Source organism: Cenococcum geophilum, assembly GCF_001692895.1.
Source record: "Cenococcum geophilum 1.58 unplaced genomic scaffold K441scaffold_16, whole genome shotgun sequence".
In the NCBI taxonomy this organism is placed as follows: domain Eukaryota; kingdom Fungi; phylum Ascomycota; class Dothideomycetes; order Gloniales; family Gloniaceae; genus Cenococcum; species Cenococcum geophilum.
Window position 1 is genome coordinate 1,313,047 of NW_027137574.1, and position 137,243 is coordinate 1,450,289.

General features: G+C 41.8%; 23 protein-coding genes across 23 annotated transcripts; 10 read left to right on the forward strand and 13 right to left on the reverse strand.

Moving 5' to 3' along the window:
- Nucleotides 1-23,472: 23,472 nt before the first annotated feature.
- Nucleotides 23,473-24,678, reverse strand: K441DRAFT_658329 (uncharacterized protein). Its single transcript, XM_067648327.1, has 3 exons — nt 24,357-24,678; nt 24,223-24,300; nt 23,473-24,164 (listed from the first exon to the last, which is right to left on the reverse strand). The coding sequence occupies exons 1-3, from the start codon at nt 24,525-24,527 to the stop codon at nt 23,580-23,582; spliced, it is 834 nt and encodes a 277-aa protein (XP_067505117.1). The 5' UTR covers nt 24,528-24,678; the 3' UTR covers nt 23,473-23,579.
- A 216-nt stretch (nt 24,679-24,894) lies between these two features.
- Nucleotides 24,895-27,195, reverse strand: K441DRAFT_609055 (putative cytochrome P450). The gene is made up of 5 exons (XM_067645498.1): nt 27,037-27,195; nt 26,916-26,979; nt 26,476-26,855; nt 25,706-26,278; nt 24,895-25,643 (listed from the first exon to the last, which is right to left on the reverse strand). The coding sequence occupies exons 1-5, from the start codon at nt 27,128-27,130 to the stop codon at nt 25,165-25,167; spliced, it is 1,590 nt and encodes a 529-aa protein (XP_067505118.1). The 5' UTR covers nt 27,131-27,195; the 3' UTR covers nt 24,895-25,164.
- A 1,461-nt stretch (nt 27,196-28,656) lies between these two features.
- Nucleotides 28,657-31,280, reverse strand: K441DRAFT_658331 (putative transcription factor and DNA repair complex, core). Its single transcript, XM_067648328.1, has 2 exons — nt 30,695-31,280; nt 28,657-30,148 (listed from the first exon to the last, which is right to left on the reverse strand). Exons 1-2 carry the CDS (start codon nt 30,931-30,933, stop codon nt 28,864-28,866), a joined length of 1,524 nt encoding a protein of 507 aa, XP_067505119.1. The 5' UTR covers nt 30,934-31,280; the 3' UTR covers nt 28,657-28,863.
- An 86-nt stretch (nt 31,281-31,366) lies between these two features.
- Nucleotides 31,367-33,218, reverse strand: K441DRAFT_658332 (uncharacterized protein). Its single transcript, XM_067648329.1, has 7 exons — nt 32,735-33,218; nt 32,663-32,670; nt 32,500-32,596; nt 32,358-32,445; nt 32,211-32,304; nt 31,826-32,159; nt 31,367-31,772 (listed from the first exon to the last, which is right to left on the reverse strand). Exons 1-7 carry the CDS (start codon nt 32,802-32,804, stop codon nt 31,552-31,554), a joined length of 912 nt encoding a protein of 303 aa, XP_067505120.1. The 5' UTR covers nt 32,805-33,218; the 3' UTR covers nt 31,367-31,551.
- Nucleotides 33,219-35,755: 2,537 nt separating this feature from the next.
- K441DRAFT_555666 (uncharacterized protein) lies at nt 35,756-38,084 on the forward strand (the record flags this gene model as incomplete). The annotated part of the gene is made up of 4 exons (XM_067643292.1): nt 35,756-36,342; nt 36,395-36,877; nt 36,932-37,647; nt 37,705-38,084. Coding segments are annotated over 4 exons (2,166 nt in total), but the record flags the coding sequence as incomplete, so codon positions are not given.
- Nucleotides 38,085-38,815: 731 nt separating this feature from the next.
- On the forward strand, nt 38,816-41,344 carry K441DRAFT_555969 (glycosyltransferase family 39 protein; the record flags this gene model as incomplete). Its single annotated transcript, XM_067643308.1, has 6 exons — nt 38,816-38,953; nt 39,029-39,159; nt 39,223-39,775; nt 39,825-40,584; nt 40,639-40,827; nt 40,890-41,344. The coding sequence occupies 6 exons, from the start codon at nt 38,816-38,818 to the stop codon at nt 41,342-41,344; spliced, it is 2,226 nt and encodes a 741-aa protein (XP_067505122.1).
- A 740-nt stretch (nt 41,345-42,084) lies between these two features.
- Nucleotides 42,085-44,097, reverse strand: K441DRAFT_555191 (2,3-diketo-5-methylthio-1-phosphopentane phosphatase; the record flags this gene model as incomplete). The annotated part of the gene is made up of 4 exons (XM_067643267.1): nt 42,085-42,212; nt 42,353-42,703; nt 43,071-43,234; nt 44,030-44,097. The coding sequence occupies 4 exons, from the start codon at nt 44,095-44,097 to the stop codon at nt 42,085-42,087; spliced, it is 711 nt and encodes a 236-aa protein (XP_067505123.1).
- Nucleotides 44,098-47,728: 3,631 nt separating this feature from the next.
- K441DRAFT_686484 (kinase-like protein) lies at nt 47,729-49,612 on the forward strand (the record flags this gene model as incomplete). Its single annotated transcript, XM_067651992.1, has 1 exon — nt 47,729-49,612. One exon carries the CDS (start codon nt 47,729-47,731, stop codon nt 49,610-49,612), a length of 1,884 nt encoding a protein of 627 aa, XP_067505124.1.
- A 1,920-nt stretch (nt 49,613-51,532) lies between these two features.
- K441DRAFT_676533 (uncharacterized protein) lies at nt 51,533-52,569 on the forward strand (the record flags this gene model as incomplete). Its single annotated transcript, XM_067650963.1, has 2 exons — nt 51,533-51,550; nt 51,601-52,569. 2 exons carry the CDS (start codon nt 51,533-51,535, stop codon nt 52,567-52,569), a joined length of 987 nt encoding a protein of 328 aa, XP_067505125.1.
- A 2,207-nt stretch (nt 52,570-54,776) lies between these two features.
- K441DRAFT_658342 (cysteine proteinase) lies at nt 54,777-56,243 on the reverse strand. The gene is made up of 2 exons (XM_067648330.1): nt 55,826-56,243; nt 54,777-55,770 (listed from the first exon to the last, which is right to left on the reverse strand). Exons 1-2 carry the CDS (start codon nt 56,170-56,172, stop codon nt 55,179-55,181), a joined length of 939 nt encoding a protein of 312 aa, XP_067505126.1. The 5' UTR covers nt 56,173-56,243; the 3' UTR covers nt 54,777-55,178.
- A 966-nt stretch (nt 56,244-57,209) lies between these two features.
- Nucleotides 57,210-58,366, forward strand: K441DRAFT_609073 (S-adenosyl-L-methionine-dependent methyltransferase; the record flags this gene model as incomplete). The annotated part of the gene is made up of 4 exons (XM_067645499.1): nt 57,210-57,382; nt 57,439-57,563; nt 57,631-58,063; nt 58,193-58,366. The coding sequence occupies exons 1-4, from the start codon at nt 57,281-57,283 to the stop codon at nt 58,364-58,366; spliced, it is 834 nt and encodes a 277-aa protein (XP_067505127.1). The 5' UTR covers nt 57,210-57,280.
- A 207-nt stretch (nt 58,367-58,573) lies between these two features.
- Nucleotides 58,574-59,025, forward strand: K441DRAFT_658344 (uncharacterized protein). The gene is made up of 2 exons (XM_067648331.1): nt 58,574-58,611; nt 58,669-59,025. Exon 2 carries the CDS (start codon nt 58,808-58,810, stop codon nt 59,012-59,014), a length of 207 nt encoding a protein of 68 aa, XP_067505128.1. The 5' UTR covers nt 58,574-58,611; nt 58,669-58,807; the 3' UTR covers nt 59,015-59,025.
- Nucleotides 59,026-60,837: 1,812 nt separating this feature from the next.
- On the reverse strand, nt 60,838-62,947 carry K441DRAFT_695587 (uncharacterized protein; the record flags this gene model as incomplete). Its single annotated transcript, XM_067652822.1, has 5 exons — nt 60,838-61,653; nt 61,713-61,796; nt 61,852-61,980; nt 62,032-62,782; nt 62,850-62,947. The coding sequence occupies 5 exons, from the start codon at nt 62,945-62,947 to the stop codon at nt 60,838-60,840; spliced, it is 1,878 nt and encodes a 625-aa protein (XP_067505129.1).
- Nucleotides 62,948-64,108: 1,161 nt separating this feature from the next.
- On the reverse strand, nt 64,109-64,567 carry K441DRAFT_676537 (uncharacterized protein; the record flags this gene model as incomplete). The annotated part of the gene is made up of 1 exon (XM_067650964.1): nt 64,109-64,567. The coding sequence occupies one exon, from the start codon at nt 64,565-64,567 to the stop codon at nt 64,109-64,111; it is 459 nt and encodes a 152-aa protein (XP_067505130.1).
- Nucleotides 64,568-73,563: 8,996 nt separating this feature from the next.
- K441DRAFT_555929 (ANTH domain-containing protein) lies at nt 73,564-77,293 on the forward strand (the record flags this gene model as incomplete). The annotated part of the gene is made up of 11 exons (XM_067643306.1): nt 73,564-73,604; nt 73,663-73,709; nt 73,768-73,785; nt 73,843-73,918; nt 73,978-74,138; nt 74,207-74,287; nt 74,336-74,393; nt 74,442-74,626; nt 74,682-76,599; nt 76,648-77,143; nt 77,207-77,293. 11 exons carry the CDS (start codon nt 73,564-73,566, stop codon nt 77,291-77,293), a joined length of 3,168 nt encoding a protein of 1,055 aa, XP_067505131.1.
- A 162-nt stretch (nt 77,294-77,455) lies between these two features.
- On the reverse strand, nt 77,456-80,039 carry K441DRAFT_658348 (glycoside hydrolase family 5 protein). Its single transcript, XM_067648332.1, has 6 exons — nt 79,898-80,039; nt 79,774-79,845; nt 79,351-79,719; nt 78,801-79,286; nt 77,914-78,725; nt 77,456-77,854 (listed from the first exon to the last, which is right to left on the reverse strand). The coding sequence occupies exons 1-6, from the start codon at nt 79,986-79,988 to the stop codon at nt 77,699-77,701; spliced, it is 1,986 nt and encodes a 661-aa protein (XP_067505132.1). The 5' UTR covers nt 79,989-80,039; the 3' UTR covers nt 77,456-77,698.
- A 2,161-nt stretch (nt 80,040-82,200) lies between these two features.
- K441DRAFT_658349 (uncharacterized protein) lies at nt 82,201-84,153 on the reverse strand. The gene is made up of 5 exons (XM_067648333.1): nt 83,727-84,153; nt 83,093-83,449; nt 83,015-83,033; nt 82,853-82,964; nt 82,201-82,789 (listed from the first exon to the last, which is right to left on the reverse strand). Exons 1-5 carry the CDS (start codon nt 83,842-83,844, stop codon nt 82,382-82,384), a joined length of 1,014 nt encoding a protein of 337 aa, XP_067505133.1. The 5' UTR covers nt 83,845-84,153; the 3' UTR covers nt 82,201-82,381.
- Nucleotides 84,154-95,176: 11,023 nt separating this feature from the next.
- K441DRAFT_555922 (uncharacterized protein) lies at nt 95,177-95,883 on the forward strand (the record flags this gene model as incomplete). Its single annotated transcript, XM_067643305.1, has 2 exons — nt 95,177-95,362; nt 95,461-95,883. Coding segments are annotated over 2 exons (609 nt in total), but the record flags the coding sequence as incomplete, so codon positions are not given.
- Nucleotides 95,884-96,647: 764 nt separating this feature from the next.
- Nucleotides 96,648-97,723, reverse strand: K441DRAFT_555522 (uncharacterized protein; the record flags this gene model as incomplete). Its single annotated transcript, XM_067643283.1, has 3 exons — nt 96,648-96,965; nt 97,017-97,403; nt 97,454-97,723. The coding sequence occupies 3 exons, from the start codon at nt 97,721-97,723 to the stop codon at nt 96,648-96,650; spliced, it is 975 nt and encodes a 324-aa protein (XP_067505135.1).
- A 25,416-nt stretch (nt 97,724-123,139) lies between these two features.
- On the forward strand, nt 123,140-124,925 carry K441DRAFT_658354 (uncharacterized protein). Its single transcript, XM_067648334.1, has one exon. The coding sequence runs from the start codon at nt 123,174-123,176 to the stop codon at nt 124,653-124,655; it is 1,482 nt and encodes a 493-aa protein (XP_067505136.1). The 5' UTR covers nt 123,140-123,173; the 3' UTR covers nt 124,656-124,925.
- A 2,870-nt stretch (nt 124,926-127,795) lies between these two features.
- On the forward strand, nt 127,796-130,748 carry K441DRAFT_609096 (uncharacterized protein). The gene is made up of 3 exons (XM_067645500.1): nt 127,796-127,935; nt 128,026-128,282; nt 128,338-130,748. The coding sequence occupies exons 1-3, from the start codon at nt 127,873-127,875 to the stop codon at nt 130,451-130,453; spliced, it is 2,436 nt and encodes an 811-aa protein (XP_067505137.1). The 5' UTR covers nt 127,796-127,872; the 3' UTR covers nt 130,454-130,748.
- Nucleotides 130,749-130,771: 23 nt separating this feature from the next.
- Nucleotides 130,772-131,341, reverse strand: K441DRAFT_676548 (uncharacterized protein; the record flags this gene model as incomplete). Its single annotated transcript, XM_067650965.1, has 1 exon — nt 130,772-131,341. One exon carries the CDS (start codon nt 131,339-131,341, stop codon nt 130,772-130,774), a length of 570 nt encoding a protein of 189 aa, XP_067505138.1.
- An 822-nt stretch (nt 131,342-132,163) lies between these two features.
- On the reverse strand, nt 132,164-134,873 carry K441DRAFT_658358 (voltage-gated potassium channel). The gene is made up of 3 exons (XM_067648335.1): nt 134,672-134,873; nt 134,468-134,626; nt 132,164-134,390 (listed from the first exon to the last, which is right to left on the reverse strand). The coding sequence occupies exons 1-3, from the start codon at nt 134,788-134,790 to the stop codon at nt 132,536-132,538; spliced, it is 2,133 nt and encodes a 710-aa protein (XP_067505139.1). The 5' UTR covers nt 134,791-134,873; the 3' UTR covers nt 132,164-132,535.
- Nucleotides 134,874-137,243: the final 2,370 nt, after the last annotated feature.

Below are 137,243 nucleotides of genomic sequence, written 5' to 3' on the forward strand. Positions count from 1 at the left end.
TAGGGGCGAAAGGTTTTACTAGCGTCTTAGAAGAAATATATAGGAAGCTAGTTCCCCTCTAGAGAAGAACTAGCAATTAGTCTCTAAATAGAAGTGGTTAAAAGCATTTGTCCTTTAATACGTGAAACTTATTCTACCTTTAATTTACCTTTAACTTACCTTTAACTTACCTTCTACTTACCAGTAATACTATTAATTAGATAATTATACGTTCCGGTTAAGCTGGCCTCTTATAATTCTAATTACTTATAATCCGTTAGGAACGTACAGCTATTAATTAATAATAACGGACTATACTCCTATACCCTATAAAGCAACGCCCTCACCATAAGAGGCTTAAAGAGTCTCCCTAGAGGAGCGCATTCCCTCTTTTTATGAAGAAGCTATAGCTAGTCCATCTAACCTTACAAGACCCTTAGGAATAATTACCGCTAAAGAGTTATTAAAGCGGTCGCTATATAAGACCCTATAAAAATAAAGGAGTTAGAGATATAATTAAGATAAGCATATTAAGACTACTAAGAACAATTATAAGGACAATTAGGGGAAGTATAGACACCCTAGACACAAAGCGGACTTAAAGGGGTAACGCTATACTATACTATAACGTTAGAAAAACCTAAATTCCGTATAAAGGAACCTAATAAGTACTATAGTAATAGTCTTCGGAACTGTAATTGTTTTATCTAATAATGCAAAACTAAGTTTCGGCTAGATCCGAAATGTTACTCTAATAAGTATAATTAGACACTAATTGCTTCTACCTTCCTATATAGTACTATTAAGAGTTTATAGACACGCTATAAGAAGAAACTTACTATACCTTTTAAATTTAGCGAACTTAGGACCTAGTTAGTTAATTAGGTCTAAGACCCTACTAATTAAGGGATAGACTATAACTAGCGATACCACAACGCTAAATAGCGGGATAGTTAGACTATGGTCTAGTTTATAAACTACTTAGAAGAACTAGAAGATAATATACCCTACTTAGATCTATAGGATGACGCTATATAACTTTACCAGCTACTCGCTAAGCTATGACCTAAGATTTAATAGGCCATATAAAAGAAGGGCGAAATTTCTACCTCTTAAGAAAAGCTTATCTCTAAAGCTATTTGGATTAAAAGTACTAAAAGAGACTATTTAGGCAAGCGAAAGGAACAAGACGTTAATAATAAAGAGCGTAGGACTAGACCTAGCTTTAATAATAGGGGTAGATTCTAACCTAACCACTCTATAGAAGGATAACGTAAGTAGGCCTCGCAGCCTTAGAGTAACGCTAGTTAACCCTAAAATAATAATAGGCAGAGACCTAATCTATAGGAGGGGAACTAGGAGATATGTACCTGTTATAACTATAGCAAGAAGGGCTATATAAGCCGCTTCTACTAATAAAAGAAGTAAGAGTCGGCCTAATTGGGAAAAGAGATAGCCTAGTAGATCTTTACTCCCTTATACTAGGCTAGTAAGAGAAGGAGGGAGTAAACTACCATATGGTTATTCCTATCTCTATTTAAGTTAATAATAAATAGGTAACGTGAGACTGCCTTATAGATAGCGGTATAAGTATAGGGTTTATTTCTTAATTACTAGTAAAAGAATTAGATTTGGACCTTAGCGGCTTNTAGGTGCGTACTATTTAAAGTATTAAAGGCTACCGGATTCCATGCTATAGGGAATAGGCTTTTTCCGTGGCTAGTTAGGACCGCGATAGTCTATAGGATATGTAGGAGATATGCTTCTATGCCGCAGAAATTAAGGGGTATAACCTTATTTTAGGATACCCATAGCTTTACCAAGTCAATCCGGACATTAATTAGCCTTTAGCCTTGTATTAATATTAAAAGTCTTAACCGCGCATTATAGTTAAAGATTAAAAGACTTTCTTAAACTATATATAAGAAGAAGGGTGGGTATATACTATATATACCACTCTTAATACTAAGAATAGGGATATAGGATATCTATTTTTGGATATCCGGCTATACGCAGTTAAGAAACTAGAGATTTTATAGGAATATATAGACTTAGAGGATATTTCTAGTAAAGAGGCTGTATAAACCTTACCTAACCCTATATTAGTTAAGTATAAGATAGATATAGGGGATAAATAACCTTCTTTTGGACCATTATATAACCTATCAGAAAATAAGCTAGCGGTACTATATTAATATATAGTGGACAATCTTTAGAGAGGATAGATTTGGCCCTTTATAAGCCTAATAGGGGTACTAATTATATTTATACCTAAGAAGGATAGGACCCTTTACCTCTATATTAACTATTAGGCGCTAAATAAGATTACTATAAAGAATTGCTACCCGTTACTCTTAATAGGGGAGCTTATTAATAGGCTATTAGGCGTAAAGATATTTATAAAATTAGATCTAAAAGATATATACTATTAAATCTAGACTAAAGCCGGCGATAAGTAGAAAACGGCGTTCTGAATATAGTACGGCCACTTTAAGTACCTAGTGATACTATTTAGGCTCACTAACGCACTAGTGATATTTTAGGCCTATATTAATAAGGCATTATTAGGCCTGTTAGACATAATATATATAGTCTACCTTAATAATATTATAGTTTACTCTAATAACTACGAAGCATATACGTATTATATATAAATAGTATTAGAAAGATTACGGGAATATAAGCTCTATATAAACCTAAAAAGTGCACGTTTTATACTACTAGCATTAATTTTTTAGGCTTTATTATTAGCGTCAATGGAGTATTAATAGAGAAAAGTTGGGTGGACGCTATTAGGGAATAGCCCTACCCTATAATATTTAGAGAAGTATAGGTTTTCTTAGGCACGGTAAACTTCTACTAAACGTTTATTATTTATTACTTATAAGTAATACTTCTAATTACTAATCTACTAAAAGAATCTAAGAATAGTAAGAAGTTAGGACCCTTTATATTTAGGGAAGCTACTAAGTAGGCTATAAACTGGTTAAAGGATTTATTTATATCAGCGCCTATCCTAATACACTTCTACTAGGAGCTACATATATACCTTAAAATAGATATATCCGGCTTTGCCCTAAGGGCAATTATATTTTAATTAAAAGACGGAAAATAGCATTTTATGGCGTTTTAGTTAAGGAAAATAACCCCTATAAAGTAGCGTTATATAACACACAACTAGGAGCTATTCGCGATAATTATAGTAATAAAGCACTGGCGACATTATTATATAGGAAGCAATTATCCTATTAAAGTCCTTATAGACTATAACAACCTAGAATACTTTATAACTATAAAGGTGTTAAGTAGTTAATAAGCGAGATAGGCAGAGGCACTATTGTAGTATAACTTTAAAATTATATACCGCCTAGGGAAGACAAATCCTGCCAATAGGTTATTAAGATGTCTAGATTATAAGATAGGGAGGATCTAGGACAGTATAGGGGAAATAATCCCTATATTACAAAATTTGCTTAGGAAGAAAAAAGACTCTTTCCCTAAAACTATAGAATTTCGCGGTAGGGCAGAGGTTCTAGTAATATAGCTATAAAGCGATATAATTATAGAGCCGTAGGATATAGTTATAGACTAGGTTATAAACTAAGTAGATATTATAAAGTTAGCGTACCCTAGAATTAGCAAGAATTCTACGGGATATACTAGAGGTGTCGCGGCACCTTTAACTTAACAGCATATTAGCTGCGAGTTTTTGGATCTAAGGGGGATAGGTAAGATACCTATCCGCAGTATAGCACACTATATAATGGTAGGAGAATCTACTAGCACTAATGGTTTAAAATATCTTATACTACGCCTTAAGTCCGTAATAGCGGTAAGTAAAATGGAAATAAGCGATCTATATAAAACCTTTCTAGATCTTCTTTTTTAAGCTTAATAAAGGGACGCCTTTACCTCTGGGGAAAGGTAGAAAGATATAGTAGAGACTAACTTAGCTAGAGTTACTAAAAAGCTATAGTAGTAAGACTAAAAGGGTCTATTATGCTTTAAGGGTGCTATATATATCCTAAAGGACTAAGCAATTTAAGATAAAATTCTAAAGGTCTTTTATAATAACCCTCTTAGGGGTTACTACGGTGCCAATAGAACCCTTAAGGCTGTTTAAAGGAAATACTTTTAGGATAGAATGTCTAAAGAGGTTAAGGACTATATATTAAGGTATAATACGTGCTAAAGGATATAGATATCTAGGTATCGCCTATATAGCAAGTTATTAGTGCTTCCTATTCCATAGGGACCTATATTAGAATTAATAATGGATTTTATTATAGGCTTACCCCCTACTAAAATAAGAACTAAAGAGGTTGCTAACGCTATCCTAGTAATCTTTAATAGGTATATAAAGTTTTTAGGATACTTTGCTATTATAATAACGATTATAGTAGTAGAACTGGCAGACCTATTTTTAAAACGGTGGCTCTTATTTGGTATGCTAAGGGGAATTATATCTAATAGAGGTACTGTATTTAATAGTGCATTCTAGTCTTTATTTTGTCTCTTATTAAAAATACGGCGAAGGATAAGTACTACCTTTTACCTATAAATAGATAGGCAAATAAAGCGTCTAAATACGTTATTAGAACACTACCTTCGCTGCTATATTAATTATTAATAGGATAATTAGACATTATGGTTAGCTCTAGCGCAGTATATATATAACATAAGCATTTATAGTAGTATAAAAATAACCCCTTATAAAGCATTGTTTGGGGTAAAAGCAAATAACCCCTAGAATATTAAGGACATCGTTCCTAAAAGAGAGGTACTGGCGGCGTTTAAAAGAATTAAGTAAATAAGAATTCGTAGAGAGAAACTTAAAAAGTACTTGCTAAACGCCTAGGCTGTGTAAAAAAGGTACTATAATAAAAAATATATACTAAAAAAATTTAAGATAGGAGACGAAGTCTTACTATTTATAAAAAATATCTAAATAAAACGCATTAAGAAGAAGCTGGATTACTAGTGGCTTAGACCCTTTAAGATAGTTAAGAAAACTAAAGGAAACTAAGCCTATAAATTAGAATTACCGAAATCTTATCTAATATATCCTATATTTTATATTTCCTTGCTAGAGCTATACTAGAGAAGAGATAGTACGGAACCGCCCCTACCTAGTAAAATTAATAGGGAACTAGAATAGAATGTAGAAGATATTTTAGACTAAAGATGGCGCTAGAAAAAGCGCGAATTTTTAGTTTATTAGGAAGGATACTCCTAGGTATATAATAGTTAGGAACCTAAGGAGTACCTTTAGCTAGGATACAACACCGCAATTAAAACCTTTTTAAGAACTAAAGGTAAAGACTTAGAAATGGTTCCGGATATACTATAGGTAAAATAATAGGGAAAACCCCGTAAATTAAAACTATAGGATTAAGCATAGGCATTAAGAATGGAAACGTTTCGCTATTATAATAGGGATCCTAAAATCTTATAAGAGGAAGCCTATAGGGATCTATAGGAGAACTACTAGGGATACTATTTAAAGAAGACGCTATATAAGAAGGAGTAGTAGCACTATAAGAAGTGGCCTTAGGGATTTAGAAAGATCCCCTAGGGATAAAAGNANAGTATCTNGCCTNGCACNNGAGATANATAGTANAGTTAATAGTATAAAGAGNAGNAAAAGGACAGCCTATAAAGAATTAGAAATTTTAAGGAATTATAAGGCACCTATAGGAATATTACCCGTTTATTATATATAGGGATTATAGTAGTGTACTACGTTTATATAGATTGTCACTAAAGCTTAGAATAAAGGCATCCCTAAAGTATAAAGTTAATTCCTAATAATAGGGTATTCTGGAGGTACCTAAGAGGTACTATATAAAGCTATTTTATAAGAAGAAAGAAAGAGCTAGGTAATAACTTAAATACTAGCAGCAGTAATAGAAGCCTCCTCTTCTATCTTAACGTTATTATTAACGGTATTATCAGCTCCTCCATCCCTAGAAGCATTAGCACTTTTACTAATATTCTTCTTAGAACGACGGGTACTAGAAGGACTAGTATAAGCGGGAGACTAGCGAGGAGAACGTTTATCTTAACCTTTATTGTTATCCTTAATATCCCTAGGTTTTAAATTGGCGTCTAAGTAGGGATTAGAGAAATATTAGCTAAAGGAGTTTAGTATAGTTCCTAAGTAAGTTACTAAAGAAACTTATTTGGCTAGAGTAGCCCGCGTAAGAGTACGAATGTTATTATTAATAAGGACGAGCTATTTATATATACGCTCCTAGACACTATATGTCCGAAAACATTATATCTCTATAGTAGTAGAAACCCTTATAGAATTAAAAAGTCTATAAGCGAGGGAAGATACCTTCTATCCCCGCCTATTACTATTAGGATATTAGCGGAAATCTTAGATAGCGTGTTAGAGCCTATAAGTCTTATACGCATAGATAGTGGGGATCTAGTATAATTAGCGAAATTTAGAATAGGACGGAATGGGAAATACTAGGACGCAGGTCTTTCTCCTACTGCGATAATAGGAGTACTTAGATTTGTTTTTGCTAGAGTAAGGCATCTTATAAATATAGGAAGGATCCTATATAAAAGTATAAACGTAGCAATAATAGCATTTTAGGGAAACTGCTGTAGGAGTAATAGACGCTGTCTAGGGCGTCACTGGGAGATTAATAACACTACCGCCGGTCTAGGGACGCGTAGAAGGACTATGAGCCATTATAAGAGAATACTCTAAGGAGTTAGCATTATTATAAGAGATGAGGTAGGGATCCTATTACTTATAAATGCGTTAAGAAAAGATAATAAGGTAGTAATAGAAGTATGGCTAAAGATACAGAAGCTAAAAGGCGAGATATAATAAAAACAGCCTGTTTAAGAATAAGATAAATGGTGTTATTAATAGAAGGATAAGGGAGAGATAATAACTTATAAATAGAAAGAAATTAAAATAAAAGACGTTATTATTAAGGCCTATTTAGGTAAATGGGAATAGTGGTTAGTTAACGCGTTACACTAAATAACCTCTAGATCTATTTATAATAAATTCCTAAAATTGAAGAGGTAAATCCCACCAAATTTTTATTACTATTATTGAAATCCTATTACGAAAACACTATAAGGAGCTAGGGTGGGAAAAGAGTAGAGGAATAAAAGATAAAGTAAAGTTCCGCGCTAGTAAAGAGCTAGCGATGAGTTGCATTATAGAGTACCTTTCCACTAAGGGTTTCCCTAGTGGTTTTAGCTAGAACTCTATAAAAGCTTAGTAAAGGCGAAGTCTTAGAGGACTAAGACCCTAAAAGGGAAGGCAATTATAACGGAATCCCCTGAGAGGTATATATCTAATAAGATGATAGGAGGTTTTATTTATGTCCTATCTATATTCTAGAAGACATAGTTAGATAGGTTAAGGGCGAAAGGTTTTATTAGCGTCTTAGAAGAAATATATAGGAAGCTAGTTCCCCTTTAGAGAAGAACTAGTAATTAGTCTTTAAATAGAAGTGGTTAGAAGCATTTGTCCTTTAATATATAAAACTTATTCTACCTTTAACTTACCTTTAACTTACCTTTAACTTACCTTCTACTTACCAGTGACACTGTTAATTAGATAATTATATGTTCCGGTTAGGCTGGCCTCTTATAATTACCCCCCTCCAAGTCAGGAAGATTGTCCTTGATCTTCGTAGTTAGGCCCTTCTTATCCTCCTCTTCTTTCCGTCCTTTTCCGCCTTATTATCCTCCTCCAAGAACTCTAAATCTTTACCCCTAATATACGCCTCTAGCCATTGCGGCAGCTATATGGGTGGACCGGCGTTATAGGGTCTCTTATTGTGGAACGCCTTAATTTTATAGGGAGCGCTAATAAAGCTGTCTGCGTTGTACTAGGTGTTGTCTAAGTTATAGCCTACCCAGCTAACCTTATATTGTAGCCTTCTATAGTAGACCCTGCTAATAAAAACCCTATCAACTTTATACTCTGGCTCGCCGTTAATTAGGACTAGCTCCTTTAGCTCTCTATTTTAACCTAGTAGGGGGTTATCTAAATCCTTCTATAGTCGGTTGGCGTAAAAGACGTTTAACATCTTTATATACGGAGGTAGGTTAATGATATATAAGTGTCCTTCTATACCTAAGATCCTATAGGGCCCTGCAAGTTGCCTATCTAATTTAATGCTTAGTTGGTCGGTAGCCTATCCCTTCCTAGTAATGTATACCTAATCGCCTACCCCAAAATCTGGTTCGCGATAATGCTTATTAACTTATTTTACCTATCGCTCTTAGGTCCTAGCTAGATTAGTCCTTACCTATTTAACTACTTCCTAGTTTCTATATATAAAAGCTTAAGCTTCCTATTATGTCAGTCTCTCGCGGGTGTTAGGGTTGCTCGTGTGCGTTCCTCCTAGTTAAAGTGGAGCCTTAGCTTAAACCCTAGTTCTAATTTATATGGTGCAAAGCCTGTAGATTTATGCGGTAAGATTGCCTATGCAAAGTCTATATAGGGGAAGGGCTCCAACTAATTGTCCTAGTAATGATTAATAAAGGGCCTTAAGCGTTGGTCTATATACTGGTTTAGCACCTTTATATTACTATTAGTTTGTGGGTAACCAGCTATAAAGAGCTTTTACCTAACGCCGGTTAGCTTATATAGCTCGTCTATAAAGGCTAAGATAAATTAGGGTTCTTAGTCTAATATCGCTGTCTCCAGAAGGCCGTATATGCGCTAGATGTGTTAGTAGTATAAGTTTGCTGCGTCAGCTATAGTAGCTGTCTTATAGTAGGGTAGCGAGAAGGCTCTTTTACCTAGCTGATTAATAACTACAAAGACGTTGTCGAAGCCCTTATTATCCGTTAGAAAGGATTTAAAATTAAAAGAGACGTACTGCTAGCAGCGTTTACTAATTAGTAGGGGGTGCAGTAAGCTAGGGGTCTTATCGCGAGGTATATAGGTCCTCCTATACGTCCTATAGTTGCTTATATAGGTATCGCAGTCTAAGGGTAATCCTAGCTAATAGTATTGGTCTGCTACCAATTTCCTTATCTTACTTCTACTTAGGTAAGCAGTTACCTAATAGGAGTGTACCTTTGCAATAAGGTAGGTATGGAGGCAGTTAATATTAGGGACTATTAGCTTGCCGAAGTAGGTAAGTAATCCGTCTTAGAGCTTCTAACCCTTCCATTCTTGCCTAGCCAGCTAACGTAGCCCTACTAGCGATTTACTAGTTTGGTTGGCCTAGAGAATCTAATTAATTAGCTTATACGGTTCCCGTTTATAATTTGCTGCAGCTAAGGGGTCCTTTAAAGTTATATCTAATGTGGCGATTATAAGGGCGGGGTTAACTAAGCATATAGTGCGTACAGCTACGTCCTTCTCCTTCTGCGTCTTTAGGTCCTCCTATTTACGTAATAGGGTGTCGGCCACTATATTTGCTATACCTGGCCTATACGTAATCCGTATATAAAAATTAGCAAGTAGGTCTGCCTAGCGGGCTTATTGTAGGTTTAGTAGTCTCTTAGTTATAAAGTACTTAAGGGCTTAATAGTCTATAACTGCCGTAAAGGGGGTACGCTAAAGGCCAATAAGGTGACCTCGCCATTCTTATAAACCTCTTATTACCGCCAGCATCTCTTTATTATGGATCTTGTATCGCATCTCCTTAGGGCTTATTGTCTTCAAGAAGAAGGCCACTGGCTTTTAGGTCCCGTCGTCTTGCAGCTAGTTAAGCACTCTAGCTACTACTCCATCGCTTACGTCAGTTTCCATATAGGTGTCTTAGAACGGCAAGTAATGCTTTACTACGCTGCCTAATAGCATAAGGGCCTTAGCTTGCTTAAAGGCCTTAAGCTTTTCTTCCCCTAGCGGGTGCCATGNTTCCTTCTATATAAGCTTAGTAAGCGGTTATACGATACGGCTATAGTTTTTTAAGAGGGCTCGGTAAAAGTTATAAAACCCTAAAAAGGACCGCACCCCTTTAACGGAAGTCGGGGGCTACTAATCCCTTACTATAGATAGCTTATTAGGGTCTATAAAGATTCCATTAATCCTAATAATAAAGCTTAGGAACTTTATCCTGGTAACGTTAAACTCGCTCTTCCTAATATCCGCTTATAGGCCTACCTCTTAAAGCCTCTATAGGACCTTCTTAATATAGATCTTGTGCTCTAATAGGTCGTCTAAGTAGATTAGGATGTTGTCTATATAGGCTATATAGAAGTCGTCTAAGTAGTTAAAGAGAATGCCGTTAATAAATCTCTAAAAGGATGCGGGGCCGTTATATAGTCTAAGGGGTAAGACGCAGTACTTATAGGATCCGTACCTTATACGGAAGGTAGTTAGGTCCTCTACCTCTTCCTTTAGCCGTATACGGTAGAAGGCCTATTAAATATCCAGCTTAGTAAATATTTTAGCCCTTAACAGCCTCGTTAATATCTCCTTAATTAGTAGTAGCGGGTAACGGTCCTTCTTAGTAATCGTATTAAGTTTTTAAAAGTTAATGTAGAATTGCTACCCCCCTTTAGGCTTCTTGGCGAATAGAACCGGGGCTATAAAAGGTGTGTCGCTTAGCACTATAAATCCCTTATATAGGTGTTTCTATAGGTAAACCTTATCTAGCTCTAGCTGTTTTAACGATATATTGTATAGCAGGCTAGGGGCCAGATCACTACTGCTGCCTTTAAGAATAATATCGTAGTCCACCCCTTCGCAATACAGTAGTAGTGTATTAGAGGTAGCTTTTAAAAAACCATTAGCGTACTCTTAATAGGGCTGTGGTAGCTTCTTATAGACGAGCCGACGAAGTTCTTCCTTATTATTAGGTAGGGCGTTCTATCCCTTTCTGTCCTCTATTAGCCGTTCTATCTTATAGAGGCTAGTAGATCCAATTACTACGCCCTTATACTTCGTTCCGCGTAAGAAGCTCCTAGCCTTAAGTAGCGCAATATCCGCTACTTTAATATCCGTAATAGGCGAAGGCTGCTTTACTCTTAGCTTTAATGGTAAAGCTAGTCTTAGGTAAAGTTGGTCCTTTATCTTCCTAATCGCGTCTTAGGTATTAATCTTCTAGGTATACTTATAGTTGTATTAAGCCCGTTTAGTTCGCTCCGATTTACTTTTAGAAGGGAGCATCTCTTTTTAAGGTTCTCTGGTTATAGCTATACGCTTAAGAATGTATTAAGGGGTAGGCATAGGCTCTTAATCTAGCAGTGCGTCTCTTTAATCTGCATCCTTTTGGTAATCCTCGTTAATCGGTAGGGGTAAGAGCTCTTTTCTTAGTACGATTACGTCCTGCCTATTATAGTAGTTTCTCTTAGTTGGCTATACTAAGGTGCGGTGCTTGCAGTTAATTAGGGTTTTAGTTTTCTTAAACTACCTACGGCTAATAAGAAGGTCGTAGCGTCCGGTATTGTAGAATAGGAACTATATAGGGACTTGCCGGCCGTCTATAACTAGGTTAGCCCTAAAGAGTTATCTAATTATATCTGTCTGCTGGTTATTATACCTAAATACAGTAACTCCTCGTCCCTTTATCTTATAGAACTTAGGTTATAGTCGTTACTTAATAATTAGCCGCAGCTTGTGGTATATAAAGGCCTTACTACCTACACCCAAATTAAGTAGGCTTATTATATTAAAAGCTATACCTCCTAACGCGATCCTATATTATATTATAAGGGCCGTACCTTCTAGGATCTCCTTAAGCCGCACGGGGGCTATATGGATTGCTCTGAGCTGCTCTAGGCAAGAGACTTCGCCTAAAGCTATTCATTTTCTAATTCCGCTAAGTTAGTAGCTATCTTATACTCCTCACTTTAATCAATTACCTTAGCTTCTGTCTTCTTTAGCGTAGGGTAGTCCCCAGAATAATATCCTTGCTTACCATAGTTAAAGTAAGTAGCTGTTACCTTTACGGCCGGTGCTAGGGTTAAGAACCGTCTAGGTGGGAGACTCTTAGCTTCTTTAGCGTCCTTTATAGGAGTTCTCTTAGCTCGGATTACTTAATAGTCGTTCCGTTCCTTACCTAACTGCTTTAGCCCTTAGGCGTACTATTAAGCAGTCTTGTAATAGGCGTTAAAGCTATATCGTTTATCAGCTACCTTAACTTCTATTTAGACGTATAGGCTATTATAAAGCTTATCGTAAAGCTCCTCTTTCCACTAGCCCTGTGGCATCTTTGAAATATTTACTAGTCGGACGAAGTTAGATTGGAAGTCATTAAAGTTACCTAGGTATAGCATCTTTAGGCTTTTAAGTTCCTGTTAAGCTTTAATCTAATGGTCTAGATCCTTAAAGACATTTTCTAAGAACTCGAGTACTTCTGTATTAGTAGGGTTGTGTCCTATATTGCGCTCCACCTCTAAGTGGGGTAAGAGGTGGTTATAAGCTTTACCACCTACGCGTGTCTTAATGTATACTACCTTTGCATCTTCTTCCTAATCTAGGTCGTCTCAATAAAACTAGTCCGCGTTAAATTGAAGCTTATTTTGTATATAGCCACTCTAGGCCTAATAGGTAGGCTCTTTCCCATCTATAAGCGTAGGGGGGTTTAGAAACTTTGCTGTACGTCCTAAGCCCGCAATACTGCTTATTTAAGAGAGTAGTGTCCCTTCTTATATTATATATAACGGTGTACTTCCTTACTTACTGTCTTCCCGATCTAGGGCTTATATAGTGACCTTACGGCCCATCCTTAATATCTTCTAATTAGCCTCGCGGAGCTCGTCTGTCCTATTATCTAGGTACTCCTTAAGCTCCGCTATCTTTACCTAAGCCTCCTCTTTTGCATTAAGAGCTTTATGCGCGTAGTTGTTTATAAGACGCTATAGTATAGCAATCTGCTATTCTATCGCCTTCCTTTATATTCCCTAGAGCCTTAGCTCCTCTATAAGTTTAGTTATAGGTATCTCGGATAGACTTTAGGTGGTTGCGGCCGTATACTCTTTTTTAGTCTCCATCTTAAAGTATATAGGGTCTTTGGTGTCCAACGATTGTATTATAAAACGGTCCTATTTGCTCTTTATATCGTCCGAAAGCTCTATCTCGCTATAGTACGGTTAGAGCTCTAGTAGCTTAAGTGTTGAATCTACGGGTTCCTCGCGGTCTGCCAGGGTTAGGTCAATGGCTATCTCTAGCGCGCTCGGTCTTAATGCGCTCTTTTTCGCCATAGTGTCTCTTTTTGTCTAAATTTGTAATTAGGATAATCCTTCTAATCTAATTGCCGCAGTCTCTTCTTTCAGCTGCTTAATCGCTGTCGTAGTTACCTACACCGTTGCAGGGCTTTTAGAAGGTGGGTTGGTTGGTAGTCGTAGTAGTAGACCAGCTCTCTGTCCGGCTACGCGTTTGACCGTTAAACCTAGTATTATATTGCCTCTACAGGTCAGATGAGGTTAATTTTAGTCTAATATCACGGCTAGCGATCCCGTAAAAGCAATCCGATAGATTAAGCAGCAATAAGGGGCTATATTATAAATAGACTAAAATAAGGAGCTAGTAAAGGATACAGCAGGCGACTATATACGTCGTCGGCGTTAGAACAACCTTGATCCGTCTTGCTTATATTTTAGTATAACGACGTTATACAGTTAGCCGAACCGTTACACTATCTAGAGGTATATAAAAGGGTTAATAAAATAAAGAAAAGGCTACCGTTTAATTTTATTACGGGAATAGTTATTAGCGTAATTAATCTAGTGCTTTTAATTATATTGTTACGAACGCTTTAAGTACAATGTTACAACTACTTGGAGAAGAGTCGGAAGAAGCTAGTTGGTTAATACAAGCACGGTCCAGGATAAAACCCGTGGAACCATGTGACGAGGAATGGTAAGCAGAGTTACGTGATATAATCTGTGTAATCTGTGTAATCTACGAGATCTATAATAGAGCGAATAGAGCAGATAGAGCAGATAGAGCAACGACTTTCTTAGGAGTACAGTTGTGTATTTAAAGACCCTTAGTCCCTACCTAGATAGTTCCTTTCTTATAGTAATTCTCAGAATATAATTGGAGTTAATCTATTGGGCAACCACTCCACCAGTTGTTATTATATTATTAACTACTATCTTTATATTTTCTATACACCTAGCCCATTAACAGAACCTATTATAGTTACTACTATAAGGTTCCGTTACACAATTACTACCTAATTACAGTATTAAATATAGGAAGTCAAATAATATACCACCAAAAGCAGCTACTATAACGCTATTGACGGCGGCAACTACTTTAAGGTTAGGGGGTAACACTAGTATGGCGGATACTGACTCGCAACAACCTATGACGGTAGGACAATTATAGGAAATAGTTGACTAGTTAATAGAAAACAATACAGCACTTAAAAATAAGATTAACGGGATAGGAGCAGTAAAGGTTAAGTTACTATTAATTAAAAGATTTTTAGGAGAGAGATTAAAGCTTAAAGGATTTCTTACGCAAATGCACTTTAAGGTAGCATAGGAGGGAGCAAAGCTGGCAATACCTATAGATTAAATAGCGTACGCAGGACTATTCTTAATAGGAAGGGCACTTAAATAGTTTAAGCCTTACCTTATAGAAATATAGGTAAGTGGAATAATAACTATAAACTAAGAAGTACGGTTTATATTTTTAAGCTAGGACAGATTTGTGGAACAACTTATATAAATGTTTGGAGATCTAGAGGCAATAACTACGGCGAAAAGAAAACTCTAAGATATTATATAGCGAACCTTAGCAATTGAGTATACGATATAGTTTTAAACACTAGTAATATAAGTTAAGTAGAATAATAGGGCGCTTATAGCACAGTATAAGCAAGGACTTAAGGCTAAAGTCTAGGACGTAATTATTCTAATAAAAGATGCGGATACCCTAAGGGAACTAATAGATTAAGCGATAAAGATTAATAATAGGATCTACTAAAGGGAATAGGCTAAGAAAAGCTAGAATAAAGTTCTATAGTTATATAAGGCGCAAAGCACGTAATAACTAAAGCTAAGTTAGAAACTATAGTATGGCGTAGAGCTAATAGACCTAAGTGGTACTAAAGAAGCCTATAAGAGATAGAGTAAGAAACTATAAAAACCTAGAGGTTAAGGATCTAGTAATTATAGGACTAAGGAGTATAGGCTAAACTAAGGATCTTAGTAATAAAAGACGTTTGAGCGGACTCTATAATAAAAGTAATGGTTTAAAGAAGGAGCTTATATAAATTGCGGAAAATAGGGTTATTTCGCTAGAGACTGTAGAAGTGGTTAAAGTTATTATATAGTAAAGGGAACTAGACTAGTAGTATGTAATATATATATATAGAGGGACGATAGTATGCTATAAGGAACAAAGAAATGTTTAATTAGAAGTTTTACGTTTTGTTATAACAACGTATACCGAATTTATAAAGACGCTAAGTATGGTGTAAGCTATTGGCTATAAGAGCTAGAGTTAAGAGGACTTAAAGGAACTAAAGAGTTAGATAAAGAATAAGATCGACTCTATAAGCTAGATTAAGATATTATAGTAACGTATAGATAACAATTAGCGACAATAACAATGGAGTTAGAGTACTTATTAATTAATAGCGATAAGGATAGTAAAGGAATTAACTAGGGGTATCTAAACCTTAATAATGTAATAGAAGTAGAGACTAAGACCGCTATAGAGTAAGGCTTGGTAACGGGTATTATAACACCATTAGATATAGTATCTATCGCTTTATAAAACGGAAGAAGTAATATCTAAAGATAATTAAGCAAGCAGACGACTGCTAGTGCTAGCTTACTACTTAATAAAGGCCAAAGGCTAAAGGCTTAAGATTCTTAAAATGAGATAAAAGATAACTAAGATTCTTAAGATAAGATAAGGTAAGCTTAAGGACCTATAATAGACGATAACCGATAGGATAGAGTAATAGCTTAGTTTAGTAACATATAAATAAGCTTAGGATAAAGTTTCCTAAAGGTATAAGATTTTTAAGATAAGATAAGTAAGATCTAGGACTCTTAAGATAAGATGAGGATACTAGTAAAGCCTAGTTAGACTAAAGCTAGAGCGTAGCTTAAGAAAGAAGTAAGCTTAGGATTAAAGAATCTAAGGGGTTAAGAATTTGGAGTATAAATAAGGACACCCGCAAGAAAAAAGTAAGAGACTTCGCTATAAATTAGAGAATCTATAATACAAATAGTAGTTAGATTAGGAGACAGATATATAAACCTAAAAGACTTACTAGGTAAACATAGTGTTCAACCTAAAGATTAAAAAGTTAATATAGTGATTAAGAAGCAAGAAGACTTCGAGGATTAATCTATAAAATATAAACTAAAAGAAACTATAGAAGAGTTTAGAGCAAGAATTATTATATAGTAAGAAAAGAAACTAGATATGAGATCTAGTATATTAGGTCGTATAAGGGATAGAGTACCTATACAAAGAATTACTAATAGGCTAAGAATAGGTATACTAAGAGCTAAGTGGCTTACCGAACTGGAAAACAAAGAGGATTTAGGGATTTCTACTAGGTTCGAAGAACGACATATAAAGGGCTATTACGACGTAGTAATAAGAAGATACTTCTTTATAGATAGACCGTATATACTCTAGCAGCTATACTAAAAGTGGTATAGGCAACGATATAATAATAAGTGGGAAGATTTCTATATATAGTTGGATGAAAAAGTTATCTAAGACCACCTAATTATAGAAAAAGCGATGAATTATATTAAGGGAGCCTTAATTATAATATTAAAGGATTTAAAGGAATAATTAGAGGACTAGAGAAGCAAGAGGCGCATCTTAGTACCTATAAATAAAGTTATAATATTTAGATCAGTATAATAAAGGTTCGAACTTAAAGATAAAGATAAGTTAAGAGTTAACCTAAAGTACCTAGTATACTACACGCTATTATGGATTATATATATAGACGATATATATAAGATATATAAGAATCTAAAGGAAAAGAACTGGAAATACCCTATAAGGATATACTGGATAATAGATAAATAATAGTATAGGAATGCTAAGTATATACACGGCTAGCATCTAGCAGAAGTCTAAGAGGAAGGAAGTTTAATATTTTAACTAGGAAGATTCCTTATAGAAGAATATTTAGATGGATAATAATAGTAGGAATGTCTAGAGAATACCTATCTATAGTATATTAAAGATAAAAAGCAAACTAGGTATTGGCTAAAGAATAAGCCAAGTATAACAGGATTAAGTAGCTAATAGTTAGGAAAAGTAGAGGCCTATAGAACTAGAGGGAGCCAGTAGTAGAGCCTTAGACCCTTAAAGGAATTTAAGGACGACACCTAAACCTAAAAGTTAATTGGCAAAATTAACAGTTTAAAGTATTAGTAAATAGTGAAGCAATACAAAACCATATCTTATTAGTAGTAGTTAAAAGGATGGGGCTACTATATAGGCAAAAAGAGTACCCTTATCTATTAGTAACAATTTTAGGAGATCCAATAGCCTATAGAGGAGGTATTATTAATCTTAAAATAGGACCAATTTAGATAACTATTAAAGGGAGATAAGTTAAGATGTCTTTTAATATATTACTATTAGGGAATAATAAGGTAGTATTAGGAATATAATCTAAGGATTAATTAGGTTATAGGTTAGGTTAATATTAAAGATATATAATAATATAAAATGCGATAATAAACTAAGTTAGTATAGTACTAGGTTAGAGCGATATATAAAGAGACTAAGCGAGGCTTAAGTTATATACTAAAGAGATACTATAAGTATAGTAAAAAACTATAGTTACCGGAAAGTAAAAAGCTGTTAGAATATATAGTATAGGACTATAAGATAGAATTAGAACTAGGAACAAGTCTAAGGTTCTTTCCAATCTATAAGCTTACTAAAGAAGAAGGTAGAGCATTAAAAGAGTTTATCTAAGAAAACCTACAAAAGGGATATATTAGACCATCGTAGTTATTAGTAGGTTATCTAGTACTATTTATACTAAAGAAAAATGGTAAACTAAGGCTGTATATCAACTATAGATAGTTAAACAGCATTACTTAGAAGGATAGGTATCCTTTATCCTTAATTAGCGAAATCTAAGATAGGATAGGTAATATATAAATCTTTACGAAGATAGATCTAAGATGGGCGTACTATTAAATTAGGATTAAGGAAGGCGATAAATAGAAGGTAGCCTTTAGATTAAAGGAAGGACTATATAAACCATTAGTTATGCAATTTAGGCTTATAAACGTACTAGTAACGTTCTAAAAGCGTATTAATAACGTATTAAAAGAATACTTAGATAAATTTATTATAGTATACCTTAACAACATTATTATCTACTTAATAAGTAAGGAAGAATATAGAGAATATATTAAATAGGTCTTAAAGAGACTATAAGAAGAATAGATGCTAGTAGTAATTAAGAAATGCAAGTTCTTTACTAGAAAGGCCGATTTCGTTGGATTTATTATTAAACTAGGCCAACTTAGTATAGATCTAAAGAAGATTAAGGCTATAGTAAATTGGCAAGAACTGGAGAATGTTATGTAATTAAGATTGTTTCTAGGGTTTTGCAATTACTATAGAAGGTTTATAGCGTAATGGTTACGAGATATTAAACTACTTATACGATTAATAAAAAAAGAAGAACTATAGGTATAGGAAAAGGAACAATAGGAGCTATTTAAGAAGATTAAAGAATTGTTTACCTAGGAGCCAGTTCTTAAGATCTATTAACCACAGTTAGAGATAGTAGTCGAAATGGATGCATTAGACTATGTACTAGGAGCGTGCTTCCTATAAAAATATAAAGATGGATAGCACCTAGTAGTATACTATAGTTAAAAGATAATACTACTAGAACTAAACTATGACATCTATAACAAGGAGTTATTAGGTATAGTTGCAGCACTAAAAGAATAGAGGTCATTCTTGTAAGGTATAGAAAAACTATTTATAGTTAAGACGGATTATAAGAACCTAACGGGGTTCCTAATAATAAAAGAACTTAATTACAGATAGGTTAAATGGGCAGAGATGCTTACAGAATACTATTTCGAGATTTAGTATACTAAGGGTACAGATAATACGCGAGTAGACGCTCTAAGTTAAAAGGCTAAACTATAAAATAACAAAAAGCTATTAGGGGCTTTACTGCGAAAGGACACAGACGGATTAATTAGGTATAATTATCTAAAGATTATAGCAACCTAAGAAGACGATAAACTAAAGAAGGTCTACAAGACACTAAAAAGCTTTTAGGTATAAAGAATTCTAAAAGCATAGCTAGAAGATCTATAAATGGATATATATAAAACCCGAGAAGTAAGGTATATCCTAAGAAGCATAGTAGAGTATTTTATAGAAGAATTTTATAAGGGAATAACTTAAGGACACAATGGGGCTATAGGCTTAGTGTTAAGACTCTAGGAGGAATATATTATTAACGGAATCTAAAATATCGCAAGAAAAGTAATAAAGGAGTGTTTAGATTGCTAAAGAAATAAATTAATAAGATATAAGCTATATAGAGGGCTATAACCAGTTAAAATACTAGAGAGACTATAGGAGGTTATATTATAGGACTTTATTATTAAGTTACTAAAATTAAGAGATCCTATTACTAGTCAAAATTATAATGCGATCTTAGTAATAATAGATAAGCTTACGAAGTAGGGATACTTTATAGCATATTTAGAAGAAATATTAGCGGAAGATATTACTAGAATCTATGTTAAAGAAGTGTTTATAAGACATAGAGTACTAAGCAAGATTATATTGGACAGAGATCTAAGATTTATAGTAGTATTTTAGGAAGTGTTCTTAGTAGAGTAAGGAGTTTAAGCAATAACTTCCACCGTATATTACCTATAGACAGACGGTTAAATGGAGAGATTAAACTAGACACTAGAACAATATTTAAGGCATTATATTAATTATATATAGAATAATTAGGTATTACTATTACTAGTTATATAGTTTATATATAATATAACACCATAAGAAGGAATAGGCATATTACTATTTAAGGTGAATTATAGATATAAGCCAAAGACCTTATTATCGCCACGTTAAATAAAGAAGATAATTAGCATAGCTAAGTAAAGAATAAAGAGTTTAATAAATCTTTATATAGACCTTACGGAAATAGCTAAGGTAGTATAGCAAAGGATGAAAAAGTACTATAATACTAAGAGATCTAAGGGACCAGATCTTAAGGAGGGAGATAAAGTGTGGCTACTATACAAAATTTTTAAGAGTTAACAACTAAGCAAGAAGTTGGACTATATTAGACTAGGACCTTTTAAAATTATATAGAAAATTTCATCGGTTATATTTAAGTTAAACCTACTAGCTAGGATAAAGATCTACCCTATATAGTATATTGCGATACTAGAGCCAGTATATAGGAATATTAAGCCACCGGTTTATAAAGTAGACATATATAGAGGATAAGAGGAAGATAAATAGCAAGTTTTAAAGATCGTTAGTTATAAGAATATAGATAATAAAATATAGTATAAAATAAAGTAGATAGGCTATAATAAGACTACCTAGAAACTACTAGAGAACCTAAAAAACGCTATAGGAAAGGTATAGGAGTATTAGAAGAAAAAAGGTTAGGCAACATTAATAAAGAAGAATCGCTAAAGAATAAGTTACCTAAGGGGGACCTAGGAAGAGTAACTGCTAAACTACTTAGAGTTATTTCCTTCTCTATTAGAAGAAAATCCGTTTTTTTATTACTAAGTTTCTGTAAACCTTATTTTATAAGTTTCTACTCCTTAAAATAAACCTTCTTGCGAACCTTTTTAAGACAAATTAACTAAGTAAACGCAGCAAGACGAGAATTAAGAGCCTGTTATTAAGCATTAGCAACCTCCTTCTTAGCATTACGTAAATAACGAAGTTCCGCTAAGGCGATAGATGGTTTATTATTAAGCTTTATAGTAGTAGATTAAATACAAGACCCTATAATAAATTACTTAGGGGACTTAAAGACTATTAAGAGTTATAAGACGTGTATACTCAGCATTAGAAATTAAGTAAATATTATAGGATAATTAAACGTTTACTTTAGTGCACTTTATATAGGAAGAGGGCTATTAAGATAAAGGACTTACTAACGCAATATAGACTAACCCCTCTCTTATATAACAAGAACATGGAGATAGTATTACTTCACTAAGTAATAGTATAGAAGAGACTATACGCGTATAATAAAGAGTTAAAGAAGAAGAAGGTGCTTTAGGTATTATAAGTAACGATATTAACCAAATTAATTAGATAGATATTACACCTCTAGTAAATAACTTAGAGATATTAGGTATCTTTAAGGATGAAGATAAAGAGGAGGGAGATAGTATTATAAACGCTTTAAGTACAATGTTATAACTACTTAGAGAAGAGTTAGAAGAAGCTAGTTGGTTAATATAAGCATAGTCTAAGATAAAACCCGTAGAACTATATAATAAGGAATAGTAAGTAGAGTTACGTAATATAATCTGTATAATCTATATAATCTATAAGATCTATAATAGAGCGAATAGAGCAGATAGAGTAGATAGAGTAATGACTTTCTTAGAAGTATGGTTGTGTATTTAAAGACCCTTAGTCCCTACCTAGATAGTTCCTTCCTTATAATAATTCTCAGAATATAATTAGAGTTAATCTATTAGGCAACCACTCCACCAGTTATTATTACGTTATTAACTACTATCTTTGCATTTCCTACACACCTAGCCCATTAACAGAACCCATTATAGTTACTGCTATAAGGTTCCGTTACATGTATAGTAGGATAAGAATTTAGTACGGTTTTTAATAATAGCTTACTTATATAGTAATGAAGACGTTAATAAAGTTAATTGGCGTTAACCGCGGGTATACAATTTCTTCTTTAAGAAGCTGGTAGCTAACGTTTAGGGCAATAATCTAGTTAAGAAGTTAACGCTTTCTAGGGTCTCTATTAACTATAATAACTAAATAGGCGGTGTTAATATTTATAATTAGCTTTGGAGCTACTATACTACTTAGATTACTACTATATATACTTAGTTGCCCTTATTCTTCTAGGCGCTTAATACGGCTATAATTAACGCCTATATTATTAGTAAGAAGATCTTCCAAATATTAAGTAGGCCCTTCCTTTAAAACCACCGCCGTTTCCGTATACAATTGGTATGGAATCTCGTTATTATAGGTAGTTAGTAAATAGGCCTAAATAAGCAAGATACTGAGCGTCTTTTTTATTAGGGCTTACTAAAACACGGGCAATATTAACCTAGTATTGGGCCTGGCTATAGAAATACTGGAATAAATTAAAAAACTACCTACGTTACTACTAAAACCCTACTACCTGCAATTTAACGGTGTAGGACGCGGACTTATTATTCTATTAAAAGATTTATAAAGAAGCAAGGTTATAAGGGCCTACTAAGGTGCTAGATATATAGATAAAAGGAGGTAAAGAAGCTTATAATAAAGATAAGGCGAATAGTATATAAATGTGAGGTTTATAGGCTTCCTCTATACCTTTAGTACTTTAACAACTTCTATTTAGTAGGCGACGACTAGGTGACTATTTTAAGCCCTCTACTTCCTTACGCCCCTAATATTGAGACTCTAAAGCTAATTAAGCTTTTAGTGCAGCGTTTTGCTTAGCCTCCTTTAAGTCCTTCTCTACCGCCTTTAATTAATCCTCTATGCCAAATAACCGCTAACTAAACCGTTTAATGACCTGTAGTACTTAATACATCTCATTTAACGTATACTGCACGTCCTCCCTTATAACCTTAAGCTGGTCCTTTACCGGCTTATCCTTATTAACGTTAAGAACGTGTATAAAGCGTATAGGTGGTAGTAATTCGGTGGACTTTAATAGAGGATTTTCCTATATAATTAGCAGCTGGTTGACGGAGGGAGGGTAGAAACCTACAGACATGACGTCATATATTACGACTTTTTGCTTAACTTCCTCAAAAAAAATATGTTATTGGTGTTTTTAGTAGTGGCCTTCTGCAGCATTTTATCGGCATCGCAATATCGACGTGTTTGGTGGGGCTTGCTAGTTAAATCGCGCTAGCTAGGGTGCCTGCAGCATGCTAACCCGAGCAAAGGCGCCAAAAGCGCCCAATACGAACAGTGACTTCTGCCGCACGATGGGATGGCTCTACGTCCGGCTCTGCGCGTGTGCGGAGGCTCTGCACGAAGCTCTGCACGAAGCTCTAAAGATTTTGAGTAGGTGGTTGATGTGGCTTATCAGATAATGATTGCATTCCGGAATCGAGGATGATACTGTCATTCAAGAGGAAAGGAGGGGGGGAAAGAATATGCAGACGCGTTTGTCAAGCCAGATGGGGCGCCAAACATTTGCCCTTTCCTCAGCCATGGGGTATATGCCATCTGCATCCTTTCAGACGCCTGGATCAGCTCAATGAATACGAAGCGATTTATAAATTGGAAGGCCGATTTGAAGGCCGATGTCCCTGGGCTGGGTCAAGTCGCCCAACGCGACGGACGGAAAACGCATTCTGTCCATCATCAAAGTTGGAAATAGTTTCAGGTGCATTATTCGTGTTATCTAGCTTATCTCAAAAAACTATCTATCTTCACTCATACAAGATAAACCTACCATTTAATCTTCCCGCTCTCAAGGATCGGCTCAGAAGACCATCTTATTAATAATAGACCCAATCCCCTCAAAATATACCTCCACGACATCCCCACCCCCCAAGAATCCCTTTGGCTTCATAAAAAGCCCTACTCCGCTCGGCGTTCCTGTCATAATAGCTGTGCCCGCCCTTAACGTCGTTCCACGACTCAAATGTTCAATAATCTGCGCCACGCTCCAGATCATATCCTCGGTTCCCGTTTCCTGTCTCTTCTGTCCATTAACCTTCGTAACGTACTTCAGCTTCTGCGGATCTGGGATCACGGACGTGCTGACGATGGCCAGGCCGATCGGCGCAAACTTATCAAACGACTTCGCATAGCAAAATTGCCCGCCAGAGGTGTCAGGCATCTGGAAATTACGCGCTGACACGTCGTTGCCAGCTGTGTAGCCGAGGACGTAAGAGAGTGCGTTCGCAGCGGAGACGTTCTTTGCATCGCGGCCGATGATGACTGTGAGTTCGCCTTCGTAATCAAGCATACCGTGGGCGTCGGGGTGGATGGGAATGGGGTCAAGAGGTCCGGCGAGCGCGTCTGGGGGTTTGGTGAAGATTATTGGATAAGATGGGACGGTAAGCTATTGGTATATCGTTAGAAAGTTTTGCTTTGGGTAGTAAGAATAGGAAGTCACGCACGTTTGCTTCATTGGCATGCTGGCGGTAATTCAGACCAACACACATTATTATATGAGCTTTAGGCAAAGGGGAAAGTAACTGGCGAATGGTTAGCAATTACTGCTCTCTAGGTAAGAGCTGCGACTGTAGTGCACCTTCTTGACAATAGCTTCCGCTCCTGTTTTGTGGAAACCAGTAGCAATATCTCCATCTAACACTGCAACTGTTGATCCTTCGATCTTGAGCGTTGGAGTCTCCTTTGCTAGGTCTCCATAGTAAGTCTCTCCACTCTCACTGACAAAACGTATCAATCTTTCAAACCCCATTTTGGCCGATTCTTGGCAGATCCGATAATGTCGTATGCCAAAAATGTGGGGAGGAACACTTGGGATTATGCTGGGCACACGCTACATACTGCGAAGCCATCTTGATGTATAAAGGACCGCATAGCCGAAAGCCGTGGGCGGGTGGGACGGGCGAATGTCGATCATCTTGCGGCAACTTCGTCTTCATGGGGGAGGGATCAGTTGAACTCATCACGCTAAAAGGTCGGCCCACCACCTCCGGTCCCCCAATATTGCGAAGCAAAGCAACTTTAGATTTTAATAGTTGGGCAGAACTTTTTTAAGCTTAAGTATAAGTTTTTATAAAATTTAAACTTAAAATTTTTAAGGGATAAACTGAACTTTTTTGGTGGGAGCCTGAGTTAAGTGAGAGTTAGTGAGCTTTTAGCAGAAGTGAGGTCTCTATCAGGTCCCGCAGTGAACCGAGATCAAATTGGCATGCTAGAGCCCTATGAATGTAGTCTAAATAAATTCGGGTGACCTTAGAACAGTTTGCAACATGCCAGTTGATTCCCGAGCTGTATTGCATATTCTTAAATGACCGTAGTGACGGCTCTTGGAACATTAAACCGCCGATCACCCACCATTTACTATCTTCAAATCAGAATATCTTGAATACTTATGGACTTTGATAAGTAGAAAAGATCTCTGACTCTGCTTGCTTGAACTCTCGCATGATTGTCTCCCGCCGTGCCTTAGACCTCGGCGCAATCTCACAGGGAAAGTCATGCGCGCAGACCAAGAAACCTGCGCTATATCCTGTTTCGTTGCTGACGTCCGGTTCAATAACGTTTCCATGAGCGTCCTTGCCGGGGCCAATCGAGAAACCCCAGAGTATCTTTGAGATTGCGAGGAAAAGATTGCGCTCTGCGAGATGAATACCAGGGCATAGACGTCGACCCGCGCCGTATCCGTAGTGATCACGGCTCTCGTAGTCCGCTGCAGTAGCAAGTTCAGATGCAAGTGCTGTCTGGCCCCTGTAGTGGTCCGGGTCAAAAACCTCAGGATGGGGAAATTTCTTCTCATCATGGTGCATTCCATACGCGTTTATAAAGATCATGCTACCCTTGGGTAGATACATACCATCCACCCAGTCGTCTGAAAGAACACATGAGCGAATTCTTGTAAGAGGGAGTGGGCTTTGAAGTATGAGCTCTTACCTTCTGTTAGCACATGCGGGAATACAAGAGGTACGACGGGTCTCCATCGCATTGCTTCCTTCACTGTGGCGGCTACATACGGCAAATTTTCGTAGTCCGACCATACTGGCGTTCGATCATCACCAATAACGGCGTCAATCTCTTTCTGAGCTCTCTTTTGGATCTCCGGCCACTTGGTCATAGCGTGGATAAAGGCAATAATGATCGAGGAAGACGTATCCGAACCGCCCTCCATAAGAACGCCTCCAAGGAAATACAATTGGTGGCGATTGAACCCAAGCTTATCTTCTTGGTCAAGAACCTTGTCCAGGAAGGATTCTTTGTTGCCTTCAACCTTGCGGCGTTGAATGACGAGGTCAAGATACTCTGCGTAGAGCTCATTCATCTCTTTCCCGACGTCTTTAGCTCTTGATACCCACATACCAAGGAACTGCTCCGGGATCCAATGTAGGAACGGGAATATATCCACGGGAGGTGTGCTGCCGGTCTCCATTACTTCCGACCAATTTTCCATGAGAGCATAAAGTTTAGTCATATGAGCAGTGTTGTATGTCGGGGTACGAATACCAAAGACTGTATTTGAAGGTTAATCTTCTGTAGTTTCTGGTGCAGCTTAAAACAGGAAGGAGGAAAAAGGGACTCATCTCAGACAACTCGAAGTATCTGATAAATAGATGAGGGGTGCGGCATAAAACGTATACAGCCTTACAAAACGATGCGTCCCAGACTTGAGTCCGGTATGACACAGGAATTCAAAAAATGTTACTTACCAAGACTCATTATTATGCTGTTACTAAATCTCTTGGGATGTAACATATGCTTCTCAGGAGCAATGCAGAAATCACGAGCCATTTGAATTGCCTCTGCGTTCACTAAGATTGTGTGCTCCTTTTCCACCCGGCCTTCCATGAAGTACTGGTGGATGAGCTTCCGAAAGCTTCGCCACACATCGCCATAATCCATAATAAGAAGATGATCGCCTCCAGTGATGAGCGTATGGCCGACATATGAAATGGGTCTTCCACTATAAATGGAGCTCTTTTTGTCAATTAGCTGCTTCACCAGTCGGCGGTCTGTCAAAACAATGGCGGTACCGGTACCCAACTTAAGTGAATAGATACCGCCATATTCTTTCGCCCATTCCGTGAACCTGGACAGCTGGTTACCAGCCATAATTATAAACTCCGGTGGGGGTGGAAAGAATACATACTTTACATGTGCCCTCTTCAGCGGCATCTGATGAAGATTGCCGATCAAGGGTAAAGTTGGAGGACCTGCGCTCAATTGTCAGTCCCAATCTTAGAACTCAGCTTGAGGATGCAGTTGCGTACCACAAGGATAATTGCGACCCCTTCTGCCCAAGAAGACTAAAGCATAAACCACACTGGAAACTAAGGACAGGATAATAACCCCAAGAATAATCATGGTTACAACGATTTATGCTATTCTACAAAGGAATTGTGGGGGACAGGGCGAAATGGGAATGCCTGGTAACCCAGGTATTACTCTCACGACCTCGAAGTTTGGACTCCTTTTTATAACGGACTGCATCTCCCGGGATGCGGGGCGCATTCTAATTGGGCCATTACACGCGAAGGTGTAGCACAGGGCTTCGGGAGTGCGGGGTTGAGTCCGAAAGCTGTGGGAGGCTCAAGCAAGGTACTGACCCAATCTTGACTGTCTTTTGACCTATAACGGGGATCACATCAAAGGCGGCTAGAACAATAGTAGGTATGGGAGGAGGTTCGCGGGTTCGCTGCTCTGCCAAGTTTTCTCATGTGATTATATGCAAATCTTAACTTCAACCTCAGGTTGTATTTGCTTCACAAAACACACGTTTTCTACACGCTGAAGATTATTGCATTAGTGTGAACAGCCTACTTTCATTCCCATCTGGTGATTGGCTAACATGACGAAGGACTGACCGCCAAATCGAGCTTCTACCTGAGCTAATTCGAACATGGACATAACGCGAAAGAGCTTGTAGCGTTGAGCAAGGAGCCTCCAACATCAACTTCAAATACTTCTCCTTGTATATACTGATGAGCTGCTCTGCCGAAACTTACTTCGATATTCTGCTCTCTGTGTAACGCAATGCTCGAGCGCTACTCTAGTCCGTGCCAATGTGATTGCGAAACATCAAATCTCCGCTTCCGCCAGTGGTGTCTCCGGCTGAGCCATATATTTCAATGCTACGAGAGAGTTTAAAAGTTCCGTTTGAACTCTTACCCCCCCATTGATGATTGCAGAAAATTGGGGGTGCCCCATTGTCTTGTTACTGTACTTTTATAAAGCCTTTGCAGCTTCTTAATTGATTTTATAAGCGGAGATAGACTTGTATGCGGTATTACGAATGGTTAACCGGGTAAATTCTATATCTAGTCAAAGTTCCCTTACCGCATCAACTGTATCTTTGAAGTACCGCTTGCAGCTTACTTGGGAATAATCTTTGGTATTGAATGCCATGTCACCATCCCTGGAGGAGCAAAAGGTTATTACTGCGGTTAGGGGTTGAAAGAATTTAAGGGAAAGAGCTTGTAGGGGGCAAAAACATGACTCCCCCACGTGGGCTCTAAATATTCCGTACACTAGAATCGATCTGATTGCGTTGGATGATTGTAAACTTACTCACGAACCTCCTAATGTCCACCAGGTATAAGACCAGATAACAGTCAGACGCGCTAGCCAATTGCGTCATGGAGGAAAGTTGCCGGATACCGCTGGAAAGAAGAGTTCAAATAGATAATTGAATGAGGGCTTTCTATGATTTATCTGTCCACTCCTGTATGCTAAATTTCCGGTTGTGCCTTTGCTGCAATGTGGAGTTCGGTTAACCTAACCGTTTATGGTTACAGACATCTCATGTACGGTTGTAGAAATTTTAGTAAAAGGTGGCTGGCTTTATGTGAGGAGCATGTGGATAATTTGTTTTGGTACTCAATGGTGGCTTGGTGGGTGTTAGCAATTCGTTTTGATTATTCTCATAAATTCCATATCGAGCATCCCACGCTTGTCCTTAATACACCTCAAACGTCATGCATGCACTCATAGCACTCATACTAACAAGCTAATCTATCAACCCGAAAGTGGTTGTCTCTCGTGGGAACGAATAACAGCTCGCCTCAAACGCCAGTACTCTAGAATGCACTTCACTATGCTCAACCTGTCATCTTCACTTCCCCATTTCCATCTCCCGCCGCCGGGTCCGCCTGGCTTAAGCACCCTGGACAGTTGTGCAGCACCTCATGACAGAATAAATCGCAATCAACGCAAAAATGACTGCCGCAAGCTCGACACTCATACCTCTTGCTCTCACTCGCCAACTGCTGTTCTACCTCCTCTTCTCCATCTTCCATCCTCTGGTTTCCCTTGCCTTTGCTGCTATGCCGCGCTTTGGCTGTATCTGTGGTACTGCTCGCCTCCTCGTCTCTAATTGCCTGGAGCTCTTCATCTGAAGGCGGGTCGGGAAATGGCAACAAGCAGCCCACGCACTCTCGGCTGCCCACCTCTTTTGCGCGCTCCCAGCTGACCTCGATCCAGTTGCGAAGTGGGAAGAGATGGTGGTAGCTCCGTGCCAGATGCGTCGACAATATTAGGGTAAGATGGCATCCAGGGCATGTGGCTGGGAGACTACAGACCTTCACGCTGCACCGTGAACATGTATAGCCGCCTCTAGTCAGATTGCCGTGGCATGCGCAGAGCGTAGGTACGTCGTCGATGATGCGGGAGGGGAAGCCCATCATCAGCAATGAGGCCGCAGATTCGGCTGGCACGGCTCCACCATTTAGGCCGCCTGAGGCATTAGGGCCTGTGGAGCGAATCACAGGTGGCGTGGTTGTGGCGAGGAGAAGCTCGCGGAGTAATTCCTGGTCCGTCGCCACAACGTACCCACTCTCATCGCCTGCGTTAGTGCGGCCAACTATCTCCTGACAGATACGCAGACGCCCGCCCATACCAATGATACTGACGCGAATGCGGTCGCGCACGCATGATCTGATGGTTGCGTGTATGTCGCTAGGGTCAAGGGAGAGAAGGGCGCCGAGTATAATAATGACTTCTCTAGTCCCGTGACTAGGAGTATGATATAATGTTGCTCTTGCAAGCTCTAGGGCGTTTTGAAGACTTGGAGAGCCTTTAGGTTCCTTCGGCGCATCCCTCGGGTTTTTTGGGGTCCTTAGTCCATGGATAGCGGCAATGTGTTCGGCAGGGTTGCCAGAGAGCTCGGAAACACGGACACATAGGCCATCATGCATGGCCATGACGCTCATCTGGGAGATTGGATTTTGCTCGAAAAACTCTCGAATGTATTCCTGTGTGTATTTGATAATGGTTATGTAGCGGTTAGGCCGCATATCCTTTTCTAGCATAGCCTCGGAGAGATCAAGGACAAGAATGACATGTCGAATGATGCCGCGTTGGAAGGGTTTTGTGTCTTTGCGTAATCTAAAAATTAGCATTAGCATGTTGTCCTTCATGGCTTGTAGACAATAAATGAATCGTGCCGCAGATAACGCCTATTCCGTGGAGTGTCCTTCTTGCTGCGCGAAAATGGCAACACAGGATGTTCTGTGGTTCCGGTTAAGGTAAAGTACTCCTTATGTGTATCTGGATTTAAGGCCGTCGCTAGCCCGTTGCCATAAACGTTACGTACATAGGGTAGAAGGGACTTCAATCCAGAGCTTGTGCTTGAAGACATGTAGCCTTTCTCTTAAGGAATTCATGGAGATGATGAGGGACTTGTACCCAAAAGAAATGTGACAGGTATATGCTTTGCTTAAGACATGAACGAGAAGGAGCGTTGGAAGTTGACTGCCAGCAAGGTTCTAAACATCCGACAAACGTAACAGCGGTAAGATTCTTCTTCGGGTATCATGGCGAACAGCATATACAAAGAAAGGTTCAAATATGTAGCACGTAGGGTCCGTTTGTAAAGCTTCCCGTCCAGGACTACTTAACCCTGCGAGGCAAGAAAGTAGAAGAGCATCTTACCTTTTCCTCTTCCTCTCATCTTCTCTCTCCTGAACACTCTGTTTGATAGTACCGTCGGCTGCTTCCTTCAGCGTCTCGAGCCCTGTTTTGGCAGATGTCTCCCAAGCCTGGTGCCCGCGTGCATTGTCTCTCGACCGTCCTTTGCCCTTTCCATGTGCTCGCGTGCCATAACTGCTGCTTCCACCCATATATTCATCGTCGGACGCGTCTTGCACGTATTCTCCGTCTGAGTCGGCCATCGTGGAAGCGGCGGGTGGCGGTCACGGCTGGCCGCTGTGGGTGTGCGCAGTTGCGTCGCGACACTAATTTGATAGTAATAGCAGCTTCAATCAGTGCACTGACAACAGGAGGCGAGCTACCAAGTTTGGGGAGGCTCAAAATACGCTATCTTCACTGGTCAGAGGGGAAAGAGTAGAGACCGAGAGGAGCTTTGTGGAGCTCGACGTGGCGCAAAACATCCGTTATGAGCGTCAACGTTACGTTAATAAACATTAAAATTAGCCAGACTGCTTATGAGAGAGAGGGGTAGGCATGTTATTCAAGCTGCTCTGTAATTGTCATCATCAAAAGAGAGCCTTGAATTGTATCATCTCCAGAATTTAGCTATGTGTTGACGTTCACTAAAATCTCGAGTCAAGAACGCGAACACGTGACTTTCAAAACTTTATATTTGCATTGAATAGTTAGTTACAAGATACTTACTGGTAAGCGCTGTGCTTCAAATATTTCTATCTTAATCGTGCGAGTTCTGGGTATATCCAGTCAAGCCAAAAGGCACCAGCAAACATGGTATACGCTATGCTAATAATCATGAAAACCATTATTTTCTTCATCCACCCATTACACTTAAACCTATATTATGTATACGCTCCTTGAACTCCCACGCTGGTCATTGGCCAATCATCTTCTGTGATGCTGGACCAGAAGACCCAGATCATGATTACCGCGGCTAGAGTGAATAGTGTCTCAAACAAGCCTCCATTTATCCCGCCATTCGTTGCATTGCAAATATGGACGCTAACGACATATTGGAATATCTGACCAATCGCAAAGAGTAGAGCTGCGCTACCAAGGTATACTGTTGCACATTGTTAACAATTTTTAGGTCTTGGGTGGAGAGACGTTTCTTACTCATAGGTTTCTTTTCTCCGAGTATCCTTAGAACAAGAAAGGCTTCCAAGAGGAAGAAGACGACAAGAAATACTAGCGGGGCTAGCTGATAGAGCGTGTAAAGCGAGTATGACCGATTCGGAGGGCTTAATGTCGAATTCCAAAATCCGGTCCAGCTAAATCCTGTGTCAAGCGCTATGTAGCCAGTACCAATGAATAAAATGAGTGATGAGACGAAGATCAGGCCAATCGACATTGGCGTTCCATCATCCAGTAGTTGATAGCCGACAATGCCGTTCAACAATAGTATCCATAATGTTGCGACGACTGCGGCGATATGCACGGCGCTGAATGCCTAGAAAGGATCATTAGACCAATTGTACATATTGTAAATTGTACAACGTACCCTTCGCACGCCCCCATTGAGTGGAAAGCCACCAACTGTGAATATCTCACAGATTGATATGATAATATACCCGAGCAGGAACAATTGCATTTCCCTTTTTAGAGAGCATTAGCTGAAGCCATTGAATAGATTTGGGGATGTGCGTGCCTTCTTCCGACAGCAGCCTTCTTTCTTTCCGATCTCAAGATAAGAAAAGTACTAGCAGCAATAGCTATACCACATAATAGTATGGACCCTGTTTCCATCAGCGCTGTCGCTCAATTGCGTCTATCCATCCCAAGCTACTGACCTAAGTTTGCAAGGTGTTTTTCGTGGTTCAATGATATGCCTACCAGCTCGCATCCGCCATATCCACTTCCTCCTCTAGTTGGCGACTCTTTGAATAGCTATTGATGTCGTGGTTAGCTTGTTGATTCGTTTACAGGGGGATGGGGTTGTGGTGTTATACGTACGTTGCATACTGTGATTCGTTAGGCATTAGCACTTTATTCAAGCTTTAGCTTCAGCTGCTGACAGTAACATACCTGGTATAGTAGCGCGAGAGCTCCCGGAATCACGACAAAAGTCGTGAAAGTTGCCGTAAGCCGTGGGCATTCTCGCTGAGGAGCTGCGGCGCTCCTGACACGCTAGTCGCGCAAATATTCGCCAAACGAGGGGCCGACACTGGGAGCTTTAAATGGGTGTTTGGGGTATGCAAAGGTGATCACTCTGCGATGCGGCGAATTCGATGCGGCGAAGAATGGCTGTGATGGCAAAACTGGTGATGCGTTGGCGGCTGAAGAAGAGATAAACAGTCCAGTAGCTCCGTCGCTGTCTGAGGGACAAGGAAGCCAACGCAGGGGTCGCTTAGTGCGCTAGCGCTGGGGTGCAGTAAGAAAGGATGCTGGCGGGACGACTGGCACTGGACACATCGAAGAAGACGGCAGTAGTCCAGGAAATTAGATGCCGGCGAAGGCGTAGATATGGGGAAGAAGGCAGAGGCTGAGGCAGTGGTTTTGAGGACCAGCCTATCTGTCAAAATGCTCGGATTCGAGCGCGAAGGGGTTGCCATGCAAGGTTGTAGAAATATAAGGAGCTGCCGCTGGCCAATAATGGGCTCCGGCCGACACGGCAAGCCTCTAAAAACAGCGCAAGTGCGTTTCAGATCTCTAAACCTTTCGTTTGCGTCCGCAAGTATTTATGCACGAAATTTGATGCTAACGGCCAGCCTCACAGGCCCGATGCTCCGCATCATCTCCCCCCATCTAGCGACTAAATGAAGCATTTGGATGGTATAAAAGACTCGCCTGGTACGTATGCCAGATGTGATGCGTGTTCTATGGTGGCGATTATCATGCGTTTGGTGCGACGGCTCGGGACGTGTGTTCACGCCCTTTACGCCACCCGTCTCGATCGCCAGGTCGCCACGGAAAGCCATACCTTAAATTTTTCCTATTTGAAGCATCCAATATTTCTACACCCAGCTCTCTTCGTCTCTATTGTACTTAATGGGGATTGTCACCGAGGTTAGAAATGTCGTTGGGTAGCCCTTGTCATCTATGTTCCAGCATCAGAGCTTTCAGGGATGTCAGCAGATTAGGTAAGGGATCGTTCGGCCGCAACTTCATATTGAATATGGAGCTCAAATCTGAATATGAGGTTGTCGTTCGGTAAATCTGATGACTTTTGGATATGGAGCTCCTCCATATCGGTAAGTGCGTCAAATTTGCAGGCTATGCCGTGTACATAGTTGGAGTAAAGTTCTTGGCACCGTTTCAATATGGAGCCTCGAGCTCCTGCTCCATATTCCATATTAATTCTGGAGCTCTCGTATACACGCCAAAGTGACGACTCTATATACCCGATCGCGATACTGCTGTCGCATTTGCAAGATTTATATAATATTATCTATTCTAGCCTTCATAATCGCGATAAAGGTGTAGGAAATGTCGACCAAGGAGAGGGGGTTGGCCGCCGAGGAGGCTCTATTACTGCACTAGAGTAGGGAGTCGCGATAGAGGCCTGGTGGTCACTTAAATCGCCCGCCAAAATCAAGGACGCATTGCGCGAAGTCGAATCTGGAGCCTCATATGGAGGCTTATCGACTCAATTACAGATTCAACTGAGCTACGGTAGTAGCCGCCACTAATTACAAAACGGGCGACACTAAAAGGCGCATAGATCGACAAATTATGATCTGGAGCTTATTTGCAACCAAACGATCCCCAAGCCTTCTTCGGCTTCTCCCCTACGTATCGAAAGACAACGATAAGTGTGCGCCAAGAAGGCGTTGCAAGGCCGTGTTGGTTTCAACTTCGCATGATCACACCTTTCTCAGCCGTTCTTTGTGGTAAGAGAGGCTGCATGTTAGACGTGGTCGCTATTGCTTCTTCCGGTGCATCACCGCTAAAGTACAATGATAACCACGTTTCTTCCTCTGCCACCGCATTTCCCTTTCTGCCCTCTCAGCGATGACCACTTTAACTTCTCGTTTTGTCTTCAGTTTGCAATTGCCTTGAAAGGAGAGCGAACAAAGTGTTCGCATATATGAGAGTAAACCTAGTTGATCTACTAGTAAAGCGACATGATCTGCTATGCCCGATGGAAGAAATTTTCACTTACTCAGGGTATGTTCCCACTTGTTCGTCAGGATACAGACCGCTGCAGCCCGAATAATTAACTAAATTTCCACGTGACGATAGTAGGTTACTCAGGAAGCCTGCTTCTGTCGGGTTAATACGGCTGCTCCGCTGCAAATCTTCAGGATCAGCACCAGTAGCCCAGCATGTTGCTCCGTAGTACGAGTGTTGGCGCTTGGTCACAAGATAATGGGGCACAGTCGTCACACTACGATTACACGTGGACTCAGCACCAATACTGGTGGCCTTCTCAAGCGCTCGTGGTTTCGCATTCATAGAAGAACAGCTTGTCAGCTATCATGTTCGCATGGTGTTTCAATAGGTGTGGCTATTTCTTCACCAAGCGATTGTCTCTGTGCTGATGTAGCAGTCTGCACTGCTTTGGGAATGCATGCTCGGATGCAGGTGTTAGATCTGCTCAGGAACATGTACAAATTCATAGTAGTTTTTGTTGGAAACCAAGCCCTCTGGGCTGAATAAAAGCTCTCAACAACGACGTAGCAAGGTACATAATCAGCCAGTCGCCTGCATTGTTCCGGTATTTCTACCGAAAATCTGTATAAAATTTTTATGGTGTTGATGACCACTCCCTAAGAGCCGGGCCGAAAGTCTCTCGCTTGGCCAAGTGCAGGGAAGCGCTCGATCGTGTGCAGCTTTAGGTTGTCCACCTGGTTCACTTTCGATCATTCTTGTTCTGGTGCATCCGCTTACTGCCATCTTTTGAGCTACCAGCCTTTTCAATGTGATCGACTTCTCCGTAATTGGCTTATCCCCACCAGCTGCCGTTCGTTCCTTCGCAACCTTCGGACCCTGCGACGAACGTCACCGGGCCGTACCCTTCCCATCAACACCAGAAACCATCGCGGAGACGGGGCTGCTCCATCTCAGCCCGCAACAGCCGTCAAAATTCCTTCGTCGTCAAACTCTCGGAGGCCGGCCAATATCCCCCTCCATACCTTATCATCTTCATCGCGACCTCAAGACGCCGATTCAGCCTATCTGCTGGAAAACGAGGAGAAGACCAGACAACGGTCATCTTTCTCAGCTGATTCGGATTTTTCCCTTTGGAGTGATACTGGTGACCTGGTAGACCAGCTCGCAGACGAAGAGGATCCTCTCCAGATTAGGCTCAGGGAGTCCCTCGAGGGTACTCGCCTTGGAGACTTACCGAAAAACAAACGACATCAGAAGCGTGTTCGCTATCAGTCCCAGGATAACACCCGAGAGAAGAACGAGCAACCTGGAGTCGTTAAGAGGAAAGAAGATATAGAAATACCCGATCCTGGTCCTCGGACGATTTCCCAGGGAGAGAGAATACTAGCTGCCATAATGGCCCCCCGAGATGGCCCTTCCCGTATCCACGGGCTGCACGGGAAGAAACTTATGTATTATGCCATACCTCATGTGTGTGATACGATGCTAATAGATATATATAGTTATTTTACCAGCGTTTTCGTATCATTAGGCGTCTTCTTGTTTGGATATGATCAAGGCGTTATGTCAGGCATTATCACGTAGGTTTCCTCAATTGTATATTCGTTATCCTCTCTGACAACAGTTCAATAGAGGTTCCTATTTTAAAGACTACTTTAATCAGCCCACGAGCGCTCAAATTGGGACGATGGTTGCCATCTTAGAGATTGGAGCTTTTATATCTTCCTTAATAGTTGGCAGGATCGGTGACGTGATAGGTCGTCGAAGGACTATATTGTACGGCTCCTTGGTATTCTTAGTTGGAGGCGCTCTCCAGACATTCGCAAACGGCATGCCGATGATGCTCTTGGGGAGAATTACTGCCGGTCTAGGAGTGGGAGCTTTATCCACAATCGTTCCAGTATATCAGTCGGAGATATCTCCGCCTCATAACCGAGGCAAGCTGGCATGCATTGAGTTTACAGGGAATATCAGTGGGTACTGTGCAAGCGTTTGGGTTGACTACTTCTGCAGCTACATCAAGGGTCACTGGGCATGGAGAGTACCCCTACTTATGCAATGTGTCATGGGAGCACTGCTTGCTATGGGTAGTCTGCTTATCTGCGAATCACCCAGGTATGTTATCAATCAAGAGCTATAGAGATAAGGCATATATCACTAAGACTCGAGCAGATGGCTCCTGGACAATGACCATGACGAAGAAGGCATCGTCGTCATCGCAAATCTTTACGGAAAGGGAGATATTCACAACCCTAAGGCCCGAGATGAGTATCGAGAAATTAAGATGAATGTTCTTCTCCAGCGACAGGAAGGAGAACGCTCCTATTCCGATATGTTCAAAAGATACTATAAGCGTGTATTCATTGCTATGTCCGCCCAGGCCCTGGCACAACTCAACGGCATCAATGTCATCTCATACTACGCTCCCTTGGTCTTCGAAGAAGCTGGATGGTATGGTCGTCGTGCTATCCTTATGACCGGAATTAACGGAATTACCTATCTGCTATCTACTATCCCCCCGTGGTACGTTGTCGACCATTGGGGCCGCCGGAAAATTCTTCTCTCTGGAGCTGTAGCTATGATGATATCGCTCTCGACAATCTCCTATTTTATTTACCTTCAGGCCAGTTGGACTCCTAATCTTGTCGTCATCTTCGTCATGATATATAATGCCGCCTTCGGCGCGTCTTGGGGCCCGATTCCGTGGCTTTACCCTCCAGAGATTCTTCCATTGAGCATTCGAGCCAAGGGCGCAAGTTTGAGTACTGCTGCCAATTGGGCCTTCAACTGGCTCGTAGGAGAAATGACCCCTATCCTCCAAGAATGGATTTCGTGGCGCTTATATCTAATCCACGCGTTCTTTTGCGCTGTCAGCTTTGTTGTTGGTAAGTTACGAGACTATTTCTCTTCCTTTGTAGAGATGTATATCTGACAAACTTCAGTCTGGTTCATTTACCCCGAAACCGCCAATGTTCGTCTTGAAGATATGAACTCCCTATTCGGAGATGCTACCTCTGTGATGCCAACACCCGAAACTCTTGCGGAGGTCGAGTCTTTATTCAGTGGCCGTGGTTCTCCTGTACCATCGCTTGATATTAGGCGACAAGGGCTGGGCGCAGACAACGCCATTCCGGGTCTCGATATTGATCCACCTGCAGTTAAAGGACAAGACGGCAGGCCACCGTTAACCAAGGCATCAGATAGTAACGAGGGCGTTGGAGGGTGGATCTCGAACCTAGTCAAACGCAGCAAAGGGAACGGTGAAGGTGACAGCCAGAGTGGAAAATATCGACGAATTGACCAGGACGAAAACGAGGACTAGAGCGTTCGCGCTCGCGATTGCTATTGTTTATTTACCGCACATCATATTGGTAAGGTACGACTTGGTCGCTCATAGAAGCGCTGCGGCAAGCTTTTGTATTGTGGCATGCAGGATTTATAGAATGGTGTAGAGTGTATGAGGCCACCGCGACGAGCTGATTGAATGTTTCAAAATAGCGCTTTTGTATAGTACTGGAATTAAGCCTGTGGAATTTTTTAGTGCCATGGTTTGCAAAGGGTATCTATCATAGGAAAAAACATGTGTAGAGGAGAAAGTCGATGTCCTTTTGACCAATTGAGAAAACTCTAGTGTGAGTGGCTAACAATACATACTGCACATCGTCGCCGCCTTTCAGCTAGGCGAAGCGAACACGTTTCCCAGGCGCAGACGAACCGGGGATGGCTCTAGCGTCACCCCTTGCGTACATCACTGAATTTCTATTTCTGGCTGCTCTCCTGCCTGCTCAGTTCACTCAACCAACCCGCGCTGCAACAACGAAACAGGCGCATTCAACTACATGAGAGTGCTCTTCTCTCATGAATTGTCCTTCTTCTCTATCTTTGTAATATTCAGCTTCTTACCCTCTTTTTACTGCCACAGGCTGCCTCACAACTCGACCGTGAGCCTTAGGGAGCTCTAAAACGAACTATCCACGTTCCCCCTTGACTTTCCAACAAACACGACCCTCCTATAATTCTTGGGCGCCTCGGAGCCCATTCTGAACTCTTAGGATGGCAGGGAAGCCGCAACAAACGTATGCTAGCGGAGCAGATACGCAAGCTGAAGATTTGCGGAGGAGACATGTGTCCGGTCAAGAGCATGCGGCGCAGCCTGGGCAAGCATCCATTGAAGAGAAGTCGAAGCAAAAGGTCAGTATTCTGGAATTGGAGCTACTTGCACAAGGATCTCGAGAACAATGGCTAATTACTCCTACCTTGCCCCAGGCCTTCTCCGTTCTTTCTTTTCTCGACGAGTACGAGTTTATCATTGCACCCTTAATATTCACCGCACTCGCCTTTTTTACCCGGATGTGGAAAATAGGCTTGTCACCAATTGTCACATGGGACGAGGCTCAGTAAGATACTCCCACGAGCCTCTTATATTTAGTTGTGGGATGCGATTAATATTGTGATCACAGTTTTGGCAAATTCGGTTCCCATTACCTCAAGCGCGAATTTTACTTCGATGTGCACCCCCCGCTTGGAAAGATGCTCGTTGGTCTGTCCGGATATCTCGCTGGTTATAATGGTTCCTTCGAGTTCAAATCTGGCGAGACCTACCCAGAGGAGGTCAACTATACCTTCATGCGTCTGTTCAACTCGGCCTTTGGAGCCGTTTGTGTACCATTGGCATACTTCACCGCCAAGGAGCTGAACTTCAGGAGACCAACTGTCTGGCTAGTTACTATGATGGTTCTCTTCGAAAATTCGTACACCACTATCAGCAGATTCATCCTGCTTGACTCGATGCTGCTATGCTTCACATTTACAACTGTCTTTTGCTGGTCCAAATTCCACCGCCTCCAGCGTGATCCGTTCTCGCCAGAGTGGGGTCTGTGGTTGATGCTGACAGGTATTTCAATTGGGTGCGTTTGCAGCGTCAAGTGGGTTGGACTCTTTTGCACAGCGTTGGTCGGATTGTACACGATTGAAGATTTGTGGAACAAATTTGGCGACCTGAAGATGCCAAAGGTATGGCTTGCTTACCTGTTCTTGTCGAATAATGTACTAATTTTACAAGGTCGAATTAGCGCAACACTTGGGCTTCCGCGTATTCGGTCTTATTATCATTCCTTTGGTGGTTTATATGTTCTCTTTCTGGATGCATTTTCTCGTTCTAGAGAACAGCGGCCCCGGAGACGCCCAAATGAGCTCTTTGTTCCAGGCCAATCTCAGGGGTACTGAGGTCGGGAAGGATAGTCCTCTTGAAGTTGCATTTGGATCTCGAGCCACGCTTAAGAATATGGGCTATGGAGGTGGTCTCCTTCACTCCCATCACCAGACCTATCCTGAAGGCTCTACCCAGCAACAGATTACCTGCTATCACCACAAAGATGCGAACAACGACTGGTTCTTCTACCCACACCGTGGCGACGTAGAGTATCAACCTGAAGAGGATCTCAGATATCCAGGCAACGGACAGACGATCCGCCTGATCCATGCTCAGACCGGCCGCAACCTTCACTCGCACCAAGTCGCCGCTCCAGTCACGAAAGCTGACTGGGAAGTTTCTTGCTACGGTAACACCACTGTTGGAGACACCAAGGATCACTGGGTCATTGAAGTAGTCCGTGACGCCGCCTCAAACGATTATTCCAAAATCCGCACCTTGACGACCGCCTTCCGATTAAGACACACAGATCTTGGGTGCTACCTCAGAGCGGGAAATGTGAATCTGCCGCAGTGGGGTTTCAAGCAGATCGAAGTTACCTGCGTTAAGGAGAACAAGCCGCGGGATGTGTTCACACACTGGAACGTTGAAAGCCACTGGAACGACAGGCGTGGGTACCATATCTCTGTTTTCATATAATCTATTTACTAACTTAACGCGTCAGTGCCCCCGGGAGACCCAGGCTCCTACAAGTCGCCCTTCCTCCAGGACTTCATCCACCTGAACGTCGCCATGATGACCTCCAACAACGCACTAGTCCCCGACCCAGACAAGCAAGACGACCTCGCCTCCCAATTCTGGCAATGGCCCTTCCTGCACGTCGGTCTCCGCATGTGTGGCTGGGACGACAGCAGTAAGTTCCCCTCCCTCCTCCCCAAACTCACCCTTAAGAAGCCGCTAACCCGTTCCACGCAGTCGTCAAGTACTTCCTCCTAGGCAACCCTGCCGTCTACTGGGGCAGCACGGCCTCGCTCGGCGTGTTCGGGCTGCTGGTGCTCTGGTACCTGGTGCGGTGGCAGCGCGGCTACACGGAGCTGAAGCAGGCCGACATCGACCACATCCACTACTCCGGCCTCTACCCGGTCGTCGGCTGGTTCCTGCACTATCTGCCCTTCGTCGCCATGGCTCGCGTCACCTACGTCCACCACTACTATCCAGCGCTCTACTTCGCCATCCTGACCGCCGGCTTCTGCACGGACTGGGCCACGCGCGGCCTGCGGAAGCAGTTCCAGTGGGCCATTTTCGCGGTCCTCTACGTGACGGTTATCGCGCTGTTCTGGCTGTTCAGGGCGATTTCCTTTGGTATGGTCGGCTCGAGCAGCCAGTGGAAGCATCTGAAGTGGTTTAGCTCGTGGCGCATCACGGATTAAAGTAGCCCGGCCATTTTTCCTTGTTCTCGCTGCGCTCTTTCTGCCTGGCTGTGAGGAAAACAGCCCCGGGGAAGTGGGGCTGTGAGGGGATGTTTTCGAGGGGAGGATGATCGGAGCGAATACGGCTTAGTGGAGTGCGGGACGGATGTTGCTGGGGCAATGAGGAAAAATGCATGAGGTTGATGGGTGGGCCTTTTTTGTAACTCGTACGCCTATTGTTCTTTTTTTGGACGTGCTTTTCTTTTTGTGATGCAGGGTGCTAAGGCGGGTGCGGTGGGATTCGGTTAGTTAGGGTACGGCGAATATCAGATTTCTACCCTCTGTGCTTGGCTGGGCTGTGATGTGACGTGACGTGGCGTGGCGTGGCGTGGCGTGGCGTGTGATGGCTTGGTATGTGATGGCTGTGCTTGAGTGATCTAGGGAGTGGTAAGGGGCTATAGAAGGGGTTTGCTCTGGGGAATGTGGTAAACGGTAGGCCAGAGGCACTAGATAGAAATGGCGAGGTTATATTGTGCAGTCGAAGCAGTTTAATTCGGAGCCGTTTCGTGCCTCTTCTAGCCCTACAATACATATCATGCGTCAGATCATGCGATACTTCCTTCGTGGCAGTCATTCATCTCAGAGGTAGTATAGCAGTCCAAGAACACATTCAGAAAATAACATATACATCCCGCCTTTCTGTCGTCCAGAAAGCTCTTATCCTAACCCTTTGCTATTTAACTGACAGAGTGAGCGCTGCTTTAGATCGGGATGTCCGGGAGCTGCCGGATCACAGGGAAGGACTGATAATCAGCCTCGTTGAGTGGTGCGTTGCCAGGCCGGTCGACAACAATAGTGTAGACGCCAGCAGACGTCGCAGCTACGGCTTCTGAGTGGATTGTTAGTAGCAAAGGTAAGAGGGCTTTGGGAATGAGTGCAGGAAAGAAGATGTCAGAGTAATGGGGAGCCAATTGGGATGATGCGTGGAGGTTCCGATGAAGTGGGGGAGGGGCTGAATTGCCAACGCACCCTTGACATTATCAGTCAGGAAAACGACTTTCTCGGGGGTCGTGTTCAGTGCATTGCAGATCTTCTCGTAGCTCTCTTTGACGACTTTCGGCCCGGCAGTAACAGTATCGAACTTGCCTACAAAGTCGGGGTTTAGGTCCTGAGTGGTAGATTTGGTTCCGCTGTCCGTTTCCGTGCTGCTCGGATCTACTTCTATGTACTTAAAGAAGTTTTGCTGTGCTTCGACGCTGCCTGAAGAGAATATCGCTAGGCGTTTGGAGTGGGCGCGCCATGCTGAGAGCGTTGGGACGACGTCGGGGAAGAGAGGCGTGGTAATTTCACCAGACTCGTAACCGCGTTTCCAGAGTTTGCCTAGAGGGAGGTTAGCTGCAGGTTTAGATAGCTATGGACGCAATTGGCAAATCGGCATCTCAACTGAAGCAACGACAGAAAAAATCAATTGAGACGTATGGGTTATATGAGTTTATCAATCAATGAAAGAGATTTCGCATTAAGAGTACAGCTTCGAAACATTCGTGACAGAGGACCTGGCAGAGGACAAAGAAGTGATTGAGGACCAAATTACGAGTCTATCATAACTATTGATTTCGACAAACAACCAGCACGAGGTCTCAATTCCATGGATTTGCTCAATAGTTGCACGATTCAAGGGTGACAGTCAAGTCAGATGCTCATCAAAGGCGTTGAGCAATTGCCGAATAGGAAAGCGCCGGCCTACCTTGAAGTTGTTTTAGGTAAATAGCCTTGATATCCTTTGCGGTCAAATCCTCAACATGGGCCACGAGAGTGGCCGCGTCCTTCCTAGTCTCTTCCGGGAAAGCCGCAATGAGCTCCTGGAAAGTTTCACCTTTCCATGAATCATGAGCGAGCTGGGTGAGACGGCTCAGGGCGTATGGATACTACGGAACGGTAAGTACCTTAATCACCAATGCAATGAGACAAAAAGTCGCCGTCACGCGATAAGGATGATCATGAGCATCTCGATCATGTGAGAATGTGATGGACGCGGAAATTGCAGAGGCTTGATTGGGCAATGTGTGGCTTGACAGCACGGAAAAAGAATGACAGAGGCCGACAGAGACCGACAGAGACCGACAGACTGGCAGAGACTGACTGACAGAGACTGACAGAGACCGGGTCGCAGGCTAACCGATTCCTCGAGTGATAGCAACTCTGAATGGGCGATCATTTGGTCACAAGGCTTGAAGTGCCTGGGGCTGCGAAGAGAAAATGTCCGAAGACCACGCGTGCGGGGAAAATAAATTGTGACAGGCGCAATGAGGAGTGAGGAAATTCGAGAAGCTTACTAGGATGTCCTTGACAAAGGAAATTGAAGAAATCGTGCCCTCTGCATAATCGTGTGGTCAGTGCCAGTGTGTCTCAGGTCCGGAGGGTTTGAAGCAGCTACGGCAGCTACGGCAGCTTAACACTCTGGACTCTTGGGTGGCGCTTAGAATCCGGGGAGAGTATCAAAGTCCGAAGCCCAAAAGAGCCGCTCAGGGGAGGAAACCAATTTCCGTCCACGCCTGCTGCAAAAGCTGTGTGACACTTTGCCTCGACACAAGCGCGTGGCTGCACGTCTAGACCAGACCCCTCCGATGCCGCTTCAGGAACCTTAACATGCCCTCGGAAATACTTCTTGAAAGGCCTGAATGCATTGAAAGACCATTGCAGAACTCACCAATGTCAAGGAGGACGGTATCAGCTTGTTTCCATCTCTCGACGTTGATCGCTACGCCCGACATGTTGAGAAAGCGGTGAGAAGCGGTGTGAGGTGGAAATTTTTTTGGATCAGCGAGCTCCACTTGGTATCGAGGTATGGTGCACGATGCGAACTCGGATTGGCTCCGAGAAGCTGCAATAGTGAATGGGCCGAGGAAATATCAAGATGGGAGAGGAAGGAGGATTCTTTCAGCAGCATTCCCGTCTTCCAATTCTATTCCCGGGTCTTCACGGTAAGCGCACAAGAAATCTTCGCGACTGATAGGTAGCCATCGCACCGCGATCCACTTCTTCGTTCACTGTATCAATGGCGGTGAAAGTACGGAAAAATTTTCGCTGCTATTTTCAATTGCAATATTCCAGTCCAATTGCTTCCTTAAAAGGATATTTGTTTGAGTACACACAAAACGGGCCTTGTGTTGACACGAGGCAGCTTGTCAGGTACTGGTGACAGTGTCCTCACTCTTCCCCTGTACCGGCTAATCAAAAATACATTAGTGCCTTGTAACAAGTACATGTACCTGGCACCACTGCCGCTTAATAGCGTCCCACTAGCTCCATAGTTCACGATGTGAACACGTTGCAATTGACTACGCGATAGAATAGCCCCACCAGTAGTCAGTAAGCGGCTCGTGGATTCAAATGCCAATGCCTTCAGTTTACTGGCCTGCACCGAAAATTTGTTTCTTCACCGCTGAAAGAGGACAAATGTTTACAGCTACACCTGCAGTAGCGCGGAGTCCGGAAGCCCGTCGAGTGGCGAGGAAGTGTGCCCTTAGTGGGATGCTCTCTCCATGCATAACTAGTACGACGCCAACAAGATGCATCTGCCAAACGGTCCCTTGGGCGACCTCGAGCTGAGGAGTGCTGGCAAGCCCATCTGCCGCTTGCTGGTGAGAGGGACGATGGGAAAGATGGGGGACATGCAGCGGTTTTCTGTTTCCCAAGTCCGAAGCGAATTGCCCTTCTCACCGACTTTGCTTCATCTCCCGTTGGCGCCATCTGGCCAGTCTCGTGAAGACACGACTCCGCTTTTGATTTGAACGGAGACACGACATGCTCAAAGCAATCATGGCGAGCAGAGCTTTCCCCACAGCTCGCGGCCGCTACCCGCCGACCGTGCACCGTTATTCCGAAGCTCAAGGGGCGAGGAAACAAGGGCATGTCACCCAAGAATCCCAAGAATCCCAAGTAAAACGTAAAGCGCTAACAGTAGCCATAAATGGCTGCCCATATACTAAAGGCATGCAGCTATTCAAACAGCCCCCTGAGTTACTACAGCGAGTTTAGCAACCTCCAGCCAGTTGGAGATTAACCGTCTATCGCGGCCTTGGCCCGTCGATTAACGTGTGGGTGGTCGGATGGCCATCCTTGTGGTAAAGATGTTGGGGATCAGCTTCGCATGCCTGAGGTCAATGGTAGAGTGTCGGGAACGTCGTCGTGCGACTTGATGCCATATTCTGCTGGTCTGCAGGTTGGTGTGGGAGGGTCGACGGTGATAGGCTGGTTGGCGGGAGTCGAGACAAAGGCTGCAAAGTGGCCGGATTATTGTGACGTCGATCGCACGACCGCGCGGCGATTCGAGCAGCGATTTCCGGGGCCCTTTCTTTGTATATGCTGCACTTTGTTGCCCGTTTCCATGCTTTGCTCCCTCAGCATGTGCAAAATTGGGTATGACCTGGGGGTGCTATCTTCCATCTCACGCCAGGCCATAGAGCCCATTATTGTGAAGCAAGGAGGCCGTTTCAGGAGGCTGTGCCCTTGCCCGAATCTGCAGCCTCAGCAAGCTCCAAGCCCTTAAACGCAAGCAACCGTTTCAGCAGCTGGTCATAAAGCGGGGTAGAGATCACGCAAGAAGTGAAGGGAATGCTCTAGCTGACCCAGCGATGGAAACGCGTGTGAACAGAGTGGTGGAAAGGGGTCAATTGGGGGCATGATGCGGACGAGTGCTCAGTGCTGAGCGCTGGGTTGCCAAAGCAGGCAAGGCAATTCCACCAGCTTCCATCGCTTCTTCAGCAGGCCAGGCTGGGCGCAGGCCTTGTGACGCTCCGGTGTCCTTGGAGGCGCAGAGCAGGATAGGTCTGGTTGGACTCGACGCTCTTCAGCCGGGGCGCAGAATTAACGGAATCGGGACTGGCATTTCTAAATTAATGAAAGCCATCGCGCATTGAAATGCCAGGCCTGACCGTTCTCAGGCCCGTTCTAGCACCAAACGCGGCGTAGCGCTCTGCAGGCCGCTCAACCGCCCTCGCATTGGCAGCGCCACCAGCCAAAGTCCATCATCCAATAGTTCGGAGCGCCCACACCAACAAAGACGGGAGCCATGCTGATGACGGCCGCCCGTGTCCGCCGCCCGTGTCCACCGCCTCGCTCGCCCGCCCAGGCTCAATCATATACAAGCTCTGAGCTCCCTGCCCCGAAGCCCTTCCGAGTGCACCCATCTCCCGAACGAGTTCTATCATGATCTGATTCTTCGCACGCCTTGTTGTTCGCCGTCTCTGCAGTTCGCAAGCACACACTCCTTCCTCGCCATCTCTTCATCCCCATCATTCCTGCCTTTTTTGCCATCTCTGCCACCCTCCTCATCCTAAACCCATTCCTCTCGTTACCGACGCAACCAATCCGCCTGTGCTGCCCTGCTTCGACGAGCAAAACACCGCCATCCAACCTCTCAATCCTCCGCTTCCTCAGATTCCCTCAACATCCTCAGCTCCTTCAGTTGCATCTCGATCTCTCCGACGTAGTCCGAATATCGCATTGATGTGAGCGTGGAAGAGTTACGGACAACCATCGGACTTGTCAACATTGCCTCCCTGCGTTGTCATCAATGCTCTGAGCGACCCGATCCCCTCCACCCCTCAGCAGTCTATAACAGCCATAGTCAGCTTCTTAGAGTCAGGCGTTTAATGCTCGGAACGATCAAATCCCTTTCTCGAAAGCCGCTAGCAACAGCAGTATCGTCATCCCCAGTCGATCCCCCTGCTACTCGTGAGCCTGGCCGTTGACTCACGATATAAACAAGACAATAACACAGGCACCCATTTGTCTACTTCTACCTACAGTTCCCTCCACGTGTTACGATTTCCTTCCTTCTCACGCAGCGAATTTAAACTTCCTCCTATTCCTTCCGGTTCCTAGGCAGCCTCAACGACCGGACAACTTTCCTTTCGACCTCTCGTTGACACGGGTTATCTATACGATTAATACACATCAAATGACAATAACTACTACACTCTTTTCATTTCTTTGCCTTTAAGTCCGTTGACGGAACCCTTGTGCATATATCCCGACACGACCATTTCCTTTTTGATAGCGACTTGGAGTCCACCTTGAGCGGCGGCCTGCACCTATTTGTCTTGGCCAATATCCTTCCGGCTTTTATCTCAACATCTATACTCAGCTCGAATATCTCCTACTTATCGATATTATTACCATTCCGAAGTTCTGTTGCACCTAAAAGTGTCATAGATCGTACTTCGTTGCTTCTTGGGCCGTTCTATCGACCCCGTGTTTGATTACGATTTTCGACTTTGATCCTCTGATCCTTTGGCGTTTCCCTTTCCTGTACTTGGTCTCATCTCCTGCATCTCAGCGTTAGCCACCGGAAATCTCCTGGCCAGCTGATCGGTTCCTTTGTCTCAGATATCATCATCTATGGAGTGCATGCGTAATCAACTCTTAGAGGGCGTTGTGCTCGATGGACGGTTCGAGACGATCTCTCCACTCAATCATGGCTCCTTTGGCATGGTCTTTCAGGCCAAAGACCTTCTCACTGGTGAGCTCGTTGCTATCAAATGTTTAACTAAGACATATGCTGCAAACAATTGCCCTTCGGCCTTCGCTATCGACGAAAACTCTGAGGAGCTTGCTATCCATTTCCGCATTGGATCTCATCCCAACATTGTCAATCTCATTCACTCTTTCGAGACTACGAACCACGTTTACCTTGTTCTGGAATTTTGTTCGAATGGCGACCTATACGAAGCTATTCGCCTTGGTAAAGGACCATTAGAGACCCAACGCGTACGAGATTTCATGCTGCAGCTGGTCGATGCCGTCGAGTATATGCACTCGAATGGTATCTATCACCGGGACATCAAGCCGGAGAATATTTTCCTCACCCAGAATGGCTCAATGAAGCTCGGTGACTTCGGGCTTGCCACGACAGATGTCTGGTCATACGAGGCAGCTGTAGGCAGCGATCGTTACATGGCCCCTGAGCAGTATGATCCAGCCAACACTGGGTACTCAACCGCCAAAGCAGATATCTGGGCCATTGGTATCTGTTTGTTAAATGTCCTATTTTCCCGCAACCCGTTCGCTGTGCCAACTACCTCGGATCCGCTCTATGCAGACTTCGCTTTCGACAGGCAGACACTTTTCGATGTGTTCCCAAATATGTCTCAAGATACTTTCGAGGTGTTGATTCATAGCTTGGCCGTCGATCCTGAGAAGCGATCTCTATCCGCTGTTAGAGAAGCTCTTCAACGCGTCATTAGCTTCACCATCGATGACGAGTCTCTTGATGAGTTCTGCACTGAAGATCGTGAGCCAATTGTTGCGAGTGCGAACCGTGAACCTCTTCGTACTCCCTCCGTCACGACTCCTCAAGTTGACCAATGCGGGTCCTTCCCGTGGGCCAAGGCTCTTGCAATATCTCCACAACCAGCTAGACAGCTTTCAGCAATTCCCGACACGGAAATCTATTCAGAGGACATGTTCCCTGGTTCGGAACGTTCCCGTCAAGATTGGTATGTCAAACCAGACAATGCATCAACAGTCTCGTTTGTGGACTCTGGTTTGGGTCTATCGTTCAAGTCTACCCAACCAGAGCCAATCAAAGTCAACCGATCAAGGCCTGTACCTATTTCTGGTTCTCTACCCATCAGTGCAGCTAGACCTATTTCAAGCATGGCCTCCGTGCTTGGCAAAAAGAGAGATCTCATCTCCAAGAGCTGGAGTGATCTCTGGGACGAGGAAGAAGAGGAACAGCATGCTGAAATCGAAGCAGAGAATTCGTTCAAGCGTACGACAGGTTTCAAGAAAGAGAAGACGTGGGATAATTTCGAAAGCGAGTCTGGCGTCTCGACTCCACGTGGCGGTCTCACAGAGCTGAAGAATCCTGCTACCGTCAATAACAGCAGGCACCGTAGTCCTCAGAACAACCGCCACGTAGACGAGCGAGTCAGCGAGCACACGGGCTTCATCTTTGAAGACCATATGCCAAACGTGCCTCGCTACTCACCACCGTCTAGGCGCTCTATTATGGACAAATGGGCAGCCCTAGGTGATCGCAGGCGCGGTCAACAAACAACACCGCAGAAACCAGCTTACACCTCACCGGGCTCAGCCAGGAAGCGAAGCCGGGCAGGTAGCTGGAAACGCCATATTAATTGGGGAAATCACGCTAATGACAGCGGCGTTTGGGAACGGAAGGACTGGAGTTTGAGCAAGGACTGGCGCCAACATCCAAATTTTTCTAGCGATGACATTGGCGATCTAGAGTGGGTTGGAGGTTGGAATGACCTCCACTTGTAGTCTGGCTTTCAATCCCTTATTTTCTTCAACAAAAAGAGAGAATTCCTTTTTAACTTCTTCTATCAAACATTGTAGCTTTAGATACCTATTTTCTTTTCTTACTCATACCCCAAAGGCTTCTTCACTGTCTCTCGTTTGTTTCTTCTTGTGGGAGCATCGGGGAAATATTCGGGAGCATGGGTTGGGAAAGATCGATAGTCTAAGGCTAAGGCAAAGCATTCAAACTGTATAGATGGAAGAAATTTGGAAGCATTAGGAAAGGGGAATTGCATGGCGTAAAGCTTTTAAGGGATTAGCTAGCTTGACTCGTATCTGCGGTTTTCTGGTACGCCGTTGGGAATGGCAGAAACACAGATTTACCTGCTCAGTTTTGGCTGTTGTTTGGCATAAATCTTTATCGTGATGTTTACAATGCTGTGCGATGCTAATCATTATGCCAACTACGCCAAATCATAAGGTTTGGAAGCGTTCATAACTGCGGATCTTACCTCAAGATTAAGGTGAGGTGAGGTGAAGACACGTTGATCCAGTCTGCAGACCCGTCTCGTGTCCTGGAACACTAGCTTAAAATCCGACGATATCAAAACAAGTCGTCCTTTCTACCCTTGGCTCGAACACCACAAACTCAAACACACAGAACGCCTGATCTGGGCATTCCAAGCCGCCGAACTTTCCCTCATGCAAACCATGTGACACTCGCACCGTTTGCAGAAACGCCCTCGGCATTCCCGCAAATCCTCAAAATGTCCGCACGCGAAAGCTTACCTGCGAGAGAGAAACCTTCGTCGTCCGCCTGACGTCTGAGTTTGCGCTCCCCTCTCCCCTCCAAACGCCCCAACCGTGACGCTCCACGACGGGCTACCTGGCTGCTGGACAAAGCCTGGATGGAGGTAACGACGCGTGTTGGGTGTTTGAGACGGGGGGTCGGTACGGCGGTCGCCGATGGTGAGATGGCGTGGATCTGCGTGGCGTGATGGGAAAAGTCCGATGTAGCAGAGGGGGAGGTGGAGTGTGTTTGAAGTTCCGGGTTTGGCTCAGGGGAGTTTGGCAGTGGTAAGAGTGATGGGGTGATGGGAGGAGTATTTGGGGGAGAGGTACTTCCAAGGTTGGTGGGGTGGGAGGGGTTCTGGATTAGGTAAAGTATTCCGAGAGACCGAATGTAATAAAACCTGTAGGGGGTAGGGCATTTACAGGAGCTTCCTGCGATCACGTGATAGCTTTGCTTGTATATAGATTCGTTCTTCGTGACGAATCCAACCTTATGGAGTCTCCTCACACGCCACTATACACCTGCGTGACAAAAGCTAACGTGTTTCGCCACCCCTCGGACCACACCATTCCTCGGGCCACCCTACCATTTGTAGCTTTACGCTGGCATAAAATTTAATTATTTTAAAGACTTGTTTCGCAAGAAGTATTCTAGCTTGGTTTTGGAGTAATTGAGTATCTTGTGTTGATGCTATTGATGTCTTTGTATAAAGACGCGTCTTGAAAATGGTTGGGCGGCCCAGGAGTCGGGTTGGCCGAGGAGTAGTGAAACACGTTATTGAAAGGCCGTTTGATGAGGTAAGTCCTAGTCATGCAGCCCGGCCCAGTGAATGACGTCAAAGCCTTCACTTAGATGAGAGAAATTATGTGGCGTAAGAGCCAAACGATAGTGAGTTGGCGAATGCTTTAGGAAGTCAGGAGAGCTGAACCTTTTGAAGACAATGGTGTTGCATTCATAGATAATTGTTGAATTAATAAGGACAGCTATTCACGTCTAACAGATTTCTCAGTTTAACATTTACATATAACTCAACTTCATTCTTCACACTCTCAGCTACTTACGCCTAGCTATAACTACCACCAGAAAGAAACGTTCTGCGCCTAGTGACGACCAAAAGACTTGCAAACGTTCGAAGCCATCTGAGAAACACGATGCGAAGTGGGTCAAATGTATATTGAAACCTAAGATCTCAATACGCTCATTCCTGACGGTTTTACAGATGTCCAAATGCGACGTCTACCCTTTAATCAATGACCCCACCAACAGCTCTCACGCAGAAACAGATCAGATCCCTTCACAGCTTTCCAATGCCACTTTCCCGATCAAGATAAACTTCATGAATCTCCCCCGCGAGCTCCGCGATATGGTGTACTATCTCGCCCTGGTTCCCAGACCTGGCCATCTCACACACATCCGCTACGCTAACACCACCCCTGAAAGACAACACTTTAACACTGAGCCAGTTAAGGAAAGACCACTCCCGGAGCTAACAATGGTCGAGACCCTGACCAACAAATCCCTGGAAAGATTGCCTAATGTCTCCCTTATCCTACTTCTCGTAAGCAAGAGGGTCAAACTAGAGGCCGAAGAAGTCTTTTACAGACACAGCAGGATTGCCCTGAGAATCCGCTACCGCCAGACCAACCACGGCATTTTCGTTTGGAAGACAGGCTGTAGATACAGCTTTATTCACGTGAAGCAATACTTCTGTCCATCCGTGTTCTCAAACATTCGTCACCTAAGCATGGACTGTGCCGTCTCGGACAGTCCCATTACCACGGCGGATCAAGCGTTGGTCGGCTGTCCCGGCAGCAACCCGGATCCGGAAATCACGAGGACTCTCTGTCTAGAGAAGTCTCCCGGATACTTCGACACATGGCTCTACTGCACCTGGAAACAGAAGATCGGCTTTGTGACTGCTATGCCTGCACTGCGCGAAATCAATGTCTGCATGTGCGATTGCAGGTGGCGGGATAGCAGCTACATGTGCTCCATGAGCGCGCCTGGTGCTGTTCTGCGAACGTTCGAGGAGGCCGTGACAAGGCGCCTGGTGACCGGGTTGCCCAACATACGTGTGGTTCTGGAATCTTTCTATGAGGTTTATGATGCAGATTCAGGATTCTATAAACATGAGGAACAATATGCGAAGGGGAGAAATTATACCTTGAGTATTACTCGAACAGTCTAAAGGGTGGGGTCGTGGCTCGGGGTTAGGCTTGACGATTTGCATGGAATGGTGAATGTGGGGATTATCCCAAGCTGCACACTACATGCTCAATCTCATATGATTATGCTTCCCCAGATATTCATCCTCTTACAAGCCACAGGTCTGGGCACTGTGGCCTTTACAGCAGGTTCGAGGTGGTCACCCGAGATATTGTAAGATATTTATGCTTAACTTCGGGATCGGAGTGTGTCAAAGTAATCTTATTTAAAGTATGGTGAATTGCCGCCAGCTAATTGCAGAGAATAGAATTCTACTCTCCCAAATCAATCTAGGGTACTGTACGCTTCTTCAACATTACCATGATCTCTCAATACCACACTCGAAAACGCTCCAACGACAATTATTAATGCTTTATTACATACTTTTTTTTATCTATTCACAATTTCCATCAAGTTAAATGATTTTAGCATTTATTAATCTCGAGGCCTATGTCAATATTTATTCTATATAATCGTATGCCCCCCAGTAAGAGCTAACTAATCAAACAGGATATATAGTCGCGAATATTACTCAGTTTGGCACGAGGTTCCTAACTAACAATAAAACTCACAGCATAACTCTCGTCATTTTTGCCCTTTCTCCCTCTTTTCTCGTCAGCTCAACTTTGACTAACTTTTTTTTGGAAAATTCTGTCTTCAACACAGTCAAAGTAGAGCGTCCATGACCCTTGCCCCTCCTTAACAGCTACGAAACCTCCCAGCCCTCTAAAATGTTTCTCTTTTCTGTCCCTATGCAATCCCATAGTCTAACAAGGTAAGGTCCGGATTCTATTCACGTCCCATACTTGATCTTATAAGTGTCTAGATCCACGTATATCCAATTCAGCTATAGAAGTTCGTTGGTAATCGTAGAGACTAGTCCTTCTCCGGTGCAGAACCAATCCTGGTCAGAGTAAGGGAGGAAATATCCTAAGAATGGGTGCTAAGAGCATATAGCAGAATCATCGACCGGTTCGTCAGCTTCAGGCGCCGCAACATACAGCTAAACCCCCGTTACAATTGGACTGATGTAATGTTCAGGTTGAGATCTACGCAAGAGTCAAAGGAGATGTTATAATTGGATTATTGTGAGATGTGAGTTGAATCTCAGCCTTACAAACTGTATTAGTAATATAATACAGTACAACGTAGCATAAATTGAAGCCTTTGTCTAATGTGTTTGAGGCCATAGTAGGTCTTTGCTGGTCTTATCGCCTCAGAATGCATTACTCTGGTGCAGCAACTGCCAAAGATATATAGATAAATCCACAATCCTGCACTCTGGATAGTGTTACTGTTGCTCGTGTTTTGTGCTGTTGGAACAACCCTACTAACGGCGCCTGAGCTCCTGATTTGAATCATTTGATGCTAACACCCGTGTGCCAATATTATGATGTCGCGCTTTATCAGGAAGGATGCAATGCCCAGTTACATCATTGCGCTTTTAATTATAGTGAATACCGCGGCAGTGAGCTTACCGAACCGGAGTGGAGTGGATTTGGCCCCCAAATCCACTCCATACGCTGAGGAGGCGGTGGAGCTCCAGGGCTCCGATACGGCTCTAGATTAAATATATACTATAAATAGCCAGTCTTGGCAGAAGGTAAGGAAAAGGGTAAGGAAGGAAGGACATACTAAATTAACCCTAAATTATAAAGCCTCTATATAAGAAGCTTTATGATCTTCTACCTTAAGCGCCTCCTTAAAGGCAGTATATGCGCCCTTATCGTGGCTCTCACTTTCGTTATTATCTGGCTCTATAACCACTGGCTCACCCCCCCGGAGGTGCCTCCGCTACTGCATTTGCTACTATATTTACTGCTACTTCTACTACTGCCTTTACGGCTTCCTCTATAGTTTCCTCATACGCGGCAGCTCGAGCCTTTGAGGCCTCTTTTGGCAGGATAATCCTTAATTATTAATTAAGTTAGAATAGTCTCGCTATACTCCTTTAACAAGCCTATGCAGCCTTACCTAATATTATAATCCTCAATAAGGTAAGTTAACGCTGTAGATCTTCCGCTTAATATAATAGAGAGCTCCTACGTCTTCTTTAACCTCTTTTAAATATAATAGTAGTAATATATAATTAAGCCGTTGTGTCGACTGAACTAGAAGCTGTTTCCTAGCTTCTAAATTCCTCTACCTTCTAAACGAGACCGACGATCGCATATTTAGCAATACTACTATAACATTTACTAGATAGATATATAGAATAATATGCAAGACCTGTGAAAAGTAGAGTATGATTACGGAATTACAAATGAGTCTGTTATATATCATACAAATACTCCTCGGTATCTGATTCGACTACACATTTTCACTAAGCTGACGGCCGGGACCAGCCTAAACCGCCTTCAGATTTGACCAAAATCATCCGTACACATACCAAAAGGAAGCAGCTCGAAGGAAAGCAATACATTCACTGAGGATACAGTGTGGAAATACCACAAAGGTAAGAAAATGTCAGCCGGAGTTTAAGGTTATATATTGTCCTAATTGGCGTTGCCAATAGGATCGGTTCTTTTGGTGCCCAGTTGGGGTCGATAGAAAACTATCAGCAGAAGGAGGAAGTAAATCAAAACCAGTGCGTTAAGATTCAGTCCTTGTGTACGTCAGCAAGTATGGGTCGAATGTGCTTCTGTAACCGGGATGTCTTTGTTTAGGTGCGGTAAATGCTGATAGAGTCGATTTCCGTATATCTTGGTCGGAAATTACAAAGAACCCCTGGGGCCCCGAAACGTGAGAAATGTAGTGTCCGCTTTTGACACTTGCTCCGGCGTGCGAAATCACACTGGACAGTTTATACTGTAGATTTTCATCCTGATCTCTCTGGAATCTTTTTAGATCAAGCCATTGGTCGAAATGAATGTCGGTGCGCTTCTTGCTGCCATCGGAATGGTATATGATTAGTTGCAGGATGAGTATCTCGGGGGCGGATTCGATCAGGGCTTTGCTGCTGTGTTCGACAGTTGTTGCACAGCTCTCGCAGCGTTTGTCAAGGGTACCTGGAGAAAAAAGCTTTTCGATGGCCTTCTTAATGCTATCCTTTTTCCCTCCTACTGGTAGTATGAGCCCAAATCTGGGATCGGGACGTAGCGTCAGTCTGCCGCATCCACAGACATCTTGGATTCTTAGTTCCATCCCAAATAGGGCGTCGGACTCATTCCGCCATGCTTGTGCACTAAAATTGAGTAGTTAGCAGAGAAATACCAGACTAGGCCAAAAAAGTTACTTACATTGATGCAGAACTGAATACGTCACGCAAAAACCTGTAGAAATCCCCAGCATCTTCCTGGCGATTCACGCTAAGAGGAAAAACGGGGTTATTAGCGTTCAATAGAGATTGATCGAACTGCCTGACAGCGTTTCTAGGGACCTCGTTTTGAGTATTTTCTCTATCCCAATATATCCCAATAAGGCGTTTCATCCTGCAAGCGGGACAATTGGGGCTAATCTTGATATTTTTTGATGGAGGCCCGTTCGCATACCTGCATGGGTATGGGTCATTCCCGTGACGCTTGATCCAGTGCATGAACTGCGGCAAATGCAGAAAAGCTTGCATCACAGATCGGCGATAGCACATGTTTCTGGGATTGTGCATTCCTTTGCTCTTCAACCCCAAATACTTAATTGGCCATGACTTGCATATTCCAGAAAGCTGACAAGACGTTGGTAATGTACATGCTTCATTGAGGAGCTTAACTTACACGTCCTCTCTGCTCGGCTGGGCCACTCTTTACAGGTCGGGGGCATAGAGTTCGCTCTGACTTCATAGTGAGGTCTGTTTCTAGGGACCAGGATATTGGCAGACCGAGGAGGTGTGCAAGTGCGAACTGTTCGGGAGATTGAAGTTTCCGCTGACCAGCAGTTGGAAGAGGCTGCGAAGAGAAAATACGCAACGAAGAAAGTCGTGAGAACGTGTCAGAAACTGCGTCTTGATACAAAGAATTTTTTACACAAGCTTGAGGTGGAAGTAGAAGAGAAGACGGTGAGAACTGTGAAGATTTGAGACGTTTTGAGTGTATCCTCACTAATTTGTTATATAGGAGAGCTACAATGGCCTTGCGGCGTCTCCTTTTCCTAATACCCGAGTTCACTGTCTTTATTGTGGTAGTTAATGCCATTGAAATAAATATGGTGTTTTGGACAATTAGGTGGATGGCTCAAAGAATTGCCAAGGAAAAGCCCACAATAGAAACAAAGAATTAGATAATAGGATTAAGGGTATTAGTACAGAAACCTTGAAAAATGGAGGAATAGCGTCTTTGTATGTAAAGGAATACTAGATGACCTCAAAATAATATTCTATGTATGAGGTAAAAGGGAAATTGGTACTGGCCGCGGCTGCCCGCTAATGCTTTCAGTATTCTGATAGGAGACATGAGGTTATTGGTGGCCGGTGAGTAGAGAGGCTAAGGCCAGGATAGTGTATTGCGAGAGTATAAATATTGCGGGAGTGTATAAATATTGCGAGGGTTTATGAATATTGCGAGAGTGTATGAATAGAAACTGCGAGCGGCCAATCTTGAGGATGTTGGCCAGGAAAAAGAAAAATGCTGCAATTTAGCGTCTTGGCTCCAGTTACCGCAGAGCCGCTCCTAGTGAAGTCCCCCGACGTCCCGGGTCATGCCTCATCTTCCCAAAAACGCGACATCTCTGGCTGTGATATACTTCATGGCGCGCAGCACCTGATGATGACTGACAACAGGGAACGCGGTGAGGCCTACGAAGCCGAGTACGTCCACGCCGTCTACGAACAGATCGCATCCCACTTTTCCTCAACAAGATACAAGGTGTGCATCACTCACGGCATCTCACGGCCTATTCATAAATCACTGATAGGCTCCAGCCATGGCCGATCATCGAGAGATTCCTAAAAACCCTTCAGGACGGGAGCATCGGGGTGGATGTAGGCTGTGGAAATGGAAAGTATCTCTCTGTGAATCCGAATGTATTTATCATTGGATCAGATAGGTAGAAGCAACTCCATACCCCTAGTATATAGACGACTGTAAATGCTAAAGAGACGTATGCTGGAAAGGTCGACAAATCTAGCCAGAATTGCTGCGAAGCACGAACCACATTCTTCAGTCGTTGCAGATAATTTGAGCTTGCCTCATCCTTCGGCTAGGTTCGACTTCGCCATTTCGATCGCAGTCATTCATCACCTCTCCACACCGTTGCGTCGTATCGAAGCCGTGAGGGCTATTCTGGAGCTTCTTAAGCCAGCCTCAGGCGGAAACAGGGAAGAATCACGGTCGGTGGAGACTGAGACTGGCGGTAGAGCATTGATATACGTGTGGGCCCTGGAACAGAAGGACAGTCGAAGAGGATGGGATGAAGGCCATGAGCAGGATGTCATGGTTCCGTGGGTTATGAAGGGCAACAACAAAGCGAATCACAAGAAACGGCAAAAGAACAAAGACCAATACTTAAGACATGATGATTCTCTAGCAAATATCTCAGGATTGCATGTCCTTAAAAATGCATCAAGCAAAGCTTATTCTGATTCACGTCATTCAGTGAAGGAGAGACAGGACACCACCCCCCCCGCATCAAAAAGGGACAGCCAGCAAGCTGCTTCCGATTCGCAGGAGTCTAAGATATTTCAAAGATATTACCATCTGTACAGGAAAGGAGAGCTTGAGCATGACATCACTGAAGCTGGTGGTATAGTCCTCGATTCCGGCTACGAGAAGGACAATTGGTGGGCAATAGCAACCCCAGCCGAAGGAGTCAGCGTAGCTCCTCTAAAACGTTCCCATGGAACACCTTGAGGCCTGTCAGCTGGTAGTGTTCTAGTCAATACTCTTGGCCACAACGGGAGCCTCCGGGGCCAAGCAAATACCTTGACTCTGAACAGAGATCTGATGTTTCGGGATTTAGGCTTTCCGCTCTATCTCTGCACGCGCCTGCGAGCTACTTATATTAAGCCAGATTGGCATTACGCTATATAAAGCTACTAAGTCTCGATCGGCAGGAGGTGGATGTCGAAATAAACGAACAAATCAAGGTGGACTTTGTATTAACCCCTTACCAGTATGCCATGAAATTCGGACGCTTATCTATTCTGGCTCAGATGATCAAACATACTGGTGCGGGCATGGCACTTGGAGCTCTTGTCAAAAGTAGTGGCGTGAAGATCCAAGAAAAGTCCAAGCACTACCGGGGCCCCTCAATTCATAGCAAGAAGAGGGTGGGCTGGGCGCGGTATGTAGATGCAAAATGTTAATGACAAGAACCCCCCTCTCCCCGAAGCTGCATTTGAACGAAGCATTGATAGCGCGGTGTGGTATTTGAGCGATGCGCCAATGCGTCACTACAAAGAATTCGCGGAAACTTATAAGACAGATAAGCGCCTGCATTACCTAGCTCAAGCTAACGGCGGCTTCGATAAGGCGTTCTCCACTTGGCTTCGTGCGTGAAGTAAATAACCTGAAATTTTAAATCATTTGCCTTCTTTCCTTACCCCTTTTGGCCGCATTTCGAAACTCGCTGTGCTGTCCTCTCGTAGCCTTCCCCGGATTCAGTGAGACTTCTGGAATACCTTGTGCAGGTAGCCTCAACTTCCTTACACACTAAACTATCAGCCGGCTTAACACCTCTTGCCCTCGCCTTCTCTCTGAATCGCGTTATAGCTGCCCGTACCCTGATTGCTGCTGGCGCCGACTAGACAACCCGGGATCAAAGGGGGAATAATCTCCTCCGTATCCTGCTCTGCGGCATCAAAAACAAGGCTGCAAATCGCTCTTGTTATTTGAAGGATATGCCTGCTCTAATCGATAGAAGACTTATTCTTTCTCTGCTTACCGAACGCTCACGGGTTGCAGCCACCCCTCTCGCACGCTGGCTTGACCTCTCCAACACCGACTATAATTATCACGGGGGCGACTATGGCAGGGGTCATTTCAGCAATAGGAACAATGAAACAGGACAAAACAAATGTACCGCATGCCATCTTGGAATTTTCGACCCATACAAGAGATGAGTGCCTCGAACTACTGGATGGTGCTAGCGATACGCCAGTACACCGAGCTATCAGGTTTCAGCTCTTCGACTCGTTAAGGGCTATGCTTGAACGTAGGTCCGATCTTCTTTATCATGAGAATGCCACCGGCAGGACCCCGGCAGAGATGGCGGAGGACGTGTATTTGGCTGAACGTGTTAACGAGCCGCCATCACTACCGAACTATAGCAACTACAGCATCCTTAATCAATCCTCTGAAAGTTTCGTCAAAAGTGTGGAGACTAGCAGGAAAACTGAAAGGGAAAGGATCTGGGCCTTGTGCCAGCAGAAGATGTCAGAAACTCCTAGAACTCGAAGACTTGTGAGTCTCTTTGAGGCGAACGAGGCTGCGAAGCGCTTGGTTCTACGGCAATCAGCACAGCAGGCGTCTCGGAAGAGAACGGGCGAGCACAATGAGGCAGAAGAAGAGCACGATGTAGTCAAAAGTCGCGAAGATGAGATGCAGAAGTGGTATGGGGTTGCGGCACAGTGGGCTGATCGAAATACTAAGAATGAAGATTCTGAACCCTGAGAATCTTTTAGTTCTTATTACGCGATAATAGGATTAAGACAGATGCAAATAGTTCTAGTTACGGCTTATGCTCTCTTATATTTACTTTCCAACAACTCAAAGGCAGCGAGACAGTAAGTGCTCTACCTTTGCTAATGGCAGTCCATAATGTATTTCCAATAGGGAAAGCTTTTTGATAAGCCCAGCAACTCTGTGAGATAGCCTGTTTCGTCAAGCTGGTCCGTATTAGGTAATAGGTTGTGTAGTCAGTAATATCGTGATCATTTGGCTGAGGCTGTGAGAACACATAAAGACAACCCGAAAATATAGATACTAATAAAGGTAAGCGTTATCTACCTCACACCAGTACCCAGACGCTTCCAAAACACCACGGGGTCAAAACACCGCTAAAATACTTCGCCATAAGAAGAGTTCATAAGCAAATCAAACCGCCTATGACAGCCATGCAATAGTCCAAATCGGTACCACATCCCAGAAACCAATAAAAAATTAAAATACTCGTAAAAATACAAGAATGGTATCAAAAGGACTACCTCTAGAAATTTCCAGGAAACCATCACTGGAAATTACTGCTATATGTAGAAAGGCAAGTTTCGTGGCGTCATTTATGAAAGAACAGCACAGGGTATCCTCCTGCGGATGCTGCGAAAATTAAATAGCGGATTCTGCCAGAAAAATCCGGAACAAGCCGAGATGCGAAAATACTAAATTTAGCGTATACGCTTCGCGGGACCGGCGATTGGTGGGATATCACCACCCTCATCACGGCCACGCCTTTTCGGGGACTGGAGACTTCCAGAACTGTTTGTGGTAGTGTAGGTTGTGGAATCCTGAACATTGTAGTAATGGTGGTATGGGCTAGTTGGAGCGTTATTGGAATAAGTTGTTGGTGATATATTGTTGGTGAGAGTGGATAGAACGGGAGAGAAGGACATATCTGAAGAGAAGTCATGCTGACGCTGGCCTTTCAAGGAAGGATGGTTCACATAAGCGTGGCCAGGACGTGGCAACCTAGTAGTTGGATTCCCATAAGCTTGAGAGGATATCGGTATATGAGGAGCTTCGAGTTGCTGGTTCAACAAATGTTCGTGACCCAATCCCGAATTCTGGTAGGTCCTCTGTGTGTAACCTTGGCGAAGTCCAGCGGTGGGAACCGAGAGACGAGGTTGAAGATGTCTAGCAGTATTTCCAGAAGCGTAGAGCTTCCCATACTGGGGTTTCTCACGGAATTGATCCAGGCACTGGTTTGCACCGATCTCAAAACTTCCATAGTTTGTCGAAGGGCTCTGAAGGGTTCCAGGTAGAACGGATTGCGAGAGAGTAGAGGAGATTTTCTTCGACCTTGTGCGCTTACTCTTGGCTTTGCCCTTCTTTCCTGTACCAGCTTCTCGAAGAGACTCGGCAGCGCCGCTGTCGGTTTGTTTTTGCTCCGTCAGAACGCTTGCCTTAGTAGCAGCCAGAACTTCCTGTCCGGCTTGTATGGTTTCCTTCCGCTTCCCGTTGCTATGCTTATTGACCTCCTTCGTCTGTTGCAATGTAAGTAAAGTTGACTGTAACGAAAGGTTAGGAGCCTGCTTATACTCACTCTAACATATCCGAGAGGATGATTAACCATCTTGCGAATTTTCCATCCTCCGTCCATAACGTCGACACAGATTGCCTTCCAATTCTACATTCCCGGTTAGCGCCGAAAACCGACCACACTTGATAGAAGAACCCAATACCTTGAGCGCAATACAAATGCACCGAAGCCTATTCTCAACGGTTTTTAAGTTATCATCGCCGTATTTAGGTGTAAGATCATAACGCAAAGGCAGCGTGAACCCTTGCTCGTATAAATCGATCACCGCATCCTAACAAAAAATAAGTTATGTCAAAGCATTAGGAGCGCAAACAGTGCTTACAAACACTTCATGAGCAGCTGCTTCAAGATCCTCGTTTTCATAGAAGGCATGGGTGCTGGAAACGAATCTCTTGTACCCATCGCCTCCTAGTCCATCTTGAACATTGGATATATCGACTATGCTTTCATGCAACTTCTGGACCCAATAATCCCGGTGAACTATCTTCACGGTATCGAAATTTGAGTCCTTCAGGCGAGGACCCTTCCGGGCAGACTTGCGATGCGCTTTTGCAGCAGCACTATCTGCGAATAAAGCGGAATAGGGTCTATAGATACTCCGGGGTGATATAGTATTTATTGGAGAGTTGGCAGGGATGGCTACAGAACCAAAGGCGCCTGGCACGACTTGATTATCATAAGCGATTTTGGGTTCGGCTAGAGACTGGCAGTTGTATCTTGTCTCTACATCAAGATGCGTCGAGCTGTTTCGATTGTCACTCGCAGAAAGATGGCGAGTGAGTTGAAAGGACCTGTCACGCTGGTCAAGACCTGTCCACTCCTCTTGGCGCTCTTGGCCTAGTCCAACACCTGGTATTGCGGGGATGGTGGCATGCCCCGGGTTTAAGCTTCGATAGCAATACGAGGACGTATATTCTTGGAGTCCAGCTCCCGGAATATTCTGAGGGTGTGGTATCGCTGCTTGATTCTCTAGCCGTGGGTCGATTCGGGAAAGCCGATTGGAGTGTGTCTCCAAGGGTAATGTAGATACATCAAAACCTTGGGCTGTGTCTTCGAAAGAGCCATTGATGTCACTGAAGTCACGCAAAAGAGAGATTAGTGTAATTCAGAAATACTGTTAGATCACAGGCTTCTGCATACTTAAGAATGGATTGACCATTTTGCGTAACTGGAGTGAGAGAAGCTGGCGTCATGGGTGCCGAATCACCAAAGAGCTTGGCTCCACACTGTGAGCTCATTGATGTGGAACGCAGGGTTTGATATCGAGGAGAAGGTGAAGGTGATATTCTCTGCGTGGTATTTATTTGAGAGTAGAGTATGGATTTCGTGAAGGAGACGTAGATTTAAGGAGTGGTGAAGAATAGAGTATAAGAAAGAACGCAGGTAGTTGAGTCTTTGACAGTAGTTGCTTGAACATAGGATACTTCTAGTGAATTGGTGAGAGCAGTGCGGCTATAGACAATAGCCCTATTGTCCCGTGCCAGGGCGAGTTAGCCTAGTCTACTATGGTGAATGGAAGTGGGTTCTGGAACCTGTCCGCCGGTAAACGACGAAGTCCGGCTTCATCCATTTCTGGCCGACTTCTTGATTCACCTTAATTGATTTCAAGCTCTGTGACCAGAGTATGATCATGCGTGCCAGGCTGAAGAGCTGACACATTCTATAATACGCGCTTACTAGTGGTCGAAATGTCTTTACACCACTGGGATCAATACAGTCACCCAAACGGTTTGAAGGGCCACCAGTGGCTGCTGAACGTTGCGGAAGGCAATACAAGTGTTTTCCTTTTAGCTGCCTCAAAATAATATATCCTGGACAAAAATTGAAACTCATTTAGAGTACTGCCTCAAACAATAGCAATAATATAACGGTCCGGTGGATGCTGATGTGGCTACTTGGTGGTATGAAACTGGACCCAAGGACCTGTTTGCTGGAGGCAGACGGCGGAATCGAGAGACAACGTAATTCACGAAGGCCTTCGGAAGCCAAATTGAATTATCGAAAACAGTGAAACAACAACCCTATATTTGCTAAACATACAAATGTTCATCCTATCACAACCAAGGCTCTTGGTAGCGAGTGTAGAAACATACCAATCACTTGGACGGGGAAACAAGTCTAAAGCTAGATCGGTAGTGGTTGACGTTGTCAACCGTGAAGTCGTGTCACCATAATTGTTAGGAGCACTTACAGTTGAAACCCTCCTTATACGGTGATGATACTTTCTGTAAAACCATATTCCGAGATATATCCCTAGGATCTTATAGCTTTGATGGCACCAAGGCTGTTCTCCCTCTGGCAGGAACCAATTCGCGATCTTGTCAGCCTATACTATCATCTACAAGCACGCGTTGCTCTGAAAAGAATTTAACAGCCTCGTCAGCATGNGTCCTAGCGTCCTACCCGTACATATCTAACACAGTCGCTGAGTCTGCGTACAAATTTGGTGACCGCATCGGCTGCTCCTCAATCAGTTCAACTTCCATGGCCTTGTCTCTATTCCTAGCCGCTTGGCCCTCTAGTAAGTGCCAAATGTAGCCATTCAAGAACGAGATTCGCTCCTTGAAGTGGGCTTTGGGCATCCCCGAATTTTCATAAATGGAAATAACTTCCGGCGGTGTCAGGCGGCCAGAAACCACTTCTCGCAGCACCCGATCGAGAAAAGCCCCATCCTCCATAGCGGTTGCTGCACCCTGCGCCATGTGGTTTACCATGCTGTGGGCCGCATCACCCATTAACACCACGTTGTTTTGAGGAGAGGGCCATGTATCAAGCGGGTCGGTGACAAGAAGCGGCCAACGCTTTGCAGTTGGAATCATGTTTTCGAAGTCCCAGTATTCGTTCCGCAAATCGTTCATATCAACGTCCTCAACCAAAGTGACTGGGTTCAGGCAATGATGTGAGTACTATGTTGAAGTCCTACCTGCCGAAACTGGATATGTGATAATGTAGGCATGGGGCGCCATCCAAACCTCTATAGTAGGCTTCGATACGATTTCTGCCAGGAAGGGGTCTTTACGAATCTGTGAGTAGGGAATAACGGCACGATACGCACAATCCGTTGGTGGAGGGCTAGGCTTGATGGAAGGAAAGCACGCCGGACGATAGAGCCAACCCCATCAGATCCGATAAGGTCGAAAGAAAAGCTGCGCTCCGCTCTCGGTTTCGACTAGAACAGGGCCAGATGTTTGGTGAGAGATCGAAGCGACCCGAGAATTGGTATGGATATTGTCATACGAGGACGCAGGTGTATGGTGGCGCGTGAGGAGACTTCATAAGGTGGAGTCGTCACGAAGAACGAATCTATATACAAGCGAAGCTATCATGTGATCGCAGGAAGCTCCTGTAGATATACGCTTACCCCCCTACCAACAGATATCACAGCCATGTCTTTGCGCTACGTCGATCACCTCTGATGAAGATGTGCACTGCTTAGACATCAGCGTTTTACACTTTTTATAAAGCATTCCCAAGATTTGCAACGCACCGATGCACAAGCCACCGAAGTTGTTTCAGCATTTTCTCCATTCTGCTCATGGCGCCCATCCAACCTTTGTCCCATCTTTACGTCGCAAATTCATCTCTTCGAATCTGACTAAATTATCGCTGATAACTTGATCCACGCCCCAAGCTCGCAGCAGGCGAGCTGCATTTGGGGTCAGCTAGATGCCAGCTCCAATCTGTTTCATTGTTAATAACCATCTTTGAATTACAGAACGACATAATTGGAGGTCATACTTCGCCCAGTTCTGGCGTAGCTTCGAGGACGGTAACATCAGTGCCAGCACGAGCAATCGCGATTGCTGCAGCCAAACCACCAATACCTGCACCCCAGACCAACTTTAAGGGTTTGTTGTCCTGGTACCTTCACATCATTCTCATTAGCTTTAGATTGTAACAAGATATTTATTAAGGTTATAAGTGTGCGCACCATGTTGGAGAGCAGTCCTAACAGCAAATATAAGTCCTTAGATGTTCGTATACTCTTTACCAATCCAAGTTCATTCTGGTTTCAACGAGTTTTTCGTCCTCTTCTAATACTTCAATTGTGTTCCCAATGTTGTCTCTTAGTCCCGCTAATACCGCCCTCTCGCGAAGTCTTGTGTAAAACACTGGGCAATCCCCGCTGTCACATCTCACCTCCTCGCCGAACGGTAAACCCGAGCAGCTTTGGCATACCATGTCAATTCGCAGCGCCCTGGCTTCTGATTTCTGAATTCGCATACGCAGGGTGAATAGTGTATGACTTGGTTGAGCCATACACACCAAGCAAAGAGGTAATAGGATGGTTGGTTCTATCTCAGTAACGTTTGGAGGTGGCAAGGGAAGCTTTTCACGGCATACTATACAGGAGGAGCTCTTCATGTAACTCTCCAGTGTTTTCCGTAGTCCGGTCTGGCCACCAGGTATAAGCGTATTCCAGGTCTCTGCTCCTTGTTGCTGTACCGGTTTCGTTTGAGCTGTAGGTACATTTCGTATGCGCTGAACCTTAGGCATTTCGTCATACCAATTCTTGATATTTGCACCAACAAGATTGAAAATGCGTTCTAGAGGGGGGATCAGGTTTTTCAAGATATAATACTCTGCATCGAGTTCAAGATGATCATCGAGAAGTAGCGTCTCTGGGCTGACGCAACGATCGATAAGCCTAGCTCCGGGAGCACCGGTAACTACTACATACGGCACGCGCTCCCCATATTGCGGTTCTGTGCGTGGGTCTATAAGCATGCGTTTTGTGGCTACTAGGGCACCAGGCGGCGGCGGACCCTTATCAGAATAGTTCCCTAGTTTCACTTCCTTTGCAAAGAGGAAGTCTTGGATACTGATACGACCTGTCATGATTTTTGTGCATTGGTTTTGGAAATACCTCTTCACCTCGGATAGATCAGAAGTGCGAAAAAGGATCTTCAAGGCCTTTTCTTCGATTTTTTGCTCCGCGGGTGTGCCGTCTCGTCTTACCGTTTCGGTGCCCTTCGCTTCAAATTCGGGAACGGTCTGCGATGAGGACTCGTATTTAAAGCCGACATAGCGTTTCTTTGCTAGAAGTACACATGGATGGTAGACTTTTTCGAACTTTAGTTTGACCGGACGAGGGTTTGCATCTGTAACGGTTTCTGCAATCTCTTTTCCGATGACGAATGCTTGATCTCGAGTGCGTCCTTTTAAATAAATAAAAAGAGAGTCGGTATCTCCATAAACAACCTCCGCCCCCCATCGCTCAACAGAGTGGATCAGCGCAATCGCTTTCTCTAGTGTCTCTCGGCCGGTCTGAACAATACTATCCGCGATCTCGGAGCAGGGCATGCGTCCCGAGAAAGATGCCGAGGTGTATCCATACGTGACATTGGCAATGAGTTTGAGAGCTAGCTGCCTGTTGTTCAAGAGTTGCTGTAGAGCCTTGTCGTCTTTATCTACCTTCATGCCACTTTTCACCATGACGCGCGTTTCCAAGATCTCTCCAAGCATTTTTGCCAGGAGGGATTTTCGCATCTCCGGTTTTACGTACATGATGCCGTTCGGCGCGATATTGATGTGCTCCTTCATAAGCTCAAGGAGTTGCGGTTCGCGCTGGAAGTCCTGAAAGCCCATCTTGTTCTGCCGCCCACGCCAACTGACAATCCGGCCTAGGCAAGTTGAATAGCAGTAGTTGTAGGCGATCATGACACTGGGATACAGCGACTGGAAATCTAACACTAATAGTGGACTACTGTAAAAGGCGCTTTGCGGCTCCATGACCAATGGTAAACACTCCAGCGCGTTTTGTTGACCAACTTGTTTGCGACTTGGGGATACCAAGATGAAATTCTCAGGTTTGGCGATTCTGAACATTAATGACTCAACTTTAAATTGGGAACCACGAGAGAAGACGGAAAAGAAGTCAACACCGAGAAGGCGAGCTTGCTCGCTCGTTCTTGAGATGAGCTCGTTGACCTCCAATATCTCAAGATTCAACTGGACACGGGAGAGAAAGTAGTCTAGTACTTTTGCCAGATCTCGAGGTCTAGGACTTTTATACCATGATGTAAGATCCTGGAAATTATAGTGGGGTATTCTTTTGTGTAAGAGATGGAATACGACATTCTCCATCGTGTACTGGAGTAAGTTCAATTCTCCTCGCATAGCTCGCCAGATATTGATCATGTGCCGACCAGTTACTCGAATAGTGGAGGTATGTGTGAAACCCCAGCGGTCTGTATCTTTTCCAAACTGTCCATGAGACTGCGACTTCATTCTTGAAAATTCGTCACAAAGGTTGTATTCGTACTTGAGTCGAGCGCGTTCAATCACATAACCCCAAGAGCCGTTGTGGACCTCGTATCCTGTTAGAATATCAGGGTCAAATTGGCGCACAATGTCCACTACTCTGTTGATGAGATCTAATTCGTCTTCCTCGTATTCTACTTCCACAAAGACTTGCTTTGCAATTTTTCTTGCGATGCCATTCTCGTCAGATAGGGCAACAATACCAAGGCGAGATGCGCTGCCAAGGGCCTCGTCGTCAGATTGTATGCACCAGAACACACAAGCAATCTCGTCTTCAGTAGGATCTGGAACAAAAGAGCCTCTCGTATTGACGTGAATTTCAAGGCTCATAATACTCATGTACTGCGTCTCATACTTGACACTGGTGGATTTTTGCTTCTGTGAGTACTTGAAGCCATGAGCGTTTTTCTGAGTTGGCCCATCAACTTGTGATAAATCTTTGTGCTGTGACTGTTCTTCTGCTTTGGCACTTGCCCTGACTGCGCTCAGATTATCACGCTTTTGTTGCACGTCAACCAGTAACCACTGTTCAACTTCGATTAGTGATGGAGGAGTGGCGGCAATTTCCCAGTTGAGCAAGTTACAAGCTTTTTTTCTCCTCTGATGGGTGAGCGTTTCTTTGACCTTATCAAGTACGATAGCTGGCTTTTCTCCAAAATTTGCTAATGAGGTACCAGACGGATCAAACAAAGGTAGATATGGCAAATTCGTGCTTTCCAATTTGAATTCTCGCCCTGCATACTCTCGAGGTCTTTCTGGGACATCCTTGTCATCACTGTAGTAAGCATCCTGATAGATAACAGGAGGCAAACCATGTTCAATCATCGTAGATTCAATCATACTTGAGCTCGGGGGTATATGACCATAGCATAGGATTTTGCAGCTCGTAGCAAAAGTGCGGACAGTACCAAGTTGTGCGGCTATCGAGAGACTTTCAGAAGATACACTTAATCCACTGTTACTGACTGCCGAACTCTTCTGATTATTCCAAGGAGCCTTGGAATGGTCTGTCGAAGAGCCAGATGAGCCAACTTTGAACGTGGATATAGTAGGACTGTTCTGAGTGTTCGAATATCCGGTTTGACTCAGTCGCATTATAGTTTCTGGGTTATTCGGATTTTTGACGACAGGGAAAGAAAGGGTGGTAGCTCCATTTGCACCATCGGCTTTGATGCTACCCTGTGATGACTGGTTTGTTTGTGGAAGATCACTTTCTATATCTTTCTGGACGGTCGTCACAGCCTCCTCGTAGTCTTCATTCTCGCTGCTTAGATTTTGAAAAGAGACGCGTTTTATTGAATCATCTTTCTTCCAACCGCGGCTGCTGCTATCGTCTGGGATTTTGCCATGGAGCACCTTCACTAGGGATAGCTTAAGTCGCTTGTTAGGTTGAAGTCGTTCCGGCGAGAAAGCCCTTTTCGTCTCCGTTATACTACGATTGAGTTTGAGTACCGGACCTCCCTGAATCTCATGTACCTCGCTACTATTTGCGGTTTTGAATTTAAAGTTGGAGTTATATGAGCGCGCTATCTCCGTGGATCTATTTGGTACTGAGTTGCGCAGCAAACCAGCAACGTGTGGATCTTTCGTAGATTCCTCTCCTATTTGATTGACGTCCTGAAGCATTTCCTGGACGTACAAGTGGTTGGGGTTCCGAAGATCAGATATAACATCCTCGTTTGCGTCCTGTTCAACTTTTTGCAAATCGCTATCAAGCTTTGGACTGGCCAAGTCATCCATGGGAGTAATGATGCCAAATTCAATGTCTTCTTCGGACAAGCTACTCATTTCAAGATTTTGAGGAAAGAGATCTTCCACGCTTTCCAATGCCGTTTTCACGTACTCTCCAATTTCAGCAGGCTTTACCAAATTGTCAAAACTGGCTTTTGAATCCAACACTTTGCTTTTCTCTTCTTCAATTAGCTCTTCAACAAGCGCTCTGTACTCATCTTCGTGTATCCATCCGCCCTTTGCCGGATTCCTTGTGTCAGCAGACATGGAAACCAGGACCTCTTCCGGGAAAGGGCTGCTAGATGGATCCGTAAATCCCATCCGCTCTTTTCGGCGACGTGTTTCGTCACGCCATAGTCCCGCCATCGAGTGCACAAATTTGTAATCTGGCCCAAGATGAGTCAAGCGTTCGGCGAAATCGTGGTGAAGAGAGCGAGCGGATAATTCCTTCCTATTTAGAATATCTTGCACGCATACATCAACCTCAATCGAGCAGTGGCTTTGTCGGGGAAATCGGTCGGGGTTTGATACAAGGCTGCCTGGAACGGACTTTTCGTGCCACTTATGAGCCGTGCTATTCATGTCTAGATAACTTGGGACTGGGCCTCTGAATCTGACTCTGGAACAGTCGATATAAGCGCATCCGTAAAGATTGTAGTCGCACATCCATTGGAGCAAGTACTGCAAATGACTTTCATGAGGCTGAAGCGGCTTGTTCATGATCGCACCTTGGTTCAGCAATTCCGCTAGACGAGTCATGTGCAATGGATTGAGCATATACACTTTGAGGTAAAATTTATACCCAACATGATATCCATAAAATGGAACTCCTTTCACAAGTGTGATGTGTCCAACGAATATAGCATTACTATTACCAGGGTTCCGTCGGTAGCTCACAGCAAGGGCACTGTCAATAGAAACGCGAAGTTGATGAATGTATGCACCCACTAGGACTAGTTAGTTCTTATTCCCTCAGAGATCGGGCTACAAACCGGCTTTCCTGTCTAGACTACCGTCATACTCCAGGAACAAATATGGGAGAGCACCATGAATGTGGGCGCAGACCTTCTGGCCAGTTTCGGTTGCTCCAAAGACTCGGATGACGGGGACAGGAGGCGCATTGTGCCGCTGTGAAGGTTCTGACCCATGACGAAGTTGAGGGTCTAGCTCGGTGGGTGTAGCTTGGTAATGGTCGATGCAGTTCAGCCGGAAGCGGAAAGTGTCCATTAAGGGCCTGGCCAGTTGAGAGAGTCGAGAGAGTTGGTTATGTAGTAGTAATGCTGCATAGTGTTTCCAAAATGTAGTAAGCCAGCGCAATAGTGGAGGTTCTGGTTGATGTGTTTTAATGGATGCTCCTGGGCGCGTCCTAAATGAACAACAAGGCGCGACGCGGACATGCCTCGGTGACTATCGCCAAGCCTTGTCCCAGCCCTGTGAAACTCACCTAGGTGCATGGGTAGATCTTCGACCTCACTCAATTCTAGCCACAACGCTAAGCAATTACCACGACGCATCTAAGCAGCGGCAATACAATCTCGTACTAGAAGTTCTATCAATCATGCCTCCGGCTGCCCCGCGCAAACCGGCCGACGTATCGGCGGCGAACAAGGAGCGCAACGAATATATTCCATCCTTCATATCCAAGAAACCCTTCTACGTCGACGACTCCTCTGAATCTACTAGCGATTATCTTGAGCATCAGCGTCTCCAGAAGTCAGAATCGGACTCAAAATGGTATGATAGAGGCCGGAAACTAGGTCCCGCCGCGACAAAGTTTCGTAAAGGCGCATGCGAAAACTGTGGGGCCATGACACATAAAGCTAAGGACTGCTTAAGTCGACCACGAAAACAGGGCGCAAAATGGACGGGAAAAGATATCCAGGCGGATGAAGCTGTTCAGGACGTGCAGTTAGGGTGGGATGCGAAACGGGATCGATGGAATGGTTACGATGCAGAGGAGTATAACGCCGTGGTGGAGGAATACAATGAGTTGGAGGAGATGAAGAGGCTAGCTAAAGGTGGTATTAACGGCATGGGCAAGCGGTCGGAAGAGGATGACGAAGATGGAACGGATGAGGGTGCGAAGTACGAGGAGGAGACGGATATGGGTAGAAAGCAGGCCACATCGACTAGGAATCTACGATTAAGAGAAGATACAGCGAAATATCTTCTGAATCTGGACCTGGACTCCGCTAAATATGACCCCAAAACTCGCTCCATGGTTGACAGCGGTGCAACTGCAGATCAGGCTGCAGCGCTAGTTGCGGAAGAAGGCTTCATGAGAGCATCAGGTGATGCTGCAGAGTTCGAAAAGGCACAGCGCTATGCTTGGGAGACGCAAGAACGTGGGGACAAAAATAAAATCCACCTACAAGCAAATCCTACATCTGGCGAATACTTCCGGAAAAAGGAGAAGCAAGAAACTGAAGCTCGACGGGAAGCGCAGAGAAAAGCTCTACTAGAAAAATATGGCGGACAGGAGCATCTATTGGATGTACCTCTGGGGGGTGCTGCAGTTATTGAGTCCGAACGATACGTAGAGTACGACGAAAGAGGTGGCATCAAAGGAGCGCCCAAAATTAAAACAAAATCCAAATACACGGAAGACATTCTCGTTAACAACCATACGTCTGTTTGGGGCAGCTGGTGGCTAAATTTCAAATGGGGCTATGCCTGCTGTCATTCAACCGTGAAGAACAGCTATTGCACCGGCGAGGACGGCAAGAGAGCCTTCGGGGAATCGAATAGAATGCGGGTAGCAGCAGATATCGACGGAGTTCCTAAAGCAGTGGCATGGAGAGAAGAAGCGGTGACTGAAGGACACATCCCTAATGCAGTAGAACGTAATAGGAAAGCCAAGGCCGATGCTACGGGAAGAAAGCGGACGCTGGGGGAAATGAAAGGAGGTATTACAGAAGAAGAGATGGAGGAGTATCGTCGGAAGAGGACAACAGCCGATGACCCTATGGCTACTTATTTGGGCCAAGATGGGACGATTCATTGAAGCGCCACAGTTCAAACAGTCCTGTTGGTTGGTGTTTTGACCGGCGTTCTGGAGATAATCTAGCATTTTCACGGCGTTGATGGTTCATTCCATGAATGAATGAGCCACGATAATCATTACTGTAAAACCCGACATTTATTCAAAAAGATAATGATTCCGAACTGGCGTATCTAACTGTATTGTAACAGTATATTGGGGCTCTCAACAGTTGCCCAAATGCTATTACCTTTTCCAACTTCTTGAAGCGAGTCTTGGTTTATGGCGGAAATCCCTTCAAGTAACTAATAGAGTATTCAAGGTGATTTCTGTCTATGCACCAATCATTCCTTGGCTTCTTGAATGGGTATTATAATTACAAAGTTGAGATACAACAATTCAAAATTGAAATTGTCTAGCCAAGGCTGGTGTGGCAAAGAGCTTCGTAATCTGCCTGTTTTTGCGACCTCTAAAGTCAAAGAAAGATGAGTCCTGAAAAACTTTTCGATATGGTTTCGAGACTTTTATGATCAAATGAGGTTCAAATAATTCAAGATAACAGAATTGTGTCTAAATAAATGCGTGAGTTATTTATTCGCAAGATCAAAATCTCTTGCATAGTTCTTCTCACAGCCGGCGACGCGCAGACACCTGCGTGTTATGGTCCGTGCGTAGATCACATGACCTATGACAAGCTGCCAGGCCCGCAGTTTGCTGATCGAGAGCTACCAAGACAACACATACTCGACAACACCACCTCCAGCCTTGCTTCTTCCTCTTTGTTGTAGTAGATATACAGTACTGCTAACTATATCGTCGTCTTGTCGTCCATAATATACCCACGACACCCATTTTCCTGCAAAGGAAAGCTCATTCAGCATGGCCATGTACGGGTCGTCACGCAACGTGGACATGGGGAAGTTAGTGCAATGCCCTTGGAGGAAGTGCCCTCAGAACACTGCTAATTCAGATTATCAGACAGGAATCGGAGCTGGCCATTAACATCCGCAAAGCAACAAGCATCGGTAAAATTCATCACCCTTACCCTTCTCAGCGGCTGCCTGCTGATACACTTGCGATTAGACGAGACAGCGCCAAAACGTATGGAGTTACTCGCGAACGACCTATGAACCTATGGCGAAGCTCATAGCATTATAGGAAAACATGTTCGCAGTTGCATTGTCTACACGTGGGACCACAAATCCTCGCAGTCCTTCTGGGCGGGCATGAAGGTGTATGTGGAAAGTCACCCAGCAGCCGTACGCTTAGGCTGATTATTTGAGCTTATTCCAGGCAGCCTATCCTCGCCGATGAAGTCCAGACATTCAAAGCTCTTATTACCATCCATAAAGTTCTTCAAGAGGGGCACCCAATAGCTCTGAAGGAAGCACAAGCCAACGTGAATTGGCTGGAGAGCTTAACACGAGGCGTTGCGGGCGGGGAAGGTCTACGAGGTACATAGTTACAACTTACGAGGCACCGTACGAACTGATTTTGGAAATAACTGCTAATGAAAGAATAGGATATGGCCCGCTCATCCAGGAGTATATCTATTTTCTTCTTGCTAAGCTAGCTTTCCATCGACAACATCCTGAGTTCAATGGTACAAGCCAAGCCCTGACAATCATAAATTAAAAGCTAAATAAAATAGGAACCTTTGAATATGAAGAGTATATAAGCCTCAAGTCCATCAATGACCCGAATGAGGGGTACGAATTCCCCTAACGCAATGGGAGATATACACTTACACTGGACAGATACGAAACAATTTCCGACTTGATGACCCTTCAGGACCAGATAGATTCTTTCCAGAAACTCATATTCTCGCACTTTCGCAGTGGAGCAAACAATGAATGCCGCATTTCTGCTCTCGTACCATTAGTACAAGAGAGCTATGGAATTTACAAATTCATAACGAGCATGCTCCGAGCCATGCACACAAGTAAGGGAGCCATTATTTCCGCATAATTGATTGCATAGATACTAATTGGAGATAGCTCTTGGCGATGATGAGGCACTTTCCCCTCTTCGCGGACGTTATGATGCTCAACATTATCGTTTGATCAAATTCTATTATGAATGCTCTAATCTCAGATACCTCACTAGTCTAATAACTGTTCCAAAATTACCCCAAGACCCCCCAAATCTACTTTCTGAAGATGATGAGAGACCGGCGCTACCAGCGCGTCCAGCAAAAGAGATAGAGGCGCCTACACCTACCCCTCCAAGAGTGGCATCTGTTGACCCCGAACCAATCAATGAGTTTTGGAAGAACGAACAGAAACGCCAACAGGACGAGTATGCCGAGGAGCAACGTAGGCTTCAAGAACAGTGGGAAGCCGCCCAGCTCCAGCAGCAGCAGCAGGCACTCCAAGCACAGAGAGAGTTTGAAGAGCAGCAACGATTGCAAGCTGAACAAGCACGTTTAGCCCAAGAAGCGCTACTGCGCGAGCAGTATCAGCAGCAGACGCAAGGTCGCCTGGCTGAGCTTGAAAGAGAAAACCTCAATGCCCGTGCCCAATATGAGCGGGATCAACTGATGTTATCACAATACGACCAGCGAATGAGGGCTTTAGAGAACGAAATACAACAACTGAACGCCAATTTTGCACAGCAATCTGCTTCGAGAGACGATCAAATTAGGGCACTACAGGAGCAGCTTAACACCTGGCGGACAAAGTACGAAGCTCTTGCCAAGTTGTATTCACAGCTTCGACATGAGCATCTCCAGCTTCTTCAGAAGTTCAAACTTGTACAGGTTAAGGCAAATTCTGCACAAGAAGCAATTGATGGCCGGGAGAAGCTGGCTAGGGAGCTGAAGACTAAAAATCTGGAACTCGCAGACATGATCCGCGAGAGAGATCGAGCGCTACTTGAGAAAGACCGATCCACTGGTGGCCATCGTGAAGAAGTTGAGAAGCTAAAGCGTGAACTTCGCTTTGCGCTTGAGAAAGCGGAGAATGCTGAACGCGGAAAAGGATCTGAGCTTTCCGCAATGTTATCAAGGCACAATAGAGAGATTGCTGACCTTGAAGAAGCATTGAGGGCAAAGACACGTGCTTTAGATGAAATGCATATGAAGTATCGGGAGGGTGATTCGGACCTTGAGCGCCAACTGCGTGAGAAGGAAGATGAGCTGGAGATCTTTAAAGCTGGCATGGATCAGACGTTGCTAGAGTTAAATGAGCTGAAGCTTTCCCAACATGCTACCGACAATGCAATGGACGGCCAGCTCGATACCTTCCTGCTAGAAAGCATCCAGAAGATTAACGATATCATTGATTCAGTCCTTCAAAGCGGCGTCCAGCGCGTAGATGATGCGCTTTACGAACTTGATTCTTCTATGCAAGCTGGTAACCAAAGTGCCTCAGGCGCATATGTCCTCTCGCAAATCGAGAAAGCATCCAGTTGTGCAATGGAATTCTCTACTGCTTTCAATAACTTCATAGCGGATGGACCAAACAGCACTCACTCAGAGATCACCCGGACTGTGAATGCGTTCTCTGGATCAATTGCAGACGTTCTTAGCAACACCAAGGGTCTTACTAGGTTCGCTTCCGACGAGAACAAGGCCGATCAACTCATCAATGCTGCAAGACAATCAGCAACGTCAACAGTCAAATTCTTCCGCAACCTCCAATCTGTACGATTATATGATTTTGATCCCGAGCAGAAGACGAATATTGTTTTGAACAACAATAGCGAGGTCCTTGTGAACCTCCAGAAGCTGTCTAAGTTGGCAGACGCATTCGCGCCGAAGAGCAAGATCACGCAAGCTCAGGGCGACCTCGGAGAACTGGTTGACCGCGAGTTGATTAATGCCGCGAACGCCATCGATGCGGCGACCGAGCGTCTAACGAAATTGATGAAGAAACCAAGAGATCAATACTCTACATACGAATTGAAGATTCATGAGTACGTTTTATCCTATTCCTTGGGGTGACGACAGCTAACGATATATAGTTCTATCCTTGAGGCCGCCATTGCTGTCACAAATGCCATTGCACAGCTCATCAAGGCTGCTACTGCCTCCCAGCAAGAAATTGTCCGGGAAGGCAGAGGAGCCATGACTAAGACAGCATTTTATAAGAAGCACAACCGGTGGACGGAAGGATTGATAAGCGCTGCAAAAGCCGTGGCGACTTCTACAAATATGCTTATCGAAACGGCTGACGGCGTGATCAGCGGTCGGAACACTCCAGAACAGCTTATTGTGGCAAGTAACGACGTTGCCGCTAGCACCGCGCAGCTTGTGGCTGCTAGTCGTGTCAAAGCGTCCTTCATGAGCAAGAGTCAGGACAGGTTAGAGAACGCTAGCAAGGCCGTTACGAGCGCGTGCCGTTCGCTCGTGCGCCAGGTACAGAGTATTATTTCGCAGACGAACCGCGACCAGAACGAAGCAGTCGATTACAGCAAACTCAGTGACCGTGAATTCAAGGTCCAGCAGATGGAGCAGCAGGTATATCCACTTCTTATTTTCCTACCACCTTCATATCCCGCTGGTAACTAATCACGATTTCAGGTCGAGATACTGCAGTTGGAAAATAGTCTTGCTCAAGCCCGGCAACGCCTTGGCGAAATGCGCAAACTTTCATATCTGGAAGAATAACCTTTTTTGCCCTCCTGAAGCGATATTTGTGGGATGACGGTGCTTAGTCCATTTCGTCTTTATATTCGCTCACTGGAAGGCCCTGCATCCCCGAGACTTGTATGCTTTTGAATTAGTGTAGGTGCATGTTCCATATAAAATTGTATACCAGGCTTTGCACGGGTCTAGGAATCAATTATTGACGCAACTTCAATTTCTCTTATTCTTCACTCATGTTCTCTGCAGCCTTGCTTGTAATCAAGAGTGATGCATGTGATGCCGAATGCTGTCATGCTGCTCCAAATATTCGACGAACCTGTTTATGGTATGAATAATATACACAGACAGAAGTTAATATCACCATGAAGAACCCTATTCCTGCACCATTACGGCATCGTCTGTCCGCATATATTGATCTCCTGCTTCTTACACAGTCAAAGTATAGTTGACATTGTTTCCAGGGACTCTCGGATACGCCTCAATCATGAAAGTAGTCGTCTTCCCAGATGAGATGACATCCCCAATCGCTGCCGAAGTGATAATAACATGCGAAGAGTCCCATTTCCACTGCCTACCATAGGACTATAGTTATGTTAGCGGGTGCTCACGAATAAAAACTCGGCTGTTTGCGGTAAACTTACAGTTCGTCCTCGCTGCAAAGGTTCCAAGTAGACGGTCCAGGCATCCTCGAGATAAGTCCCATCGCTCTTTAGCGCTCTTACGGCTGCCGGCTTACCGATTCCTTTCCAAGTAATAGGGATGGAAAGGTCGGAACCGGAGACAGCTGCCGAGGTTGTTGAGCCAAGCACTGGGACATCCCACTGAACAATATTGACTAAGAGGTGTGCGCCAGCGGAAAATGTGAGCGTCAAGTTGGCAATGGAGCCAGGAGTTGTTGTGGAAGAAACAAATGCCGAGAGTAGGGAAGCTTTGAAGGTGATGTTCCTGCCGCTAACAATGTAATCGGTTTTGGCCGTGAGCGTTTTTGAAGGGGAAGAGATCGACTTGAGGGTGTTTCCGTTGAGAAGGAAAGGTAAGGTTTGATCTGTGACTGCAGTCCCAACCCGGTGAAAGATATACGCGCTTGTCCATTGGCTTGTTGCCATGCCATTCTCGGTGCAGTCCGGCAGACTGTTGGCCACGCTGGCAGTGGCATTCATTAAAATATTGATAGCCACCTGATCGCGCCAAGTATGTGCAGCGCGGTCAAGATAATCTGCGCCGTTATCCCAGAGCATCGGCACAGTGTTATATTTCCTAGCCATCTGGAGGAAGTAGTCAAAGTATTTCCAGCGGGCTGCTCTTTCAGTGACAACAGGCGAGGCAGACCATTCTCCAATGAGAAGAGGCACATTGGTGAAGTTACCTCTGACGGCTGCAATGTCGGCCTCAAGGCTGGCCTTGTCGGCGTCAGAACCCCAGATGGTATTTCCCCGGCCAAAGATAAATCTATCTGTACATTTGGATTAGAAACTCGAATGCCATTGTACGCTCTAAAAGGCACACAGACGGAACACTTAAAACTTACCGGGCGAGTAGTAATGATATTGAATAGCCCAAGGGTTTGTGAAGGTTGGGTTAGGAGGCGTAAACCACTTAGAAGTCTTTACACCGTCCTCACCTAGGCCAACGAGTGTGACAACACGTTGCGAGTTAAAGCCGCCTGCATCATTAATAGCTTTAAGGAACAGATTGTTGAGTTTATTCAATTCCGCAGCATGGGCGGCGGTGGTCCCTGGTGGCTCGTTGATGGGTTCAAAGGCCACAAGAGATGACTTGCAGGCCAATTTAGTTCCAACTTGGTACCAAAGGCGGTAGAACTTCTCTTCAATCATCGTATAATTCGCACCGGAAGCTGAGACATCAGCCCAGATCCACGAATCATGATGAGCATTAACAATCGTATAGAAACCTCTCGAAGTCACCATATCAATAACATCAGATACTCTCTGCAGCCATACTGGGTCGATAGTCCAGTCCGGTGAGCTTCCATGGAAGTGATATGCCCAGGTAACTTGCAAACGTTAGCTCGAAGCGTCTCCCTTCTTTTTATTAGTAATTAGGACCTCTCTACTCACCTGGGAGTCGGACACTCTTGAAGCCAGCAGCCTTGACATCATCAAAGGTAGCTGCGACGACTGGCGGATTGCTCCAATCACCCTCCGTTTGCGTTGCATCGAGGGTGTTTCCAAGATTCCATCCCGGATTCAAGGCCGCTACAAAGGCTGATGCCGAAATGGGGGTGAAAGTCCCTGTACACGCATTTCCGCTAGGTGCTGAAGCAGCGGAGGAACTTGATATGATGGATAAGCTTGTAGCACTCTTCTTAATGGTCGTGGAGGGCGATGAGCGTGTTTTAACAGATTTGGTAAGGGTTGTGCTGGTCTTCACCCTTGACGCTACTGCAGCCCTGGCAGTTGCAGTACCGGTGACACATTGCCAATAATCTTTAGGAATGGGTCAGCTCTGCCATGTGGAACTCAACTTGAGGTTTATTTTACAATCGTTTTGAACATTGCAGTAGTATCCAGAAACGCAATCATTTGAGGTTCCGGTAAACCCAATACCACCGCCTAAGTAACTTAGTAACTGCCGCCGAAAAGTGGGGAAACCGAGAAAACTGACATTGCGCGTAAGCTCCATTCTGCGCTACTGCGTTCTGTAGCAGAGTTGCTATAAACCCCAGAGCTACGATACTTTTAGTCGCGAAGACCATGTTGACACGAAACTACCAAAGAAAAATGTGACAATGCCAACTCATATCCCCATGGACAGGGAAGAGTGCAGATTTATATTCATGACTGAAAATTCGCAATACGCTAATTAGCATCGGAGAGGAAATTGTCCTAAGCCTGCTAGGCTTGACCATCATAGCTTAGCTATATTGAGGTATACCAATCAAAGGTTTTTGGAGGTATGAACGCACACGCTACGGAACCGGGGCAGTGTCCAGGAATAAAATGAAGGACTGGAGCTAACAAACGTCTTACAAAACACTCTGATTGGCCAAAATAAGAAAATACGCCATGCTTAAGGGGAAAGGTAGCTGCTTTGATACTCGGTCCCGGGTATATCAATCTGCAGGTCCCGGCGGGCGTTACATCCAAATAGCTTCTATGATTCGGGAGTTGATTGATACGTTTTTCCGCCAGACATCGAAGGTCTGCTCTTCTCTTGACTTCTCGGTAGCGAAAGGAATCAAGATATATGGTGCAGTGAACTATGAACGTTAGTGTTGATTGCGGCGTCCCGATCTCAAGAGAGTATCCTCCCGATGAGTAGCGCCTCACATGCGCACGTAGGACTGTCGACGCGACGGTTCATTTGTGCGCCATTCCCATGAGACTAGCGGATCTGAGAACTTTTCGGCCGACGCTAGGCCTCGGAATATGACTGATGGCGCGTTCGGTTTATCTCATTGGTGGACCGTTGGTACGTGCACTACGCGCACGGGCGGGCATACTGCTCCTTATCAACCAACGAAATTCTCCACCGAGGGTCTGAGAGCTTCTGGGCGTCGCTTCGGTGAGAAGTGAATGTTTTAAGAATTAAATTTTGTATATTTCTATGAGTTACGTCCCACCATAAGAATTATATTATATTTAATTAATGTAATGGATTCTTTAGGTAATTATATCTACATATCTATATATTATAACCCCCTACTAAGAATACTAAGGGGCGAGAACATCGTCGTAAAACGTAAGTTGGATTTTCAACGGTATCTTCGTAGATTTTAGCCAAAACCGACCGACTATATCCAACTTCTTGTAAAAATAGAGCTGCGATATCGTCACAACGTAGAGGCGATAGAGAAGCTAAAGAGCTCCTACCTCGTAGTATTTTTATAATAACTGGACGTTATAAAAGGGTCGAGATACGGTAGTGAAAAAGGTGGTTTTTGGTGTATTTTGACGCCCATGAGCTCTCAGACCTTCAGTGGAGAATTTCGTTAGTTAATAAGGAGCAGTATGCCCGCCCGCGTAGTGCACGGGTCTAATTCATGAGATAACGTTCGGTTGCAAATTTCAATCTGTCGCCCGTTTTATAATTAGTGGCGGCCACCACCGTGGCCCAGTTAAATCTGTAATTAAGTTAATTGTTTAGTAAGTCTCTAGAGATAAGGCCCTAAATTTAATTTCGCATAATGCGTGATTAACTTTAGTGAGCGATATAAGTAACCCCTCTACTACTCCCTACTTTGGTGTAGTAATAGAAGCTTCCTTAACTAATGTCCTCTCCTTAATCTTAACTCTTTAGAAGTATACTATCTTCTAAATTAAAATTTAAACTTATTTTTATTATTGCTAGAGAAATCTAGTGGCTAGTAATTATTAAATAGATCTACTTAAATCAGAATATATCCTAAACACGTTATAAACATGTTATGATTAGTTACCCATCATAGTCGGTTCCGTTTTAGAACTAACAGGTAAATTGTGTTTTAAGCCGAGGTTGCCCCGTGCAGTGGTAGCGTGGCAGGACCGACCTGCATCCATGAAATCCCTATACGAGCGTTCTGCTCTTGGGCATGAAAACATATATTGGAATCAGATATTCCATAGTATCTGCTATTAACATTCATTCTTCTCGCGGTCAAATGATGCCGGACAAGAGTCCTTTGAATTCATCTGTTCTCACGGCTCTCGCGCTAGATTACCGCAACGATTATATATTGCTAGATAATTAACTCAAGATCTGACTATATCTTTGCTAACAGTCACGCAGCTCTAGGTAAACTAATGCAAAATTTGACTTCTACAAGATACCTGTGAAGATTCACATCAAGCCCCGTTGACGGCAGCGAATCCTTTGATGATAGGATTAATCATCTCCACCCCGCGTCTTTCATTTGACGAGTTAGGAATAAAGACTATGAAGAAACTCTTTGAGTTCCCTTATTTTAGGTTTTGGGATACCAGCTGGTATCCCTTCTAAGTGTGTGTATTAGTTTTGCCGTCATCATTGGAACATATCCCATAAAACTTCGTTCTTTGGGAGCTGACATATTACTGTGTTGATCGCACATTCATTAAAAGTATGTCTATTACGCCCCGGCACCATTATTCAATCCCCCCGGCCGCTAGAAATTTGCCTCGTGCTAGTTACTCACGGTCCAAGTATCCACCTGAGAATGCAAGCAACGCCATCACTAGGACAAACATTTGTCCTGTTCAACTGCTTGTCTTCTGGCCCTGTAGGCCCACTAGCATATTTAGGCTGTCCAAAAAATTTCTTCTGTCGTTTATCCGAATCCGGATACTGCTCGTCGCCCCACGCGCCGTTATAATAGAGCCATTTGACTGGGGTGTCGCCGCTAGTGTCATAAGATGTGAAGGTTGAGGAGGTTGCGTCGTAAGAATAGTAGTAAGCCGAGAGAGTTGGGTCCCAGAGAGTGCCGGCGTCGGTATAGTCAACGATGAGACCATCGGGGAGGTTGACATCCGGGATTGTGTGGTCGTGCTTCCCGGTAATGGCATAATTGGCGTGGGATCCGTTGCCGCTGTAGACGAGGGGCTGGTGGGGATTAGCTCTGATTGGGATGCAGAAGGGGAGGCAGAAAGAAGTGAGAGGAAGTACCCGAAGACCGTTCTTGTGGACCACGTCATACGCGAAGGCTTCACCATTGCTGTGTTGGGAGAACCAGACGTATGTAGGTACACCGTTAGAGAAGCGGATCATGTTGTGTTCCCTGTGGATATGCATTAGCCATGTGACTGCGGAAAACACTAGGAGTCCTACCAGTCGCCTACGTGGTCACCTGTGTGCCGAACAAAGTCAGCGTAATATTTGTAATAGGTTCCTCAAACAATATCATACCTAATTGCTGACCAAGAACAACCCCGCCCCAGTTAAAAGCGTAGAAATACATGTAAAAGGCATCCACATTTCCACCACCGTGGTCATTGACAATGATTGCGCATGAGATGGCGTTGTTGGTCTTGCCAGACGTGTCGGGTTTTATGCCATTTAGCCAGGCGGGATTGGTGGTGATGTCGACTTTTGATGTAAGGTACACGCTGCCGTAGGAGTTCAACTCATTCAAGTTATTCAGCGTAAGCGGAGATGGGGCTCCTGAGACAACTACGTAGTTGGCCTCCGGTTGCGTATTTGCTAGCTGTGCAGATAGGTCTGCTGGAAAATACGTCTCTCCAGAGTAGAGATAGACGAGAGGCGCTGTAGAGGAGCTGTCAATATTTGTGATATGTTCCACCTTGGTGCTTTGCACCAAAGAGATATTACTTCTGGCATCTCGAAAACAAGTAGAAACAAGGACAGCTATCATTGAAATGCTTTGTTGTGCTTCATATAATGAAATAACTAAACATAGGATGATCTTAGGATGAATGGTAGCTAAGTTCATTAGACTAAACTTTTGCGAGCATTCTGCTGAAGTTCTCCTTTACATATGGTGGATTTGGATGCAAAGAATGGGGCTCAGAAATTTCCTCACCATAATCTAGAACATATGACGGAACATTCGTAGGCGCACGCCTTTGCTTTTCCACCGTAGGAGCCCCTGCGACGGTCGAGGCCAAAGCTGCAACGGCGATTAAAAAATTAGACAACATAGTAATAGAGTTATTAAGAAAGAAAGAGAAAAAGCTGCTGAGGACTTCTAAATCATTGCAACGGAGATCAAAGCAGAGAGGTATATAAACTCAAGAAACAGCACAGCAGGGCTCCCACGCCCTTGAAAAGAGTTCGATCATTGGCCATGACCCTTTTCTCGTAGCAGGCAAGACATACACAGGGGGAAATCAAGCTCTCTTGGGCCATGCGAGATGATCAGGAGTCCTGATTCGTCATGTGGACCGTCGGGCGGGTTTTGCTGGTTAGTGTTGCTGCTGCAAGGAACGAAGAGTCGGCCTCCAGAATAGGTAGGCGAAAAGACTGGTCTTGTGAATGGGAGAGAGGGATGGGTTCGGCTGTTGCGGCTAATTGCTCGCTTTACCTAGCTTGGCATGATCTGCCTAAGCACGTTGCTCCACATGGCGTGTGCGATACTGGATTCATTCTGTCATTGTAAGTGGATGCAACGCTTTAGATTGCGGGTGCATTGAATTAGGGCCTGTTTGGTTCTACTAGAGGTATCAGTTTCTAAATTGAGGTGGTCGTAGCTTTTGGCGCGTTTTAGTGTAAAATCTTCTGCCGCGTCTAATTGATCAAAGGCCTCAAAACCACCACGTCAACGTCTTGGCAGAAAGTGGCAGTAGAGGCTCTAGATGGGCGCGCTCACTAGCGTCACGAAATGGAGGCTCCAGTTCATTCAAATTGTGGTCTCCCCCTATATTTTTCAAACTGACGTTTTTCAGCCGCACCAACAGCCTATTTAGGCAATCGCAGGGGTGTAGGCGCGCCTGCCGAGATGAAGCTCAGCTGGAGCGATCAGAGCAAGAAATGAAGCTAGAGGAACCAAACGGGAGCGTCAATTCGATATCAGCCTGTTGAGATGACGCCTCCATCTCGCCTCCAACCGACGAACCAAACAGGCCCTTAGACATTCCCTGGATTGTGAACGCGTAGGGTGCGGAGAAAACGAGTGGGTCTTTGAGTTGAGGCCTATCCTGGCTGTTACACGGGAAATGAAAGGCGCCCGCCAGATCCCTTCGTGTGGCAAAAGTCACTTTTCGTATTGGGCGCTTTTGGCGCTTTTGCTTGGGTTAGCATGCTGTAGGCACCCCAGCTAGCGCAATTTTATTAGCAAGCCCTACTAAAACACCTCAACATCATAATGCCAACGAAATACTGCAAAAGGTAGCCCCAAAAACACCGATTACAGATTTTATTTGAGGAAGTTAAGTAAAAAGTTGTGATGTATGACGTTACAGCCGTACGTTCTTGCCATTCTTTTATTAACCAGCTGCTGATTATATAGGAAAATCCTCTACTAGAGTCTTCCCCTAAACTTCTACTATTTATACGCTTTATTCGCGTTCCTAATATTAATAAAAATAAGCCAGTGGAGGATTAGCTTAAGGTTATAATGGAGGACGTATTATATATGTTAAATGAGATGTATAAGGTGCTACAGGTGGTTAAACGGTTTAATTAGCGATTATTTAGTATAGAGGATCGATTAAAGGTAGTAGAGGAGGGCTTAAAGGAGGCTAAGAAAGTTACTGCCGTAAAGGCTTAATTAGCTTTAGGGTCTTAATATTAGAGGTATAAGGAAGTAGAGAATTAAAAATAGTTACCTAGTCATCGCCTGCTAAATAAAAGCTATTAAAGCACTAAAGGCATAGAGGAAGCCTATAAACCTCGCATTTATATACTATTCGCCGTATTTATATTATAAGCTTCCTAGCCTCCTTCTATTTACATATTTAGTATCTTAATAAGCCCTTATAGCCTTGCTTCTTTATAAAACCTTTAATAGAGTGGTGAGTTTGCGTATATCGTTAAATTACAGGTAGTAGGGTTTTAGTAGTAACGTAGGTACTTTTTTAATTTATTCTGATATTTTTATAACTAGGCCTAGTACTAGGTTAATATTGCCTAGGCTTTTATAGGACTAGATAAAGATAACGCTTAGTATCTTATTTAGTTAACCCTATCTTTTAACTGCCTATAATAATAAGGTTCTATACTAATTATATACGGAAGCGGCGGTAGGTATAAAGGAATAGCTTACTTAAGGTCTAAAAGATATTCTTGCTAATAATATAGGCGTTAATTATAGCCGTATTAAGCGCCTAAAAGAATAAGGGTATCTAGGTACGTATAGTAGTGATCTAGGTAGTATAGTAGCTTTAAAGTTGATTATAGATATTAACGCCGCCTATTTAGTTATTATTGGAAATATAGGGTGACTCACTAATAACGACTACTCGAGTAGGGTTATAGTGATATTGGTTAATTCTTATTAATAGGAATAAGGAAAGGGGTAAGGAACTTAAGGTTCCTTACCACACTAGGGCNANATTAACACGTNACGGCAATATNCTTTATACGANGGCAACTTNCCTTATTCCNAANACTAGCAACTCTTCTTTTTATAGTTGCTATATATATATATACAAACAGACAGTATATAATAATACCAGACAATATATAATAAAACCAGACAATATATAATAATGCGGTAGTTGGTAGAATTTAGTAGATAATATAAAGACGGGTAGGCCGCTAAGACGCTAGTAGTAAGCAAGCTAATAGCGATTTTCTATACCGGGCATGGAAAATCCTAATTAGTTAGTAGAAGTCTACACCACCACCTAAATTAATTAGGTGTGGCGCTCTTAGCAAGGATCTAACTAATTAAATAACTTTAACCGGCGGTCGAAGTTCTATAAGATCTTAACTTCTCTAAATTTCCCTTTTAACCTAACCTTTAACTTGTATATGTAGAGTATTTATATTAACAAACGTCTCTAGTGCCTTATTTGGGTTTACCTTTGTTATCGCATCTACTAGGTTATCTTAGCCATTAATCTATTAGATCTTAAAGAGTTCTTAACGCTTATAGGACTGCTAAAGTGCCATAATATTAATTATAAGACGCTTCTCCTTTGTAGTACTAAGCTTAATTAAATACTTATAGAGGGAATATAAGTTGGTGTATACAATTATAGGAATAGCGGGAAGTTTAAGCCGGTCTATAATTATCTTAAGGGTAGTTCTAATTACAATTGCTATATTAACTCCGCTAACTATTCTATATATCTCTAACGCTAGAACGCTTTAAGTAACGCGCTTACTTTTAGTTAAGCTCTAATAGATAAGGTTGCCGTAAATTATAAAGTTATTCTCTTTAGTAGATTTATTCGCGATAATAATCTTATATCCTAGCTGGGAGCTAAAATCTTTATTATTTATAAATAATCTATTAATAAATACAAAGAGCTTAGTGGTAGGAAGGTTAATAAACACGTAGAGTAGTCCCTTGTTGAGATAGTTTATTTACTAAAAAAGACGCTTATTTAGGGCAAGAACGTTATCCTTAGTTAGTTTCTAGTATTAAGCGGCAATAGAGAGATTAAAGGAAGCCTTAGGTTAATAGATAGAAGCCATATAAGCTCCGCGAGCGCGTTACTCCACATATCCTTACTTCGAAGAATTAACGTTAATAACGTTAATCTTCTTGCCTTAACCCTTCTAGCGTAAAGTAATAGAGCCCTTATTTAGGGAGAGGATACATCCGTTAAAGAGTAATAGTATTACTAAGTTAAGTCTTTCCTTTAGCTTTACTATAAGGTTTACCTTTACTAGCTTATCTTCTTTAAGAGCTAAGAATTGGTCGTCTCTTAAGATAATTATATCATCCATTTATATGCTAATAATTCCGAATAGAGTTCCTATAGTTATAATAAGGAAGTAGGGATTAAATATAGAAATAGTTATTAAAAGCTTCTCTTTATGGTGCTTACTATAGGTAGCCCACTAATAAGTTCCTGCCTCTGCGATTCTATATAATGGCTTAAGTACGACTATAATTATATCCTCGGGATATTAGTAGCGAATTTGCTCTAGAAGGTATACTAGTATTAAGCACTAAAGGCACGTCTCTAATTGGGTGTAGGCCTAAGTAATATCTTATAGGTAAACCGCCATCCTATTCTTTATTAAGGAGGGAGCTAGCGTAATAATAACTCGTTAACTAGCTTGTTAAATTATAGGGGATTGCGTAAGGATTACTTCCTTACCATTATTGTTATAACCTTAAATAACTAGCCTTAACTTCTTAAATGGGGTATTAGTAGCTTTGCCTTTAATCTTATTAACTATTCTTAACTTAAATATACGGACTCTATTAAACTTAGTAGGGTCGTATTTCTTAAATTTAAAGACTCCTCTTATAATAAGACTGTTAATCTCCTACTTATTAGATGCTTAAAAAGGAACTCCTAAAGTTATAATACGGCCTTCCTTTTAAAGCTATTTTACGAGTTCGAAGTTAGCCTTCTCTTTAGCTGTTATAAAGGCCATTAATAGTTTATCTTTATTCTTAATAGCAGTAACGAATTACTCTTTAAAATCGACAAAATGTTAGCAATTTTATAATCCCTTTAGGCGACCTCTACCGCGTTATAGTTGCGGTACGTCTACTATAATTATATTAGAATCGCCTTCGCCTTCTAAAGCACGTTAATTGTGGTTCTCCTTTAGGGTATCCTCTAGGGCATTCTATAAAGGCTTGGAGCTATTATCCCTATAGTAGGGCTTAATAATAGTTAAGCGGAATTAAGTGGGTTTATAGGGCATCTAAAGAGTATAAGTTTAACTATTAATTATAATGAGTTTATATAGGCCTAACTATCCTCCCTTTTTACGCCATACGCATACCTCCGATTAGAGTGGCAGATTAAGCATAGTTAAGGTATTTAGGCCATTTCTTATTCCTAGTACGTCATTAACCTAGCGCATGGCGTAGAGATATTACACCTCCTTTATTACCTTGCGAATAGCCTCAGCTCATTACACAATAGAGGGAGATAGTAGAGAATTGTTAGTTATTTAAGGGTAGGCGCTAAAGACTAGTAATATAGGTACGAGCCCATCTAGGCCAGCGGTATCGTTAATAGCCTTAACAGCTATCTATAGGATAAGCTCTTTACTAGCACCCTCTAGTTCTAAAGAAATAATCTCATATACGCGGCGTAATAGCGTATAATATCGTTCTACTTTTCTAATACTATTATATGCCTTAATAGGGACTTCCTTAACCTTAATTGTCATTACCTTTACCTATTATCGAAACTCCATAGATAAGAAGTTCTTTTTTACATTATAAACGATTTAATTAGGGGGTCCTAGGTAGACATTAATTTAGCATAATTAAAGAGTATCCTATATATTCCTAGCTAATATATCTTTTAAAAAGCGTGTAGCTTAGAAGGAGGTTAAGAAGTTAATAACTTAGAGTACTAGCTTACCGCTAAGATATATAATATCTATAATAATGCAGAAGTTAAAGTCGTAATTATCTTTAAGAGTAAACTTAAATCGGCCAGGGGACTTCTAGTTTATTTAGTAGTAGTAGTAGTACTTTATAAGATATTTAATTACCTTAACCTTAACTTTATAACCTACTCGCTAAAGGACCCTAAGTAATTAGTAAATAGATAGGTGGCCAAAATGATGGTGTAGTTAACGTAACTCTAACTTAATTAGGTGGCTCTAAGTAATGCTCCTTTCTAGCTGTTAAAGGAGCAATTAAGGGTGACCCTACTTGCGTATAACGGGCACCTAATTATCTCCCTAGATAAGTATATTCTTAAGGTTATTAAGCTTAACACCTAATTTGTTTATATCTTAGATACAGAATAGGAATGGGGTGTTCGCGGGGATAATATAGAAAGTAATATATCCTAACGGGGTTTGGACCTTAATTGTGCTAAGAGAGATTATAGTACCCTTACTAAAGCAAATTATATATTGGCCTGCTGTTAATTAGTTAATTTAAATAGAGTTATTAAGCTGCTAAAGAGCTTAAACTTAAGGCTTTCCTACTATAGATACTCCTGCGGCTCTAGTATCTAGTATAATACTATAGAAGACGTTCGCCAAGTATCTATCATTAAAGGAGAACGCGGAACTTTCCTTTGGCTTATTAAAGATATCTAACTTTATAATAGAATGGAGTATAGATTAGTTATTAAGGATAGCGACAGTTTATATACCATTTACCTTACTATACTCGGTAAAGTATTAGTTAAAAGAGTAGTCCTCAATTTCCATATCTATAAGGAGCTATTTAGCCTCATTAACCTTACCCTTAAGATCTTCTTCGCCTTTATATTAAACTAGAAAGTTTTAAAAGTAGGCTATAGTAACCTCTTAGTTTCCGATATTTTATATACTCTGGCAAAACCTATTATATACCTCCTTTTATCTATTAAGAGGGTGTCTAGTTAACTAGTAATTTGGCTTTTTATAAATATAGCACTTCTTCTAACAATTACTCCAAAGTGAACCTCTATAAGGACCTCCATAATTACCTTATAGTTGATATTAATCATACCCTTTACTATATCCCCTACTACGTCTACTATATATTTAATCAGTCCAGTTATAATTATATTAGTCAGCTAGGTTAATTAAGGTAGGTTAAAGTTGGGCATTAAATTACTATACTTCTTAAGAGCGTAGAGCGGTGCTAATAGAGGATCTTAATTAGGCATATACTCCTTTATAAGTACTTATAGGGTTAAAAAGAGCAAGATTATATTCTTTAATACCTTAGCATACGCTAATAACTTAATCGCATAGGCTAAGGTCCTCTTAATATAATTTAAATAAACTACACTAAATTATCTAAAGTTAATTAAAGAGCTTTTAAAGATAATTAAGCCGAGAGACACCTAGGTTCGTAGCAATAATTCTTAAGAAGGTAGTCTCTCTCCACTCCAATATATATTACTACTTATTCTCTTCTATTTTAAAGTGGCATCTTATCTTATATATTATTTAGTTAAAATCGTATCCTTTTTCTACTAAACGATTATAATAGAAGGTACTGGCGCGGCCCTTAAGTATAACAGAATAGGTATTATAATATTAGTTAGGTTTTAGTCTAACCTTCTAGTAACAGTTATAGAAGATACGCAGCTTCAAATTAAGAATGTTATATAGTTCCCTACTAAACTTCTTCTCTTAGTCTATATAGAGCTTTATAAGCTCTATAAGCATTTTTAAAGTACCTCCGAGTAGTATTAGACTATATTAAAATTATATTAAAGATTAAGATAGGGATTGCTTTATAGGCTGTAGTAGAGATATAGGGCTTAGTAGAACACGGTATAGTACCTAATCTTCCTATAGTAGAGTTTAAAGGTTATTAAATCGCAAAGCAAGGGGATCTTGCGCTTACTCTTAAGGGGTAGTAGTTAATATTACTAGTTAAATTAGTGGATCCTAGGGAGCTAGAGATAGAGGTAGAAGCAATAAATACAAAACATAAGAACTTGTACCTAAAGCAATAGAATTAGAACGCGTCTCTATTAGCGTATTATTTAGATTCTATCATAAGTTAAGCTTCCTCTTAGTACGTAGTTGGTGCTTAACCTCTTATAAAGTCCATTCATACTCTTCTTTTACGTTAATAACTTACTCCTAGATATTATCTCTAATAGCACCCCCATCTATAGGGACAAATACTCTATTCTCCTAAAGGAAGTTACAGAAGTCTTATATAACGTCCTTCTTCACAAGAGCCTATATTTCCTTTATCCATTTAATAAAGTCCTCCTTTATATAACACTATAGCTCGGTATTATTATATTCGCTATCTATATAGTATACTATACAGTATACTAAGAATCTATTTAGGTCCTATTCCTTAGCGTTTATAGGGTTAATATCTATATCCTACGTCTCCAGGTTAATGCTTTTCTCGTACTTCTTTAGGTAGGTTAACGCCATAGTAGGTATAGAATTAACGGGGTGTCGTACATTAAAGGTAAGTAGGGTTTTTAGCTTTATAGAATCTCATAGGTTTGCTATTAAAAGGTAGGTAATTAAGATGTTGTTAACGCGTTTTAGACGTTAACTTTAGGACCGTAGGTTTAGTAATACTTCTAACCTAAAGTACTCGACCAAATCTTTATATGCGTAGTTGTTTAACGCGTTTCGGACGTTAATTTTAGGACCATAGGTTTAGTAATACTTCTAACCTAAAGTACTTAACCAGATCTTCATAAACGTAGTTATTCTATATAATAGACGCAACTTAGTATCTCCTAGTACTCAGTAACACTTCTATTACTAGTTTTCCGTAAGTCTAAGGTAGTATAGTATCGCCGGGATCTATTCCATATAAGCGTATATAGCACCCCTATATAAAACTGTCTCTTCTATTTGAAAACCTAGCTGCTCTATAGTTGACTATATATTTAACTACTAATTAGTGTTAGAAATATAGGGTGACTCACTAATAACGACTACTTAAGTAGGGTTACAGTAATATTGGTTAATTCTTATTAATAGGAATGAGGAAAGGGGTGAGGAACTTAAGGTTCCTCACTACGCTAGGGCCACATTAACACGTAACGGCAATATGCTTTATACGATGGCAACTTGCCTTATTCCCAATAGTTATTATAATCAATAGAGAGTCTAAAAAGCGTTAACTTCTTAATTAAATTATTACCCTAAATATTAGCCACCAGCTTTTTAAGGAAGGAATTATATACTTACAGCTGACGTTAGTTAACTTTATTAATATCCTTACTACTATATAAGTAAGCTGTCGTTAAAAACCATACTAAATTCTTATCCTGCTATATAATTAAAAGTACTAAATTAACTACACTAATAACTATTCCTATAATAAAGTTAAACAGTAGTCTTACCTTTTTTTTATTAGCCCTTTTATGCACCTCTAGATAGTCCTTTAAGTTTGATTAAGCCGTCCCAGCTATAGTAACCCTAAGCCGTTAAAGCACCTAAAGCAACGGAATATTAGTAAAGTAGTTGTCCAAAAATAAGTAGAATTAACAGGTCTAGAGAGGAAGCTGCCTAGTGAAATAGAGGACGTATTTGGAGGTCTTTAAGAGGATAATATCTTAGTGATCCGTTTAAGAAGGAAGCCTAAAAAAGTAACTAGGTGATATAAATATAAAGCTATAATAATATCCATATTAATAAAGACTTATTATCTTATAGCCTTTAGGTATTAGCTTACTAGGTAATTTAATTATAGCTATAGATCGTCTAGTAAACCTTACTATTATCTTATTAAAGCTAATTATAGATCTAGGTATAACGTACTTTCTAAACGCCTCGCCTAAAGATATTATTAACAGCTTAATCTTCTTAAATATATAACGTTTAACGCCTTCTAGTAGAGGTGGTGATACGTAAAAGAAGCGCTTAAGTTGCTCCTATCTTTTTTGGCCTATAAATAAGCTAATTAAGTATTTAGGATATTTAGGATCTATAGCCTAAAGGTCTCGTACTTAAGGAACTTTAAAGACGCCTATATAGATAATAAGTTCTACCTAAATTATTAACTCGCCCGTAGAGGTCTCCTTCTACGCCTATAATTATTTACCAGCGTATTGTCCTAATTAGTAATATCCGCTAGCGTTTTAAGAGGCTGTATAGAGGTTTATGCTAATTATAAGCTTCTTAAATACGCTAATACTAAAGAATAGCAGAAATACTCGAATTGGTAGGTCCTATTTAGATCTATACCTACTAAATACTATACTAACCTAATCTACTACCATATAGTAAGCAGAGCGCTTATTATCCTTATCTTAAGCAGAAGATTTATCAGATTAGGTGCCCGTACTAGAGCCGTAAATAGGCTTACTAGTACGCTAAGCAGCAAATATTAACTCCTTTAGAAGGTTAATAACTTTAAGATCTAGTTTAGGAATAGTAGCTATAGGCTCCCACATAGTAGGTACGGCAGGGAAGCCCATTCTTAAAACTTCTTTAGCTAATAGCTCTAGTAATTTAGTCTTATCTACCTTATCTACCTTATCCTTAGTGGTCTTACCGCGGGCCTTAAAAATAGCTTCTAATTCGTCTTCCTTAATACCCTCTTTCTGGCTAGCTGGCCGAACCTCTTCCTGAATATCCTTACTTAGTATTACCGCCGCTAAGCTATCGTGTGTATACTGCGTTGCTTGAAAAGATTGCGAATAAGACTCCCATGCTTAAGGTGCTTTTGGAGGCCTTAGAGCTTTTGAAGCTTTTTGAGCCTTTGGAGGCTTCGGGGCTAAAGACGCACGACGTTTTCTAGGCATAAGGATGATATTTTGCTGAGGCTTTGAGAATTAAATAGGCAACAATAATATTGAAGCTCTTTGATTAACTACACCACTATTCTATATATAGGCTTTCTAACCACGTCGCTGCTACTCACCGCAATATTCAAGATTCCGAAATTCGGAGGTGGCGCCTATACCCCTACCGCCGAGCAGTTGCACTGACCAAGGCTTCAACACCAAGCTATATACAGTATAGAGCCTTTAGATTGGCTTAGGAGGCGTGCATATACGAATATTGCAAGAAACGGTTGCCACACAAAGGGATAACTACAACCTCATATTTCTCATCACGGAGCCTTAATCTCATTGATTCTATTGGCTGGCTCTTATCGATAACTGTAGGGCCTACTGTACAGCGTAGAAATAAGCGGCCGATATTGGCACGTGCACAACTACTAAAAATCGATTTTTGAAGATATATTACTACTCTAATACTTTGTCATTTGCCCATTACCTCTCTTGCAATCGTGTAGACGCTTTGTATAGTGCTTGTACATGTTCTAAATCATCTTCTGGTCCATCTCCTCAAACAATCGTCGATTTTTGGTGGTTGCGCACGTGCCAATATCGGCCGCTTATTTCTACGCTGTACAGGGCCTATCCCTTGCAACGGTGAAGTCCTACGATAGTTGGACCGTGCACGAACACCAGAATCAAAAGTACGCGTATGGTCACGGAGCCTTGATCCTATTGATTCTATTGGCTAGCTCTTATTCACAACCGTAGGACGAATTCCACCGTTGCAAGGGATAGGCCCGCACATTGGGGCCACAACCAATCAAGACCTTCTCTCATCCAACACGTCATTGCTTCGTCCCAAGTGACCCAGCAGAGGGGCTCCGGCGGAATAACGCGCGACTGGACCTCTCTACCTTGCGATCGACATCTTTATCTCTACTGCTGCCTGCTGCTTCGATTCTCTTCCAAAGCCCTCGTTTGGTGTCCACCGCTGCTCCTGTCTTGATGCTCGAGGATGGCGCTAGAGGCTGAGGAGGTGGCGTCTGAGAAACCGATCCTAGAGTCGCTGAAGACTCTACCTTTCAGGGATGCATTTGTAGTGTAGGTGGGACCCTTCACTCGAGTGCAATCGTTTATCCAGTGAGCTGAATCTCTGGATCAATTTCTTAGCAACTTCGGCACGGCCGGATCCACGGATTTGCAGCTCAAGTCTAGATCCGAGACGTTCAACGTGCACAAGAAGGTTCTATGCAGCCGGAGCGAGTTCTTTGGAAAAGCTTGCGAGGGTGAATTTAAAGAGGCTTCCTCGGGTGTCATAGACCTAAGTAAAGATGACCCTGACGCTGTCAAAGCTATGCTGCAGTTCTGTTACACTACCGATTATGCCTACGACGCGGCATTGCATGCTAAGGTACGCAAATCTTAATTCAGAGCTGATGATTGTAGTCGAAGCGCTTAAACACGTACGACTACTCGATAATACGCAAAACCTACTAAATCATCTAGCAGGTCTACGCAATAGCCGAAAAATACAATATCAAGCCTCTCAAGGACCTGGCTTGCACAAAATTTGAGATAGCGGCAGATCGAGACTGGTATTCGCCCTACTTTCCAGTCACAATCGGCTTCGTCTACACATCTACCCCGCCAGACGACCGAGGGCTTCGCGACATTGTTGTCAAACTTAGCAGGGACCATTTGAAGCCACTCCTTGATCGCCCGGAATTCGAAAGCATGATGGAGGACAATGGCGATTTTGGAAAGGATTTGGTTAAGGCAATTGCTCATCGACTGGAGCCTGGCGCAGCAACGTATAAGTGCGGTGCATGCGGAAAGTTCATGACTGCCTGGCTAAATCCAAGCCGAAATTTTGTTTGCCCATCTTGCTGCACCAGCTACTCCTACGCTTCCTGGTCAATATGGAAGCAATGAGAGGCGAATGGGAAATGACGCTACTTCAATAGGGGATCAGAACTTTCATAGGGCCAACGCCGCAAGCTGAAGGTTGTCCGATGCGCATGTCGTTGAACTTCAATGTTCGCCAATGCAGTGGTGGTACCGAAAGGCTACCAAAGACAGGCCGGGAACCTGAGAGAAAAGTAACCAGCATTCATGCGATCGAAGGATTTCGTTGGTGCGGGTAACGCATGGTGTGCGAGGTCTAACATGGATGAATGGATGAATAGTCCCAGGCCACGCGCCTGCATGAATCTCAACTGTTGTCAATCCTCTTCGAGGACGGTCTCACACAGAACTTTTCGACCAAACCTTCACCGTGACATATTGCTACAGATGTGAAGACTCAGGTCAGAGCGGCCGGCTTTTAACATGTCAACTAGTTGAGTATCTTGGGAAACAGCATGGCGAAAACGAGAGCCTAGAAGGCGTCGTTTTAGAGTTAGACCTCAATATTACCGTCTGGCATTTCAACCACAATGCTGGAATTGGACTTTTCACATGCAAATATAGGGCTACTCTATGGACTATTTGTAGCATATGTATCCTCTCGCGGACATAAAAAATGTGCCCAAGCCTTAAAACACCTTGTGAGCTGTGTAATGGATTCCGTATAAACATTATCTAGTTTTTGCTTTCCTGGCCATGCAAATAACTTTTAAGTAACCTGCTAGAGTTTTGTTGGCGATGTTTTATCTTACAGAAGACTCCATAGGAAACCATGATCAGAAGTTTATCGTTCATATCAGCAGGGTTGGCTTCCTTCTGCCTGAAGTACTCTGATTACTTGATGGACCCCTCGAGCTACCGTCAATTAGGAGTGCGCGAGAACGGAGAGTCTGTGGTGGCGCTTTTTGATCATCGCTAGTCTCCTCATCATTTAATGCTAAGGATCCCTTTGACCCTGCATTGGACGCGCCAATTCCAGCTTCGCCAGTATTAACACGGCTGTTCTGTGCGGAGCGTTCAGAGCTCTTCTCCGCGGCATATACGAAACCTGAAGAAAAGAGGAACGTGATGAGGCCAACGCCGCCAACCGCGAGATAGAATATTGCAATCTGCAATAATAGTTAGCAAGGAAACTAAATATCTGGATGGCCTCTTTTCACCTTCGTATCATCACTCCACGGTTGATGTCGAATGAACGGCGTGCATATATACACGGTCAAACCAGAGAGGAAGGTACACCAGGCATAGCTCATCTGCATTGATGGGAATTGCCAGACAAATATCATTATCCAATGCCCTATACCTGGCTTCTTCTTATATCGCAGGATGACCCTTCGTGTTCGATTTAGGTCGTACTCAGAGATAGCTTCGGTAAGCGCATCTCTATTTGGTAGCTCATCTAGGATCGACTTCTGCTGAATGGATGTGATGACGGCCCATATCGAGCATATGAGGCTGCAATACCACAGCGCTTGGGCTATCCATATTGGATCGGGAATTGTGTTCCAGGAGAGGACGGCGAGTGTTGCACCTGCGCAGAAGGAGCTCTGTGGTTGATTAACTTCGGCGCTGGAAGAGGTCGCCCCTGGAAACTTACCGCGACTTGCACAGATTGCAGCTCTTCGTACTTACTTGCCTTCCAATCACGAACAAGGCTTACTAGTGCTCTATGGTCCCCGTCCGCAGCCCCAATGTCTTTAAGCGGTTTCCATGTGTAAAGTTTGAATGTGCGCCGATACGGAGAGGTGATAATCCCAAGGGTAAGGTTTCCGATGAAGTCAAGCCAGCTATTCTGATGATTGTTGTATGGAACTGGAGCTGGAGAGTTTTCGCCGTGTGGTGGATATGTTCGATTCGCGCTGGCCATTAGTACGCGGAGTTACAGTAAGTTAATGTGCACCTCCCTCGGGTTGTGCGACGCCAGAATCCACACGGTTTGGTCTGGAACATGAGTGACAATTTCGGATAATTTTTATTTGGCGCTGCAAGGCTGCTGCCGATGCAAGTAGCTTCAGCACAGGCCTTTAAGGCGGCCTGTGCATCTGGACATTCTTTCCAAAATATATAGCTGGAACCTCGAATGTTTGGGCCCGAGCTGTAACGTCTTAGCCACCCAGACGAAACAGCCACCCACCCGAGACAGTGCACGGGCCTCCTACGAAAATCAAATCAAAACATCAAAATACTCCTTTACTATACCACCACTATGTCCTCTACTACCCCCCAATTGCTGTCGCTTAACCAAGAAGATCGAATGCAAATTGTTCTTCAATTATTAGAAGTCAATCCTAATTAATCTGCCCGTTTGCTTGCCCGAATATACAGTCTATCGCCTTCTTCTGTTTACTATCGTTGCAACGGCCGCCAATTAAGCAAGGAGTATTACCAAAAGCTTTAAAAGCTCTCAGTTATTAAGGAGGACTCCCTAGTTAAATAGATTAATCTAATGGGAGCCTAGGGTTGGCCACCTTAAATTTAACACCTCAAATCTATAGCTAAAAGTATCCTTACTATAAAGAAGCATCTTCTAAAGCTTAGCCAATACTAGTATAAAAACTTCCTTACCCGACACCCAGTGCTTAAAGTTTAATTTATTTAAGGCCTTAATTAAAAGCAAAAGGATACTAAGAATCCAGAGATTATTAAAGAGTGGTTTAATTTTTATAAGCTACTATTACCAAATATGTAATTCCCCTAGGTGATTAATATAATATAGATAAGAAAGGAATTATAATAAGGTTAGGTAATAAGGTTAAGGTACTTATTCCTTAATTAAAGGCTTAAGCCTTTATTATAGAGCCGGGCAATCGCGGTTAGGTGTCTATTATTCAGTGCATATTAGGAGGTTAATTAGGAAGTTAATTAGGAGGTTAATTAGGAAGTTAATTAGGAGGTTAATTAGGAAGTCAATTAGGAGGTTAATTAGGAGGTTAATTAGGAGGTCAATATTAATTACCTCCCTACCTTATCTTTTAGGGGAAGTAAATGTAACGATCTTAGATATCACCTAGACTTAATTATAAAACAGTAATTTAAGTAAGCAATTTAGGGTAGATAAATTCGGATATTATAGTTAATTAGTTAAAATACTTTAACTAATATACGGAGCCACGCCTTTAAGGAAGCTATTACTTATTAATTCTTAATAGACATAAGAGCTACGTATTAATGCAGTTTATTAAGTATTGCGAGGCTTATAAAATTATCCCTCTCTATTTACCGCCTTATTTAATATACCTACTTTAACCCCTAGACGTTAGTATATTTAGCCCCTTAGGGTACAGACACAAGAGATAGAAGTTCTAAATATCCTAGAGAAAGTGGAAATAGGAGAAGCGAGGAACGAAGGAGAGGTGAAGGACCCTCGCCGGGGGTCCGCCACCTATCCATTATACAGTACAACTGCGGTAATACAAACCACCGTCTCGCAAGGCCCTTACTAGACAGCCTAGACCTAGAGAAACACCATATCCTTGCTATATAAGAGCCGTATTACAATGCCTACACACAATTAATATACTACCCCCGAGGATTCCAGCTCCTATATAAACTAGAAGTGGCTGTATGTGTGTGCTTTATAATTAGCAAGGCTATTAGCCTATCCTTATAGTTATAGCAGGCAGTTAACCTAGATATTATAGTTATAATAATATAGATATATAGGGGACCGGTATAGATTATTAATGTATATAACCCTAGGGTTAAAGGGGTCCTATAAATAGAGAATATTATATTAGTAATAAGCTTACTTAAAACTAAAGGTATAGAGTCTATCCTATTAGGAGATATAAACCTCCACCACCCGCGGTAGGGGGGTATCTATATTACTGCTAAATAATAGGTAGAGTGCCTATTAAGAGCTATAGACACCTAGGGCCTTAAGCTAGCCACCCCCTTAGGAGCAATTATATAGTAATAAGGCACTGCTAGAAGTATAATTAACCTTATATTTATAGACGAAGGCCTATACTAGAGACTTAAAAGGTATAACCCTAAAGAAGAATAGGTACTCGCTTTAGACTATATCCCTATTTAGATATAGCTAGATCTGGATATTAAGGCGTAACTAAATAGCAAAAGATACGTAATAAAAAAGCTTAAGATAGATAGCTTCCTTAATATAGTTAAATAACAACTTTAAGATTTAGAAGAAATCTACCCGATACTAAATAAGCGAGGCTTATTAGCTACCCCTAAGGAAATTAACTAAAGACTAGAAAGGATCTAAGCAGTAATTAAAAACGGGCTAGAAGAGTACTGCCCGGTCTTAAAACCGGGCCCCTATACGCGACACGTATAGTCTATATAATGCGCAGTTCTTATTACCAGCTAATAATAAGTAAGAAGAAAATACATAAGCAGCTATAATCCTAAAGACGAGAGATAATATAAAGATATAAGAAACCAGCTAAAGAATACCCTAAAAAAAAAGCAAGGAATAGCTGGAGATGGTTTATAAATAAGTATACTACTAACCTAAGCCTCCCCCATAATAAAGGTCTTTAGAGGATAGCGAAATAGGTAAAGAGAAAGGCGGGACGTCTAGTAAAAGACCCACACCTTCCACCCCTGTAAAGACTAGGTAAATTACTAGCTATAAGCGATAATAATAAGAAGAAGGTAAAGATCCTTATAGAAAGATTTTTCCCTTAACTAGTTTTAGTAGACCTTAGCGATATTATAAGTAAAGTACTAGTAACTCGCCTAAGGGTTAACAGCGATATAATAACTAAAGAAATGGCCAGAACTATTAGCCGCCTTTTAAATAATATAGTACTAGGACTAGATAGGATTCTAAATAAAGCCCTAAAGACCTACGGACTACTAATAGCACTTTAGCTTGCGGATATAGCTAGAGTATACTTTATAATAGGCTACTACCTAAGTCTTAGAAGAGCTATAATAACGTTTATCCTATATAAAGAAGGTAAAATAGACTACTTATTTCTAGGGAGCTACCGCCCTATTACCTTAGAGAATACCCTTAGCAAGATTTTAGAAAGGGTAATAGCGGACTATATAGCAGATATAGCTAAGGAATACGCCCTACTACTATAAAGCTAAATAGGGGCAAGAAAGAACCGCTTAACACTATTAGCACTTACGCTACTCGCTACTACTATTAAATCTACATGGGCGATGTGAAGGGACTTTATAGTATTAATGCTTAGCTTAGATATTAGTAGCGCCTATAATAATATACCCTATAAGCGTCTTCTATATATCCTTAAGGTAAAAGGCTTCCTAAAATAGATTATATAATTTATTTAAGGGTTTATAGGTTAAAAAGAAACATTACTAGTCTTTAGCGGATACTAAAGCCCCCCTATTATAGTTATAACAGGAATACTATAAAAATTACCCCTCTTACCTATACTCTTCCTTTTCTTTATAAGCAACCTACTTAACTCCTTTAAGAAAGGGGCAACCTAAGGAATAGGCTTTATTAATAATATAAACCTAATTATATACGAGCCAATAGCCGTAAAGAATTATAAAATACTATAACGAAACCTTGTAGTAAGTGTTGGTTACATAAGGGGATATCACGTAGCTACGGTTCGTAGATAGTATGATGATTGTTGTTCTTGTTTCAATTGAAAGCAAAGGATCGTAAGGATCGCGGTGCCTAAGTAGGGGGCTGATGAGTCACCATAAGGGTGACTAATCAGAGACGCGCGACCGCGTACCTCTGTCTATATATTCTGACACATACATTCTAACACTGGCAGTTCTTTCTTTGTGCTTATGGTGCTGCAGAAAGGCAGCAAGGTAGTAAGGCAGTAAGGTATCGGTTTAGCTGGAGGTGGAAGCAATAGAAGTCGGTTGGCTGCAGGTAGGGCAGTAAGGGTTGGTTAGCTGCTAATAAAGCAGCAGGGGTTGGTTAACTGCAGGCAGGGCAGCAAGGGTCTATTGTAATAGCAGTACGGTGCCAGCGACGGGTTGTTTAGGCGGCAGTATAATGCTAGCAACGGGGTCGTGTTCTAGGGAGCAAAGCTCTACCTAGTCCTGTTCGGGTTGTTCTTATCGGCACGATGGTAATCGGGATCGCATGCATATCGGCACGATCGTTCGGTCGGTAGGTCGCAGGCGTATAGGCGCGACAGTTGTTAGATTTAGGTAGCAGTACAGTGCGAGCGTCGGGTGGTAATAGTGGTTAAATATAGAGCTCGATCTATCAATTGGTCGTTGGATCGCAGGCGTATCGGCGCAATTATTTGGTCGGTAGATCGCAGGCGTATTAGCGCGATTAGTATCGTAATAGCAGGCATAGCGGCGCTATCAGTTTGTCGATGGTATGTGGCAGTACGGTGCTAGCGTAGGGTTGGTTCCGTAGGTAGATCGGCACAAAGTCTTGTCATAGGCTTGTCGGGTCGCAGGATATATCAGTTACAGTAGTTATCGGGTTTATAGCTGCCGCAAATACTAGCAGTTCTTTCTTTTATGGATTGCTTGCGTGACTGTATTAGTTTAACTACCCCCCCCCCCTATATTACTCTCTCTTTACCTATCCTTCACGGTACCCTCCATAAGAACTTCCTGTCTAGATCACGCTAGTAGCCACCTTTATAGCTACCTTAGGAACCACAAAAATCTTAAAATCCTCCACGCTAAATCTTCTAAAGCTTATTAAATATTTATAGAGGAATAGATGACTGTTACTACTAATTAAAGATACTATTTATAGATCTGGGCTGTTACGGAGGCTTTTACGGAAGCTTTTGCGGAAGTTGCTACGGAGGTTACTGCGGATATTGCTGCGGAGGTTATTATCGAGCTTGCTCGTAGGACGGAGCTTAATCTTAATTATGGTAGCAATAATCCGTAAAGAAGGTAGTATACACTCTTTAACTAGGGTGTTCCTTCTCCTATATAGCAATTAAGGGCTATAACTTATTAATTAACTAAGGCAAGTCTTCTCTAGGATTTAAGACGGTAATTCCACAGGCGGGAACTCCCTAGCAAGCTATAAATAACTTATTATCTATATAGATCTTTACAATTATAGCCACCTTCTTGCTGTATCTAGGTCCTTGCCTAGGTCCTTACTCTACACTTATTACGGCCGGTTCAGGTAGTGTATATATATATAACTGCTGCAGTTACTACGGCTGCTGTAGTTACTACGGAGGTTCTTACGGTAGTTCTTATAGAGGTTCTTGCGGAGATTGCTAGTAGGACGAAGCTTAAGGCACGGGTTAAGATACGGCAGCCTGAGGAACTTAAGGTGTTTAATAGCCTAAGGTTGTCTATAGTATTGCTTATAGCTATCCATTATTAGGATTCCCTCAAGAGTTAAACTTCTTTTAGTGCTTAATCTCTTATGGAGTCCATTTATGCTCTTCTTCTGCGTTAAGGACTTGCTAAATATTATCTCTAATAATACCCCCGTTTATAGGTACAAACACTCCATTCTCCCATAGGAAGTCTTAAAAATCCTAAATAATATAAATATTGCTAAGTGCCTAGGTGTCGGCAGTCCATCCTATAAAATCCTCCCTAAAATATTCCTACAGCTATAAATCGGCGTAGTATCTACTTTAGTAAAATAGAATATAGTGTAGGAGAAAGCCGTTAACTTGTTTTACGGTATAAGTTATTATATTAATAGTAAATTCGTCCCAATTTTTGTCAATAAGTTTTGCGTATATAGCTACCCCTAGTAGTAAGGAGTCTTTCCAGTTATTTGGCGTAGCCATGCTTTTAGAGAAAGGGAAGTATTATCAGTATAGGGATTGTCATTTGGTACGCGTTTATGATATATATTTGCGATTATAGGGCTTAGGACCAGTTCTAGCCTTAAATCGCAAAGACTTATAAAGCGTATTGTTCTGCGTAATAGACGCAAGAATCCGTAATCTTAGAAAGGCTTAGGACTAGTTCTAGCCTTTAAATCCTTAGATTCGTAAAAGAGTTCTATTTAAGGTTTAGGACCAGTTCTAACCTTAAAAGACAGCTTTCTTTAGCATAAGTAGCACTAGTATAGTGGCTTATCTCTTCTTAGTGGAATACCTAGCTACTCTATAGTATAATAGTAAAGTTAACTACTAATTAGTGTTGGTTACACAAGGGGATATCACATAGCTACGGTTTATAAATAGTATAATGATTGTTATTCTTATTTCAATTAAAAGCAAAGGATTATAAAAATCGCGGTGCCTAAGTAGGGGGCTAATAAGTCACCATAAGGGTGACTAATTAGAGACGCGCGACCGCGTACCTCTGTCTATATATTCTAACATATATATTCCAACAATAAGAACTACGGTAGGCTTATTATTAGGCTAGGTATATAGGTAATATAAGTTAAAGTTAATAACGTAATAATAACTGGTAGAGTAGTTACCTAATAGATTAACTTTAATTATATTCTAAGAATTACTATAAGGAAGGAACTATTTAGGTAGGGATTAAGGGTCCTTAAATATATAACTATACTCCTATAAAATCCTTCTTATATATAATATACGTATACTTTATTTACTCTATTATAGATTATACAGATCCTATAAATTATATAGATTATATTATATAACCTTAGTTACTATTCCTTATTATATAGCTCTATCGGCTCTATCTTAAACTGTACTTAAATTAACTAACTAGCTTCTTTTAACTCTTCCCTAAGTAGTTATAATATTATACTTAAAGCGTCCATAACACTATCTCCCTTCTCTNTATCTTTNTCCTTAAAGATTTNNAATANCTCTAANTTGTTTACTAGAGGTATAATATCTNTCTAATTAATTTAGTTAATATTATTACTTATTATACCTAAAGCAATTTCTTCTTCCTTAACTACTCATTGCGTTCGCACTATTACTACAATATTATCTTTTAGTAAGTGTTTGTACCAATTTAATGGCACAAGTAAGTTAGATCCAGGGGCACGAAATACATATAATATCGTATGCTCTTTTAGATAATAGTAACTATCAATTATATAAAGCAGACTACGTGGTCTATATACTAATATACCTCCCCCTTAATTAGTCAGTACTTTATAAGTGCACTAGATACGTAAGCGGGTGGTTGGTACACCAAACACGTAATCGCGTACTTAGTGCACCAAACGCGTAGGCACGCGGTTAGTACAACAGGTGCTATAATTATACACTAGCGGTACTTAAAAAATGAAACCGCCTATATACAGCCTCCGTAATTGCTTTAATAAAACCATAAAACACAAAGGAAAATACATAGGAAATCTCCCCCAAGGTACCGTCTAGGCTGCCTTCCAAACAGTGCTTTAAGCTAGCCATAAGTCCTACTTACGGTCTGTAAAATGAACCATACGGCCTTTTAACGGGCCGTAGACAAACCGTAAGTCAGATCTTAAGGGCCGCCAAGGCGCTAGTGCTAAGCGAGCTAATGGCGATTTTCTATCCCGGGGGTAGAAAATCGTAATTAGTCAATTTAACCACCCTATAAAATTCGGCAGGTTACATAAGTCCACCAAATTCCACCATAGCTTTCTACCGTTTTCCACCTATACTATATAACGAGCCGTACAGCCTTCTAACGGGCCGTAGACGTACTATAGGTGCTCTATTAGTCCCGTTTTACCCATTCTATAACTTTTAGATTAAGCTTATTTATATTAATTAGGGTTTTAAGGGCTTAATACAACTTTGCCTTAATTATAGCGTCTACTAGGTTATTTCCACCGCTAATCTATTTAACCTCCATAATTTTACGTCGTTTATAGGCCTAACGTAAGCACATTAGGTTAACTCTAAGCCTCTTCTCTTATATCGTACCTAGTTTAACTAGGCAGTTATAAAGGGACTTTAAATCAGTGTATAAAACTAGGGGTAACTACTCTAGTTATAGAATCTTCTAGACCGTTAATTTAATTACAGCTGCTATCCCTTCGGCTGGTAGCGTCCTACAAGAGTTAGACCATACGCGAACACCAGAATTAAAAATACGCGTATAGTCACAGAGCCTTAATCCCATTAACTCTATTAGCTAGCTCTTATCGATAACCATAGGACTAAATCTACCAGCCAAAGGGATATTAAAGCTATAAGCTAGTACGCTACGGGTTACTTATTTGCATTTAATTAAGGACTAGTATAGTATATTTACGTCCTAATTACGGTCCATAAGTACAATTACAAAGCCGATTTATAATAATAGGTCTTTATTATTAGTAAAGGAGGCGTCCATAAATACTAGTAAGCTAAGGAAACTTAGGTCTAGTAGTACAAAAGTAAGTCCCCTTACTGCATTGTTAATTTGCTACTAAATGCGCTTATTAAGCTGCTTAATATTTTCTTCTTACAGATCTACTACTTGGGCCGTAAAGGATAAATTATAAGCAGATTTAGGTTAACAGATTGTGGCAATATAGGCGCCTTTTACACGCTATACAACGTATTAGTCCTTTATATTTACGGTCTTATAGGTTTCTCCATAGAAGCTAGTAAGGTCCGTAGGCTTTACTATAATAGGCTTTAGGTTTTAAGCTTAGCGTTCCTAAGTTAGCTTAATTAGGTTACCATTTTATATAATTAGGCCTCTATTAAACTTAATTAGATTCTACTTAGTTAACTACTCTTACGGCTTTACTAAGAACTTAGCCTTTTATAGTTTAGTTTCTTTAGCGTCCATAAAGGTCTAGTCTACTAGAAATAGGGTATCGTCTATTTAGAGTCTAATAATACTAAGGCCGTTTAATAGGCTATATAGGAGGTAGGGGTCGTAGGTTAACTGTTCTATTTTAAGTTTACTAACGTAGTACTAGTAGTATATCTTAAACTAATAGTTTCTAGCTTCCGGTACTCCATATAAAGGTTTTATAACCTATAAAATTATTCCTAGTTATAGATTAAGCTTAAGCGGTAGTTATATAAAAATATCCCTACTTAGGTAGGTATTAGACTGTATATAGGCTTATAAGATATCCCATAAGTAAAGGGTTATAGGTTTAGTTTGCTATAGTCTAGGCGTAAATATAAGTATAATCCATTAGCTAATCCGTTAAATTATAGGCAATTACATAAGGATTAAGTCTTTTCCCTAGTTATTATAGGCTTATATAATAAGCCTTAACTTTTTAAAAGCTTTATTAGTACTAGGGTGCTTAATTTTATTAATAAAGTATAAGTTAAATATACGGACGCCTTATAGAATGTCTTTCTCCATTATAACTATAAAGATACCCTTTTTAAGTAATCCGTTAATCTCTTTATATTATAAGTCCGTAAACAGGGTTTCCTATACTAAAACTAATATATCCATAAGCAGAGGTTACCTTATAGATATTCCTACAAAGGTTAAGTAATTCTTTATTACAGGGTTCTTAGTTATAGGGTGCTTTTAGGGGCGTCCTTAACCACACTTTATAGTAGGTTTAGTAGGTTTCTAGGGGACTTATAGGGTAGGCAAGGGTGCTTCTAATTCATTTAATTCAGTAGTTACTTCTAGTTTATCTAGTTCAGCAGTTACTTCTAGTTCGTCTAGCTTGACGTTATAGGTAGTTTCAGGCTAAAAGTAGAGTTTTACAGACGTGCTTTTAAAGCTAGTTGGCCTGCTAGGAAGCTATATATAGTACGTCTCGTTTTCTACGGCTAGTAAACAATAGGGTCTATTTTAGCTACTACTTTTACGCTATATAAGGACTTTAGAGTTAAGCGGGAGGTTATATACTAAGGTTATATTAGGTCCGTTACGGTAATATAGGGCGTTATTAACAGTTTATTTAGCCTATAATTTAACTATTTCGGCCATTGCCTTCTATATTATAGCTGCTCATTCTATAATAGACAGGGTAGGAGGGCCTAAGTTGCTTATCCTTAAATAGGCTCTATAAACTAAAAGGGTAGGTACTAGTCTATTAGGGCTAGTAGTGTTATTAACAGCTTTTACAGCCATCTATAGAGCTAGTTCCTTTTAAATATCCTTATATTCGTCCATAATAATCTAGTAAGCTCTCCATAAGGCTAGGTAAGCTTACTTAATAAGCCTAATAGACTAATACGCCTTAACTAGAACAGCTTTTGTTAATATAGCTATAGCTATAGTATACTACTAGAATTCCTTACTAATAAAGTTCCTACTAGCGTCGTAGGTAATATACTTAGGGGGTTTAACATACATATTAATCTAGTAGGTCCGTAGAATATCCTAAGTATATTTTATAGATATATTTTATAACTAACAGGTGGCTTAATAATGGGTTACCTTATTAATTATATATAGTACTAGGCTGCCGTTAATGTATATAATATCTACGTATACTAAATAGTTAAAGTTAAGATCCTTATAAAGGGTAAACTTAAATTAGCCTAGGGAACGTCTATATTTCTAGTAAAAGGAGCAGTATTTAGTTAGGTAGTTAATTGCCTTTTTATTAACGTCGTCATATCCAAAGCGTTTAAGGACTCTATATAGCTTTTTAGCTAATAGGTGGCTGAAACGGCGGTATAGGTAGTAGATCTTAGTACTAGTAAGGTAGTATAGGTTATAGTTAAAAGATTCCTAAATATAGGTCTATAAAGTTTCTCCCTATATAAGGAACGGGTATCCAAATCGTCGTATAATTAGTAGGGTAATATGCTTACTTTCTAGGGCAGTTATAGGGCCAATTAGGGTGTCCGTAATATTGTTATAGTAGACCTATAGTCTATCTATATCTATAAGGTAGAGTAGGAAAGGGGTGTCCGCTTTTATTATATAGAAGTTAACTAGGCTAATTAGAGTCTTAACTTTAACTAATCTAATTAATACGGTTAAGCCAATACCAAATTAGACGTTTACGGCCCCATTTTACATAGTATTAATATCCGTATTGTTATTTACGGTGGTCTTATATATAAGGTATTATCCGTAACCTACAGTAGATTTCTTAGAGGCACCTATATTAATTATAACACCGTAGAATTCTTTAGGGGTATAGCGTTTTATAGTAATATATATAAATAGGTCCTGTTTATAGTCCGTAACATCCATAACAGGTTTAACGGGTATACTTATAGGCTAGTTTTTAGGTGTAATTAAGTGTATAAAGGAACGGTCGGCTAATATAGTCGTAATATTAAAGGCTTAGTTATCTGTAAAAGGTCTATAAGTAGTTAGGAACGTCTCTAAAATCTCCTATTCCTAAGTATTTGAGTTAAAGTCAATTATAAGGGCTTCTATTGACTTATTAAGAGACTCCTCTACTTTCTCTCCTTTATAGTCTAAGATAAACTAGTTAATCCAATTATCAAATCTCTTCTTAGACTTATTACGTTCTTTCTAGGTATACCTTATAGACTAATATCCTTCCTTACCGCATATAAAGCACTTCTAGCTGGTTTGTCTATAGGGGTATACTTTTGTATAGGAGTTATTACAGGGGTTATAGGTAGGGCCTAGTCGATACGGGTACTACTAGCGGTAGTAGTGGTCCGTAAAGTAGACGTCTAAGTCTATTTACGGATATTAAATATCTATAATAAAGGCTTAAGTACTACCTAGTAGGTTTAAGACTTTATACATTATAATAGAGGAGCGTAAATTATTAATAAGGCTAGCTAAAGTATCTATAGGCTTATAATAGGCGTACTTATAAGGCTCTACTTTCTAGTAGGCCGTAATAAGTTTATTATATAGGAAGTTATCTATTTAAAGCTTAGTGTTAAGGCCGTGCTATAGGTGCCAGAGGTCTTTAATAAGAATTTATAGGCACTCTATAGTCGATTTTTTAGTATTTTTATTAATTACGGTCCATAGCTTAGTCGCATTCTATTAGGTAAGGATATTACACCTATATTCCGGTCCTTTAAAGTAGTTATAGGTAGCTTTATATAGCTTATTAAAGGGAACACTAAGGGGTTTACTTTTAAGGTTAGTATAATAATAGTTAAGTACTAGACCGCGCAGCATAGTAGAGTAGGCTTAGCTAAACTCTTATTTAGGAATATTAGCCTTTTAGCAAAGGTCTATAAAGATAGTTAGTTTAAAGTTAAAATTATCATTTTTACCGCTATACTTAGATTTGTTAGTATAGAGCTTAGCTAGGTTTACTAGCTCCTTACTATAGGACTTTACTTAGGTAGGTTATAGATCTATAACTTATAAATATATAGCTTACAGATTTATGACTTAAATAACAAAAGGGGTTTAGTCCATATTTTAGGTTACAAGGGTATTATAGTCCATAACTTAAATACTAGGTATACTTTAGCTAGTAAGATTAATTTCAAGACTATTTAGGTTTATAGGACGAATTTAGTTAAGTAGGTTAGGTATAAGGCTAGCGATTATATTAAGTTTAGAAGAAGTAAAGAGTTNNTTAGTTTCTTNGAACTNGTNTAGGATTTCCTCTTTAGTCNATTCCGTTTNGTCCTTNTTNTNTATTATATTGTATAAGGACTATATAATAGTAACTTATTTATTCCTTTTAATCTATATACCTTAGTTATATAAGAGGGTCCATAGATTATAGATAGTAGTAGGGTTGTATACTTTAAAGATAGTTTCTATAAAGTCCGTAAAGTCTTCCTAGTATTGCTCTTATAGGTTGACGTTTATAAGCTTAAAATATTCATATTTAAGAACTTTGAATTTAATATAGTTGTTAATATCAGGTATAGATATAAGGTCGGCTTCCTACCTCTACTTTTCCTAGCCTTTATTAACTTACTTCCTTAGGTCTGCTATACTATATAGTGTAGTATAGTATATAGTGGGTAGAAGAGGTCTTATAGTGGTCCGTAAAAGCAGTTAATATCTATAGCGGTTCGTAGAAGGGTAAGAGTATCCATAAGGGGTCTTAATAGGTCTATAGTAGTTTATAAAGGGGTAGGTCTCTATAACAGTCCATAAGGGTAATTAACAAGTCCGTAACGGTTCGTAAAAGGGTAAAAGGTCTCCATAAGGGGTCTAAAAAGACATTAGAGGTATTAAAAGAGGGTATAGTAGGGATAAGGGATTGAGGTTTAAGGGTAGGGGGTTCCGTATAGGTCTATATTCGCGTCTATTATACTTCTAGTAAACCGTATTAAGACTTAAATAAGTATATAAAGTTAGTAATAGTCCGTAATCCCCGACTTCCAACCTTCTAGTAGGTCGTACTAGGAGTCTAAATAGGTAGTCACTATCAAGTATCGCTCGGGGGGGGGGTATTAAGTGATTGCTAATCTATACNCGCTTACTAATTAGTATTCGTACCAATTTAATAGCACGAGTGAGTTAGATCCAGGGGCACGAAATACATATAGTATCATATACTCTTTTAGATAATAGTAACTATCAATTATATAAAGCAGACTACGTAGTCTATATACTAATACACCTCCCCCTTAATTAGTTAGTGCTTTATAAGTGCACCAGATATATAAGTGGGTGGTTAGTACACCAAACACATAATCGCGTACTTAGTGCACTGAACGCGTAGGCACGCGGTTAGTGCAACAGGTACTATAATTATACAGTAAGATTATACTATCTCTATATTCTTGCTGTTTAAAAGAGGGGTTAGTCTATATTACATTGGCGAGTCTATCCTTATAATAACCATCCTCTTACTTAAAGTATACTAGAGCGAATATTTGTTTATTTTATAACATTTACTCCATCTCTAATACTAAATATATATAATAATAATAATTCATTGCTTAACGTCCAATTTAAATCCCTATTAGGCCTACGCAGACTACTCCTTATTTATATATAGGGAGAAAACTCAAATTAAAAAAGACTTAACTTAAGAAAACCCCGTAATCTATCTCCCCGCCTTTTAGGACTCGCCTATAAGGCGCCTACAAGGCGCCTACAAGTTACCTATAGTGCTTACTAAATATATATAACTTATTACTCTTAATAGTCGTCTAGTTCCCTAATTAATTTGTCTTAGGGTTTTATATTTAATCTATTACTATATAGCTAGATAATAAACTATCTATTACTTTAGCGAAGTTATACCGTTCTTATAATGCAGAATAAAAGGCTACTAATACTTAGTAATAGGCCCTTAAGTCTTATCTTACGGCGTCCACTTAATTAATCCGTCTTAAGAAGGTCCGTAAGAAGGTTTATTTTAAGGAGTAGAAACTTATAGAATAGGGTCTATAGGAACTTAGTAATAAAAGAACGGATTCTCTTCTAGCTAAGAAGGAAATAAATCTAAGTAGTTTAGTAACTGCTCTTCTTAGGTCCCCCTTAGGTGACTTATTTTTTAGCGATCCTTCTTTATTAATACTGCCTAACCTAATCTCTTCTAATACTCCTATACCTTTCCTATAGCGTTCTTTAAATTCTTTAATAGTTCCTAGGTAGTCTTATTATAGCCTATCCACTTAACCTTATACTATATTTTATTATTAAAGTCCTTATAGTTAACAATCTTTAAAACTTACTATTTATCTTCCTCTTATCCTCTATATATGTCTACTTTATAAACTAATAGCTTAATATTCCTATATACTAGCTCTAGCATTACAATATACTATATAGGGTAAATCTTTATTTTAGCTAGTAGGTTTAACTTAAATATAACCAGTAAAATCCTTTACTTAATTTTAAAAGGTCCTAGTTTAACATAGTCTAACTTTTTACTTAGTTGTTAACTCTTAAAATTTTTATATAGTAGCTATACTTTATTTCCCTCCTTAAGATTTAGTCCCTTAAATCTCTTAGCATTATAGTACTTTTTTATTCTTTTTTATACTCTCTTTACTAATTCTATAAGGTCTATATAAAGATTTATTAACGTCTTTATTCTTTCTTTAGCTATACTACTTATTTTCTTTACTTATTATAGTAATAACGATATCCTTAGCTTATATTTATAATTTACCTTAAATAGTAATATGCCTATTCCTTTTTAAGGTGTTATATTATATATAAACTATATAACTAGTAATAGCGATACCTAATTATTTTATACGTAATTAATATAATGTCTTAGATACTACTCTAGTGTCTAATTTAATCTTTTTATTTAACTATCTGTCTACGGATAATATATAGTAGAAGTTACTACTCTAACTCCTTATTCCGCTAAGAATACCTCCTAGAATACTACTATAAATCTTAAATCTCTATCTAATATAATCTTACTTAGTACTCTATATCTTATAAATACTTTTTTAATATAGATTTTAGCGATATCTTCTACTAATATCTCTTCTATATATGCTATAAAGTATCCCTACTTTAACATATTCAGTAAGCCTATAGGCCATATAAGCCTATAGGCCACCCCATTAAAATCGCGATCGTAAAATTAGAAATTACTTAACTACAAATAATTATATTTAGTGTAGCTATCTGCTAGCTAGTTATCTGCCGTCTAGGGTATATACGCGCCGTATGTTCTATTAAAGCGCACATACTATACTTACGTAGTGCTCGTTACGGTCGCTTGGCCGCTGCCTCTACTACCCCCTCTACTACCCCCTCTTGGGCAGCTTATACTTAAAAGGCCCCTTCTACTCCTAATAGAATACCCCCCTTAGCTATATACGTGCGCTTCTTTACCCTCTTCTTTTTCTAGCGCTGGTTTTCTATATATAGCTTCTTATTTTTGCTTATAAGTAGCATAGCGCTTAATATTGCTATTTTACACCCCTTAATAAGCTAGCTAAGGGCTTATCCTATTAGACTTAGTGGGCTATATATATAGTGCCTAAGATAGCGCTTTAGTAAGGCTGTCTATATTTATAGCTTAGTAATATTATAAGGTATTTTAGCTGCCTAAAATGTATTTAACAGACGGCGTTAGGGTAATAGTGTCTGAAATTTGGTATATAACTATAATAGTATATAATTAGGGCTGTATAAAATAAGGCTAGTAGCTGCGAATCCTGCCTGTATATTGTTTTAATATAGTGCTATTTACCTAGCCTGCCTATACAGTGGTAAAAATTCGCGTTTATTAATATAGTTAACGCCACGGCCTATAAGCTGTTTAATACTGCGTCCGTAGTCCTGCTTTAGTGCTGAGAAATAGCCTATATCTAGAGGCTATAGTAGGTGCGATAAATGCGCCGGTATATAAATAATAATAATTTTGTAATCTAGGCAGAACTAATCGAATTTAGGGTTAATATGGCTGCCGTGGCCGTCTAGTATAAGCATTTAATACGTGCTAATAGTGCGATTTTTTGTATACTTATAAAATAGATTTAGCTAAGTTAGGCTAATCTTATTCGTTATCTAGCTATTCTTACTAACGCTAATTAACTAGTTATATAGAATAATGTCGTCCTCGTACTAAGCAGCCTAGTATATTACTACTTTAAAGATAACTAGTAGCGAAATTACACCTCCCATTATATTAATGTATTTAATAATTATAACCTATTCTTAATTACCTAGCTATATTGTTCTAGGCCGGCTAGCCCTATTAGTTCTAGTAATAACTCTTATAGTTATAATAACGCCTATCTAAAAGCTAGTCTTATTAAAATTCTAGGTATTATTATTGAGAATCCTATATTATATCTTTACGTCTAGAATGTGTTTAAACTAGCCCCGAATAAGCACAGGATCCTTATATTAAGTATACTAGTAGTTATACTTACGATTAAATTTAGATTGTAGGTTGTTATAGCGCTTAATAAAATTATATACCTATTTCTCGCCGATAGGTTTAATAGTGGTAGATCTAGCGCGCTACGTAGCTAAAATACTAGCTATCTACCATATAATCGCAATTCTTGGTGGTATACCGCGCTAATCTATTAATAGAATCCACTACTTAAGGCTCTCTTCTTATACTGGTGTAAGACGGTAATTTAACGTAATAGAACTACGTCTTAGTGTAATGCCTTTATTACGTCGCTGGGCTATAGTTCTGGACATATTATACGTGCTAGTAGCCTTACAGAAACTTGTAAATTGGCCTTTCTTATAGGCATTAAGAGCTAGAATAAGTCTGCCCTTTTGAAAAAAGTCCTCCTGCTGTTATAGTATAGCTATTAAGGTTGTAGTTATATAACATATCGCGGTTTTCGCGATTTTAATAGGGTGGCCTATAGGCTTATATAGCTTATAGGCTTACCAAATACGTTATAAGCTTATCTACTATTACTAAGATTGTATTATAATCTTATCTAGTAATAGGATCTCTTAACTTTAGTAACTTAATAATAAAGTCCTATAATATAACCTCCTATAGTCTCTCTAGTATTTTAATAGGTTATAGCCCTCTATATAGCTTATGCCTTATTAATTTATTTTTTTAGCAATCTAGATATTTTTTTATAACTTTTCGCGCTAAGCCCTAGATTCTGTTAATAATATACTCCTTCTAGAGTCTTAATACTAAGCCCGCGGCTCTATTATGTCCTTAAGTTAATCCCTTATAGAAATCTTCCACGAATTATTTTACTATACTTCTTAGGATATACTTTACTTCTCAATTTTCGTATATATCTGTCTATAGATCTTTTAGTTATACCTCTAGAATTCTTTATACCTAAAAGCTCTCTAATAACTTATAAACTCTTTTTAGTTCTTCTTAAGTTACTATAATTTTTAGATAATTATACCTAATTAGTCCATCTATATCTTTTTACAGTAAAGCCCCTAATAGCTTTTTATTATTTTATAGTTTAGCCTTTTAACTTAAAGTATCTGCTTACGTATTATCTATACCCTTAGTATACTAAATCTTAAAATAGTATTCTATAAGCATCTCTACCCATCTAACCTATCTTTAGTTAAGTTCCTTTATTATTAGGAATCCTATTAGGTTTTTATAATCTATCTTAATTATAAATAGTTTCTCTATACCTTATAAAAATGCTCTCTATTCCTTTAGTGCTATAATTATACTTAATAACTCCTTATTATAGATGTTATAGTTTAACTCTAGTAGTGTTATCTTCCAACTATAGTATGCCACTAGGTGCTATCCGTCTTAATATTTCTATATAAAGTATACCCCTAGTATAAAGTCTAATATATCTATTTCTACGACCGTCTCTAGTCCTAGTTAATAGATTTTAAGAACTAGCTCCTAGGTAAATAACCTTTTAACTTCCTTAAACAATTTCTGCTATTCCTTTCCCTATACCTATAGTTCTTCTTTCTTTATTAATCGCGTAAATGGTTTAATATCTTTTAACCATTATGCTATAAACCTTCTATAGTAATTACAAAACCTTAAAAACGATCTTAACTATATAACGTTCTCTAGTTCCTACTAATTTACTATAGCCTTAATCTTTTTTAGATCAATACTAAGTTAGCCTAGTTTAATAATAAATTTAACAAAATTGGTCTTTTTAGTAAAGAACTCGTATTTCTTAATTACTACTAGCATCTATTCTTCTTATAGTCTCTTTAAGACCTATTTAACGTATTCTCTATATTCTTCCTTAGTTATTAAGTAGATAATAATATTATTAAGATATACTATAATAAATTTATCCAAGTATTCTCCTAATATATTATTAATACGCTTCTAAAATATTACTAGTATGTTTATAAGCCTAAATTATATAACTAATAGTTTATATAGTTCTTCCTTTAACCTAAAGGCTGCCTTTTATTCGTCGCCTTCCTTAATCCGGATTTAATAGTACGCTTATTTTAGATCTATCTTTATAAAGATTTACGCGTTACCTATCCTATCTTAGATTTTGCTAATTAAGGGTAAAGAATACCTATCCTTCCTAGTAATACTATTTAACTATCTATAGTTAATATACAGTCTTAGTTTACTATTTTTCTTTAGTATAAATAGTACTAGATAACCCGCTAATAACTATAATAGTCTAATATATCCCTTTCGTAAGTTTTCCTAGATAAACTCTTTTAATACTCTACCTTCTTCTTTAGTAAGCTTATAAATTAGAAAGAACTTTAGACTTATTTCTGGTTCTAACTCTATCTTATAGTCCTACGCTATATACTTTAATAGCTTCTTACTTTCTAATAACTATAGTTTCTTACTATACTTATAGTATCTCTTTAGTATATAACTTAAGCCTCGCTTAGTCTTTTTATATATTGCTCTAACCTAGTACCATACTAACTTAGTTTATTATTATACTTTACGGCGTTAAGTATTTCTAATATTAACCTAACCTATAACCTAATTAATCTTTAGATTATATTTCTATAACTAAGGCATTTCTAGTACTGCCTTATTATTCCCTAATAGTAATATATTAAAAGATATCTTAATTTATCTCCCTTTAATAGTTAGCTAAATAGGTTCTATTTTAAGACTAATAATACCTCCTCTATAGGCTATTAGATCTTCTAAAATTATTACTAATAGGTAAGGGTACTCCTTTTTCCTATATGGTAATCCTATTCTTTTAACTACTACTAGTAAGATATAGTTCCTTATTACTCTATTATCTATTAATGCTTTAAACTATTAATCTTACTACTTAACTTATAAATTTAGGTATCGTCCTTAAATTTCTTTAAGGGTCTAAGGCTCTACTACTAGTTCCCTCTAGTTTTATAGGCCTCTACTTTTCCTAACTATTAGCTACTTAATTCTATTTATACTTAGTCCAACTTAAGCTAATACTTAGTTTACTTTTTATCTTTAATATACCATAAATACGTGTTTTCTAGGCATTCCTACCACTATCGTCTATTTAGGCATTCTTCTATAAGAAATCTTCCTAGTTAAAGTATTAAGTCCCCTTAGGCTTATACTTCTATAGGGTGCCAACTATATATATACCTAGCGTTTCTATATTTCGCCTTATCTAATAACTAATATATCCTTACTAGGTACTTTCGGTTCTTATCTTTTAGTGCTCTATATATATTACACGCATTATCCACATACGCTATCTACGCTAATATATAATATACTTAATGTTTTAGGTTAACTCTTAGCTCGTCTTCGTCCTTAAGTTTAAACCTCTCTTATATTAATCTAAGCGTTACAACTTCGTTTGCAGATATTATAATTTATCTCTCGCTTCTCTAGTCCTCTAATTACTCCTCTAAATCTTTTAACGTTATAATTAAGGCACCTTTAATATGATTTATAGCCTTCTCTATAATTGGGTGGTTTTAGATAACTTTCTTATCTAACCACATATAGAAATCTTCCCACTTATCATTATGCCTTTGCCTATATTACTTTTAGTATAGCTACTAAAGTATATACGGCGTATCCATAAGGAAATATCTTCTTATTACTGCATCATAATAACCTTTTATATATTGTTCCTTAAACCTAGTTAGAATCCCTAAATCCTCTTCATCTTCTAGTTTAGTAAGCTACTTAGCTCTTAGTGTACCTATTCTAGGCCTATTAGTAATCTTTTATACGGGTGCGCTGTCCCTTATACAACCTAGTATACTAAATCTCTTATCTAGTTTCTAATCCTACTATGCGATAATTCTTTATCTAAACTTTTCTATGGTTTCTTTTAGCTTACGTCTTGCGCTTAAATTCTCAAAGTTATCTTACTTTTTAATCTTAGTATTAACTCTTTAATCTTTAGGCCAAACACTATATTCTCTTAGTAAGTCTTCTAGGTCTATATACCTATCTCCTAATCTAACTACTATTTATACTGCAGATTCTCTAATCTGTAAAGAAGCCTCTTACCTCTTACTTATAGGTGTTTTAATTTATACTCCAAATTCTTAGTCCCTTAGATTCTTTAATCCCAAGCTTACTTCTAACTTAAGCTTAGCTCCTCTCTTAGTCTAACTAGACTTAGATATTCTTATCTCGTTTTAAGAGTTTTAAATCTTACTTATCTTATCTTAAGAGTCTTATACCTGTAGGAAACTCTATCCTAAGCTTATTCGTATATCTTTAAACTAAGCTATTACTTTACTCTATCGGTTTCTATCCGTTATAGGTTCTTAAGCTTACCTTATCTTGTCTTAAGAGTCTTAGTTATCTCTTATCTTATCTTAAGAATCTTAAGCCTTTAGCTTCTTGCCTTTATTAAGTGCCAAAGTAGTTTTTTATCCTACTTCTCTTGCGTCTTATAAAGCAATAGACATTATATCTAGTAGGGTCTTAATCCCTACTAATGTTCCCTATTCTATAGTGGAATTATCCTCTACTTCTAGTATAATATCTCTAAGGTCTATATACTTTTAGTAAGCTGCCTTTATTACCTTATCGTTATAGAATGTTTCGCCTATATTAAATTTATTATCTTTAATATCCGATCTACAAACTGGTTTATTAGTTCCTTTATACTCTATAGATTTTGGCTTCTATAGCTAATAGCTTACGCTATACTTAGCGTCTTTATAAATTTAGTATGTGTTGTTATAATAAAACGTAAAACTTTTAATTAAACATTCTTTTGTTCCTTATAGTATACTGCCGTCCCTCTATATATATATATTATCTACTATTAGTCTCGTTTCCTTTATTACATAGTAACTCTGACTATCTTTATAATCCCTTATAAAATAACCTTATTTTCCACAATTTATATAAGCTCTATCTTTAAACTATTAACTTTGCTATAGAGTCCGCCTAAACGTCTTCTGCTATTAAGATCCTTAGTTTAGCCTTTACTCCTTAGTCCTATAATTACTAGATCCTTAACCTTTAGGTTTTTACAGTTTCTTACTCTATCTCTTATAGGCTTCTTTAGTACTACTTAGGTCTATTAGCTTTGTGCTATACTATAATTTCTAACTTAGCTTTAGTTAATGCGTACTCTACGTCTTATATAACTATAGAACTCTATCCTAACCTCTCTTAGTCTGTTCCCTTTAGTAGATCCAATTATTAATCTTAATCGCTTAATCTATTAGTTCCCTTAGGGTGTCCGCATCTTCTATTAAGATAATCGCGTCCTAGACTTTAGCCTTAAGTCCTTATTTATACTATGCTATAAGCGCCCTATTATTCTACTTAACTTATATTACTAGCGTCTAAAACTGCATAGTGTATTTAATTGCTAAGGTTCGTTGCGTAATATCTTAGAGTTTTCTTTCCGCTATAGTCACTGCCTCTAGGTCTCTAAACATTTGTATAAGTCGTTCTATAAATCTATTCTAGCTTAAAAATATAAACCGCACCTCCTAATTAGTGGTTGTTATTCTATTTACCTATATTTCTATAAGGTAAGGCTTAAACTACTTAAGTGCTCTTCCTAACAGGAATAGTCCTGCATAGGCTATTTAATCCATAGGTGTTGCCAGCTTAGCTCCTTCCTACGCGACCTTAAAGTGCATTTGCGTAAGAAATCCCTTAAGCTTTAATCTCTCTCCTAAGAATCTTTCAATTAATAGTAACTTAACCTTTACTACGCCTATCCCGTTAATTCTTTCTTCTAACGCTGCATTATTTATTATTAACTAGTCGACTATTTCTTATAGTTGTCCGACCGTTATAGGTTACTATAAGTCAGTATCTGCTATACTGGTATTACCTAACCTTAAAGTAGTTGCCGCCGTTAATGGCGTTATGGTGGCTGCTTTTAGTGGCATGTTATTCGACTTTCTATACTTAATACCGTAACTAGGTAGTAATTGTGTAACGGAACCTTGTAGCAAAAACTACGGTGGGCTCGTTATTAGGCTAGGTATATAGGTAATATAAGTTAAAGTTAACAACGTAATAATAACTAGTGGAGTGGTTGCCTAATAGATTAACTTTAATTATATTCTAAGAATTACTACAAGGAAGGAACTATCTAGGTAGGGACTAAGGGTCCTTAAATACACAACCGTACTCCCATGAAATCCTTCTTGTATATAATATACGTGTGCTCTATTTACTCTGTTACGGATTATACAGATCCTATAGATTATATAGATTATATTACGTGACCTTGGTTACCATTCCTCGTTATATAGCTCTATCGGCTCCATCTTAGACCGTGCTTAAATTAACCAACTAGCTTCTTCCGACTCTTCCCCAAGTAGTTGTAATATTGTACTTAAAGCGTCCGTAATAAATACTAAAGAAAGCTTATAATACCTATATAGAATAGGCAAGGCGATATAAAGTCTAATTCTTACTAGAGAAATACCAGCTAATCTATTTTATAAGAAAACGTAACTAATCTATAGATCTCTAGTATATAATTCGCATTTAAGGCTTTAGGGGTTAACTAGTTTAGGGCCTAAGAGTATTAGGAGTATAGGTAGATAGTAAGCTCTAGTAGAGCGTATATACGGCGTAAGCGGCCTATAAGGGCTAAGTATAGTATAGCGTATTATCTAGGATCGTTAATTCTATATAGGGTCTATACTTTTAAAGGTCACGCCTACTATATATAGCAGTCGTCCGGCCAACTATAATATATAGGTCTAGTATTTAGGCCATTAGAGAATCTAAAAAAGGCCCCCCTAAATCGCTCCTTAAACTACTTTAAAAGGTCTAAATAGCCTGCCTTTAGAGTATAATAGGCGGATATAAGCAAACGGCCATAGTACTGCTTAAGAAGGAAGCTAATATTCCCCCCTATAACTATATATTAAAGCCGCTGCAATATAAAGGGCATAAAAGGAATATAACTTTAATATTATAAAGTATATTAAGACACGCCTAAATAAACTATAGAGGGACTTTAAGGCGCCTTATAGGAGAATAAACCAACAACCCTAAAGTAGGGAAGATATATTAGAGAAACAGGTAAAGAAAGCAGAAGAAAAATAGTGCTGCTTTAGGGCCTAGGCCTATATAGAGGANNAAGGGANACGTATAANAGGCNAGTAANNANAATANNAAGAGAGAGAAAGGAGCTAAAGTAGAGTATAAAAGAATGCCGGGAAACCATCTATAGCAATATAATACTGGCTAGACTAACGCTAAAGAGGTATATAGGAGTTAAAGGTATAGAGGCTAACTAAGGCAAGAGGAACCTAAGCTATAGTATAGTTAACGTTATAGGGGGTAAACACTCTAGGGCTCTAANAAGGCCTAATAAAGGNAGAAAATATAATAGNNANACTCTTAAGAATAGGAATAATAGGACTAAAAGACTGGCTCTACTAGGTAGGTGTCCTAATAGATAGCCCAATATATAAATATAGCTGGCTAAGACAGACACTAAAACATATAATACTATTATGCCCCTTACGTACTAACTAAGAAGTAATACTTTTAGTAGCTAGCATAGAGAACTATAAGACACTGCTCTTAATATAAAAAGGCCTTAAGGCGGTTACCTAGTAGCTTATTAGCTAAAATATACTAAACTAGTTCTAGGTTATAAAGGAAATAGTAATAGAGGGTAGGGGGGCGAGTAACGGGCGCCCCCTAATAACTCTATAGTGGTAGAGTAAAGTTTATAATACTAGCGCGTCCGTAGGCTTATTACGGTAGCAGTAGTTCCTAAAGAGATTAAAAAGTAAGGTAGTAGGAGCACTATAGGTAACTTATAGGCGCCCTATAGGCGCCTTATAGGCGAGTCCTAAAAGGTAGAAAGAGAAATTATAGGGTTTTCTTAAATAGAGTTTTCTCCCTATATATATATAAGGAGTAGTCTACGTAGGCCTAATAGGGATCTAAATCGGACGTTAAGCAATAAATTATTATTATTATTTAGCCCCTTATTAAAAGCCTATTAAAACCGCCTCTATAACTTTACCTTCTATAGAGCTATTAATATTATTAAGCCTAAGTTTCTTAAGTATTACTAAGCTGCACGATATAAAGCTATATTATTAACTAATATAATAAGTGTATGGCGGGTAACTAGCCTTCTACCGTTTAATCCTTTAGTTATTTTAGAAAAGATTTAGCTAATAGCTTCTTCCTATATAAGCTTTACAGATAAGAATGGCCACTAATTTAATATACCTGTGTCTCCTTCCGTAAAGGAGAGACTTACTAAAATATTTGGGCAGCTTTTACAGAATGTATTACCCCTATATTCTTAAGTTATATATAATATTTAGCAGTTTATATTAAGTACAGTAGCTAATAATATAATCCTTAAGCAAACAAATTAGGAGCTTCTTAAAAGATAAAAGAAGGAGCATTATAATAAGACAAGAGCTGCCTATAGGAAGGCACGAGTTTTATCAGTAGCGGAGGCACAAAAGAAGAACGATAAAAAGCTTCAAAAGGAGCAAAAAGAGAAGAGGGTAAAGGAAAGGAAGGCTGCATTATAGGGGGTTATTACCTTTATAAAGAAGGTTTAAAAGGAACTACTAATGGATTATAGTGTATTTATGTAATAGGTTGATTTAGGTTAATTTTAGGGTTGATTTTGGGGTTGATTTTGGGGTTGATTTTGATATTTTGATTTTGATTTTCGTAGGAGGCCCGTACACTGTCTCGGGTGGGTGGCTGTTTCGTCTGGGTGGCTAAGACGTTATGCTTGAGTGAGCCTGTCCGCTCTATTTAAGATCTCTTCTCACACTTCCCCCCTCTCAACGCTCATTCAGACTCTTACTGTTCTACGGTTTCAATGGGTGGCGAAGTACCATACCTGGCCGTGGAGTTGATCTCCCGCATCCTGGAAAGTTGCACGTCGAAAGCCACCGTCGCAGTCGCAGCACGGTGCTCGCGACAATGGTACGATATCGCGATGCCGCTTCTCTACCACCGCGTCAATATCAACAACCCGCAATCCTACGAACTTAGAAAGTCCTATCTGAAGTCGCTAGCAGTTCTATTTCTGAGCAAACCTAACATTGCGGCCCATGTGCGACACTTTAGCCTGCGTCCTGGGTTTAGTGATGGCCCTGAATGGAAAAGTGGTGTAGAGCTGAACGGTGATGGAGACTGGGACAGTGCCCTTTTAGAGAAAATCCAAGAAGCAATCGCGTCTATTAGTTGCAGCGACGAAGAGCGTGCGACGTGGCTCAAGGAAGCTGATTGTGACGACACCTTCCTCGCTTTGCTCCTACCCACCCTGCCAAATTTGGTGTCTCTAGACTTAATGGGCCCAATATACGCCAAATATATGGAACGAATGCTATGGCGTTTTGGGACCGGTGCCGAGCGTGGTTCGGCCTTTACGAACTTAAAGTCGTTGTTCTGGACTTACGAGCAGGCTATGTGTACGCCGACCGGTGCTATTATTAACCCGGGTATATTTGCAATGCCTTTTATTAAGAGAATTTACCTTCACCAGGTCCATGGCGGTTACGGGGATGAGGTGGATGAGAGACTAGCCCAATTCAGCCCCCGAACTTCAACATGCACCCATCTCGAGCTGCGAGATTGTCGCTTTCATCCTAGCGACGTCCAAAATCTATTCCTCATGCCTAAAGCGTTAAGTACGTTTATTTACGACATCGGTCGGGACCAGTTGTACTACTGCACTGTTAGTTTCTCCACGATAAGGCAAGGGCTCGAGCATCATAAAGAGACACTCGAAGAGCTATGCTTAGACTATTACCACGGTGGCATTGAGTTGGAGCCTGGCATGTTAGACGACCCATCGCCCATGACGCCCCTGAATGAATTCCTGCGGTTGAAACGTTTGAAGATTGCACCGGTCTTTATTCTCGGGATGAGTTTACCGCCAGAAACTGCGCATGCGGCAGATCAGTATCTGCGTATCCTCGACTTTCTACCAAAATCGATCAAACAACTGCAGCTTACGCACTGTGAGGAGCCGGACAACCTGCAGATACTTCTTGACGCTCTAGCAAATATTCTTATCAAGAAAGTGACGCACGTCCCAACACTACATCAAATTATTGTGGAAATTGACTTTAGCATTGTCGAAAAGCTTGCTGACGAGTTTGCAAGAATCCTGAAGTTGGCAGAGGATGTTGGCACGAATATAGTGCTGCTTAACAACTTCGGATGCAGCGAGGACAAGGGTCGCAGTAAGAGAGTTGAGAGAAAATGGGGCTTTGACGAAGACATCGAGTGGAAAGAGTGCTATGAATTCGTCAATTACAGGCCAATCTACGAAGCCATTGATGTGCAACACTAAAGCGTGGCTGCCACCTTGGAGGTGCGGTGGATGGAAATATACAAGGACAAGAAGTTTTACGTTTGATGACAGTACTATATCTGACTTTGGACCAGAGACCTTGCAAAAACTACAAACTATGCCTTCACGCTAAGGCTTGCATAGGTGTACTTGTTTCGTTTAGAGCACATTATAAAAATGTTTATATTACAGAACAATACTGATCTAGTAGCACTAAGCCAGAATAAGTTGTTAAAGAAAAACTTATTTATATATTAAGTTCTAATAAGGCATAATAAATGGGTCATGTTAAAGTGTTTGTTGTCTTCTTCCTTTAACCCTATATTTACACAAAGTGTTGATGCCCTGCGCCGTGCCACTGCAGGGCGCATATGACCCAACACTAGCCCCCATGTACCACCTACCTGAATATGCCATGTAGACGTCGCTGCCGCGGCGAGGCAGACACCGTAAGCCTACGTGACGGACCGGCACTAGCCCCAAAGGAATATACAGATAGCTACGTAGCCCCTAGTCCCCTACAACTAACCCAACCTTACTTACTCTACGTGCTATGCTACAGACACGCCTTTTCGCTGTCGCGGTGAGACAGACACGCCTCTTTGCTGTCGTTGCGAGCAGATACATCTCCCAGATTAAGGATTGGGGTGCCCGAGAGCTATTGTGGCCACAGTGTTCATAATGATTTTCTTCTATAAAGCATTGGGCTTCTTGAAGTACTCTTCATCAGTCTTCCCTGTAACAGAAATCAACCGAGAGAGAAATACATTACTGTTTTTGTTCCAAACCAACCCATTGTTTGCTGGACAAGCCTTCTAAATTCAACTTCCTGTCTTATTAAGATTAATTCAAAAAGAATTTTCGACGATTGATAAGATTGCTAGTCTTGATTGAGGATAAAGTTCTCTATAACTGCCGGCACCATTATAGTGTTTACGTCTTATGCTACAGGATTGCAAGTACTCCTTCATCTCTTTCTATCGCACGAGCTATATCTGACCAACTTCCAGCACTCTATAGCTAAGGGAGGCCAAGATCGACCCCAGCGATTGTCCAGGAGGTAAAGCCGCTTTCGCTAAACTTAACGTAGAGTTCGAAGCTGCCCAAAAAATAATGGGCTTTAGACAACAAAATCTAACCCCCGATAACGAGTTCGCAAAGGCATTATTTGGTCCTCCGAGGCTCGCTGGATTAACCTTCACTACAATTAATAACCGTTACAAGATTATAAGGAGGCTAGTAACCGATAAGAGTAAGGACAAGAATGGCATAAACATTAATATTAGGTGTTCAAAGAGTTGCCCTAAGGGTACCAATGCATTCATGAGAATTGGGGTCTTTTCGGAGATGGTTTTGTGCCCACCTTATTAGGAATTTCAATCAATAGCGTACGTCTAAAGAGATAGAGTTTTTATACAAGTTAGCTGATTCTGTTATAGCGGTTTAATAAAGCGTTGTGAACAGGCGGATATCACAATACAGGATGTGAAAGAGACGCGAGGTAAGCCCCTAGAAACCCCCCCCCCCCCCCCCCCGATAGAGTAGTGATCATTTCTGTAATCAAACTTATCATGTGGGCCAACTACGTAACTCGTGACTCGTCGACAACCAACTTTCGACGTCTTTATTTCTCTTGGGTTTTAGTTGAGAAAATACTAGCAGGTCAAAAGGCCAATCAAAGTGCAGTGAATGATTTCCTTATATATATCTGGCACTCTCTGTTGTATAGTGAAGTATTCAATTAATTTTTAATTTTTATATTTTTTTCATTCCATATGCCTTCCGTCTTACTCTGCAATCAAACTGTTTCACTCCCTACTCGTAGAATCGCGTAATATTAGTCCTTATCTGATATGACGGATAAACATAAGTTATTGAATGGTTTTACTGAGGGAAGAGTTGAGGGAGATACACATATACTGCTTGGAGCTGGTGGAGAGGAGAGAGGAGGCGGAGGAGTCTCAATATTTGGCCTGGGAGATTAGTCGCATCTGGTGAAAGTCCGAATTTCTACTATGTGTGAGGGTGCTACGGCGGGCCCGACTCCAAATTTTTTCAAGTGACTCAGACAGGTCACTTTGAGAACACCTACTGGTCATAATTCCGTGACATAGACCTTGGAAGGATCAGAGCTTAGATCCAGAGATGCAAAGTTTGGAGTGGAAGTTGCGGTAGGAAGAAACGTACTAAAACTGGCTTTGGCCAGTTAATAAGCAAAATAGTCAGAAGTGCTGTTCCAGCCCCCTTAACTTAAGATGCATGTTCATGGATGTTTTGGAACTGGCAATAAATAAAAGGGTGGGTTTTGTCAAACACTCAACTATTCGCCCCAGACAAATAATAAGAGTAGCGGCAAGGAAGCTCCTCAGAACCAGCCCAACTTTCTAGCGTTCAGTTAACATGGCATCCTCCAAATATGTCATTCTTCAACAGAATCCGACCCCTCGAGAATACCACGATCCCCCACCTCTTGAAGCCATCCCAAAGGTATTGGCAAGATCGTGGGTATCACTCGCCGCATTCGAGTGAGACCTCATGGAATCTGATACGAATCCTACGGAAAGCCAACCCGTTATTGCCATGAACCGTCGGATTGGTGACGGAGCCCTGTTCCTTCAAGTCATCGATATCGCCGTCCGTCCATCCCATCAACATAAAGGGCTTGGAAAACAGATTATGCAGACACTTGTTGAGTATACAGATGAGTATGCGCCCCATGCATGTCTCGTTAGTAGCGGATCCTCCTGGCCAGCGACTATATCCTCAGTACGGGTTTGAGGATGTAGCCCCGGGGGTTGGGATGTTCCGCTGTTTGCGCATTCAGCGAAATAAGGAGGCCGAGAAACTGAGAAGGGAAAGCAACGGCTTTGCTGGAATCTGGGAGATGATTGCGGAGGTGCATAATGAGGCATGAAATATGCAAACAATAGAGGGGTGGGATTGATGGAGGAGATGGCTGGAACCTCTCTTTGCCTATGAATATGTTATTAGAGACTTGAAAGAAAATAGTGGTGGTTACTTTCAATTGCGCACGAGAAACACACTCCTACGTAGCAGTAGTTTATCGATAGAACAACATGGTCCGTGCTAATAATCGTCACTCCCGCTGCGGCACGCCTGGGTTCCGCCTTACGCCCTCGCTCTGCATGATGTATCTCTCCCTCCATTAATACATGCTTACTATATACTGCGACTGTTGTATTCGCGGCTTCTCAGCATGACTAGAGCTTCTGACAGTTCTATGCCTGTGCGCGTACGCGCCCAACTGTCGGAGCATTCGGTAAGTCTTTAACTGTCTACTAGTCAAGGCGCACGACATTGAGCTGCGCCTATCCGGATGTGTGCTCCCGGTAGCTAACATCTCTCTTAGTTAGAGTCGCTGCCTGACGAGCTGCTCCAAATCATATTTGAATTCCTCCCTCCGCCTGATCTCCGCAATCTAAGCCTTGTTTCACACTGGCTCTACTGCCATGCGGTAGCTTTTCTGTGGAAGAATATCAACTTGGTGGATTGCTGGACCCTTCATCCACGCGATTCCCGGTGCCAGGTTTGGGGTGAGCGAGGCTGTGGGGACTCAGATGAGCACGATGATACCCCAATTATACAACGATTACTAGTCCTGGCTAAGTACGACATGATATCGAACTCTCGCGACTGATCTTTCCTGCTAACTACTATCTAGGAACCCATTTCTGGCCTCCAAAGTGCAGAAAATCACACACAGATGTCACCTACCAACACCAGGTATCTTTAACGAATTACCGAAGATGTGCTTCAATGGTCGAAATCTTTCGCAGGACACACGAACCCTTAAACTCCTACGACTAGCAATTAACAACATGGTCAATGTACAAACTTTGAGGATTGTGTTTGGACACTGGAACCTTACCAAGGCTTTACTTGAAGGCTTCTTGGATCCTGGTCGGCCACGACGCTTACCGCTTCGGAAGCTGTGGCTGGAAAGCTGTTCTCTGGACGGAGCAGAGATCGACTTTGGCGGCGGACTTGATTTAGAAGGGCTGGAAAGTGTTCGGTTTAGGCGATTGAGGGCGGAATACCTTGCAGAAATTCCATCCATTCGTACGGTCCCCCCAGAATTCGAGATCAGTCGCGGTGGTCATGTCAGAAACATGCACAATGGAGCTGGCGGATATTATCAAACTACCATCAATTTTGTCGAATTTAATAATCACAGTCTAGTTCGGCGTTATACTGACGAAGAGCTGTCAGCTCTGGCCCAAAGCTATGATGACACGATTTATAAAGGCCTTCCTGGGGCGGACGACTTCATTAAGAGTCAGCCTCTACGAGGGATTAAAATCTTAAAAAAAGTTCCTTTGTTACCTTTTACTCATATACTCAAATGTTCCGTCTCAACATTAACTAAGTTAAACCTTGATTGGATTCTCTGGAGGAAGGATGAACGGATGGCTCCCTCGAGCAACGCTATGTACATGATTCGAAGGTTGGCTCAGCTGAGGTTTCCGAACCTCCGCGCTTTCCAACTGCGCAACGCAGTTGTCCCCCCTACCAGACTGCCTAGAGGTCTGTACCTCTTGGAACCAGGTGATTGTGCAGAACCGATATTCCTTCAATTCATGGAGGCACATCCGAAGTTACAATGCTTAGCTTGGCCCATGGATCGGTTCTATTCCCACAAGCGGCCTTCAGCTGATATCACGATTCGAGCTCGTGAGGTGGTTAGCCACCTCGGCAGAACATTAGTCGACTTACGAGTGGATTCTTATTATGATTCCCAAGGAGAAACTTTCACTGATGATAGTCCTACATCAGAGCATGTGGAGACGCGAATTCGTCGGAGAAGATTCATCTGCGAGTTCTCTCCGCGCATGACAAAACTAGAGCAGATAAAGATGGAGGGCGGCATACCACGAGACGAGAAGCGTGAGACGGTCCGAGCTCTGAACGCTTGTCCGCTGAAGAAGCTCGTTCTTATTGGCGTTTCCTGCCCCATCGGAAACACTTGGGGTGCTGACGCTGACGATTTGAAGAAGATTGACGAAGGTGAACACGACTATCCTGGCCATCTGGAAGAGGAATTCTCGGACGCCATCTTTACCACTGCTGTCACAACACCGAAAGTACAAGAGAACTTCGAATTCCAGCCATCTTATGGATGGCCGCCAAGTCCGCCAATAATACATACCATTGCCGCCCACCACGCTTCCACTATCACGGAACTAAAGTTTTGCGGTTATAATGGCTCTCCAATTCTCTCCAACGCCACCCGTATCACCACCCCGCTACTTTACCCTCTCCGGTACTTCCATAATCTGCGCCAGCTTGTGCTCTCAATGTGGTTGCTCACCTACCACGACGGTGACTATCGCGACGACGAGATAATTGGCTCTTGGCTTGACACCCGCTCGCCATCCTCCACTGCCCTCGCTGTTGTGACACCAGCAGGGACGTCTCCAGACGCCATTCCTAGCCCACCGCCTCCTGTTGCCCCAACCGTGGCTCCACCAAGCCCTCCTCTAGCAACTCCTCCGGAATACAATCGATGGGCTGTTATGCTCCGCACTCAGTTCGCTCCCTCCGCGCTCGCTTATCGTGTTGCTGCGGACATCGGGCCCCACCTCAGTTCCCAGGCTAAATCGCAAAGGGGAGGCGTGCGTGTACGTGCAAGCTTTTGTCTTGGTAATGAGACGGGGGATATCTTCGATTTGGATATAAGAGTCGGGAAGGGGAATCAGGTTCTTGAGTTTGTTGGACCTAGGGAGGAAGGAGAGAAGGGAAGATGGTGGGATAAACTTGAGGGGAGGAGGTGGTTTTAAATGAAGTATATTGGATATGACTTTTTGGGAATTAACTACTTTGGAATTCAGCGTTTTTGGAGTAATTGGTGTTTTAAATGTTGTAATATCCGTGCGCGCTTGATTTTAGGAGAGCTCGGTGAGTATTGCAACTTTTCGGAATTGTGAAATTGAAGTATAATTTATTTAGTTTTACCAGGAAAATCTAGCGTCAAATCTCATGGGAGAAAGCACTTAAGATAATATGTCTGGGCATTATCAAGGGAGTGAAGGGTGACGTTCGTAATATTACAAAATTAGAGGTGTCAAAACCAGCAAAAAGAAATCCTGTCCTCTCCATCAAGCCTCTCTCCCTTTCTGTGACCCTAAGTACGGATCATAACTCAAATCTGCCTCCCGCTCGTCTTCCAGCCGCCACGATGCTACTGGCTCGCCTGGTCTGAGCATTTCGCCGAAGCCAAGGTTGAAATCGGAGACTGAAACCTCACTGGCCTCTGGCAGGACCGAGGGGGCGAAGGAAGCGGCTCGAATGAGCACTGGTGATGCCGAACGTGGTGTAGCAATAATAGCGTAGGGACGAGGTGCGAGCAGTGCAGAGTTGCGGTTCGAAAGACCCTCAGTGTTTGCATTGAGAGTTGACTGAGGGTATGGGATTGACACCGACGTCTTAAAGACATTCCGCGTATTTTCAGCGTGCACCTGCATGTATCGATCGCGGTTATCGAGGTTCAGTTCCGAGTCTAGTCCCATTGAACTCGCTTTCCGAAATTCATGACTACCTCGTGAGAGAACAGTTGGTTGGTCGCCTGAAGTAGGATCATACGGCACCGCAGTGTCGTCGCTGTTCGTTGGGCTTTGAGCTGTTGACGTTTCCGCGATTGCAATTTCTTGAATAGTAAGTAGAGACATGAAATGCCTAGGAGGACGCTTAACGAAGCGAGTCCCAGGGGTTCGAGAACCGCACGCCTAGAATCCACTTCTAGCGGTGTGTGCCTCGGAAAGGTGGAGAACAAGGTGAAGGTAGGAGTGGGGCCGTAAAGCGTTATTACGGTGGTAGTGAGCACCATATTTCATGGCTGGAAGACAGTCTTTAGATTTATTTATGATTGGGTGAGGAGGCGGCGCTGCTAGGATGTTATTAGAATTTTGTCTTGTATGAACAATCCCTCCTTATTAACGGGTGATATAAACCTAAGGTTTGAGAATCGGAAGGCCGAGCTCTGATTCGGTGGTTGACATGTGGTTGCAGCGCAGGTACAAAAATGGAGGAAATTGAGAAGTCTCTACTGTTGCCGACTTAGAGAGCTGCCTCTTGCGAGTGGAGGAGATGAGAGATGTGGAGCAGAGCAGTCGATTGTTACAATGTAATGAAACAAAGGCTGCGAGAAGCTTTGAAAACAGCGGGTGCGAGGAGCGCGTGCTTCGCTGTCACAGAGGAGTTAGGGAGACCTATGTCTGATATGAACGAAAGGTTAATTGAGACTAGTGTCGCCGTCCTGGGGAAATAAAGGAGTTAAGAGAGTCGCGTGGATTGAGCGAAATGATGTGTCACACAATGAAGCCGCTGGCTCCAAAAGAGCTCACTATGATACAGCAATCCGACAAAGTATAATGGACAGCGGATAGATGCAGCACGAGAAATGGCAGCTGACGGTAATTTTTTGGCGATGACGGGCTACACGGTGAATGAACAACACCCGGGAGTACCCGCCGTAAAGCCAGACAACCGCAGCGTTTGGGGGTCCAATGCTATCCACACATGTCAATGCAAACCTAGAACCGTGACAATACCTTCAAAATCCTACTCAAGGGAGTATTAGAGATAGCGAAAATCGAAGGAAAAAAAAAACATATTTGGAACGAAGACTTCATGAAGGTGGCGATTTAGCAAAGAGAAAATTGATTGTACATACATTCAATCGAATGCCAGGATGTGGATTACGTAAATTCGACGACCGGGTATGACTTTGATTCAAAAATATGCATGCCAGCATCACAGCATGCTGAAATGCAAAGACAATAATAAACTAGAACGCTAGATGACCCAATAGCCTTGGGAAGAATTTCGATCACAAGTCATTCTAACTCCAAAGAACCACCGATCTAAATCTTACCCTTGGCTGTCTCGGCGCCTGCGCAGGACTTCTGCATTGCTGTACTCCTCGGTAGGTTTTTCTGCGGCCGACCCTGAACTCGAAGACTCCTTTGGAGATCCGACATCGATATAGGTGGCGGCTGCTTCCGTTCTTCGGGATCTGACAATTTCATCTTCTTCATTTCACGCTCAATGGTTTCTGATAGTCGCTCCACTATCCATTGTGCTTCAGTTTTGTTTCCCATAAGTGGACTGCGCGTCCCTAACCAACTCCATAAGTATGGCTCTCCGCTTTCACTGTCTTTATCACCAGCTTTCCCTAAGTCTGGGTGATTCTTAGATCTGTCGACCTTGATAGGAGGCTTCCTATGCCGAGAGGCATCAGACTCATTTTGGCCAAGTAGCTGAAGAAAGTAGGACCATTCCGAATAGCTGTATTGCTTTGGTGGTGCTGCATCAACATCTCTCATCACCTGCCGGAGTTCTCGGGCGAGTACGAAGTGGTAAAAATGAATGTCGCGTTCGATAGGGTCACCGCGCTCGCCAGCTTCCTCAGCCTCCCCAAGCTCTTCCTCTTCGATATGCTCCGCCAATCGATCTAGGCTGGTGTCCGTGAATGCGCCTTTTTCATGAGATCCATCGCCTTCAGGAGGCATTCCAGGGGGCTTCCCGGTCCCGAACCCCCCGCCGCGGAAGAAATTTCCAGCACTTATCTTCTTAGCACTTGATTTGAGTGTGGCTGTAATGCCATGCTCTCCAGGTAGGACAGTGAGAGAACCAATCCATATGGTGAAGTCGCTAAAGGCTTTGACTACAGTATCTCCCATGTTGCTGATTAGAATTGTAAGGGTTGGGACTGCTAATAGAGACCAAAATACAAAGAATGGCTTCCCAGAATTGCTTGTTAGAGTGTAATCTCCATATCCAATAGTGAGAAGTGAGGTGTAAGAGAAGTAAAGAGAGACGAAGTAACTCCAATTCTGTGGCTTCTCGGAAAAAGTAAAAACGAGAGCCCCGAGGAACCACAGTAGCAAGGCAGCGGCAGCAGACAATGCGAGTGAAGTCCACCTCCTGCGATTTTCAGCACTGGCCTGGATTCGTCGCATGATACTGAATTCCTGTTCTCGTCGTTGAAGCTCGGAAAGGCCTTTCTGGGAAAATTTTACCTTTTTGAATAGGCCAATCTTGATGGTGCGCTGATCCCGGTCAACACTTGCCAAAACGCTCTGTCGCTTCTTTTCCATGAACCGAGCTGCCATTTTGTGCTTGCCCCTTTCCAAAACTAAAGACCGTATCGAACCGATGACTAAACCAAGCATAACAATTCCCCCAATTGCATACGGGAACAGAAGTGAACGTCCTAAATGCGTTCTAGGAACATAATCCCCTCCTATACCGACGGTAAGCAGAGTAAAGTCCGTCCAGTAAACTGCATCAAGAAATTTCCAGCCCTCAATTCTTGTGTATATTAGAGCGCCAAGGAGAAGGTAGACCATGAAGCTAATTGTCTGCAACATCAGGGTTCTTTGGCTGATGGTAAGCCGGAATTCCTTTGGGTAATGGTCCCGGTATGCTCCTAGCACTGTGATGACCATCAGAAGCGAGATTATCCAGTACAGAGCAGCCGCAATTATAGCGTAGTAGAAGGCTTGCGTGAAAATGTGTGCTTCGGGTGGAGATATGCGAAAAACAGACGAGGAAGCGACGGCGACTAGAGCAATAAGGAGGACAGAAGATAGCAGCCAGCCGATGATGGTGATTGGTTGTGCAACTGCAAAAGAGAGCCGTCTAGCCATGTTCAAGAGTAGTGCCATGTTTGCGATTAGTGCAAACACGAGGGAGATTGAGTTTATCGCGATGAGCCTGCACAATGCCCAGCAAGTCAACAAGCTAGGCACTACCAGAGTAAATAGCATACGAATAGGCGAGGGGTTTCATACCAGCGAGGATCCTGGATGTCGGTTCCATCAGCTTTAGCAACGCCTGGAGGAAGGTAGACTCTCCAGTTCTGTACAAGAGCGCAAATACTGAAAGTATTCGCCATTGGACCAAAAGTACCTGCTATGAGAGGGCATGCAGTAGATGCGAACCACCATCGGCTTGGTACTGTCAGAAAACACCATCAAACTAAGGTATTTATATACCTTGGGTCGAGGAAGTCTTGTTCCTCTTCTTCCTCTTGCTTTTGAACCTCTTCATATGGGTTGCGTTCGATATCCTCGGCGGCCTCCTGAATGGGACCGTCAACACCTGGATCGTTCATGGCGGGAACCGGTGGATGAGAAGTGCAGAGGAGCAGGTGGACGTAAGGTAAATAGTCATGTTGAAGTCCGTTTTCCAGGAACGTAAAGAACAGGGAAGCATGCGGAATGACGCAGTGAGCTGCGAGGGTGGCTGTTGGCTTGGGACCTAGAATTTAGCTTCTCACTTTGACCCCGCCGCTTGCCGAGCCGCTCACATGCATATGCGCAGTCGAGACAGACAGTCGCTTAGCAATTTTCTTGTCTTGACTTCATCCCTCTAATTTATTTTCCATCTGGTCAAAGGATATGGTTGAAATCACTACGTTATATCATAATCTATGAATATATTTCTGTCTGTCGCTATGCTGAACTTTGATGCGAGGGTTGCCCTCCATTTTCTACCACCGGTTAAATTTAAAGGCCTTTTGAATATCTTATATACAAAATCTTTTCCGGAATACAGCCTCTTAAAACGATACACAACTTTTACCTAAATGAGGACGTCTTTGTTCCGGATTGAAGCAGAAATATTGTAACAGATCTGGGACTAATTGACGGTGTCTCTTTTACCCGACCTTAAATTACTTCTATCAACGTAACTGATATTGAGTGCAATGGCGCGATACCAGGCACACTATCGCGTTCACCAGCTCTATAGTTTTAGTGTGCTGGTTCTTTGGAACTGTAGCGGCCCCGGTTATCTGCGTTGTTTCGTTGGATGCTACGGGGATGTCCTCAGCCCGCGCTGCTGCTGCGCAATGATTGATATAAAATTTCTCAGAGACCTATAGCCCTATAGCAATAATCTCGGATGATTCCCCTCTCCCTAGGACGGTTAATGTATTTGGTGTTCCGAAATTGAAAGAGCTAAGCGAATAGGTATGTTCAACCAGCTCAGTGACTGAAGCGGGGGGTTTGCAATGATAACAAACAACTGCAATGGATTCAAACGTGGTATAGATCCTATGTACATAACGTGGGATGTTACTCAAGAGTTCTAAATTGTTGTTTTTGTTGCAAATTCTCCAGGGAGCTTTCAGCGTTCCGAAAGAGTATGAAAAGCACAATAACACGTATTTATGAGTGTGTCACATGGACTTAAGGGGAGCCCACAGGGCTTGGCAAGTAGTTATTTAAATTTTGGCTGCGGTTGACCTTCCTCTTCAACTTCCTCCCTTCCCTCCCTCTCCTGCCACCACTACCACCACCACTACCACCACCACAACGACCACGAAACCAACCATGTAAGTATAAAGCTCTCCGTCTCCAACATGAATTCATTCATACGCACACTGTAGCGTCATGTCTCTCAATGAGAGTTTGGGAGCTAGGCTTGCTGTTGAACCTCAGAAGTTGGATCAGGCCAAAATTTCACCTTCAAAGGACGACTTCGTTACAACTTCATCACGTCAACGACCTCCGGGATTGAATTTGTATATTCTACTCGAGCTCTCCATACTCCATCGTAACTCCTAACACACATATCCTTATAATAGTGTACATCTTTTTTGTAATATCTCGACGTTTTCCTTTATCCCTCTTGGGTCTTGTCGTTTCGCGCTATGGTAGACTTCCTCCTAGGTCAATTCCCTCTAACTATTCATGAAAATTCACACTGCGCTATATGTTTCAAGTCCATTCTGAATTCGTATTCAAACGCGTATGTATGCAATGTCAGCCGGTGGAGGCTATTGATAGTTGATACCGCTTTGCACTATTTATTTACCTCTGTTGTACTTCTGTTTCTTAACTCACTTTTATTCATGCTTCTTGGCTAGCTCTTCGGGGTCGAAGATCTATTCCGAGGCCACGTTGGGTGATTTCCTGAAAACTTTCTAATCTGCGGTGTCGCTCATGGACCTTCAGGACGACCTCCCCTGGCTTTCCTCCTAGGATCTTCACGAGCCCAGACATCTTATGTTCGATATTACCAGTCACTTAACAGCTTCTCTGGAATGGTATTTTCGGATACCATTGGCGCCAAGGCCTGTAACTTTTGGATACTCTGGACATCCTGTTCTGGTCTAGTTTATTTAACTATCCTAAGGATGTACGTACAGTGATTTCGGCTATAGAACCCCCCTTGAGATACTAACCCACCTGGTCTGTCCGATGAACCTGGGTTGGATCCCTACCTACTTCGAGACTCTTATGGAGCCCAGATCAAAAGCTCTTGCACAACTGTCGTAGTTTTACCCATTTAGAAGTGTAGATTTACTAATTATCATATTATGTAGGCCATGAACACACTGCCATGTCTGCACGCAGCCCAACGGGGGCGCCTACTTCCCCGGCCCGGGGGGCTATCTGAACGCTTGTACTGTCTGTCACGCTCTCTGGGCTGAGCACTTAGGGATAATGTAAATTTTTCCATTTCACTAGCGCCTTGGCGCTTGCATAGAGCCTTGCCCTTTTACTCCTTCCTCTTCCACTCCGCTTCACCTCACTCTCGTTTTCTGTGCTAACCATCATT

What these genes read in the sequence shown, in the direction of transcription:
- K441DRAFT_658332 (XM_067648329.1), bottom strand. Translation starts at nt 32,804, where the DNA reads ATGCCCACGGCTTACGGCAACTTTCACGACTTTTGTCGTGATTCCGGG. An exon ending in AAGGCTGCTGTCGGAAGAAG is followed by an intron (nt 32,305 to 32,357) that starts GCACGCACATCC and finishes CTCTCTAAAAAG; the next exon opens with GGAAATGCAATTGTTCCTGC. An exon ending in TCAATGGGGGCGTGCGAAGG is followed by an intron (nt 32,160 to 32,210) that starts GTACGTTGTACA and finishes GATCCTTTCTAG; the next exon opens with GCATTCAGCGCCGTGCATAT.
- K441DRAFT_609096 (XM_067645500.1), top strand. Translation starts at nt 127,873, where the DNA reads ATGACTAGAGCTTCTGACAGTTCTATGCCTGTGCGCGTACGCGCCCAA. An exon ending in CCCAACTGTCGGAGCATTCG is followed by an intron (nt 127,936 to 128,025) that starts GTAAGTCTTTAA and finishes CATCTCTCTTAG; the next exon opens with TTAGAGTCGCTGCCTGACGA. An exon ending in CGATTACTAGTCCTGGCTAA is followed by an intron (nt 128,283 to 128,337) that starts GTACGACATGAT and finishes ACTACTATCTAG; the next exon opens with GAACCCATTTCTGGCCTCCA.
- K441DRAFT_658344 (XM_067648331.1), top strand. Translation starts at nt 58,808, where the DNA reads ATGCAAAATGTTAATGACAAGAACCCCCCTCTCCCCGAAGCTGCATTT.
- K441DRAFT_658331 (XM_067648328.1), bottom strand. Translation starts at nt 30,933, where the DNA reads ATGGCCGACTCAGACGGAGAATACGTGCAAGACGCGTCCGACGATGAA. An exon ending in GATGAGAGGAAGAGGAAAAG is followed by an intron (nt 30,149 to 30,694) that starts GTAAGATGCTCT and finishes GCTAATTTTTAG; the next exon opens with ATTACGCAAAGACACAAAAC.
- K441DRAFT_658342 (XM_067648330.1), bottom strand. Translation starts at nt 56,172, where the DNA reads ATGTGCTATCGCCGATCTGTGATGCAAGCTTTTCTGCATTTGCCGCAG. An exon ending in GTATTCAGTTCTGCATCAAT is followed by an intron (nt 55,771 to 55,825) that starts GTAAGTAACTTT and finishes ACTCAATTTTAG; the next exon opens with TGCACAAGCATGGCGGAATG.
- K441DRAFT_658329 (XM_067648327.1), bottom strand. Translation starts at nt 24,527, where the DNA reads ATGGGGTTTGAAAGATTGATACGTTTTGTCAGTGAGAGTGGAGAGACT. An exon ending in CGGAAGCTATTGTCAAGAAG is followed by an intron (nt 24,301 to 24,356) that starts GTGCACTACAGT and finishes ACCATTCGCCAG; the next exon opens with TTACTTTCCCCTTTGCCTAA. An exon ending in AGCATGCCAATGAAGCAAAC is followed by an intron (nt 24,165 to 24,222) that starts GTGCGTGACTTC and finishes ATATACCAATAG; the next exon opens with CTTACCGTCCCATCTTATCC.
- K441DRAFT_658349 (XM_067648333.1), bottom strand. Translation starts at nt 83,844, where the DNA reads ATGTTGTCTAATTTTTTAATCGCCGTTGCAGCTTTGGCCTCGACCGTC. An exon ending in GTCATATGTTCTAGATTATG is followed by an intron (nt 83,450 to 83,726) that starts GTGAGGAAATTT and finishes GCTCCTCTACAG; the next exon opens with CGCCTCTCGTCTATCTCTAC. An exon ending in TCCACAAGAACGGTCTTCGG is followed by an intron (nt 82,790 to 82,852) that starts GTACTTCCTCTC and finishes AATCCCCACCAG; the next exon opens with CCCCTCGTCTACAGCGGCAA.
- K441DRAFT_658358 (XM_067648335.1), bottom strand. Translation starts at nt 134,790, where the DNA reads ATGAACGATCCAGGTGTTGACGGTCCCATTCAGGAGGCCGCCGAGGAT. An exon ending in CAAGACTTCCTCGACCCAAG is followed by an intron (nt 134,627 to 134,671) that starts GTATATAAATAC and finishes GACAGTACCAAG; the next exon opens with CCGATGGTGGTTCGCATCTA. An exon ending in GACATCCAGGATCCTCGCTG is followed by an intron (nt 134,391 to 134,467) that starts GTATGAAACCCC and finishes GGCATTGTGCAG; the next exon opens with GCTCATCGCGATAAACTCAA.
- K441DRAFT_658354 (XM_067648334.1), top strand. Translation starts at nt 123,174, where the DNA reads ATGGGTGGCGAAGTACCATACCTGGCCGTGGAGTTGATCTCCCGCATC.
- K441DRAFT_658348 (XM_067648332.1), bottom strand. Translation starts at nt 79,988, where the DNA reads ATGGTCTTCGCGACTAAAAGTATCGTAGCTCTGGGGTTTATAGCAACT. An exon ending in ATATCATTACTACTCGCCCG is followed by an intron (nt 78,726 to 78,800) that starts GTAAGTTTTAAG and finishes CCAAATGTACAG; the next exon opens with ATAGATTTATCTTTGGCCGG. An exon ending in CTTTGCAGCGAGGACGAACT is followed by an intron (nt 77,855 to 77,913) that starts GTAAGTTTACCG and finishes ACATAACTATAG; the next exon opens with TCCTATGGTAGGCAGTGGAA.
- K441DRAFT_609055 (XM_067645498.1), bottom strand. Translation starts at nt 27,130, where the DNA reads ATGATTATTCTTGGGGTTATTATCCTGTCCTTAGTTTCCAGTGTGGTT. An exon ending in CTGAAGAGGGCACATGTAAA is followed by an intron (nt 26,856 to 26,915) that starts GTATGTATTCTT and finishes CCAGCTGTCCAG; the next exon opens with GTTCACGGAATGGGCGAAAG. An exon ending in CCCGCATGTGCTAACAGAAG is followed by an intron (nt 25,644 to 25,705) that starts GTAAGAGCTCAT and finishes GTGTTCTTTCAG; the next exon opens with ACGACTGGGTGGATGGTATG.